This window comes from Cnephaeus nilssonii (assembly GCF_951640355.1).
Source record: "Cnephaeus nilssonii genome assembly, chromosome: 18".
NCBI classification, from domain to species: Eukaryota; Metazoa; Chordata; class Mammalia; order Chiroptera; family Vespertilionidae; genus Cnephaeus; species Cnephaeus nilssonii.
Genome location: NC_137089.1, coordinates 29,764,836 through 29,909,014, shown reverse-complemented (window position 1 = coordinate 29,909,014; position 144,179 = coordinate 29,764,836). Strand labels below are relative to the sequence as shown.

Below are 144,179 nucleotides of genomic sequence, written 5' to 3'. Positions count from 1 at the left end.
TGACATATCCAAAATCACAGCTCCGAGACCCAAACTCAGGTTTGCTGGCTGCTGTTTCCCCTTACACCCGGCCCTCCACCCTTCACTCAGCAAGAGGATGACCCTACTCGGCCTCCACAGAGGCCCAGTTACCATTAGCCTCATGTGATCAAATGATATTTCTTCAAGCCTCCAGACATCCTTACCACCAAATTAAATCCGGGCACTATCTGAGTCCCACCCTTTTCCAGCAGAACTTACCGTCCTGGGGCAGGGCTCTGAGTGCTTAGTAAATGCCTGAACGGTCAGTGCCTACGCCCCGCCACACTGCTGGAGGGGTTCCCAGTACAGAGAGGACACCCCTGCCCTCCAGATCCCTACAGCCGGCTGGGGGCAGCCAACACATCGAAAGTCAGTCACACATCCTTATTGGCTAGCTCTTAGGGTGAACCAGACTCCTGGTCCTGCTTTTCGGACAGCAAACCTCTGGTAAATGAAGCAGACTTACCAATAAGGCCATGTGGCTGAAACGGACAGATTTAAAAAATCATCAAATTGCAAAGAACCAGGGAGCCTCGTTTTTTTATGTTCAGAATAAATTGCAATAAATAATAGCGTCATTCATGAAATGCCTAGGACGTGTTTGGGGCTTTATGTGCAATAAACGGCTCAGGAGGTACAGATGAGGGCACCCAAACAGGGAATTTCAGTCATGGGCCCAAGTTCACACTCAACTAGGAACTTGTAAGGCCCGCATTCAACTCGTGTTGCTGAGATGGTAAAAAAGTTGGATGGTAAAAAAGATACACACGCGCACACACACACACACGCACACGCATACATACGTGCGCGCACATTTGGAGACACGGTCACACGATCGCTGGCCAGGCGGGCTATTAGAAGGCACATTGCAAATGCACAATTATCTTGACACAGTCGGTCAAGAGAACGCACGCAGGGAAGTGGGAACTGACGCTTTACACCCTCCCCGCTAGCCGAAGGAAAGGCAACCCCCGAATTCTAAAAATAACTTTCGTTTCCTCTTGGAGGCGGAGGCACGGCACAGTCGCTCTGCAGGCCGAGAGGCGCCTCGCTCAGCGGGAGGGTGCCCAGCTGCCTCCGCCGCAGCCCCTCGACGTCACGCTCCGGCCGGCGCTCCCCAGGAGCTGCCTGCGGGCCTGGGAGAGCGCCCTGGGCCGAGCCCCACCCCTTGCCTCTCGGGATCCAGAGCCCAGGGGGGAGCCCAGATTGTGCAACCTGAGGAGTCCCCGACAGGGTCCCGGCCAGGATCCCGACCGCGCGCGCGCGCGCGCGCCCCGTCTCCGCGTGGAGAGGGGCTTCCCCGCTGCGCTCCGGGATCAGCCGGAGCTGGACTGCATCCGGCCCTCCCCTCGGGTACCCGCCAGAGGGCCCTGCGGTGAGCCCGCCCCCGCCCCTCCCACCACACCTCTGCGTGGCCCTGCGGCAGAGACACCTGCGGAGCCGCCCGCCCCCGCCTCCTCCCCACCCCCCTCCCCCCCGGGTCCGGTCACCCACAGACTGAAGTCACCTGGGTGCCCACACCGCGGGACCTGGAGCCAGGGCGGCCGGGGAGCGACGCGCGCCCCTGGCTCCCGCGGTCCGAGCCGACCGACCCCACGTCCAGGGCCGACCCCCACGCCCCGGACTCCCTCCAGTGGCACAGCCGCGGTCCCCGCTCTGTCCGCCGCAGCGTCCCTGCCCACGCCTGGGACTCACCAGCTCGCGGTGGAAGTTGCGGATCGGCGGGGGCGGTGGCCGCGGCGCTCCACGGTGACTTGAGTTCAGAGCGGGGGACGCGACGGGGCGGCCCGGCGGGGCCCGCGGAGAGAGGGGCTGCGGGCCGGGAAGCGAGGACGCCCTGCACGGCGAGGGGCTGCGGGCTCGGGCCCGGCGTGGCGCGGCCGCCCTGCCCGCCGCCCGGGCTGGAGGCTGCAGCGCGTCGGGCCCAGAGGCGCCACGGCCAGGAGCGAGCGGTGGGCGGCCTGGCGCGGCGGGAGAGGAACTGACTGTCGCTGGGCTCGGCCGGGAGGTCCCAGCTACTTCCTGGTGCTCGGATTTGCATACTGCACCGGGGGGCGGGGAAGTGACCGTTTGGCCTCTACCCAAGGTTTGGATCTTTGGTGTGGCCGTCGCGCAGAGCTTTGCAAGCAGAGAAACCTGGTGTCCCCGGGTGCAGCTTGGGGAAGTGAAGCCGCCTCGGGCCCAGCGTTCTCCCTGTAGAGACAGAAGGATTTTCCAGGGAGACCCTCTGGCGTCTTGGCGTCCGCGAACCTCTTGAGTTTCCTTTCCTTCTCTCCCAACCTACTCTCCAAGGTGTTAGGAAGTGGGGTGCCCCTGGAAGCAGAGGGGGCGCACTCTGATCCCTTGGAGTTCTGTAGAGACGGTAAGAGGCGCCAAGTTGAAGCTAAGCTCACTGAATTCTTCATTCTTGTCTGGTAAGCTCCTTAAGAGTATTCTAAGGGGATGTTCAGGGTATTGATGGGGGGGGGGGGGGGGTGCGGCAAGGGGCTGTGGAGGTAAATGGCCTGGCAATTGTTTCCTCAATACTTCGGCTTCCCCCCGGGAAAATGGAGATGGAGGTAAGGATGCCTACCGCGCAGGGTCGCCAGGAGGGTGAAATGCCTTCTGTAAAGGGCTCGCAGTGTGCCTGGCACACAGTAATGGTCACTGTTATTCTTCCATTTCCACTGTCTTTGTGTCCCACCTGTAAACATTGTGTTTTGGCACGTGCCAGTTGTGCCCAAGAATGACTGCATCTCCAAGCTCTCATGCTCCAAGTCAGTAAATGCCACTTACAAATCCAAGGTGTGAGGTTAGTCTCAGTCTCCGTGGATGTCCACTTGTCAGCAAGATTCTGCTCTCCGGGATCCCAGCATCGCACTACACTGTAGAACTTACAAGGACGTACAGTGAACAGCGCCCTGGGGAAAACTTGGTCTGTGTGTTCATAATAGCCAGCACTTACTTGGGGCCTATTGGGTACCAGACTCAGGGCTAAGCACTTCAGACCTTTTATTGGGAATGCCCTTAAGAGGGCGGCCCCACCTCAGAAGGCTACAGCCACAGCCCAGCCACCTTGTAACAACCCATACGTCAGTCATTTTTACTGGTACGAGAGCAGAAAGGTTTGCAAACCTGTGAGTGAAATCTGTCACGATCCCATGGAGTCATCCACTGCCCGAGGGTCCAGTTCCTGGATTTTTCTTCATAATGACCTCTCAAAGGTATTGGCCCTAAATCATCTACTGTTATCTACTGTTACCAATGGCTCCTGGCTAAAGGTGTGTGGCAATAAAGAATGGGACACAAAATGTAACCCATCTGGAATATCCTGTGATTTATTTTTTGGTAAAATGTCTCTTGAAATAAAGAGCCAAGTATCATCAGGCAGAACTGGCTTGACCCCAGCTCCACCACTTCGGACTCCTCACTCCCTAGCATCCTAGTTTATCATTACTCATCTAGAGCGCTTAAAGTAGGCAACGTCCATTGTAAACTAGACTTCTAGTATTGCCTGCCTTTGTTTCGCATGTTAACTTTCTCTCAAGTAAGTAGGTAGTAAACCCCTCTTTGGAAGGCATTGCTCTTTCCCGTTGTACCTCTTAAAAATTCTGTTAGGTGGCCCGGCCAGCGTGGCTCAGTGGTTAAGCATTGACCTATGAGCCAGGAGGTCATGGTTCCATTCCAGGTCGGGCACATGCCCGGGTTGTGAGCTTGATCCCCAGTGGGGGGCGTACAGGAGGCAGCCAATCAATGATTCTCTCTCATCATCGATGTTTCTATCTCTCTCCCTCTCTCACTTCATCTCTGAAATCAATAAAAAATATTTGAAAAAAAATTGTTAGGTGCTTTAACATACTTCATTAGTATTGATGGATTGGTTCATTGGTTGATGGACTGAGTTGTTTCCAACAGTTGTCTCCTATTGAGAATTGAGCACAGAATGGAATGATTAGAGGCAGGTTGCAAATCAACAAAGGCCCCTTCACAGGGTAAGCAGGCTTTGCAGAAGGTGAGGGATGTGACCAAAGAGGAGAGAAGGAGCAAGGAGTGGAAATGGCATCAATATTCATTTACTAAGATGTATTTGTAAACCCACAATCAATACTTAACATCACTTTCGCAGCCATTCATGGACATGAGCACAGCGATGAAAATTTGAGTTTCTCCACGCTCACATTCCCAGCTGAGGTCAAGCAAGGCGATGCTCCGCCTTCCAGTATTAGCTCCTTAGTCTCCCCTTCATTTAGGACCATTCCTCAGTCTTTTTTGTGCTTCAAAACATTGACATTTTATTTTTTAAGAAGTACAGACCAATTATTTTGTAGAATTCCCTCCATTGCGGCTTATGTGATATTTCCTCACACTTAGACTCAAGCTAGGCATTTTGGGCAGGAGTGTTACTGAAGTGAAGTGCATTAAGACCGGCAGTTTGGATGAGGAGCAAGTGGTCATGGGGTGCCTGACGTCATGAAGGGAGGTGGCCTTTGGGATGTAAGTCAGTGCCCTCAGGAGGCAGGTGCTGGACAGGAAAGGGCTGCAGGAAGAAACCTGCACACCCCACACCCTGGCCCTGGGGCAAACTTCGCCTGCTGCCCCGCAGTCCAGAAGTGCCTCCTGCAGGCATTGATCTTCACAGGTGCCTGTATAACTTAATTCCTTCTAGAAGATTCAGCTCCACCAATCACCTCCAGGGGTGAGCAGGGGCCATCAACCCCACTCTCAAAAACTGGTAGGTGTCCTGCTCAAGTGGGCTGAGCTGGGCACACACAGGAGTGTGGCCAGTGAATTTCAGCTGCAGTGTTTCCAGCTCTCCCGTTATGTTTTCTACTCCCTCCTCTTTTAAGCTCCCCTCCTCCTCCCCTTCCAGAAAGCGAAGGCCACCTGGGGTCTGGGAGGAGGGCTGGCCCAGGGGACTGGGTTCCAGTTCCAGAGCTGTGGGTGCAGGCCTCCAGCCAGGCTCACCTGCTTCCTCCAGCTCAGGGCCTGGAGGCTGACCTCAGTAGAGGTTCTGTCCCTTCTCAGAGACAGGGCTGTCCCCACTCCATGCGTTCTCTTCTCTACTGCACATGCTGGCAGTCCACATGGGCTCTGCCATCCCGTGCCCCCCACCCCCCCGGAAACCAGCTGTCTTAACAACAGCAACCTCACCCAGGACCATCCAGGACCTCCACGGTTAAGAGAGCTGCATGCAGCCCTGGCTGGGTAGCTCAGTTGGTTGGAGTGTCATTCCGTACACCAAAAGGTTGTGGGTTCAATTCCCAGTCAGGGCACATACCTAAGTTGTGGGTTTTATTCCCAGTGCATGGAAAAGTATTCATGGTCAAATTGGTTTGGGGGCTTTGAGTTGAACCCAATCTCAGAGGCTCCGCATAGCACAGGAAGGGACTAAAGTGTCACCTAGGTGATGAGCATGCTGAGAGAGGCACTTGGGACCAGCGACCAAAGAGAAAACACCGCTGCTCCCGTTAATGGAGCCCTCTGCTCCTGCACGGTGCTAGCGGGTGTCTGAGGCTCCTGGAGCTGCGGCCACTGTGATAGATGTGACAGCAAAACATTTAACATCGCGCACATGAAAGTGATGCACGTTGGATGTCTGCACTGCGTACCACACAGCATGTAAACAAACCCGGCCTCTTTCCCAGGGCTTTACGTCAGTCTGTGCTGACAGAATTGTCCGTCACAACCTTTCACGATGAACTGTCAGGGGCCCTTTGAGGTCTGGTTGATGCCATCACCTCTCTCTCAGTCAGCCCATGTTTCTGTTCACTGAGTACCTCCTGAGGGCCGGAAGCAGGAGGCGTGCTGAATCCACTTCCAAAAAAGCACTTTGGTAACAGCTGGGGGGTGAAGACATAGCCAGATGAGGATGTTTATGTAAAGTCGACAATGATTTCATATTCTGGTAACATTCTTTTTTAAAAATTGTTGACACTATTACAGATGTCCCCCCTTGACCCACCTCCCCTTGACTCACCTCCACCCGTTCCCTGCCCGCTCTGGCCATCGCCACACTGTTGCCTGTGTCCATGAGTGTTATGCATATATGTTCTTTGGCTGATCCCTTCCCCGTCTTTCCTCCAGTCGCTCCCAAACCCCTCCCCTCTAACCTCTGTCGGTCTGTTGCATGCTTCCAAGCCTCTGGTTCTATTTTGATCGTCAGTTTATTTTGTTCATTAGATTCCACATGTAAGTGAGATCATATGGTATTTGTCTTTCTCTGACTGGCTTATTTTGCTTAGCATAATCATCTCCAGGTCCATCCATGCTGTTGCAAAAGATAAGAGCTCCTTCTTTTTGAGAGCTGCACAGTATTCCATTATGTAAATGTACCACAGCTTTTTTTTTAAAACTGCATTAGCACAATGTCACCTAATAAGTATTCATCTTTTTTTTTAATTGATTTTTTACAGAGAGGAAAGGAGAGGGATAGAGAGTTAGAAACATTGATGAGAGAGAAACATTGATCAGCTGCCTCCTGCACATACTGGGGATGTGCCCGCAACCAAGGTACATGCCCTTGACCCAGAATCGAACCTGGTACCCTTCAGTCCACAGGCTGACGCTCTATCCACTGAGCCAAACCGATTAGGGCTACCACAGCTTTTTTTTTATCCACTCCTCTACTGATGGGCACTTGGGCTGTTTCCAGATCTTAACTATTGTAAATAACACTGCTAAGTTTATCAGCATTGACCAATGTTGTATCATTGTTATGTATGTATGTATGTATGCATGCATGTATATATGTATTTAGTTTGATGACCATCTTGGATGGTATTTCTGTCTGTACTGCCTTTGAATGAATTTAGTCTCAAAGGCTACTTATATGCTTTGCCCTGGTAGGAAGCATCAACTGAATTCTTCAGTTGTCTATAGAGCCAGCCTGATAACATTTCTAGCACATGCATGGCCACCGTTACTATAAGATGAGAAGTAGGAATCTATAGATGATGTGTGAAGAGGCGTTGCTGTGATTTAATATGAACCCTATGGCTTGTCTTCACAGAGCATGTCAAAACAGCAAGCTGGTGTTAGCTTATGCCCAGGCAAAGTGTTAGGGTAGACCTCAATGGCTTCATTCTTATTTTCACCTCCAAAAAAGTGCAGCAAGTGCAGAGTATTCTTCAGGTCACTCAGTAAAATCTCCACCATCCTCTAAACGTAGAGGTCATTCCAGGGTGGGTGTATGGTTTTCTCGACTCTGGGTGGGTCTTTCTGTGGATCTAAATAGTTTATGTGCATCTCTTCCTCAGAAGCCTTGTTTATTTAGATAAGTTATTGTTAAGCTCCAAGAATACTGCTATCCTAACAATACAACTGTCCTATGAAATGTAATATTTGGTTCTTACTTAGGGATTCCTCAGATCTGACCGGGGGTAGGATTCACAATTACAAGAGGAAAAACTCATGTTAGTAAAGTTAGAATTTAAGACTATATGTATGTATTTACCTTACTACCCAGCAGGAGAGTTTTGACTGACTTAATATGATGTTGAACCTGAATTGCTCATTTTCATGACCCAAAGATATCAGAAGAGGCTCTTCTGGATTCCTGGGTAAATTACACTCAATTTGACCCTGTTTGCTTATCTACAAAGTGAGTCACATCTAGCTAACACAAGTTCTGTAAAGGCTGTAAAGTGACCCAGTTTTCCTAATCTATGCATAAAGCAGTGATGGCATGAGGTGGGGAAAGAAGTGGAAGAAGGAACAGAAGCCCAGTGAATACTTTGAGTACACAGAACATGGAGGATATTTTTATGTATCTTCGGACACACCTACAGATAACTTTATGTCTTTGTTTTCACCGGTCCCCCTTTCCTTCTGTCTTCACGTGGCCAATTCTTACCCATCCTTCAAATGCCACCCCATCCAAATAGCCTTCTTTGGATACATTGCATCTCTTGCTCCTTGGAATCCTATGGAAAGGTACCTCTAGTTCTTAATGATCGTCACTTTGTACCTGTATTCTGATATTGTTATTTATCTACATAGAGCGCCTACGCTGGATAGTGAACTCCTGAAAGGAGGATCCAAGTCTGTTTCTTTCATTTTGCTTTTGTTGTCATTATTCTAAGCACTAAGCACAGTGCATATAAGCAGAAAGTACTGAGTGAGCAGAGTAAGTCTGACAAACGAAGAGTTAGAATGGTAACAGCGGGGGCGGGGGTGGGGGAGGAGAAGACATAGCCAGATGCTACTATGACTGTGTAGGAACCTCGAGCTGCAACGTTTTGCTTTGGTTCATGGGAAAATCTACTATTAGTCATTGTTATGGGTTGAATTCTGTCCTCCCAAAATATACAGAAGTGCTCATCTCTAGTATCTGAGACCCTACTTGGAAACAGGATCTTTCCAGATGATCCAGTTAGGAGGTCATTCAGGGTGAGCCCCAATTTAATATGACCCCATCCTTATTTTTAAAAAAAAGGCAAATTTGAACAAAAATAGATTTGTTTGCACACAGGGAGAATGCTATTTGAAGAGACAGGCAGAGATCAGAGTGCTGCATCTGCAATCCAAGGAATGCCAAATATTGCCAGGAAACCACCAGGAGCTAGGAGAGAGGCAGGCACGAATGTTTCCTCACAGCCTCAGAAGGAACCAACCCTGCCCACACTTGGATCTTGCACTTCTGGTCTTAGGAACTGAGACAGATTTCTGTTGTTTAGGCCTCCAGCTTGTGGTACTTGATTACAGCAGCCCTGGCAACAGTTTATATACTGTTACCTGGCAACTAGATATCCTACCTCTTACTTTCTCTGACCTTTGTGTGTTTTTTGTAGGGTGGTTGGGGCCACACAGATGGAAAGAAATATGGAGTGAGATGGTAGCTATGATAATATCGTGGTAAAAGAAATATAATCACAATATTTAAAAAATATTTTAGGATGCATGATTTCATTCAATCTTACAAGAAGTCTGCCCTTACAAGAGGTAGGAAGGGTAGATGTGATCGCCACCCCAGCTTTTCAACGGTGGAGAAGGTAACTCACATTTCTTGAGTGCTAGGTATTGTTCAAAGTACATTACACATACCATGTCATTTAGCCCCGAAAACCACACTGACATGGCTACTCTGGCCCTCATTCTACAAAGGAGAAAAGCGTGACAGAGAAATTAAGAGTCTTGCTCAAAGTCACATTGACAAGTGAGTGGGGAGCGCTGGGATTCAACTCAGATCTTCTGAGGCAGAACCAGGGTGCATCTCTGTGCCATTGTTTGATGATGAGTTACCTCAGCTGTCCATCCTCTAGCTCAAATGTAGATGATATATGCCCACATCCCAAGTCAGTGTGCCACTGGCAGGTCGGGGGGGGGGGGGGAGGGCGAGCTGAATTTCTTTAAGTTGAGGACAATGTTACCTTTATATTCCTGTGCCTAGCACAGTGCCAGGCGTGAAAATGCTCAATAAATGTTTGTTAGATAAATAAGTTCTTCAGTGCATTAAAAGTTGATTTTAGCCTGGCCAGTGTGGCTCAGTGGTTGAGGATTGACCTATGCACCAGGAGGCTGCTGGTTTGATTCCCAGTCAGGGCACATGCCCAGGTTGCAGGCTTGATCCCTGGTGGGGTGTGTGCAGGAGGCAGCCGATCAATGTTTCTCTCTCATCCATGTTTCTATTTCTCTCTTCCTCTCCCTTCCTCTCTAAGAATCAATAAAAACATATTTGTAAAAAATGATTTTATAAACAAAATAACTTTATGCCTTTATGCATGAATAAAGCCTAAATTCTCTGAAAAATAACCTTGTTTATATATATCTTGTATACCTTGCATTGCACTGATGAAGAAACATGAATGATGTTGATTTGGTTAATAAACTAGCTATGGGGTTGATGACAACAAGAAAATGAAAGCTATAGCTATTATTGACCCTTTGTACACATGCTTGTACCCCATTTGCCACACAAAGCTTTCTTTTAGACATCACCTATTTTCAATACGTGCTACCTATGTATAAAACTATGATCTATCCTGGGGAGTACTGCCATTCTTCTTATAGACTTCTATAAGATTTCTTATAGATTCTTCACATATAGATGAAGTAATCTATATATGGTAATAACACTATTTTCTCTCTCCAATAAACTCCGTCAAGTTTTGCTACTATTTTTCACTTTAATGTCACAGCTAAAGATTCAGAGAGCCGGGCAAGAGCGGGGGAGTGTACTGAGGGTTTCACACGCTTACTTTTGGCTCATCTCTCTGCAAGAAAGTTGAGGGACAGAAAAGAGAAAGTCCTTGTCTGATATTAAACTAGTAAATTGTTGGTTCCAGGACGAAACACAGGTTTTCTGACTCCAGAACTTGTGGGCATTCCACTTCCCCTCCCACATGTGCTTTGTTTTAATAACGTGCTAAGCAGGATGCTTGCTGTAGGCTGTTTTATTTACTTCTCTCAACAATGATTTGCTGTTGGTATTGTTAGCCTGCAAGTTGCAGATGAAGACAGTAAGCTCACAGAGGCTGAAGCAACTTGCCCAATATCACCAAGGCAGTAAGTGGTGAGAAAGAATAATTATCATAACCATGCATTACCTTGTGTAAATATATTAATATCTACAATTAAATGTTTGATCTAGTTCAACTAACAATATGTTTATCCTTTGGATGATAACTTGAGTTGGATTATAACTTCCTGGTAAGAAATAGAATGCTTAAGAAATTAGAGGACATTTGTGAAAACCAGATACAACTTAGTTTGTTAATGTTTATGAAAAGTCTTTGTCATCATTATTAGCTAAAGAAACCATGAATTATATTCTTTAAGTAAAACCTCGATAATAACTTATTAACTTAATTGTTCATCCTTTTTATACATATCCACTGAATTTTGTTATAATTTTGTGAATTCTCAACTATTTTACTGGTGGCCCAGTATGCTACTGTCTGCTTGATTTGATGATTCTTTCACCATTATATTGGGAAGAAATATAAAATCATTTCAAAGTAGATATGGAAGCTCAGTATGAAATAGCATGTCACCAAAGCAAAATTGCATGTTCTTTATCCTCTCAGAGAGGTTCCTTATTTTCCAGTAAAAGCAAAAAACAGTAGCCAAAACCAAGCACCGGCAAAAGTGAGAATGAGGGGAGAGGAGAGTACGAATGAATAAAAATCAATAGAAAGGGGATGTGTGCTCTAAAATAGAAATCTCTTCTGCAGGGATGTTATTACATACAGCACTTCTCCAGTAGTCTTTTTTTATACACGAATGCAACTATAATTATAGCATGTTTTAGTATTTGGTTAAAATTCAATTGCCTTTGCACCTCCTGCAGAACCAAAAAGAAGAAGAAAAAGAAGAAAGAAAAAATTAGAAGCATTGGAAAAAGTGCACAGCAACTACAGGATGTCCTGTTACATTTATCGGGTAAGACAGACCCATGACTCACTATAACACTTGACACATCGGAAATGGTTTTATTGTGCATGGTACTTAACTCCTCATAAATATTAAACACATAGATTTGAGGATAACAGGCTGTATTTGTTCCTGGTATAATGGTATCCTCTTATAATTCTTTTTGAAGTGAAAGAAATTTAGCGTAGCCATGTAGATGATGGGAAGCCAGATCATATAAGCAGCAGCAAGTCAAGCCTGATATCTGATTTCTCAAAACTCCCAGAGTTCCCCCTTCTTAAGTTGTTGATAATAAAGGTATGAGGAAGATATCTCCTGATTGAATCTCTCTGTTTTGTCATTGTTGTTGCAAAGCTAGGATGCACTTGCTCAATTAAAAAACCTCTTTAGCCTTGAGCCATGGAAAACTGTTATGTTGCAAAAAATTATGGGTGATCAAATAATAATAATAAAAAAAGAACAGCAGCGTCACATAAAAAGGGATGGCAACTTTCTCATTGTGATGAAGCTTTCAATGCCATAAGCCTTTAAGAAGCAAAGCAAAGACACAAAAGGAAGACACAAAGGTGTCTTCTTCCTCCTCTTTCTTAAATTGCAGTTATTCATGCTGTCTTATTTCAGCTGCCTAAAGTGTTTCCTCTGCACAAAACTTCTCAAGTACATTTCTCTCCTCAGTGTACATTTATTGCCAACGCGCGTTATTGAAAGATACACATTTAACAAAGAAAGGACATTTCCCTCAGTTCCATCTTTGGGATTGTTAAATGATCAAATGTAGCCCTAGTTTCTTTCACTTTTCATTCATATACAGATACTGGCCTGGTTGTGCATGTGTGTGTGTGCACGTGCAGGTATGTGTGTACAGGAATGGAATATGTATGTGTGTAGGGGGTGTGTCTATATATAGGCCTATGTATGTACACAGATGTGTGTGTGTGTGTGTGTGTATGTGTGCAGGGTCTGAGTATGTGTAAAGACATTTGTGTATGTAGAATGTATGTTTATGCTCAGGGAGTGTGCGAGTAAGGATATGTAAGTAGGGGTGTGTTGTATGTAAGAATGTTTTTGTGTGGTTATGCATGTGTGGTTATGCAGTGATGTGTTTATGTGTGTGTTAAATGTATGTTTGTAGGTAGGTTTGTGTTCATGCAGACATGTGTCTATGTGTGCAGAGGTGTGTGTGGAGAGGTGTGTGTGTGTGGAGAGAGTGTGAGAAACAGAGAGACACACAGAGAGAGTGTGTTTATAATGTTGGGGGGAAAGGTTTGAAAAGTTGATCAGCCATGAGAAGTTAAGGAAGCTCAGAAAATAAAGAAGACAGGGAGGGTTGAGAATACTCAGGTAAATAAATTGTGACTTTATTTAATGACCAGTGGAGAGATGCTGACCATTGTTAGCAGGGGCAAGGAGGGGCAATGGCATGAAGAGGCTCCAGGGGTTCCTGCCTGGTGCTAGGCTTTGATTGAGGAATTGGAATTTGATGGTTGGGTTGGGAAGTGTAAGGTGTGGAGACTAATAGGTGTCTAAGTGGTCACATCTGGCAGCGACAAGGGCTCAGTTATCCCTCAGCCAGAGCTCAAGATTGACAGTTATTGAACTCATTAAATTTGGTTTCTGGTTTTTAAAATGGAAAAGACTCTGTAGGACTGGTTTGAGGATTAAATGAGATAGTACACAAAGGATTGAGCTCGCCAGAAATTCTCAATAGATAATATGAAAGGAGAAGGAGAAGAGGTAGAAGAGGAAGAAGAAATGTCTGAGAAATGCAAGGAATGCATCAGTTGGGGAGAGAAAGGGGAACTGTTTCCCACTTTTCAAACTCTTCCTACTGTGTCTAATTCAGACTCACAGTGCGAATGCCTCAGTCTGCATGGAGTAAAACTTGCAACATTACAGATTCAGGGAGCTGATGGAGGGAAAGAGGACAATCCCGGGGAGAAAATACAGTGCATTTTTATTCACACGGGAAGGTACACGCTGGCCGTCCCCGGTGAGCATGTCTCCCCAAACTGTTTCTTAACTGTGATGGCAAGAGAGGGATGACTGACTCTCTGAGATTCAGGAGGAATCATAAATGCATCTCCAGGGTGAAGGGCTGGGCATAAAGTTGGGATGTCAGTCCAGTGCACAAAATGAAATAAAGGAAAGTGTGATGATCTATGTCATCTACCATCTACACTAATAAAAGAGAAAAATGCTAATTGACCGTACCTTCGCTATGCCCACAGCCAATCAGAGTGGGTATGCAAATTAACCCAACAAAGATGGCGGTTAATTTGCATATGCAGGCGCTGAGCGGCCTGGGTCCCGGGAACATCCTCTGGCCCCAGGCTGCTACTAGCCTGTAGGCCCATGTTTAGGCCCTGAGCGGCAGGGGTCCCAGAATACCCCCTGGCCACTCGGAGCCTATGAGTGCAGGTGCCAAGCGGCTGGGGGTGGGGCGGGAATGTCCCCGCGTCACCATGTTCCTGCCCTGCCTGCAGCTGCTTGCGAATGCTCCAGCACCAAGCGGCGGTTTGGGTCCACACCCCCAGCCTGGCGTCTCAGACCCACGCGGCGATCGGGCCCCTGGCCCAACCTGGGTTCTCAGCCACTGAGTCACACCAGCCAGGCAGATATGGAGGAATCTTAAATGTTTCTTTTTTATATATATATTTTATTGATGTTTTATAGAGAGGAAGGGAAAGGGATAGAGAGCTAGAAACATCTATGAGAGAGAAATATCGATCAGCTGCCTTCTGCACAGTCCCCACTGGGTATGTGTCCCCAACCAAGGTACATGGCCTTGACTGGAATCGAACCTGGGACCCTTGAGTCTGCAGGCTTTTGCTCCATCCACTGAGCCAAACCAGTTAGGGCTGTCCAATATGTTAAAGAAAAAATCCTATCTAATAAAGAGGGAATATACAGGGGAGGGCATTTGGGGTTGACCGGGCTGTCAGGGGAGGACAGTTGGGGATGATCAGGCTGGCAGGAGAGCAGTTAGGCGTCGATCAGGCTGGCAGGGGAGTGGTTAGGGTGTGATCATGCTGGCAGGCAGAAGCGGTTAGGGGCAATCAGGAAGGCAGGTGAGCAGTTGGGAACCAGCAGTCCAGGATTGTGAGAGGGATGTCCGACTGCCTGTTTAAGCCCGGCAGTCGGACATCCCCCAAGGGGTCCCAGATTAGAGAGGGTGCAGGTTGGGCTGAGGGACACACAGCCCCGTGCACGAATTTCGTGTACCGGGCCTCTAGTACAATTATAAAGATACTAGAGGCCTGGTGCATGAAATTCATGCACTGAGGGGGGTGTCCCTCAGCCCAGCCTGCCCTCTCTCACAGTCCAGGAGCCCTCAGGGGATGTCCTACTGATGGCTTAGTCCCGCTCCTCGTGGGGAGCGGGCCTAAGCCGCAGTCTGGCCTCCTTCTGCGGGAGGCAACCGGGCTGATCAGGGGAAGGTGCCACCCGCATCACCCCGCTGCTGCTGCCACTGCCAGCTGCCGTAGCCACCAAGGTGTTTTCATCAACACAGACTCCAGTCCCTTCACCACGAAAAAATGACAACTTTCTTTAGGCATTTTCAAGATGTCTCTTTCATAGGATATGCATTTCTTTCTTTTTTTATCCTCACATGAGGATATTTTCCCATTGATTTTTAGAGAGAGGGAAAGACAGAAAGAAACATCAATGTGAGAGGCACACTTCGATTGGTTGCCTCCTACCTGAGCCCTGACCTGGGCCCTGGCCAGGGAGGAGCCTGCAACCTAGGTACATGCCCTTGATCAGAATCAAACCCCCCCCCCCCCCCCCCCCCGTGGGTTTGTGTCTCTGCTCTGGCCCCAGCAGGTTGTTCTCTTTGGCTCCCAGGCTGGATGCGGGCCACCCTGTCTGTTGTTCTCTCAGGCTCTGGGCCCGCGCCAGGTCCCTCCTCCTGAGCTGGTCGTGACCATTATGGTGTCCTGGCCTAATTTGCATATTACCTCTTTATATATATTAGATGGGATAGCTTGTCCAAAGGAAATTAGTTCCTCTAATTTTTAACTTAAGCTCTTACACCAATTACTTAATCTTTCACCTAATATATCTATAAATAAGAATAATAAAACTTGCATTTCTCTTTTCCTCCAGCCTTTTTTCTTGATTCTTCTCTTGGGCTAATTAGCATTGTTGCAGAAGGTTTTGCATCCTTTAGGCAATGTGCTAAAGTATTTGTGCACATCTTTTAAAATGTGCACATTATGCAACACTAAGTTATTGTTGAACATTTGCTGTGTGCTATTACCCTCATTTTGATGGCAGAGGAAACTGAATCTCAACAAGATCAAGAGTCTTGTCCCAACCGGCCCAGCTGGAAGCCTGAGTCCCTACACTGTCCATGGCCACTCCCAGAGTTTATTCAACCAAAACACTGTGAAGCTCCCTGAGGACAAACATAAACTACCCTTGTGTTATTCGGCATAAGAGACTTTTCTTTTTTTAATTGTCATCGGCAAATAGAGCTTTACTTCTAAAATAAAAATAATAAAATAAAATTCAAGTGAGCTTGGTGTCTTCTCAAGACAATAAACCTCTTCAGTGACTTTATATAAATAACATCCAGTAGCCAAATGCTGCTTTATTAGAAAACCAAAACCAAAATGGGAGAGAATATTCTCTGGTCTGGACTTTTTCAAACATCGTGCTACATGAATGAGAAAAGAGAGACTAGGAAGAAAAGGAACAAAATATCTGGTTAATCATGAAATCAGCTTTAAAATTCTTTATAAGATAAAGTTACTTTTTATCTAAATTTAACATTCTGGTTGATTTTGATGTTGCTGGTAAGTTTTAGCCTAATAAATACTAATGTGGAAAAAAGTGAGCTGGAAATAAATGAAGAAGAAATTTTTTTCTCTTATGGTCTTGTTGAGACATTAAAAATGAAAATATGGTGAAAGAAAAAAATAAAAATTTTGAGAACTAGAAACCTCTCAATATTGTTTTTGCTTACCTTGAGGGTCAATCTTAAATAGTGAATTTTAAATAAATTAATAAGTTCTAGAAAGATGTTTTCAGAACATTAAATAAGAAAAGTAAAACGATAAATTTAATATAATTGCATTACAAATATTGTGGAGAATAAATCTCGGCAGACTTACGGGAATGGCCTAGAATAGAAGGAGGTCATGAACTGAAGGCAGACGCCCCATTGCACAATTTAGACTGGATTTCCCCACTAAAGGGAGGGAATTATAAGCTGGCTTGTTTCTTTCAAGAATCTTTACTATTATTTGTTTTGACATGCCTTGATTTATGACATCTAGACCTTTGGAAATTTCATGCTCATTTTTTCTGGTAAGTTAACTGTTACGTGCCGAGTTGTACCTCCCCCAACCCCAACTCATAAGTTGAAGCTCTCTAACCTTGAATAGCTGAAAATGTGAATGTATTTGGAGATAGGACCTTTAAAGAAGTATTTAAGTTAAAATGAGGTCATATGGCTGGGCTCTGTCCTGATATGACTGGTGTCCTTATAAGAAGAGGAAGTTAGGACATAACACATAGACCAAGGGAAGATCGAGTGATGACATGGGAGAAGAAAGCCCATGTACAATTTAAAGAGAGAGGTCTCGAGAGAAACCAACCCTGCTGACTCCTTGATCTCAGACTTCTAGCCTCCACAACTGTGGGAAAATAAATTTCTGGTGTTTAAGTCACCCCGTCTGGGGTATTTAGTTATGATAGCTCCAGCAGACTAATACGCCAACCAAGCAACCAACAAACATAAGCCAGGAAAGAACCAAACCTTCATGACCCCAAACTGAATGGCAGCATCTCCCTTATTATCTCAATCTCCTATGACAGAATCACATGTTAGGAAGATATATAAAGAAAACTAAATATAAATGTACTGTGTAAGAGCGTGCAAGTACAATCCTTCTCTTTCCTCATTCTGCTCACGAAGATGGCTGGGGAGAAGCACTATCCCAATAAAAATGAATATACACCTTGCTTAGATCTTGACTTCTAACTACCATTCTCCTCTTTAAAAAAAAAAATACAGGATTCCTTGGAGAAATATTCAATTCCAAGGCTAGAACAAGAAAAGTACAAGATGAGGTTGGAACATGTTGTTGGAACAAAAAGCAAGAAAGTACTCAAAAAAATGATGGCACCTGGCAAAAGGCACTGAAACCACTTTTAAGGGACTCCCACTTGCCAGATCTGGGTCAATTTCAGTATGAAATAAATAATAAGAGAAACAAATTAAAATGAATTATCAGCAACAGATAATTGAATAATATAGAAACCATGAGTTTATGCTGATTTGTAAATTGAAAGTTAGATGAGAAACAGGATATTTACATAGTTTCAAAGTTTCTCCCCAAGGACAAATTTGTTTTAAATCAGACAAAATAGACTTTAAAACAAAGACTGTAATAAGAGACAAAGAATTGCATAGTGATAAAAGGGTTAATCCAATAAGAAGATATAACATTTGTACATATTTATCCATCCAACACAGGATATAAAGCAAATATTAACAGACCTAAAGGGAGAAATAGACAGCAATACAATAGTACTAGGGGACTTCATTACCCAACTTGCATCAATGGATAGGTAACCCAGACAGAAAACAACAGCGAAATATCGGCCTTAAATAAATGACAGATTAGATCAGATGAGCTTAGATATTTACAGTAAATTCTATCCAAATCAACAGAATACACATTCTTCTCAAGTGCACATTGAATATTTTCCAAGATAAATCATATGTTAGGCCACAAAACACATAATAAATTTAAGAGGACTGAAAAAATCATGTCAAGCATCTTTTCGGGCCACAATGGTATAAAACTAGAAATTAATTACATAAAGAAAACTGGAACACTCACAAATAAGTTCCTCATATGTGAGGTGAGGCATATGAAGAGATTATTTTCTCAATGTAGTTACACTCATGGAAGATAGAACCGTAATGAGATAATATATTCAGGATATTAAAGAGTTTTGAGGAATGTGATTCTTTGAACGTGACTCTTTGAGGCACCAAAGCTGAGTTATTCAATAGGTGTACTATGCAGGTGCAAGAACACTAGCAAATAGGAATAAAAGGAAGGGAGACAAAGAGAAAGGGAGAAATTACCCCAAATTTTGATGATCAGAGAAATCTAAAATGAAGCTATTTTGTTTCAGCATGCATGAGCTTACTGTATTGTATGGCTTACTCATCTCTCATTTTTATTTTACATGACACATGAAGTGTGAGCTAACCTGTCCTGAGGGGCACCTGGAAGACAAGCGGAGGTGACTGGCAAAGCCCTGAGTGGCATGGACAGTGATGGCGGAGGTCAGATGTCCCATTTGTCTGACCTAGTGAGGCACCGATTATGTTTACAAAGACAACTCTGGCCTTTCAAGCATTTAAAACAAAACTTCACACCTGGGATAAAGGTGTGAAAGGATCTGAAAAGTTTCACTTTCTTCAAGCCTTTGGAAAAGGACATAGTTACTTGCTGTGTGTTGTAATCCTTGTCTCTGGGGTGTGTCTGCTCTATACTATTAATAGGAGGGACTGTTTTTTACAACACTTTTTGGGGAAAGCTCTGGCCCTCTGGTGACTGAGACAGCAAGCCAACATGTCTCTGTGCCCAAGACACGGGGACCGCGGAGGCCTGGCAGAGGCCATGATCCCTGGGGCCCAGGCATACCCGGAAGCAGAGGAGTATCATTAGCTCTGTCAGAAACTTGTTGTTTGGATAGTCGTTCTCTGAGTAGCTGCTTCTTGAGTAGCCCTTCCCTTTGTTTTATCAATGCCAGGCTTCTGTGTTAAGCTAAGTAGAATCCCAGGGATTTCATTTGTTTGGATCCCTCCTGGGAGTACTTAGAATAATACAAAGAAGTAGTGTTCATGGAACCCCAATGTTTTTCCTTGAGTCCACCTCCTGCAGGCACCGGACCAGAGAAATACATGAGCAGGAGTTTGCAAGAAAGAAAAATAGTTTAATATTAAAGTGGCCAATCAGAGATGGGGAGCTAATGCTGGAAACCCAACTCTCCGATATCGTGTAGGTCAGAGATAATGCAGGGCAAAATCACAAGACACTGTGGGTTAGGGGGTTTGTGCTTGTGCTGGGAGCTGGTTGATAAGGTTGATGAATCATTTCTACAGGTCCGAGGCCAGCTCTGAGGTCTGTTCTGCCACCCCTCTGTCCAGTCTCGCGGTAGAGTAGCCAAGGAGTTGTTCTGCCTTGGGGCTCCAGAACTGAAACACAACTGAGGCCAAGATGCTATCTTTAGCCTGCCAGCGGTTCGGACAGAGTTTCAGACAGCGTCACCATTGCCTGGCCGAGTTACTGTCTTCTGCTGCCTCGCTGTGGGGCTGCTGCTTATTGGCGGTGGGGGTGGGGAGCTGGGTCTTATGAGGAGTGGAGAAAGAGAGGGAGGAAGAGAGAGGGAGAAAGGTGATTTCTAGAGCTAGTGTTACAGAAAACGGGAGAAGAACCAAGCAACGCTTAGAGAGATGGAGTTGCATTTATTATTCGCGGGCCCAGAGGAAAATGTCTCTCAAATTCTGGACCCCAATATGGAGGAACTTTCCCTATTTATATGTTTTTACCTACTTTATCTCCCAAATATGGGGTGTTTCCGGCCCCCTTTGCAAGTTCTTAAAGAGCCCCTGTGTGCTGGGGCCTTGAGACCTCAACCAAAGTTCTGGCCTGGTGCCAGCACTGATAACTTCCTCTGGGGAAGGTTTAATGGCCTCTCTGAAGTGGGAGTAGTCTTATTTTCCTTATTATTTAAGCAAGCAAGCATTTACAGAAGCCAGATAGCAGGGTTAAAATTTCAAACAGCAGTTTTTATGTAAGGTGGATGCTTCACTAGGATTTAATGCTAAATTTAATGAAAGTCCCAAGGACCCTCTGTTTCAGTGGCCTGGCACTGTGGACTCTGGATGATGAGGAAAAATCACAGACAGAGGCACAAGAAGGAGCCTGCCCAGAGGGTCCTGTCCACTCACAGCTCTTCCTTCCAGCATTCTCTGCGGGCGTGGCCAGGAGAGCAGTAGAACCAGTGCCCTTCCAAGAGCTCAGGTGAGTGGGGCCTGCAAACAGATGATAGAAGGAATCAAATGAATGACAAGAGATGGAAGATAAAGACGCGACAACATCAAGGTGTTGTTTCTAACTTAGAGCCTACAGAACCCACATGCCTGGACGGCCCTCCACATGGTGCAGAGCGCATTGCGAACTTTTGGAAAGGAAAGGAAAACGTAGATCAATAATCACAATAGAAGAATCCGACTTGCAGGCCAGTGCAGGTCGGAGCAACCACCATGGCTTTCCCCAGCCATTCAGCACGAGTAGATCCCAGGTGGCCTGGAGATTAAAACACTCAGGATGATCATTGCCCATAACAAAGGCAATAACTACACTCCTCCAGTGATCAAAAATAGTACCATAGGTAATTTAATGTAAAAAGCAATGACAACATGTTGAGAAGGAAAATCCTTTTTGTCCAAACTTCATGGCAGACCGGGCATTTGCAAAAACGTCTTAAACTGCATATAGACAGTCATTTCAAGTGTCCAGGGGAGCAGACCAGACGCTGGGATCCGAGTGCTGCTTAGAAAACCAGCCATTTAGAGCCCTGGCGACTGGCTGAGACCCTCCGATGCAGCAACGAGCCCGCAGCTGCTGGGGCGAACATTAACTGGGACCCGCAGACGTGAGTGTGCGCTGTGAGCGTGGTTCCCGAAGCCAGAAAAGATTGGATGCGCGCTGTCCCGCCCTTGGCCTGGGGGAGCGCCCCGCGGACGTGGAGTTTTCTCCGCTCAGGGCCCAGCAGAACTCGGTCCTGGGTTCATGTTCACAGGGCACAACGGAGCCTTGTTCAGCGAGTCACAATGGGGAGCTTGGAGGGAGACCGCGACACCCTCCTGGGGTTTCCCTTTGAAATTGTTCCAGGGTCTGAGCCTGAAAACAGGCATCAGGGAGGTCTCTGGGAGCAGGGGGGTGGCCGCACAAAAGGCATTCAGATGATCTTTATCGTCGCTGGCCTCCACCCGCTCCCTCGGCGCCATCGGAGGCTTCTCGGGAGAAGAGCATCTGAGTGGCAGTGGGTTGGGGCCACTACCGTCCCCCTCATTGTCTCTCCAGCCCTGCCCTGGATTCCTCTGGGCTCAGCCTGAGGACCTGAGATTAACTCTGCAGACTGTGCAGGCATCTCTTCCTAAAGCACATTTCGGCACATTTCAGATGTATGTTCACAGAGAGACAGTTTACTCGAACTGTACAAAATACCATCCACTTCTCTTATCTGTAGAAAATTCTGCATCTACTCAGGCAGACCTTAGAGACAGATGCTGAGTGGAAAAGGATAAGGTATCTTTTTTTTTTTTTTTTTTTAAATAACCCTCCAGCCCCACTAGCCACCGTTCACACAGACATCTCACTCAGGACAGCATTCATTTCAGCATCCTTTCATGAGGCCGCCTTTGTTGGAGATACTGGGTTAGGCACTAGGGACACAAAGACACTTTGCTAACTCTACCTGGAGGGAAGCCAGCGCTTCGTCAAAATAAGGTCCCAACAAGTTATAGGGTTAAACGTGCCCGGTAAGTTCAGGCCAGTGAGTTGCTGCATTACGGGTACACCTAGATAGGTGTGCAACGTATTTTCGAGAAGTGATTGGCTTAGGGAAACACAGGCAGCGCACTAATTATGAAAGAGAAGGGAAGCTTTCAGCTAGAGGTTGAAGAACAGATTTGGATTTTTGTTTTTAAGAAACTGGCAAGGTGCATATTAGAATGTAGGGACTGAAGCTTGAAATCTAAAAGGTAATTTAATGATTAAGTGGCTTCATCCAAATTAGGAAGAAAACAAAAACAAACAAAACTGGAAGAGGGGTAATGAACTTGATATTCTTTAAAAGCATCGAAGTTATCCTCACTGAAGTCAGAGCGTTCTTGGTTCTGTATTATTCAGGCCTGTATTATTCAGAGCTGCTTTAATTTTGTGTCGCCCATGAGCAGGGAGGGGTGTGGCGGTAGGTCTTCCCAGTGCCTTGGCCGAGGGGGGGGGGGGGGGGCGGCTCCTAAGGTCTTATTTCAGGACCTGTGACAGAGATCTAATTTTTAAAAATATATTTTTATTGATTTCAGAGAGGAAGAGAGAGGGAAGGAGAGATAGAAACATCAATGATGAGAGGGAAACATTGATCGGCGGCCTCCTGTATGCCCCTCACTGGGGATGGAGTGTGCAACCTGGACATGTGCCCTGACCTGGAATCAAACTCTGACCTCCTGGTTCATAGGTCAATGCTCAACCACGAAGGGTCAGTGATCTAATTTTAATTCATTTTTCCCAATTAGTTAACTAATTTATTGGAGAAAAATATCTGTTCCATCAGAATATAAATCCTTCCTTGCTCCTTGTGTTGAGCAGCTACTAGTATTACCAACCTGCTTACTGGGTTCGTGACGATGGAAAAGAAGGTTTGCAGCCTCAAAGAAAGGCTGGACAGACCATGTAGATAGAGCAGAAGTGGTGTAACAACACCCCCCCCCCCCCCCCCCCCCCCCGCTATAGGGCTTCATCAGGTCTACAGAGACCGGGCCAGCTGTCACCCAGCTGGTCACCCAGGAGGAAGCCCAGGGAATGGAGAAGTGAGAGCGTTCAGCAATGCGACTAAGGGCACAGCCACCCTGACCGTGGCCGGAAAACCGCAAATGGAACAAGAAAAAACTGCCCTGAGAAACCTTTGAGAACTTGCAGTAAGTGCACAGTATCAGCACCAGAGCTTGATTTCCTTACCGACACACACACACACACACACACACACACACACACACACACACACACTTTTCTTTTTAGTGGCAGGGACTCCTCTCCCTCGCTAGCCCAATGCTCTGAATCTTACAAAGGGCTCAGCTGAGAAAGGCAAGGCTTGGAGATCCGCCTCCGTTTGGTTTGCAGGGAGGGTGTGGGTGAGTTTGGTGAGCGTGGTCACCCAGTTGAGGGGTTCCTCAGTTCCCTCAGCCCACGCCCTCGAACTCCTCCCCTGCTCTGGCCCCTCCACCACGCTGTGGGGTGGCTCTGAGCTCAGTTTCCTTATCTGTCAAGTGTAACCAATGGTGGCACTGCTCTCCTGGACTATTGTAAGAATAAATGGGAGGAGGTCCAAGAAAATCACTTTGTAAAGCCTCAAAGCACTCGTTCATTCGTTGATTTACTATGAACTAAAAGAATCATTACCCAAACCAACTTTCTCCCTCTCTTTTCTCACTTCTTCTTTTTTACAAAATCAAGTCACATTTTGTTATTCGAGTAGGTCAATAAAAGTTCTACAAGGACACTGAGCTGAATAGGTTGGGGTTGAAATTCCCTCAAGAATCTTACTATCTAGTTGGGAAAAAACACACAAACACATTAGAGGTTTTTAAATGGTACTCATGTCAAATTATAAAAGAGCAATGGAAGAGATCTCTCTCCCTAATGGAAGATTAATTACTGTACTAGTCTGCTAAGGGCTGACATAACAGGGTACCACTGACTGCGGGGCTTTTAAACAACAGAAATTAATTTTCTCACAGTTCTGGAGGTTATAAGGTGTCCGCAGTTTTCTTCTGCGTCTCCTCTCCTTGGCTAGTAGATGGCCTTCCTTTCCCTGGGTCTTCACATGCTCTTGCCTCAGTGTGAATCTGTGTGGTAATAGTTTCCTTTTTAAGAAGAAAATATTTTTATTGATTTCAGAGAGGAAGGGAGAAGGAGAGAGAGACTGAAACATCAATGATGAGAGAGAATCATTGAATGGTTGCCTCCCGCATGCCCCTCAATGGGGATCAAGCCCACAATCTGGGCATGTGCCCTGACTGGGAATCAAACTATGACCTCCTGGTTCATAGGTCAATGCCCAACCACTAAGCCACGCCATTCGGGCCCAATAGTTTCTTATAAGGACACTAGTCCTTTTGGATTGAGGCCCACCCTAAGGACCTCATTTTAACTTAATTACACCTTTAAAGACCCTCTTCCCCAGTACAGCCACATTCTCAGGTCCTGGGTACCAATACTTCAACATATGAATTTTGGGGGACACAATTCAGACCATAACATTTGCCAAATAAATGCTATTGACTAGGGGTCCAGATACTGCCAGGGGAGAGTCCTTGATGAGCTACAAAGGGACTTCTTCGAGAAGGCTCAGACAGACCCAAATATGCAAATTCACCTCTGGTTCTTTTGGTGATAGACTGCTTGCAAATGAGTGCTATTTAGCTATCTTCTAGTTAGATAAGTTCAACAACTCCTGGTTTATTTTCATGTCTACTCTTGTATCAAATATTTGAATGAAATGAAAAAGTTCAAATAATCATTTGAATAAATGACTTCGCTTGTGAAAAACAGTAATTAAGTTTGTTGCAATTTAATTATTTTAATCTTTCTCTTCTCTTCTTTCCTTATTGCTTTGGAATGGGGAGCCTCCACAGGCGGTGGAGACTTTGATTATAAGGGGACCATGGTAACAGCAGAGTTGGATAATAAATGCAGAACTGTGGGCAGGAGAGATCACAGGAAGCTTGGTGGTGTAGAACCTCTTTATAGAGGAGGTGGTTCTTAAACAGGAGACTTGAGACATATCCATACATCCAGTTCTACCAGATTGCCCCACTGGCTGTACCGAACTTCTCTATTGGGTTTTACATAGTATTTTTACAATAGTCCTACATAGTTCTAAATAGTATTTCTCTACATGTATGTACCACAATCTATTTAAAAATCCACTGTTTTGGACACCCAGGCTGTTTACAGCTCTTTACTCAAAAGAGCACTGCAATGAACATCTAGTAACATGAGTTTTAACTTTACATTTGAATTCTTACTTTTAAAGCTTGACATTTTGTAGTACAAGCAAAGTTTTTGGCTCTCTGGACCTATGATAACATTCCTGGATTGCTTCTGGTGCTAAGTCATGAGGATGATACTCAGCTACTGAGCTGGTGTGGCTCTTACACACATTCTTTCTCCACATACACACACCAATGACTGGTTCCACTGGAAGGGGACACAGGCAGAAGGAAGGAGCAGCAAAATGAAAGGCTAATGCAGCCCTTGAGCCTGGAGTTCGGTAAGCATCCAGAGTCTATTTTTTTTTTCTTCTTGTTTTTTTTTTTTTAATTTAAAAAATATATTTTATTGATTTTTTATAGAGAGGAAGGGAGAGGGAGAGAGAGCTAGAAATATCGATGAGAGAGAAACATCAATCAGCTGCCTCCTGCACACCCCCTACTGGGGATGTGCCCGCAACCAAGGTACATGCCCTTGACTGGAATTGAACCTGGGACCCTTGAGTCTGCAGGCCAATGCTCTATCCACTGAGCCAAACCAGTTAGGGCAGCATCCAGAGTCTTGTAAAGAAAAGCCTTTGACATTCTAGGTAGGCTTCAATCTAGTCAGCATTATCTAGGCTGCCTTGCCACAAAAATAAAACAGAGAATTAAGGGAATTATGTCAATACCTTCTGCTAAAATCTTGAATAATTTAGCTGAAGACTCTATAATTTCATTCTCTACAGTATCAACTTCAGCTTAATGCCTATTCTACAACAATTGTTTCTTTTCTTTTTGAATAAATATTTCAAAGACAATCATGGGATAAGGAGTGCATACTTGGTTCACAGAATAAAGATTAAGTACAATATTTTTGTCATGTTTTTCCCCATTTGTTTGGGTTAATTACGAAATTAATTTTTGACGTATAGCACTACTGGAAAATCAGAATTTGCCATATTATTTTTAAATTTAATTCTGCTAAACTGAATGGAATGAGAACTTCCTAACTAATAGTGAAGCTCTGCCCTTGTAGCTCAAAAACAGCCATAACAATGTGTAAATAAATGTGTTGTGTTCCAATAAAACTTTATTTATAGACATGGAAATGTGAATTTTATTTCATTTTCATGTGTCAGATAATAAAATACTTTTCTCCTTAAATGTACAAACCATTCTTATCTGACAGGTCGTACACAAAAGGAGGTGGGCCAGACTGGGCTCATGGGCCAGTTTGCTGACCCTTGACCCAGCAGAACTGAGAAATTTCAAATACTCACCGCTCTCCTTTGGTTAGGTATAGGAAACTGAAGGATGATTGGTTCACAGAAGTAAGATGAGGTATAATAGACAGGGAGTGAAACTTTCTTGTTTTAATGATTTCTAGAGACTGGCTATGGCCAGATAAGTCTAGCATTGTGTCCCCCACCAGTCCCCGTTGCACTGGATACTTATTGCATGATGGCTTTCGTCAAGGGCCCACATGTTTTGAATGAAAAAAACACCTGCTTATAGTGCTAACCAGCCTCAAAGGCAGAAAGCATAGCTAATAACATCTTTCCATCCAAGCAGGCTTTTCCGGTAGTGAAACTGAAAAGGCAGTAGCATGTGCTGATGAATCTTCTCACATTTATACTTAAGGACACGACATGGAGACCGCACCTGGGAACTCTCCCACTCTGAGTGGAAACCAGCAGACTTCCAGGTCGGGAAGCTCTCTCAGGAGCGTTTCATGGAGTGAGGCCATAATTACTGTTGAGGGAATCCTAGTTGTTTAAGTGGATTTTAAATCCTGTTTTTAAGACTTGTTTAGGAAGTAACAGAAATAAGAACCTGTATTTTCGTAGGACTTTTGCAACACCTACAGCATCATTATCATCAACATCGTCATGATGGCTCTTCCGTTTTGAGGAGTGCAGTGGTCTGGAGCAGTGCTAGGTACTTTAAATCCTACAACAATCCTTTGAGATCTGCTCAGCCCCATTTTACAGTTAAAGGAGGTTCAGAGAGACACTGTGTTATAAACACAGGTATGAATGATTCTAAGACTTTACCCACTGCACTAACTGTCTGCTAATTTATCCTCCCAATTATTTTGTGAAGCCAGAAATCATTTTCATTTTTATGAGCAGAGTGTCAGAGATACTGAATGACTTGCCCGAATTGGATCACATTACCGTCTTATGAACACAAGCCCAATATGGACAATTCTTTATGATGAAAACAATATGATCAAGAAGATGGTTTTAGGGTTAGGAACAAGAAGACATAATAACTCTAATATTCATGCCTCTAACTTCACCAATTTGCAAAAAGAAGAAAATTCACAAAAGTCTTAAAAAGGTCCTTTATAGACTTTGGATATTAACTCCTTATCATATAAGTGATTTGTAAATATTTTCTCCCATTCTGTAGGTTGCCTTTTCATTTTATTGATGGTTTTCTTTGCCGTACAGTAACTTTTTAGTTTGATGTAGTCCCGCTTGCTTATTTTTGCTTTTGGTGTAAAATTAAATAAATGAGGTCAAGAATGAGGCCAAGGAGCGAGCCTCCTGTTTTCTTCCGGGAATTTTATGATTTCAGGTACTATGTCTAGGTCTTTATCTATTTTGAGTTGATTATTTTTTGATATGGTGTAAGATAGTGGTCCAGCTATTCAGTTTTACCACCAGCATTTATTGAAGAGACAACCCTTTCCCATTATATATTGTTGACTTCTTTGCCATAAATTAATTGACCATATCTGTGTGTTTTACTTTTGAGCTCTTATTTTGTTCCATTTTTATAAGTGTCTGTTTTTATACCAATAGTATAGTTTTGATTACTATAGCCTTGTAGTACTTTAAAGTTAGTAACACTTTAACTGATTTTCTTTCTCAAGATTTCTTTGCCTATTTAGGGTCTTTTGTGGTTCCATACAAATTTTAGAATTGCTTGCTTTATTTCTCTGAAGAATGCCATTGGAATTGTGATAGGGTTTGCATTGAATCTGTAGATTGCTTTGTGTAGTATGGACACTTGAGCATGGAATATCTTTCCATGTATTTGTGTCTTCAATTTATTTTATCAATGTCTTCTAGTTTCCAATGTATAGGTCTTCCACCTCTTTGGTTAAATTTAGTCCCGGGGCCCTGGCCGGTGTGGTTCAGTTGGTTGAGCATCATCCCAGCATTGAGAGGTTGCAGGTTGGATTCCTGGTCAGGGCACATGCCCAGGTTGCAGGCCTGATCCCCAGCAGGGGGTGTGCAGGAGGCAGCAGGTCACTCATCTTTGTTTCTCTCTTTCCCTTCCTCTCCAAAATTAATAAAAACGTATTTTAAAAATATTAGACCTATGGACACGGACAATAGTGTGGTGAAGGCCTGGGGATGGGCAGGGGCAGGGCGGAGGGGGTCAATGGGAAAAAAATGGGACATATGTAATATTTTCAATAAAGATAAATTAAAAATAAATTAGTCCCAAGTATTTTATTCTTTTTGATGGAATTGTAAATGAGCTTATCATCTTCATTTTTCTTTCTGATAGTTTATTATTGTATAGAAAGGCAACTGCTTTTTATGTATTGAAATTGTATCCTGCAACTTCACTGAATGTTTATTAGTTTTAACAGCTTTTTTGTGGAGCCTTTAGGATTTTCTATATATATTATGACACCTGCAAATATAGTTTCACTTCTTCCTTTCTGATTTGAATGCCTTTTAATTCTCTTGCCCAATTGTTCTGGCTAGGACTTCCAGTACTATGTTGAATAAAAATGGTTAGAGTTGGCATCCTTGTCTTGTTCCTGATCATAGAGGAAAAGATTTCAGCTTTTCAGTTAAATTTGATGTTAGCTGTAGGCTTGTCATATATGGCCCTTATCATGTTGAGACACATTCTTTCTATATCCAGTTTGTTTTTATCATGAAAACCTTTGATCTCTCATTTTTCCTTAATAATAATAATAACCAATACAAGCTACACTTTACCACATGCCAGATACACAGGGCATTTTACAAACATTAATTCACATAATTCTCATGATCACCCTATGTGTGTACATGTTATTAGTATGTTTTTCAGATGGACAAACTGAGGCACAGCAAAGGAGACTCTATTTGTAGACTCACCTCTATCCTCATAGATCTAAGGCACAGAAGATCCCGTTTGTTAAATCTCATTTGCAGAAGAGCACAGTAATTCTGGACAGAGTACTTGGGTTCCAATCTCAGCTACACTTAATAGCTCTTTAAACTTGGACAAATTAGTTTTCCAGTACTTCAGTTTTCTTGATTTGTAAACTCTTTTGAGTTTGTTCACTTTGGATTTAAATTGTTAAAATATATATCCATATTTATAAAAAGCCAGGGGCCCTCACAACCGCAAAAACCGGACAGACGACCGAACAGGCTGCATGGGGCAACCAGGCCAGCAGGGGGGTTAGTGAGGGATGACCAAACAACTGAACAGCAGGCTGTGTGGGGTGACCAGGTCGGTGGGAGGGCAGTGAGGGGAGACCAGGTCGGCAAAGGGGGCAGTGAGGGGAGACCAGGTTGGGGGGTCGGGGCAGTTGGGGGCGATCAGGTTGGCAGGGGGGGCAGTTAGAGGCGACCAGGCCGGCAGGCAGAGGGAGTTAGGGGTGATCAGGCTGGCAGGCAGGTGAGTGGTTAGGAGCCAGTGGTTCAGGATTGTGAGAGGGATGTCCAACTGCCAGTTTAGGCCCAATCCCGGGGATTGGGCCTAAACTGGCAGTCGGACATCCCCTGAGGGGTTCCGGATTAGAGAGGGTGCAGGCTGAGCTGAGGGGACCCTTCTCCCCATGCATGAATTTCGTGCACTGGGCCTTTAGTTCATTTTATAAAAATGGCTTTAAAAGGTTTAACAAGATAAGAGTTGGACTAGAACAAGGACTGCTAGCTTCTTCACTTGTTTTATCCTAAGTAGTTCTAGGGCAGTGGTCGGCAAACTCATTAGTCAACAGAGCCAAATATCAACAGTACAACGACTGAAATTTCTTTTGAGAGCCAAATTTTTTAAACTTAAACTTCTACTAATGCCACTTCTTCAAAATAGACTCGCCCAGGCCGTGGTATTTTGTGGAAGAGCCACACTCAAGGGGCCAAAGAGCTGCCTGTGGCTCGCGAGCCACAGTTTGCTGACCACGGTTCTAGGGGCTTCACTTTTTATACATTTTGCATATTTGGCTTCTTGGTAAGATTTGATTTAAATGCAGGGTTGCATAATAAAGTTTTTTTTGAGCACTAGTAATCTATAAACAGGTCTATAAATCAGTTACATCTATGTTCAGGAAGACTAAATATTAATAACATACAAGTAGGAAAACATATTGCAGAAAAAGTGTCTGCATAAAAGGTTAACTGACAAAAACAAGTGGCTAAGTAAGGACACATTTGAGTTCTAGAGGCCACAGGTACAACTGTTCATGACAAATGCCTACATTATTTAAAAAATGGTGACATGTTTATGATATATACACTAATGCTACCTGATGAAAAATTATAAAAACAGAACATTGACAGATTTTGATGTTGCAAAAAAAAAAAAAAAAGTAATTTAATCTTTAATGACCAGGGCAATTGCTACTGTATTGCAAGGTAACCAGGCCTACATTGTAAAATTTCAAGAGACTAAAATTAGTATTGTTTCTTTATTCTCCAACAAAGGTGTTTTTCACTTAACAGTTACTTTTTTCCAGTACTTACTGGAAATTCCCCCAATTTATTCCAATTCCTCCAGCTCCATTCTAGCCCAAACCATCTTTTGTTTAATGCTTAACATGCTCGTATTATTAAAAGATAAAGGTCTCAGATTCCCAATAGCCAGGAAGTCCTGTTTCTTCACCTACTTGTAAAAATGAATGAACACAATTTTTAGATGAATAACAAAGGAACACATATTCTTCCTCCTTTGCCATTTTAATAGAAAAAAATATAAAGCTTATTACAAAATATATTTCACATTCTTTTTTGCAATAGAAATTTTGAAAACACCAACTTTATAAAATAAAAGCAAATTCCAAGTGGAGCAAAGACATGAAAACAAGAAAGTTCTGGAAAAAAGATTGCGATAAATGTATTTATATTCTGGAAGTGGATAAGATCTTTCTAAAGGGCATAAACCCAAACGCAGCAAAGAAAAAAGACTGATAAAATTGAAAACTTTATGTATGGCAAAAAATAAAAAATTAATAAAAGATAGGAGCAGTCAGTTTAAAAGGGGAAAACTATATTAAAAAGACCAAATGTATGAAAATATTATCAAAACTCATTCATAATTATGGAAACACTCACAAACAGTAAGATACCATTTTTCTGACACAGATGGTGGCAAAAATTAAAGTGCTTGATGATGTCCAGAGCGGGGAAATAGAAGAAAACATGCACTCTAATCGCAGCACAGAGCAGTTGATAATTGCAAAAAACCTCAAAACAGCCCAAGTTTCCATCAATAGGAAATTGGTTAAATTACAGTTTATCCAGGAGATGAAATACAAGATGGCTAATAAAAGGAACAAGGTAGAGCAGTATGTATGTACTGACATGACAGGTCTCCAGGATATACTAGTAAAAAATACAGTAAGAAAAAAAAAGGTGGCGGAGGGGGTGGGGAAGGGAGCGAGCAGTGCATCAATGAGGGGAAAAAAGTGTATCAGAGTCTATTGCAATTCCTTTCTGTCCTCCAAAGGAATTTAAAGTACTGTTATCTTTAGATAGATGAAGGAAGGGTAGTGGAAGGGGGTGGAAGATTTTTACTTTTCATTTTGTACCATTCTGTACTGTTTATGTTTCTATCCCTAAAAGTATAACATTATTTATTTCAACAGGGGTTATTAAATGGGTGGATACTCTGTAACTCATTCATTGTTTTCTTTGTATCTCCTCTTTATTAAACATAACACAATTGATGTTTACACACACACACACACACACACACACACACACACACACACATATTAAACCAAAATATATAAAATCTTTTAAAAAAACATGGGCACATATATACACACACACATGCTGACTGACATTAAGTATAAGAGAAAGCCTACCTTTTCCCTATCAGACAGTTACTATCCTAATCTACATTAATAAAAGAGTAAAATGCAAATTGACCGTATCTTTGTGACACCACCAGCCAAACCGGAGTGACTATGCAAATTAACACAACAAAGATGGAGGGTTAATTTGCATGCACAGGCGCCGAGCATTCCGCAATGCCCCAGCCCCTCCGGGCCGGAGCGAAAAGGTGGCTCCGGCCGGAGCGAAGGCGGTGCTGGCAGCCAGGGGAAGGAAGGCCCATTCTTGCACGAATCTTCGAGCATCGGGCCTCTAGTGTATAATACACAGTTAATATTACTTAAAGATCTCTAAGTACTTCATTAATACTCATTAATCTTCTGTAACTTTCCATTTTATATGGTAATATAAGACTATGGATTTAATAGATCAGTGAATAGAGAAAGAAATTTCAATTGTCTCTGAATAATGTTCTGACTGCTCCATGATCTTTCTGTCCTTGTACCATCTCACAGTTATGATTCAGAGACTGGTTTTCGAATCAGGTTTCCAAAATAAGCAGTGATTGTCTTCAGTTTATTATTAAGAAAGTTTTGTTCTATTTCCACTTGCCCTCCAGGCCCAGCTAAGGATGCCACCTAAAAAAAAAAAAAAGGAACAGAAGAAAGTCACATATATACAAACATGATTTCAAAATAAATCATTCATAAATTTCATCAAATAGTAAGATGACTTGGCTTTTTATTCAAGTCCTTCAAATAATGAGGCATCTCAAATGTTCACTCTTACTTCCAGGTATTAATGCACTATTTATTGGCAGAAATACCTGTTGCTTCAGACACTGTGACGTTATGGGAAAGATCACATGATATGTTACTGCATTTGACCCAATCTCTCCAATGGCAGAACCTAAAGAAGTCAGAGGAAGAGAAAACAAACATACCTTCCCCAAATATCGGTTTATTAAGATAGAAATTTAAAGAGTAAGTCACTTTCCTGAACACTTTTGTCCTGTTCACCTTATCTTTGGCATCTTACCCTCTCATTCATTCAACAATATTTACTGAGAGCCTGCTACATGGTACTAGGAATAATCCATCATAGAGCAACACAGATATACTCCCACAAGTTCTAGTCTCTGCTACTACCTTTTCCTTCTCTAACTGGTCTCTTGCTTTTCTCCCAACCTGGACCACCTCTTTAACCTTTTGTTCCTGTTTGTGTGTATGTGTGTGTGTGTGTGTGGTTTTACTCCCCCTCCTTTTTATTGGGGTAAAATAGATTGCTCTTTTTGAGGCCTACTAGAATATAGTGACCAACCCCTTTATTAGGAAGCTAAAAGCACCACTCCCTCTCCACCTCTACAGAGTTAACATCAACAGGAGGCTTCAAACTAGCAATGCTTTATCTAAGTTCCTATACAGATAACGTTTTGTAGCCCATTTTTTTCATCCAACCTGGGTCTATTAACTAGCAAATATATTATCTTCTAACCCAGTGGTCGGCAAACTCATTAGTCAACAGAGCCAAATATCAACAGTACCACGATTGAAATTTCTTTTGAGAGCCAAATTTTTTAAACTTAAACTTCTTCTAACGCCACTTCTTCAAAATAGACTTGCCCAGGCTGTGGTCTTTTGTGGAAGAGCCACACTCAAGGGGCCAAAGAGCCGCACGTGGCTCACGAGCTGCAGTTTGCCGACCACGGTTCTAACCCATCATTACATCACCAGACATGAGTTATATCGAGGTAGCAGTGAGGAATAAGGGAAAGAATGCATGAGAAGTCCTGGAGTCACTGAACAGAACACAGTTTTCAATAAAGATGCCAAAATAACAGGAGACCTGCTTTCCAGTAATGAACTCTGCAATCGGTAAAACTGTAATGTATTTCTCAAAGAGATCTGCTGTTGGTCTAGTTCAGTGATGGGCAGGCAACCTTTTGAGTTTGGTGTGTCAAACTTCGCCAAAAAACTGAGCATAACTTGGGTAGTGTGCCACTTTGAGGAAAAAACTAACTCCAAGACTCTAGTCGCAAATGTTTCATCCTCAGGAGCAGCAAATGTTTCATCCTCGGCATGCGGCCGCGTGTCATCAGAAATGGCTACGCGTGTCAGTGCTGACACGTGTGTCATAGGTTCGCTATCACTGGTCTAGTTGGTTGGGAGGCTAAAAGGTCTAATCTCAGTGGTACTACACATAATATACGAGAGGAAAAATTTATTGTGCATTCCCAATGAGGATGTATTTTAAAGCATTTCAACTTCCTCACAGAAAAGAAGCCACAGATATAGGAATAGGGAAGAAACAACAGGTCATTCTATGGTATTCTTAAAAGAAAAAAGTTGTCCCATCAATGCAGTAACCATGTCAACATCAACCCCACCAGTAAAGGGAAACAAGAGATGGCCGTTTATCAACAGAAATAAAAAACAGCAGAAGTCAAACACAGTACCTCTTATAATGATAAAAAGCACGAGTACATTCCACTATTTGCTAATAAAAAATGTAATAAAGTAAAACTAGAAATTAAAAATAGTCAACTAGTCTCAGAATGACAATTGTTAGGAAAACATTTTTTAAATTATTTTAATCCTCATCTGAGGATATGTTTTTTGGGAGGGAGGGAAGAGGAGGTTTGGGGGGGGGGGGGGAGGAAGAGAAAGAGAGAAAGAAAGAAAGAAAGAGATAGAAATATCGATTGATTGCCTCCTATATGGGCTCGAAGACTGGGATCAAACCGGCAACCTAGGTATGTGCCCTGACAGGGAATCGAACCTGCAAACTTTTGGTGCAGGACGATGCTCCAACCGAGCCAGGGCTAGGAATAATGATTTTATTTTCCGTTTTAGCATCTCTATGTCAATGATTTTTCACAAGGGCAAAAATAAATTTGTCTTTAACTAATAAAAGGCATTTTGACTAGTATATCTAAAGAATAATTATTTCAGAATAATTGTTCTATGAGTTAAAATATAGCCTAAGTGTACTATTCTCCCATTCCTTGAAATAGTGATTTAATTAAGGAAAGCCAGATTGGGCTCTATGAATTGAATCTAATTAGTTCCCAAATTTCTATAGTGTTTTCAGGTAGATATAACTTCCATCCAAAGAGCCGATTACAAAATGATTTCTAAATCATTCAGTGCTTGAGTTTGATAGTGAAAGTTTAGATAACAAGAGATACATGTCCTGGAATAACCCTCAAACAGATAAAGGGAATAAGAGATAAAGGTAATAGGGGATCTAGAAAAATATTTTACTAGATACAGAAAAGAATTAGACTCATCTCCTATATGAAAAGATTGACAAATTATATTTATAGCATCCATACTCAGTGTAACCTCCCTACATATTATCCAGGTACAAATCTCCCTGCATGGGAAATTAATGGTCTTTATAGACATTTCTATAGAGAAAATGCAGCCTGAATTTTAAATAGCAGACACATAAGCTTTGATACCTGGCCCACTTTTAAATTTAGGTAGTTGTGAAATTCTAAATGTTTCTTAACAAAAAGTTGACTTTTCTGTATCTCTGCTCTCTCTCAATCTTGTAGTAATGTTTCTTCTCTTATTTAAAAAATACATATAAAGTTTCTTCATTTTAAAAAAGAAAAGTTAACTTCCCACTGTAATTTGATCCAAATTCAGTACCAAATAATATAACGCTCAAGTTTCCTTTTTTACTTTTATTATTGTCTAGTGTCATTACTCCCTCTAGAGGTAGGAAACGTGAATCAACTACCAACCATAATTCTGGCAGGCTTTTGGAAGTAAATGAAAAATACCAGTTAATGAGAAAAAGTTAAATTCTGGGTTAGTGTTAATTTAGAAAAAAGTTTACTTACTGTAACTTTTATAAGAAACAGTAAATTTCCTATTGTCATTCAAGCATCCAAATCAGCCCATCTAATATTTAATATAAAGCGGTAATATGCAAATTGACTGTCACACCCTCACAAGATGGCTGCCTATGACCAGACCGGCAGGGGGGTTAGTGAGGGATGACCAAACGACTGAACAAGCAGTCTGCGTGGGGCAACCAGGCTGGCAGGGGGGGCGGAGGGTAAGTTGGGGGCGACCAGGCCGGCAGGGGGGTTAGTTGGTTGGGGGTGACCAGGCCGGTGGGGGGTGGGGGGAGTTAAGAACAACCAGGCTGGCAGGGAGGGGGCAGTTGGGGGTTACCTGGATGGCAGCAGGGGGCAGTTAGGGGTGACCAGGCCAGCAGGGGGGGCAGTTAGGGGCGACCAGGCAGGCGGGCAGGTGAGCGATTAGGAGCCAGCAGCCCAGGATTGTGAGAGGGATGTCAGGCCTAAACTGGCAGTCGGACATCCCCCAAGGGGTCCCAGATTGGAGAGGGTGCAGGCTGGGCTGGGGGGGGGGGGCACCCCCCGTGCACGAATTTCGTGCACTGGGCCTCTAGTATTTAATATAAAAATCACATAACCTCTTATGAGACTAGTTATAGAGCATAATATTTACATGAGAAAAATAAGAATTATGGAATCAATGGGTTCAACCTTCTCTGAGAATCTAGAATGCAGTTCTGAGTCACAGATATGAGTAGCAGATATTATTAGGTTTAATATCAAATTTATTATAAAAGTGCATGAAGCAAGGAACAGTGCTTTTTCTTGTAACTGGTACGGCATATAATATTTGAGAGGCCTAATGTTTACCCACACTGGCTCATAAACAGATGACAGGCTGCAAGATCTAATTTCATCTTCTAATCCACAGAGTAAGAGCTCAGGCTTGTTAACTTTTATTTACTCTTCTCTTTTCAGAGAATCTCAACTCTGGGAGCACATTACAATCACTCGGGGAGTTTTAAAGAATGTATGCTTGGGCCTCATCCCAGAAAATAAATTAGAGAGAATCTTTCCCAGTGGATCAGGTTATCAGTAGTTTTAAAAAGCTACTTAGCTAAAACTGTAAAACTCCTAGAAGAAAACGACAATGAATTTGACAAGCATTTCTTGGATATGACATCAAAAGCACAGGCAATACACAGATAAAACAGAACTTCCTCAAAATCAAAAAGTTTTGTGAGACAAAGAACACTATCAAGAGAAAAAGGCAACCTATGGAATAGGAGAAAATACTGGCAAAGCACATATCTGATAAGGGATTAACATCCAGAATACATGCACATGAAAAGATGGTCAACATCACTAGTCACTAGGGAAATGCAAGTCAAAACCACGAGATAACATTTCATGTGCATTAGGATGGCCTTTAGCAAACAATCACCACCAGAAAATAACAAGTATTAGCAAGAATGTGGAGAAGTTGGGTCCCTTTTGAATCGCTGGTGGGAATGTGCAGTGGTTCAGTTGCTGTGGAGAACAGTCTGGTGATTCCTCAAAAAACTTAACACAGAATTACCTTACGATTTAGCAATTCCTCTCCTAAGTATATGCCCAAAAGAAATGAAAGCAGAGACTAGAATAGGTATTTGTATACCCATGTTCACAACAGCATTATTAGCAACAGCAAAGAGGTGGAAACAACCCAAAATGCCCACTGATGAATGAATGGACAAAATATAGTATCTACAAACAATGGAATATTACTCAGCCTTAAAAAGGAAGGAAATTCTAGTACAGGCTGTAATAAGAATGAACCTATAGGATATTATGCTAAGTGAAATAAGCTAGACACAAAAGGACAAATATTTATGATTCCACTTACACGAGTTACCTAGAGTAGTCAAAATTTTATAGAAACAGAAAGTAGAATGGTGGTTGTTAGGGACAGGTTGGTGGGGCTATTGGGGATTTAGTGTTTAAAGGACACAGTTTCAGTTTGGGAAGATGAGGTAAAGTTCTGAGATAATGGTGATGGTTGCACAACAATGTGAATGTATTTAATGACACTGAACTGTATGTTTAAAAATGACTTATGGTAAATTTTATGTACATTTTATCATTATTACTAAAAAAACAACACACTCAGGTAATTCTAATTTGCAGACAGCCGAGAATCAGTGTTCCAAAGACTAACAGATAAACCAAAGATGGGAAAATATAGCAAATTAACAGGAGAATATGTGCAGTATAAGCAAGTATATCTGGTTTCTGATAGGAGGAAGAGAAAAATCTATATTCTGAGATGTATGCTTATAAATTAAATTCTATCATTTCAGAAATATTAAAGCTATCTATTCTTCCCTTTAGAGAAAACATGTCATTTTTTCATGTTGGTCCTATTCAAAATCTTAGTAACATTTACATTCTTTCCACAATTTTATAATAGTATCTTCTAAGTAACAGACACAAGACTTTACTGAGGATCTATGAGTTAGAGGTACTATGATAAATGCTTTACTCACTGATTGCATTTATTCCTCAAAACTATCACCGGAAAGCCAGTGAGTACAAGGCTGAGACTAAACTCCAGTCTGCCTGACTCTTACTCTCTTTTTTTAGCCCATTACCTAAATATTACCCACATATTCCCACTTCCATGTCATTGACAGTCTTGCCACCTTCTCCTCAACTCCTACAGTCTTTAACTTTAAAGTCCAGTTTACATGCTATATCATCCAGGGCCTTTCCTGACACCATCCACCAGAAAGCCAGAGTATTTAAGCTCTACCTTTCTTAAGAGAAGGCTGCATTATTTATTATTACTATTTATGCACCTATCTTTAATCTAGGAAGATGCTGAACTAGCATGACCGTTGACTCCTATAAGGTATCTCTGGAGACAATAGGGGGAAACCACCAAACAAAAAATAGTTATGGAGACCTGGGATGGCGTGAATAATGTGTATCTAGAGGACTGAAGGTCGGTCCTGTGGGAAGGTAAAACAGGAAGAAGGCAAACAAGAAACTTGACCTGCTTTGGCTCCTCCCTATCCATTACCTTTGCCTTGTCTAAACAGCGTATGCTGCCTCACTTGCAGAGACTGTGAACTCTGGTCCATGTTCAGGAGTAAAGTTAGGGCAGTCTAAAAAGACGTTCTGTTGTGAGAAGCTGAAACAGGTGGGAACTAACCCTGGCAGCTGCCTTCTCACGCCTCTTTCTCTGAATCCCTAGAGCTGATGAATTACACTCTAAGATTAAAGAGTACAATCTTTAAATGCTGCTTTTGTCCAGCCACTCCGGAAGGGTGTCAGTGGGAAGCTATGTCTTGAGAGTGTTGTGTGATAAGTAAGTGCAGCCTGTGGTGCTTGGGTCAGCAACCTGGGCTTCCCCACCTGCATCCCTTGAAGTTATCACTGGGCTGACACACGCTATACGTGACAATGGATGAAGGGAGCTTTAAAAACGATTATATCAATTTCTGGGGTGGGGATTGCATAGTCAGTTTTTTTACAAGTGTCCCTGGTGATTCTAAAGTGCAGCCAGTTTGACACTCACTGGATTCTGGCCTGTCCTTTATCCTTTTGCATTACTCGAGAATTGCCAATACCCAGAAGATATCTGGGGGTCACAAGTATTTCATGGAAGCAAAACAAACTGGATTATAAATTCTATCAAGCTGTATGCAGGAAGGATAAAATAGGTTAAGAATTTAAACTTTTAAATAATAATATTAGAATGCAAATGAAAGCAAAGATGCAGAAATAATTAAGTATAAAGAATATGATTAGATGGATGCTAGACTGTATATATCTGAAGAATGAACTAGCTAGCTGGAAGACCAGATTGAGGTAATCTCTCAGAAAGAAAAAGGAGACAGAACACTAGAAAATATAGCTCTGATGTCCCAGAAAAAGGAAACAAGATGGTAAGGAAGAATATAGTTGAACAACTAAAGAGATAATTTCTCTAGAATAAGATGAAAAAGCTCAGATTGATAGGGTCAGTTCTCAGAGTAGCAAATAGGAGAGAAAAGAACAAACCCACACCTAGCAACATTGTAGTAAAACTTAAAATATGAAAGACAAAAGATTTAACAGAGGCAGAGCACAAGGAAGTATGTAGTAAGTGTTTATTAAAAAATTCAACAAAAGCACGAAATAAAGATATCATCAGATCTTTATGAGGCAGTTATACTAGATCCAATTCTACCAGGGAAAAAAACACGCGATTAAAATAAATGCTTATGGTAATAGTGAATAAAGACATCTTAATGTTAGTCAAGTGTCCTATCCTCCAAAACAATAGTTGAAATTGATCCTGGCCAAACTAAGGTTTTATCTGTCTACTAGAGGCCCGGTGCATGAAAATTCATGCACTCGGGGGGTCCCTCCGCCCGGCCTGTGCCCTCTCACAGTCCAGGACCCCTCGCTCCCTGGGGTATTGGGCCTAAGCTGGCAGTCAGACATCCCTCTGGCAGCCCGGGAGCCCTCAGGGGCTGTCCGACTAACAGCTTAAGCTGCAGTAGGACAGCGTTGGCGCTGCCGAGGACGTGGGAGAGGTTTTCGCCACAGCCGCTGCACTCGCAGCCCTCAGCCTGGTTTGTGCCTGAGCGGAACTCCCCCTGTGGGAGTGCACTGACCACCAGGGGGCAGCTCCTGCGTTGAGTGTCTGCCCCCTGGTGGTTAGTGTGTGTCATAGCGACCAGTCGTTCCCTGTAGTTCCACTGTTAGGGTCAATTTGCATATTACCCTTTTATTATATAGAATATTTCTATTTAGCTGACTATTTTTAGGAATACCTGAAACTTCTATTCTCAAGGTAGGGTCAGTAGAGACAGATCGTGACTAATTTAGATGTGTGCATATGAACACAACACATTTAGTCATTCTTTCAGGACATAAAATTAAAAGCCCAGCATGCTGTTTCTGTGTATGTATTCCAGGAACGGTGGAGAAGGAGAGAATGAAATAGGTATGGATTTAACTGGCAAACACTCCCAGTTTTCTAGTAATAGGAAAAAAATCAGTGACTTCTTATAAACACATTCTCAATTAAAGCAAGTCGCTGGATCTTTTTTTTTACCCATTCTTTTGTAACAGTTATGTCAAAGGCTCATAGAAGTTTTTCAGTGAAGGCTTACCTGGTCAATATCAGCATTTCTTGGAAGAAAATAAACAATGTTATTAGTGATCTTCTGAGAAAGTCTGAAAATTTCAAAGGTGGACAACAGTTAAGGAAAAGTGACAAAAACAGCAGTTAATTTCTGATCAGAGATTAAGTTCTTCACTTATAACCCAAATGTATTTTAATACGTAATAGCAAGGCACACATTTAATCCTCTAATGAAGCCTAAGAGAATTAAGTAGCTGATTTTGTAACTCAGCAGCACACTATTCTTCATAGGTCAGAGGTTAGAAGTTAAACCTATTTTTAAAAATTGATTTTAGAGAGAGAAAGGGGGAGGAGAGAAAGAAAGAGAAACATAGATATGAGAGGAACATTGATCAGTTGCTTCCTGCATGCGTTCTGACCGGGGATTGAACCCACAACCTGGGTAAGTACACCGACTAGGAACGGAACCCACCAGCTTCCAGTGTATGGGATGACACTCCAACCAACTGAGCCACATGGGCCAGGGCCCATTTTTTAACCCTTATCCAAGGATTTATTTTTATTTTTTTTAAAGAGAGAAAGGGGGCGGGGAAGAGAAACATGGGTTGCCTCCTGTACACACTGTGATGGGAGATCGAAGCTTCATCCTAGGAATGTGCCCTTACTGGGAATCGAACCTGCAACCTTTTTATTATTTTTTTAGTGTAGGGGACAACATTCCAACCAACTGAGCCACCCCCGGCCAGGGCAGAAATTAAACCTATTTTTCATTTATCCTAGTGGTAGGCAACAAAGTCTGAAAATACACATCACTCTTTCTCTTCCTGTCCTTCCCTAGTTAATGTACAAACAGAACAGGAAAGCACCATACCACCTCTTTCCATTAACGAGCAAAGACAAATAACTGTTCATGTAGTCCACATTCTAAACTTTAATTAGCAATTGAGGAACATGTGTCCTGTTAAGAGTGAAAGGGAAGATTCCTCTGGAGAAAAGAGATAAAGGGACAAACAATATAAATGCTATTCTTTATGAAATAAGAGCTTGCTTCAGTATCTTGGAAGAGTAACAGGAAAAATGTGAAGACACACAGAGAATTAGCAAAAGTGTGAGTGGAAGAATAGCTAAGGGATAGTCGCCCAGACTTTAGGGACAGGTCTCCAGGAAATTCCCAATTTCCAGATAGTAATTCCAAATAATCAATGCTCTCTAGTTCTTGTTTTGTAATAGTAACAGTGGAGAGTAACCAAAGGAATATACTTCACATTTGCTATAACTTTTGGAGATCCATCACCAGTTAATTTTTACACACCTGCTTTTTATGGAAAACAAACTAGGATCTATTAAATGCTATTAGCTTCTCTCCTCTTCACGAATTTCTCTCTCAAACACACACCCACCCCTTCCTCTCCACAACCACTGTTTGAGTAAACTCTTAGGACTTTCAAAGGATATCCATCAGGAGACATCATTGTCCTAATGTCAAAGGTCTCTGCAGTCGCGTAGTCTGGCCCTCCCCAAGGGGGGCTGAGGAATACCACGTCGGCCTTTAACTGAGGAGCCAGCAGCAGGAAGTCTCCGCAGATGAACTCGACTTTGTCTGCTATCCCATATACTTCTGCATTATTGCGAGCAAGATCAATCTTAACAGGATCAATATCAATGGCAATCACTAAAAATGGGATCAGGAAAGATGAGTCAAATGATATTGATTAGCAGTTAGTATTAGGAGAATACTTCATCTTCTGATCCGTGTATTTATTTAATGTACAAGAATATTTTTTTACAGACCAAGCGAGGTCTGGCCTCATATACTAGATAGTTGCCACTAGTTATCTACTGAGAGCCAAATAGGTGGTCAGCACTGTGTTCTGTGCCAGGTACAGGCTGAGTAGCAAACACTTAGAAAGGTACCTGACAGTATATAAAGCCTATAAATGCTAAGATTTCATAAAAGACCAATCTCCTCAAAATGAGACAACCACCGAATTTGACAGCTTCTACAGAAAAGCAAAATAAAACAAATATTGGCAAACCTCTTTTGTCAACTTAAGAAAGGTAAGAAAGTCTGCTGATGATGTTTAATGGGACATTTTAGGTAGAAAGAACAGACGACCTTATGTTTTCATCAAATCGGCTTTCACTTAATTGACTGCAATCTCATAATTAGCAATGCAAACGTAAGGTAAGTTTAGCTCACTTACATCTTGCAGTGAGTGCACATGTGCGTGCACCAGTGGCACTATTTGGTACCTGGAAGGACTAAGTGGAACCCTGATGCGTACACCATGGTCGTGAAGGAAACAGAGCTGTTTTCCAGAACATGGTGATTTCAAAATTTGTTAACACTTTTGAGAAATAATGCACTTGAACAATGAATACAGGCACAAATTATATCTTGCAAAATCATGCGTTTATATGCTATTTTTTCCTGTTCCATATAAACTAACATTCATATTTATAAGGAAAAAGATAAAATCGTCCTTTTCAGCTGCTCAATCTGCTACACTGATAGTAGAGACAGATGGAAAGATATGCTGACAACACCAAAAATTCAACAGAAAAAATGACTTTCAACATCAAATATATTTAATTAATATTCATGTTTTTATGACTTCCTTTGAAGGCAGACTTTATTTTCAGGCCTAACAGAATGCAAGCATTCAATTTGCTCACATAACTGAAATGCTGACAAACGTTGGATGATACTGTATAGAACTGCACTGTCGAATAAAGGTAGCCACCAGCCACATGTGGCTATTACCTTTAAATTATTAAAATGAAATAATATTAAGAATTTAGAACCTCAGTCACAATGCCACATTTCAAATGCTCAATAGCTACTTGTGACTCGTGGCTATCACACTGGGACAATGCAGACATACATTTCCATAGTCACAGAAAATTCTTTTGGGCAGCACCAATACGGAATTACTGGAAAGGGAAAAAGAAATCTTTAAGAAACAGCAAAACACAAAACTTTGAGAATTCTCTAAGTTTAGAATGTAGACTACATGAACAGTTATTTGTCTTTACTTGTTACTGGAAAGAGGTGGTATTGTGCTTTCCTGTTGTGTTTGTACATTAACTAGGAAATGAAGCATTCAGTTGGGTATATGCAGATAGCAACTACTTGAGTGAAGATAGGGGTAATAAAGGTAAATAGTGAATTCAGGGAAAACAAGAAAATAATAACTATTCTAGTAAATATGAAAACAGCTTTCTCTTAGGAGACCATGCAAAGTCAGCAAATGTTATGCTCTGGAGCATAGGAGTGATTGCATAAGGGCCACAGTTCATCAGCACTCGTCTTAAAAACCAATGCTGAGTTTCACTTCATCACTTCCTAGCGTTTAAATTATCCTTTTCAGAATCATATGCTTTCCTAGTTAACATTAAAAACTTTATGTAAGTTAATGAGACTCAACTGAAATTGACTAAAATGGAAGCTATCTGTAGAATATAAAGACATTGGGGTAGCCGGAAAGCATATTCAGAGTATGACTGATGCCCCTAAAATGTCACATTATTCTGCACTTTAAAGTCCTGGCTTCAGGACTCAGCCATGTCAATGTGGGCAGACTGTTCATTTTCCTGAAGCCCCTCTTCTTTGAGAAACAGCACACGTATTACCTACTCAACACAATTCCTGGCAGATATATAGTATTGGAGAGTTTCTTTTTTGTGATTCCAAAGTCAAGCTACCCTGAGGATGATCTAATATTTAAAAGCTGTTTAGTGTCACAGAATGTTAAAGGTGAAAGGTTATCACAGAGGATATCTCAAGTTCACGTCACCTTTAAATTAAGGTTAAGCAATGTCCATAACAATAGTGAATGACAAAGCTGGGATTCCCTGTCTACTCTTCTTCTAAAGAATAGTCTCCCCATTTTAATATTTTTATATAATGTTATAATCTTGGCTCTACCAAACTTCATCTCTTTATTTCTGTTTATCTGTGAAAGGCAGATAGTAAAAGATACACTTAACAAGATTGTTGACTAAATAAATACACACTAAGCACTTACACCTGTATGATACAAAGTGTATGCTTAATATATGCTAGCTATTTATTATTATTTTAAATATTTGGCATTAAATTATTTACATATTAAATGTCAGCAAAGATAAACTGAAGGAAAATGCAACATTTACTGAATAAACGGAATATAATTTACTTTTCTTCCATTGATGGCTAATTACCTCTCTTTCCAGTTAAGGCAAACTGAATGGTATTTCCTCCGACTCCACAAAATGCATCCACAACAATGTCGCACTCGAAGGACTGACTGACCCGGCCGGCAATGTGTTCAGCAATCTTCTCAGGTGTAACTGAGAACCAGCCCTCTGCGAAGGAAGAGTATTTGTGCTAAGATGTTCAATTTCAAGAAGCCGAGTCAAGCATGAACATAACAATCATTACTATATAATATATACTTAAAAAACCCCACCTTCTTTCTCTTTTCAAAAAACTATAAATAACCTAGTTTTAAAGAAAAGTTCTACAAAGCTTGTTATAAATAGGAACTGCAGCATTCCCATTCCCAAAGAAAGCAACTATTTTAATTCTGGCCTGATTCTTTGGCAATATATCACCAATAACTGAATGCAATTCCTATTTTTATGTATGAAGAATTAACTACTGAGTATCTGCTATGGAAAATGTAAAGTCAGCCATACTAATAGGCCAACTACCAAAATTCCACAGAGTTTCCCAATGACTTCATTCCTAATGGGGAACCCATGAACCAGACTTGTACTGGACATTTTGGAAAAATTCAAACATTTCTAAAGGGCCAGGAAAAGCAAGAAGCTGACAGCAAAAGGCCGCAAAGCTGTAGGAATAGCAGAACCCTCATAGTTTTCAGAAATGAGGTCCCATGTCCCATGACCACTCCAGAGGGAAGAGGATAATACCCTCTTTCTTTCACAATAGGAGAAATTCGCATTTTTTTAAAAATATATTTTATTGATTTTTCACAGAGAGGAAGAGAGAGGGACAGAGAGCTAGAAACATCGACGAGAGAGAAACATCGATCAGCTGCCTCCTGCACACCTCCCACTGGGGACGTGCCCGCAACCAAGGCACACGCCCCTGACCGGAATCGAACCTGGGACCCTTGAGTCCACAGGCCGACGCTCTATCCACTGAGCCAAACCGGTCTCGGCAGAAATTCGCATTTTTAAGGAAGATATTTCCCTGAACAAAATGATGCACCAATTCTCCTGTTTCTTTTCTTTAGCAAAACTTTAAATGGCTCCTCATTGCTGGAATAATAAAAATATCAACTACTTTTACAGAATTAAAAGCTTTTATCTAGCCATATTTCTCCTAACAAACTCCTCTGCACTTTTTAAAATATGTAATTTTTTTTGTAAATAATTACAAGAGGTTCACAGACCCCTGAAATTCCACCAGTGATCAAGAATTCCTGATTTTGACAGTTAATGAACACCTAATTTAAGTAGTTCTAAAATGAAAATAAACATCAATTTTCAGAACTGAGTTAAGTAAGCTGTTCAAAGTAAGGGCAGGAAAACTTGAAAAAGAATTCAAAGTTTCCAGTGTCAATTCATTACAATACATGTTTCTGCACTAGATATTTCTTCATCAGATGTTCTGCTTAATAATCTACCAATTCCTAAATATAGATTAAACCTGAGTCTGAAGTTTTAAAAACACACATATACCCAAATTGAGACATTGTAGACATTAACTGGCTGTTATTCTTTGGAAAACATCAAATTCCTGAAAGATAAAAAAAGGCCAAGCAACTATTCCAGATTAAAGAAAATCAAAGAAACATTAAACTAACTGCAATACACGACTCTATGTTGGAAGGAAAAAAAATGCTATAAAGGACATTAGTTAGAATAATGGATAAAACTGGAGTATGGACTGTAGATTACAATTCTGTAACAATGTTAAATTTATAACTTTACCACTGTCACATAAACATATCCTTTGTTCTTAGAAAATACACACTCAAGTATTAAGGAATAGGGGCAACTGGATCAGAAACACACACACAAACAAAATGATAAAGCAAATGTGGCAAAAGGTTAAGAAACATCTGAGTCTGGGTAAAGGGGATATAGAAATTTCCTGCTACTCCTACAACTTTTCTATAAGTTTAAAATTATTTCAAATTAAAGTTCAAAATTATATATACTTTACCTTTGTCCAATTTAATTCCATCATCAAAACGGGAGAAGAGCCGGTACCTCTGGGCCCAGTATTTTGCCAGCTCAGGAACAGCAGCTATTTCAGGAGGCAGACTGATTACCTTCCTGTTCTTGTTTTTCTTTTTCTTCTTCTTCTTTTTAATTTCAGCTACAATAAAAGAATATAAAGAATAGAGATGCATACTATGAAAAAAGGAAATCACAGGTGAATTTATCTAAAAGTGCAGCCACATCAAATAATCATAATGTGGGACTGAACTCCAGAACATGTGTGCAATCACACACTTGGAGAAGCAGGAGGGTACAATGGAAAGAGCACTGACGTTAGATTACAGCCTCTCGTTTGCTACTTACTGGCTTCCCACGCTTGGACCACTCTCAAAGCGCCAACTTTTAATTTCTCAAAAGGAATAAATGACTGAGTAGTATTATACCTATTTGCTTCACAGGATTGTTAGGAGATACTATACTATTACAGGGATATAAGCTATTACTTCTGTTAGGTAAGACTCTGCTTCATTGGTGAATTATAGAAATCCAAACATTTCCCTTCCCTTCTTTAAAATAAAATTTCCCAAGGACCAATTAACTCCAACTCTCAGCTAGATCCATCCTCTGAACCCAGCCATGACCTAGAAGTCATAGTGCCTCTGAGAAATTGAAACAGGAGTCACTAGCTCCACTTAGTATAAAAATATCTCGTTCAGAGCCTGACTTTTTCTTAAACAATTTTTGCTTATTTGGTTTCAGTTCTGAGATTAGGAGTGTTTTCATAGCTAAATATAATGACAAAAAGTGATGTTGACAAATAAAGCTCTATCACATCTGAATGGTCCTCAAAGATGGGACCATGTCTTACTATAGTCATCTGATCACTGCAAGTAGCTAATGGTCTCATCAACAGCAAAGTGCAGCAAGCTTCTCAAGAGAGGGAACACTAACATTTTGAGTGAACAAACCTTATTGTGCAATATTAAGTAATCCAAAGTACCAAATGCCAAAACTCCCCAGGTCATTTAACAACCACCGTCTTCCAAATGCCCCTGAGATGGTGGTATCATCCCAGGTGAAAACTAACAACATTGTGACAAGTGTGATAGGGAATTAGCGCGGCGTGGGAAAATGGGATTTAGGAGTCAGACAACTTGGTACTGAGTCCTCATTATGCCACTTATGGCTATGTGACCTCAAACAAATTTCTTAATTTCTCTGGGCTTTATTTTTACTTTCCACATTTACAGAATGGAGCTAATTCCACCTACTTCATTGGGTACTTTACAGATTAAATGAGAATAAGGCACGTGAAAGCATTTCAGAAATCTGCACTTGCCACATGAACACCAGTTGTACATTAAAAAAGTTGTGCAAAAAAGTTGCTTAATAAAAAAATTTAACTACCTTAAGTATGCTGTTTAGAAAGTCAAGGATGTGACAGTTATCACAGATCCATTATCTCCCCTCCCCCCACTCAAAACAAGATTCAAATTAGCTATTTACAAAATTAAAGAAAACAGGGTCACTAGCTCCATTCAACAGAAAAAAAATCTCATTTCATTCCTAAGAAAGAAATCATCACAATAAATTTAACTGTTTCATTAGGCAAGTCTAAAGTAACTCATCTATAAAACAGTATTATTTCAAATATAAATTTTTACCTGATAAAGCCCCAATGTAACACTAAATACAATTATTATCTTTTAAATTATAAAAGAACATTTGCTTAAAATAAATTCAAATAGTACAAAAGAGCATAAAGTAAAAATGCTACTCTGTTCTCCACTCATTATAGTGAACTACTGTAAATGCTTTATGTCAACGCACCATCCAAAAACAAATTACCACTATGCACAACCGCTACAAAAATAACAAAATAAAAAAGAATGATCAAAACAAAAACCAGGGCAATACTAAATTTCAATAGGGATAAAATGGTCTGGCCACCTATAGGCCATGGGACAGAGTGTAGTGGCAGATACCAACCTGAATGGCATAGACAGAGGTACTCAACACAGTTTTGCCATATGCTTCATCTTTGATTTTACCATGCCTGTTCAGTCAAGAGGGAAATGAACTCTGGGTGCCAAACCATAGCCATTAGCACATTTACTTAACATGCCTTCTCTCAACTTAAAAATAAATAGCAGTGAATCCTTAGGTATAGATGACTCATAAGTGAAAACTAGGGAAAAACATTTAAAAAATATATGTAAACCCACCAGCAATTTGAAGCATATTTACTCTTACCTTCAGTTTCCACCTGAAGAGAATCTGGTATATCCTGAGCAACACAATCCTCCTTATCTGTGACAGCTGCTACGGTGCTGTCCCCTTCATTTATTTCTGTCTCAAGTTCACCAGCTGAAGATAAGGCATGACCCTCTGCAGGCTCTGGATTGCTCATCTCCAGTGGCTTATCCTCTTTGGTAACAGATACTCCCTGTTCCTCAGAATCACTGCTTGTGCAATCGTCTTGCACATCGTCATGAGAAACTGACTCCTGTGATGCTTCCTCATCCATTGGTTCGTTAACCCATTTTAGAAATTTTTCTACCTGAAATTGTAAGATGTTAACAGGCATGAACCAACTCCAATTACACAGAATATTTCTACCTGCTTTACCATTTGTGACCTGATTGACAAGCCGCACCACAATTATTAGCTCTGGTAAGTACACTGCATCATACAGCTAATGTGAGCAAGTAATACCAAGCTAATTGCATTTTCTTGTCTGGACATACCATAACCTTATTAAAGACTTCTTTAAAATGAAGAAAATATCAGATCACACACAAGACTATGATCTTTCTATAATCCATTAACATTAAGAGGATAAAGTTGAGCTTTTACAATAGCTTTCCATAAAGGCTTCTAACAATATAACTGTACTATGTGACGTTACCATTACAAATGTACCTACCTATTGTTGAGTCACTAATTTTAGTTTTTCTGCAAGACCCAGGCTATTATCTATGTTAAGTGGTCCTCAGCAACAAAGATGAACTCTAAAAAGGTTTTGTGTCTATAAGAATAAAGGCAGTGCTATCTTGGAAAGGATGCAAACTGCCTTTTACTGAAGCAGTAGAGTCAGTAAAATGATTCCTATAAATTAAGTTTCTTCTATGAAATGTTAACAAGGTTTAAGGTCAGATGACATATACTTTCTTGTTAACTTCTGTAACAAAAACATTCTTCATAACAGATCTTCATGACCTTCCTGTAAGTTAGGAAATTAGAACAAGAGTCATGGACAGAAGATGGGCATAGACAACGACCCAGAATCTTCCTTTGAGAGGACTGTGCCTGTACATCAATCAGGTATCTAAGGACACAACAGCCCCTCCCCCACCCCCGAGGGTAAAACTTAGCAGTTAGGTTTCTGCTTTTCATCTACAGATGCATACTGTATATGGGGGCTATCACATCTAATACATTAAAAAATTCCTATAGGATCAATTGAGCCGATACTGGAAATCTGTTCCAGACATAACTAGGGTCAGTAAAATATTAAAATATCACCAGCAGCCAAACAATCTGAAATACATAAAAAATAAAACCAGCTATAAAATTGTAGTATGTTTTGGAAGAATACAGAAGTTAAGAAGGGTAATGTACAGTAGGGAAAAAACAAATATATGGGGTCTGAGATTTTGTTCTGTTGACTTAAAAGAACTGCTGGAGATGTGGCTGATACAAGGTTCTGCTCAATAGAAAGTGTTTCTTTTTTTTTCCCCTTTTTTCTATAATGGGTAAGAACCAATCATCAAAACCAAGCAAAAGCAATTTTAATTACTTTTGTTTTCCAGGTAGTTGGACGACAAGTACAGCAAAGTCCAAGACAGGGGATATGACTATTCTAGTTAACAATATGAATCACCAGATTAGCCTTGAGTCTCATGTCATTAGGATGAACTTGTTAGCACAAAGTTTAATTGATCACATTTAGGTGACCTCAAAATTAAGGATTACTATAAAAGTTGTATCAGACACTGGACTTCTGGGGTCCTACTTAGCCTAAAACAGATGAGCAATTTCCACTGTCTGTTAGTACATACACAAGGCAATTTTATCTATTTATCTTCCCAGACTCTCTCTACTACTTTGTAGCTTTCAAAACATCCCCTTTTCATATTACCCCCAACTTAATCTTTTCCAAATTTATTTCACACAATACATGTCTTTAGAAAGCAAGTAGAAAAGAACCTCAGGTGCCCTTATATCTGGTAGAAACAGGGTTCCCATTTGAAAACAAAAATGTTAAGAGCCAAGCTCACAAAATGAAATTCCATCTGTAAATAAAAACAAAATCTATACATACCTTACTCAAAGTTTTGCTTTTCTTAAAACATGTTTTTTCTGTGTCTTCAGTAAAGAAAGTGTGTTTATTTTTCAAATTTATTTGTCTTCTCATGTCCAAGAACTTTGACTTATACTTCACATTCTTCTGTAGATATCTGACCCGTCTATGACTGAAATGTGAAATTCCACCATATCTGGGACCAAATCAAAAGAAGTGGACTCAAATATTAAGTTTTATGAGTTTGTTTCTTTATATGAAAAGAAAAGAAAACTAACAACTTTCACTATTTTTCTATTAGCAGCCACTACTGTAATTTCATTTTCCTAAATATGAAATAAAGTTTAAAATGCAGTTTAAGGTAGAGTTTTGTATGTATGTTAATTCTCAAGTAAATGTGAAACACCAAAGTTGGAAATATCAACAGATTTAAGTAGAGCAGAAAGCAGAACCTACACAGTATAATGTAATAAAGAAATAGCAAAATGGTTAGGTCTTTAGTGTGCTTTAACTACTCAGTTCAGTCTTCATGTCATAGGCAATAAACTCTTCAATTTCCTTATATTTAATGCTTGGGCCTTTAATCCCAGGGAACATTAATACTTTCTGTACACAAAAGTTCAAAGCAGCTTTATTTGTAATAACGAAATACCACACATAATCCAAATGTCTTTCAATAGGTAATGGTTCAACAAACTATGATACATCCATATAATGGCATACTACTTAGCAATAAGAAGGAATGAACTATTAGTTTAGCTGCGGTACTTCAAAGGCATAAAGTAGGCCTTAGGAAGCAACCTGGCTATACATACAGGATGATCGATTAAACACAAGGCCCTAATGGAAGGACTAGGTAAATGTACTGATAAAGCAGGCTGTTGATGGCACATTATTTAGGGGAAAAAAGCAAGCTGCAGATTATGTATTGGATGATTTTTTTTTGTTTTATAAAAAGGGAGTAATGTGTGTATATGTACATAACCATAAAGACATACATGAAAAATTAGGAAGGATATACGCCAACTATTACATTATCTCTGGGGAATGATTTGAAGAAAAGTTTCACTCTTACTTGTTACTTCTGTTTTGTTTTGAGTTTTAGTGCTTTCACAGTAAAAAAGAAAAATGGTTACTGCAGATTGGAACTTTTCATGGCATGTTTGCTACACACTTCAGATGTACACACAGTTATGTGAGACACTAGGTGAAGAGAGCCATGCTTAGAATCTCAAGAGCTGGGCTTCAACTCATTCTCTCCAAGAAATGATGTGATCGTGACTGAGTCAAAATCTGCAAGCTGCAGTTACTGTATTTATAAATTGGAATAACAACACTGGATTGCTTTGAAGTGCAACTGAGTTAATACATGTGACTACATCAAAGGTATGGTGATGACTATAATTCTTACAAGCAAGAAAGGCTAGTGTTTTAACTGCAACATCTCAAATGATATAAGCTACATACTCATTATTAGCTATTGAATATCAGAGAGCTTTAAGATAACTGAAGTGGTTAAGATTTAAGGACAACAGCATTTATGTATAATTACTTTTGTCCGGAGCCATGGTTGAATCCTAGAAGGGAACCATTGTCATCAAAGTCTGAATCTGGATTTTCATCGATGTCCAGCTCATGGCTAAACAAATAAACAAAAGGTGATAAGCCATTATCTCCAGAGCCCACCCGTTCAGGCAAATATCAAAAGCACATATAGTCAACCTATGCAAACTTTCCCTTTACAACTATCGACCATAATTCACAAAGGAAGTAATGTATGTATATATACAGTCATAAAGTAGGTCTTAGGAAAACAGGAAAAACAGTATTTTAATCAGGATTTTCCAAATGAGAAAAAGTACCAAGCAGTATTTGGAACACAGTAATAAGCACTCAAAACTTAAACCCTGTCAAGTAATTATCTCTATTCCTGAACATGCTATCTTTCCATTTTCCTTTGAAAAAATACCAGTTAAAAGCTGCAGCCTTAAACTAATCTCCTAGAGTGTTTTCTCCAGAGGTTTTTCTGAAAAACAAACAAGGAAACATTTGAAAAATATCAACCCAACCAAAAAATTACAAAAGAAAAAAAAATATTGTTAAGAAGAATCAGGTTGTGATACAAGTGGTATTAAGTAACTCAGGATCATCCATTTATGGGAGATAATTCTAATACTCCCTACTAACTGAGCAACAGTAATGGCGAGAGATTATTCTTACAAATGAAATTATGCTCACTGAATATTTATGGAGGACCTATTAGGTTCTAGGAATATAAGTACATACAGTCTGCCTTCAGGAACTAGCAAGAGCTAATGGAGGAATTAACATGCAATGTCTACCATGTAGAAGGAACAAAGAGAGGTATGCTTTTATGTACTAAGTTGTTGAGCCTCTAAAGCGTGCTCACTGTTTTTCTAGAAACTATATGGAACACAGAAGTCTTATGTGGAGCACTTCATATCCTGTCATAGGAATGAAATGTGCCCAGCTAACATCCAAATTCTGTAATGTCCATCCTTTTCTTGTATTTCACAGCATTGGTATTTGACCATGTTTTACCTGACATTATTCTCTACTTGTTTAATTACATGTATCAGTGGTACACTAGAAACAGTCCTGTCTTCGAAGAAGATGGACTGGGCTCTAGTTTTGGAGCTGGCATTATCTCTACCTAACTCTGGGCAAAGTATTTATCTTTGTCGTAGTATTCCTATCGATATAGAATGAGAGCACTAGATTTGATGTATCTGAGGAGCATTTTAGCAATAAAATCCTATAATTATTCCCAGACTTTTGGGAAAAACATTAGAAATTCCTCAGAAAGATAGACTGTACCTACTTATATATTACTAGTTAATAGCTACCATTCATTGATAGCTACTAATATATTAGTACTAGAGGCCCAGGGATCAGGCCTAAACCGGCAGTCGAACATCCCTTTCACAATCCTGGATCGCTGGCTCCTAATCGCTCCCCTGCCTGCCTGCCTGGTCACCCCTAACTGCCCGCCCCTGCCGACCTGATTGCCCCTCACTACCTCTGTGTGCCTGCCTGATTGCCCCTAACTGACCCCCCATGCCGGCCTGGTTGCCCCATGCAGCCTGCTGTTCAGTCGTTTGGTCGTCCCTCTCTAATCGCCCCCTGCCGGCCTGGTCGCCCCACGCAGCCTGCTTGTTCAGTCGTTTGGTTGTCCCTCGCTAACCCCCCTGTTGGCCTGGTCACCCCATGCAGCCTGCTTTTTCAGTCGTTTGGTCATCCCTCACTAACCCCCTGCTGGCCTGGTCGTAGGCAGCCATCTTGTGAGGGTGTGACAGTCAATTTGCATATCACCTCTTTATTATATAGGGTATTATATGCTAGTTCCAGCTTCCCAATGATCTCACAGAAGAGGCATCAGTTCTACTTTATAGCTAAGAAATTGTGGCAGAATTGAAGAGGCAGAGTTGGGATTTGACCATGCTCCAAAGCCCAGGGTCTTGTCTCTTCTCCTCCCAGTGCTGAAATGTCACAGTACTTGATAACTACTCACTAGTGGAGAGAGTGGCTTATGCTAACACATTCTAGAAAGAAGGTACCATGCAACTTGCCTCCTCTTGAGTTTGCTTGGCTTATGTTCAGATGGATCTTCTTCACTCTCATCTCCATCCATCTTGTTGGGAGGTGGTCTTTCTTGAATTGTGTCTGCTTCTGAAGACTTCTGTGAATCTAAAGAGGCAGATTATTACTGTGGATGTCTCCCCTTGGTTTGACAACTCTCATGCCATTTACAAAGGCAATCAAAATATTTCAGTGCCTTTTCTGCAATGAACTGTGCATGTATATAAGACACCTATTCTGTGTATCTATATGCAGGATCTGAACATAAAAAAAATTGGAGCTATGTCTATTAATGTTTAAAAGTTTCCATGATTTAGCTACTTAAAAAGTGAACAAAAACTACTTTTTCCTGACAGCTATCTAACTCTACACAAATTATTCCACAAAGTTACCTTTGTCATAGCTATTAGCTATCACATTTTGATGAAATTTTAATCTAAATGACTCTAAAGATGTCATGATCACATTGATTAAAAAGTGCTCTTTCTTAAGAAGTAAATACATTTAATTGTCTCTAACATAGCTCTTAAAGTAATAATGGAGGTAACAAAGACAAACACCACCACTTAAAAAGAGTATAACTTTTTGTGGCTCCAACTGAGGTACATGACTGTCCTTGTTCTCTATTTCTTCAGACTGGAACAAAGTAGGTGGGTGAGAATAGAAGTGGAGAGGTATCTGCAATGTAGACAGTGGGAAGCTTTGACTATGTGGGGACAGACTATTTCAGGAGAACACCCAACCACAAACAGTAGAAAACATAAAAAAATGCAATATGCAGGGTAGGGCAAAAGTAGGTTTACAATTGTGAGTACACAAAACACAGTTTATCCTTTTATTATCATTTATTAATTATTGTATTATTTTCCATATGAACAACTATAAGCCTACTTTTGCCTCACCCTGTTTACCTTATGTTTTGATCTCAAGCGAGTACCTAAAACAAATTAAAATCTAGAATTCTGTAATTAGCCCATCACACTGGAGCTAATTACAGAAATGGGCAATAGGGAACAGGTCATAGAAATGGTCAATTTATACGCACAGTTTAGGAAACAGGCAAGAGAAGGCAGAATCTGTGAGGTTTGAAGACTATCAAAGATTAATATAAGGTAATCACATAAAAAGGATTACAACAGCAAAATCGAAAGGAATGAGAATATTGCACTAAAGTTAAGCTCCATTTCAAGAGTACAGAGAAAAGAAATCGATCAATCAATAGGGTTGTTGAGTAACTCTCAACTAGATGAAGATCAGTGACCTGGGATGAACAAAGCAGGTCATATAGGAGTAAGTATGAGAAGGAAATCCCTACGAACCAGACTTTTTTGGTATCAAACATCAAGGATGCCAAGATAACCCAAAAGTTATAAAAATTTCCATTTTCTCGGTGCCATCAATTGGTAGTACCCTGCTCCCTAGGCAAGAGCATTCTTATCCACCTTATTGTACCTTTTTTTAAACACACTTCTTTTACTGCTTTCTTTAGTCCTTAGAGTAGCACCAGTCTGCATGATGATGAATTTTTTTTTATAATCACTTAGGCAGGAATCAACCAAGTTCCATATCCTGAATATTTTATGAGAGTCCTGAAATCAACCCTTCTAGTTATAAATTAACATCATGCCCTGTTTAAATTATCTTTCTAGCAAGACTTCATTGTCCCAACTGAATCCCAGATATGACTCTCATTCAGATTGGCCTAATGTCAAACATGTGCTCTCAACCACTCTTTAACATGCCTTAGAAACTCATTTGCTCTAGAGAAACTTGGACATTCCAAGCTCACTCTAAATTAAGAGTTCTAATTTAATTAGAAAGGAATTTCCAAGTTTTAATTCACTGGCCACCAGGTATAAGAGAAAGGAATGATACTTTTGAGAACTCTCTGAAAATATTCTTTTTTATTTATATAAAAGGGTAATGACTTTTATTTATATAAAAGGGTAATAAACAACTTTTATTTATATAAAAGGGATATAAAAATAAGATGTACTGAATAATTTCAGTACACTATAAAATGTAGTTTGCACTACTTAACTCTACCATAAAGGATTAGTGTTATTTTTCTTAATAGGTTCATTTAGTTAACTGTTATTTATTTATTTATTTATTAAAATATATTTAATTGATTTTTTACACAGAAGAAGGGAGAAGGATAGAGAGTTAGAAACATTGATGAGAGAGAAACATCAATCAGCTGCCTCCTGCACACTTCTACTGGGGATGTGCCCGCAACCAAGGCACATGCTCTTGACCGGAATCGAACCTGGGACCCTTCAGTCCGCAGGCCGATGCTCTATCCACTGAGCCAAACTGGTTAGGGCATTAACTGTTATTTAGTAGGATAAATCTTGGTCAGTCTTACCTTGAGCTGGTTGATTTGCGCTGTTCCCTGACAAGTTGCTTTCCCTGGCTCCTCCATTACATGGTTCCCTTTGGCCTGAAGAAGGGCATTCTCTTCTGCTGTTAACTTCACTTAGCCACTGATGGCCATCAGAACTTACAGACGACTCTAACTGGCTCTCTTCTAGTTCCCCTGAATGCAGACATATATTACTAATTCCATCAAGTAGTTCATTATGATCTTTTTCACTTGAATTAGAGCTTTTACAATCTATTGATGAAGATGGAAAAGAAAGTAAGTCTGCTTTCATGCAATTTTCATCTTTCTCGTTGTCAACTTCTGTTTTAGACCCACACATACTTGTACCACAGTTTTGTGAGGCATCAAAAGTCCAACCCTGAGCTTCCCAATACTTAAATTGTTCCAGATAATACCAATAAAGTTGACTATAATGTTGTTCCCATTCTTCCTTGGTATCAGGAACGTTCCAAGGTTCGGAACACAGTGTTTGATCTGAATGTTTTTCTTGCCAGCTTTGCCATAGTAGTCCTCCACCATATTCATTCCAGTACTTTTCCCATTTCTCTGTAATTTCTAGCTTTGGCGATAATGTATTTTCAATAGAAAGGCTTTCAGTTTCAATGTCTTTTTTGGGTTGAAGTTGACGTGTTCTGGTATTCTCATCCTGTTCAACTGAAGATGGATCATCTGAGGCCAAAATGTCATCTTCTTCATATTCTTGTCTCCAAGATTCTCTTATCATCTCATCTAAGTACTTCTTTTGATGTTTTTTCTTTTTCTTTTTAATTTTAATTTTATTTCTAGTATTCATAGACACCTGCATAAGATAAATAACTTGAATACAAAATCCACTTCATAAACTAAAAGAGAAAGTAGAACCCAAATCTATTTTGACATTAAATTAAACAAAATAGCCTCAATCTCTGCGCTCCCCCACCCTGCCTCCCACTACCATTACCCTGGGCTTTTAGTTACACAAACAATTGAATCTTACTACCCAAGTTCCCAAGAGAAGAAAATCACATGTGGGACACATCACAACTTACAGTTTTGGTTAATTTATAAATAGGTACATTAAAAAAGAGATGGAGTGCTCTAATTAATAAATGCATTAGATTTGGGATAAAAAAAATCCCACGTGATTTTACAGAGAAAACTAATAAATAAAAGTGAATACTTACCTCAAAATTCTTATGTGCAGACATCCCACCAAATTGAAGCGGCAGTCCCATACTTCTCATGAGTTCAGTCTCAGAATCAAGTTCACTTTCATCTAGGTCTATGCCTTTGCTATCACATGATTCTTTACTGTCATGGAAATTACAACTTTCCTCCTCTTCTGTAGCTTGGTCTCCTGTAGATAGCATTTGTTAATGTTAGAAAAAATTTAGATGCAGGTTTTATTATCATTTTAATGAAGAAAACCTGAGACCCAGAGTTATTACATGCCTGGCCCAAAGGTGTACAATTGTTACAATTTTTAAGGGGGGGAAAAAAGGGAATTGATGGACTAGTAAAATATGGCCAACTAAGAATAAAGAGACAATTTCTAGTCTGGCTCTGCCTACCAGTATCCATTTAGCTGCCCATTCAACTTATACTTCTTGAGCATCTCCTTTGTGCTGGGCATTGTGCAAAGCACTGAGGCTATAAAAAGGAACACAGTAGAGTACCCATGAGGCAAATTATTGCATTTTGATACTCCTCTGCAATATTACTGCACTAGATCAGTGGATTTAAAAGGATGATTTGTGGAGTTATTTTAGGAGCTGCTAATAAGAGAGGTGAGTTATGGCCCCTCACGGGTACTTCAATCACAACTGGATTGTTTTGTTTCTGCATCTCCTCTATAAATATGCTTCTAGTTATCTTTGGAGTGTTCCTAACCACGTTTGGTTAGGTGCTGCCCAATTTGAATGAACGTATGCTCAAATAAAATCTGGAAAATTTTTAATATGCCTCAGTTTAGCTTTTAACAATAAAATTCTGTTTTAGAAACTATGTGTTCTCTACTTTTCAAAGCCTCAAATTTCAGGTTGCTTTTATCTAATGGCGACAATTCAGGAAGGAATGCTACATGGGACAAAGGAGGCTACCTCAACTCCATATAGGAGTTTGCTATAAGAAAATTTATGCTTTGATAGGGATTCCAGAACCATGCTATAATAAAAAATGACTATGATTACAGAATATTTTTGTCACATATTTTATGCTAAGAAATTAATACAGTATTTATAATGAATTATAATGAATATAGTGTAATGGTTAATTTTAGCAAAAAAGGATTATATAGTTTATACTGTATTACCTGCACTGTTGCCGTTGCCTTTAACATAGTAGCCTTTTAATCCCAAATTGCACAATTTTCGATCTCTGTGAAGCAAATTAAACAGTCAGTATTGAAAAAAATTAAATTATAAATTTAGAGAAGAAACAAATTCAAAGCAACATAGATTAATTAATAAAAAAGTATAGAAAATAATATGCTAATATATTTTCCTAATTTGTGATATAGAAATAATGCCTATCTCATGGGGTTATTATGAGAATTGACAGTATCTGTAAAACATTTAGTATTGTGGTAAGCATTTATAATTATAACTACTAATTATTATTTTTGTTAATCCTCACCCGTGGTTATTTTTTCCATTGAATTTTAGAGAGAATGGAAGGGAGGGAGAGAGGGTGAGAAGAGGATGAGAAAGATAGAGATATCCAGGTGAGAGAGACACATTGATTAGTTGCCTCCTGCAGGGCCAGGGTCTGAACATGCAACCAGGTTAGGGTTAGGGTTAGGGTTACCTAAGACCCTGTGGAGTGTGGGTCGGTGCCCTAACCACTAAGCCCACCGGCTAGGGCATAACTAATTATTAAAATAAGTGGTATTCTGGATATTGGGGGAAGAACCCAATCCTCCTTATGATGCACAAACAATGAAATGCTCTCTAAATTTGCTGTAAAAGGGAAGCATAAATATGGAAAGATTTGTCTGAGACATATATAAAATCCACATGCAAGCCATAGTCCATATGCAAATAGGCCAAAATATTCATTGCCTAGTAGACAAGATATTCACGGTCCGAGCAAAGGTTGTTTTGGAGACTAACATAAAAGTAAGTACTTATTTAAATATTTTAGCAAACTGAAACATAAATCAAGATAAAACAATTCAGTCTCAATGACTACAGAAGTTGTGTAGGATATACTTGTTTTGGGGAAATACACAATGAAGTATTTAGTAGTGATAGTCACATCTGCAGCTTGTTCTCAAATGGTCCAGAAAAACACTAATGATGGTGTGTGTGTGTGTGTGTGTGTGTGTGTGTGTGTGTGTGTGTTATGGAGAGTTGGTGAATCTGGGTGAAGGGAATATGGGAGTTCTTTGAACTGTTTTTGTAAGTTTGAAATTATTTCAAAATTAATCACTTAAAAAATAAATAATAAAAGCCTGCTATTTATAGCACAATCAACTTTCAACCATGCCATCATTTCAGCAAGGGAGTTAGCCTTGACCTATTCTCTTTCCTTCATTCCCTCACATCCATTCCAACCCCTTAATCTCAACAGTTTCTCTCCATTTTCCATTTCCACTGCCACCAATCTTTATCCAAGTTACCAGAATTTGTAACCTGAAAAATGATTATGTGGTTCCCCTCCTTTGAACCATCCCTCAGGTGCTGCTGATTACCCAGGGTAATCTTCAAAAATGCAAATCTGACCCATTCTTCCACAAAGTCCTCCATGTTTTTACACTGCCTATCTCACCAACTCTATCTTCTTTCTGTGCCAGTCACGTTGTTTCAGTTTCACGGGCTTTCTTGTGCTCCCTCAGGATTTTACAGTTCTGCTTGCAGGAATGCTTCCGCCCACTCAAACATACCCCCAGTTTATTTCCACTCACCCTTTAAACCTCAAGGTTAGGTTCTGGCTATCATAGCATCCTGAGCTTCCCTCCCATAGCACTTATAACTTTAACTAACTCAAGGATTATGTAACAGTTGTCTTACTATTGATCTCCTTTGCCAGTAAGTAAAGTCAAAATGTGTAAGGAAGGGCTGTGTCTTGTACCCCTGTGCCTACTAGTACCTAATACAAAGGAGCACAAAAAGCATTCATTGAATGAATATATGCATACATAAATACAAAAACAGCCATACTTTTCACATTAAATTTAACATAGTTTTCCATTTCTTTTTGGATTTTCAGATTACTTCATAAAAATACATGATCTCACTCATTTGTGGATAATAAAAAACATTATAAACTGATGAACAAAAAGATAGATACAGAGGCAGTAAAACATCAAACAGATTGTCCAATTACAGCGGGAAGGTTAGGGAGAGTTGGGGGAGATAAGAGATCAACCGAAGGACTTATATGCATGCATAGTAAGAATAACCAACGGCCCTAACTGGTTTGGCTCAGTGGATAGAGCGTCGGCCTGTGGACTGAGGGGTCCCAGGTTCGATTCTGGTCAAGGGCATGTACCTTGGTTGCGGGCACGTCCCCAGTAGGGGGTGTGCAGGAGGCAGCTGATCGATGTTTCTCTCTCATCAATGTTTCTAACTCTCTATCCCTCTCCCTTCCTCTCTGTAAAAAATCAATAAAAAAAAAAGAAAAAAAGAATAACCAACGGATGCAAAACATTGGGGGGTGAGGGCATGTATGGGAGTGGGGTGGGGGGGAGCAATGGTAAGATATGTACACATATAATACCTTAATAAAAAAATTTTAAAAATGAATGTAATTATAGTTAAACCTTTTACCTCACTAGTTATGTTTATGTGAATTGGTGCTTTAATAAATCTTAAGGTTTAAAAAAAGACGTTATCCAAAACAAATAACTTATCTTTAAACCTTTACCTTGTGATGTCATATCCACTAACGGGATTTCATTTTACACTTCACCTTCCCCCAATTTTAAAATGTCCCCTCAATTTATAAATATAAAATGACATATATCAACTACCACATTTTTTCATTACAGCCTACACAGATTTACTTATACACTTAATGGCAGAGGCCACCACTCTGTAAAGTCTGTGGATTTCCCCCCCCCCTTTTTTTTTTTTTTCATGTTTTTATTAACTTCAGAGAGAGGAGAGGGAGAGAGAGATAGAAACATCAATGAGAATCATGATGGATGGGCTGCCTTCTGCACGCCCCCTACTGGCGATGGAGCCCACCCCCGGGGCATGTGACCCGCCCGGAATGGAACCGAGACCACCAGGTTCAGAGGTCCCTGTTCAACCACCGAGCCACGCCAGGCAGGACTCCCCTTTTCCTACACCATCAGCTGGCCCAAGAGTCCAATACTCTCTCTGGCCGTGGTTCCGGGGACCCATTACAACTAGTCTGCATCACCTCCGTTTCTGGGAAACAATCGTGCCAAGGGAGAGCCAAGTTTCTACTTACTCTACGAACGCCCGGGAGCAGAGGCAAAGGATCTTATAATCCTCCTCCAGGTCTTCAATGAAGAGGAACATCTCGGCCACGTGGCTCCACTTCTCGCAGCACATTTTACCCCTCAGAGGAGACAGCCCTGCGGCACACGGGGCGGGACCGCCTCCCGGGCCTCGGCAGGGTCCTGGAGACCGAAAGGAGGCCTCCCGGCGCGCCGATGAGGTCTGAGGGGTTGGGACCGAGCCGGGGACTGCGGAGCAAGGTAGGAAGCCGCCGCCGGAAGTGGCTCCGGTGGCCGCCGGAAGGGGCGGGGCGACGGGCGGGGTCACACTCAACGCTGCCGGGGTTGTGGCTACTTTTTAGGTTTTTCCTCGCAGGGTTGCTCGCGGGAAAGTCGGCGAATCAAACTTCTTCGCTTCCTTCAGCCTCTGAGCCACCGAAGAGCCGCCGCTACTGTTCGAGGGTGAGGTCGAGCCGCCTCTCCCCTCTCCCCGCCCCGAGGTGCGTCGATCCCCGCCTTGGTCTGCCCGGGCTCCTCCCGGCCCGGCGCTCGGGCGCCGTCCGTCTCGCGGAGCTGCGAAGAGGCGAGGCCGCGCGTCTGGTCTCCCCGGGGCGCCCCGAGTCCGCGGCTGGGGCTGCGCGGGCGGGTTTGCTTGCCGCCGGCCTGGCGTTCGGCTCCGGCACTGGAGTGGCCGGGAGGGGAGGCCCTGTCTGGGCCACTACAAACGCATTCACCCCGCTCCGCCTCTCCCCCAGCGCCCGGAACCCCCCAGCTCGGCGTGCTCAGTGGTAGTGATGGGGCGAGGCGTCTCCAAGCCTCACTAGAGGCCTCGGGGCGTGCCCTGTGACTTCTCTGATTCTGGGATCTGAATCGACCTTATGGTGCATGAAAGCTCCTGGTGATCCGAGTGTGGTTGGGAGGCCGCGCGGGCAGGGAGTGGTGAAGAGGGCTCGCCTTCGACAAAGTCAGGCTTGGCATCCTGGTTTATGCCCCTTTTTACTACGCGTGTGACCCGGGCAAGCGACTTCACCTCTTTTTGAATCCTCAATTGTGATCATCTGATGATCACATCATCCACTTCTCACTCTCTCACGTTTACTATTGTACCTGCTTCCTTGGGCTGGTGAAAAAATAAAGGAAAGGACTAAATCAGACCTCACACGTGTGGTATTGATAGTTTGAGTGGGTCCATACTTTGTACGCGCCCGGCACTGTCTGGGTCCCCTCGGGTTTGCAGCCTGTGAACCAAGCCTCTGCGCTCATGCTGCTGATTACCATGAAAAAAAAATGCACGTGCGCATCATCAGGATGTAAAAACCTGGAACGCTGCTGCCAGCTGTGTCAGAAGCAGTTGGTGTTTGGTGTGGGGTATTGGTTGAGACTGCCCAGGCAGCTTCCTCGGGGAAGCATGTGGGGGCTCGAAGGCTGTTGGAGCGCTTACGACGTGGTCTGTGCTACTAATGCCTAGGTGGGTGGCATTGTCATTTCTTCCACCGGGGTGCTGCAAGCATTTTTAACATACAATAGTTAGGGGCACTGACCTCTTTTCCTTAACAGCCAACACTATAGTGCCTTGTGTGAATGAATCAAAATGACTATATAGCCGAAACCGGTTTGGCTCAGTGGATGGAGCGTCGGCCTGCGGACTGAAAGGTCCCGGGTTCGGTTCTGGTCAAGGGCATATACCTTGGTTGTGGGCACATCCCCAGGAGGGGGTGTGCAGGAGGCAGCTGGTAGATGTTTCTCTCTCATCGATGTTTCTAACTCTCTCTCCCTCTTTCTTCCTCTCTGTCAAACATCAATAAGATATATTAAAAAAAAAAAAAAAAAGATGGTCTTGCACAAAGGGTCGGGGCTGCTCTCTGACCTCCCTGTCTGGAAGGCAGAACAGCCGCCAGCCGGCAATAAAGGCTCCCTCAATTTTAATTAAAAAAAAAAAAAAGACTATACCTTTTTTTTTTTTGGTCAGATCTGCAAAAAATATAATTTTTGGTGTGCTCCAGAACTTTAGTAATTAGTTTATGTCTGCCATGAGATGAAAAAGGTTGAAAATTGCTGCTTTAGAATATATAAAAACTGAGGTAAAATCCAGACATTTAGAACATCGCTGATGTTTCGGTCCCATTTACTAGTGAATGGAAAGAGGAGATTAATTTTTAAATTAAATGTCTATTCCCATATCCTTACTGCTGCCTTACTTGGATGTTAGAGATGTGTTTATTTAGTGACTCAAGGAGGTAAGTTATAGATACAGATATCCTTATCCCCAAAATGTTGCACATCTACCACTGAGCCACGCTGGCTGGGACCACATTTTTGTTAAAGATGTGTGGCTCAGTTGGTTGAGCATCGTCCCATGCACCGAAAGGTTGCTGGTTCGATTTCCAGTTAAGGCACATGCCCAGGTTGTGACTCGATTCCCACCAGGAGGTGTGCAGGAGGCAACTGATCCATGTTTCTCTCTTCCACTTTCCCTAAAATCATTAAAAAAACATTAAAAAAGTGAAGATGTGGATGAACACAGTTCTGATCTTTCTTTTTTTATATTTGTTTATTTCAGAGAGGAAGGAAGGAGAAATAGAAACATCAATGATGAGAATCATTGATCGGCTGCTTCCTGCACGCCCCCTACTGGGGATCAAGCCCTTAACCCAGGCATGTGCCCTTGGCCGGAATCGAACCAGCTGGGACCCTTTAGTCCGCAGGCTGACGCTCTATCCACTGAGCCAAGCCCGCTAGGGCAGTTCTGATCTTTCTCTAGCTACCTGGCATTTTTTAGGTGGTGCTAACTATGTGTGAGTCATATTGTTCTAAGTGCTTTACATATGTTTTCTCATATAACCATCTATTTTGTTTACATATAGATCCTAGTGTTTACAATAGTGTCTAGCACAACCACTGCTTTGATAAATGTTTGTTGAGTAAATAAAGTAATAATCCAATTATGTAGGTCTTCTCTGGGCCACCCGCTTTCTTTTATTTTTTTTCTTTTTTAAAAAATATATTTTATTGATTTTTTATAGAGAGGAAGGGAGAGGGATAAAGAGTTAGAAATATCGATGAGAGAGAAACATCGATCAGCTGCCTCCTGCACACCCCCTACTGGGGATGTGCCCTCAACCAAGGTACATGCCCTTGACCGGAATCAAACCTGGGACCCTTGAGTCCGCAGGCCGACGCTCTATCCACCGAGCCAAACCGTTCAGGGCCACCCGCTTTCTTGTACATTATATTCTATCCCCTCTGGCCTAGCCTAGTATTGGACCCAACAGTTCTCTTCTGCATCATCCACTTCTCACTCTCTCACTGATGCATTGTCATTGGTGTTAAAAACTGCTGTATTTTCTGTCATCTTAAAACAACAGACTTGATCCGCATTGTTCTCTAGATATCCACTTGTTTCTCTGTCCCTTTCTGTAACAGTATTCCTCTGAAGAGTTGACCGTATTTGCTATCTTTCCAATTTATTCACACCCATTTTTTCTTGAACTTATTCCAGCTAACTTTCATCCCCACTGTATCAAAACATTTCTTATCAGGACTTTCCAATGCCTCTTTGTTGTAAAATCTATTGATCAATTATTCTTGGACCTCTCAGCATCATTTGAAACAGCTGAGTACTCCTTTCTTCTTGAAACACTTTTCTTACTTTCACATCCAGGACGCCACTCCTGGAAGGAGGATGCTGGTTCCTCCTTGTCTTGCCAAATTCTAAAATGTTGAGTGCCTCATGGCTCAGTCATGGAAATTCTTTTTTATTTTATATTCACTCCCTAGAGGGATATTTAGTTTCATGGTTTCCAATACTGTCTATATGTTGCCAATTCCTAGATATAGTTCTGGAGTCCCTATCTTCTGGAGTCCCTGCTGCACTCTGCGTATATCCAGCTGCCTACTTAATGTCTTCGCTCGGATGTCCAGAAGAATCTTAACATGTTCAAAACCGAATTCCAGATCTTCATCCCACCCCCAAACCTGTTCTTTCTGCACTCCCATCTCTCACAAGTAAGCTGATGATGATAGCAATATTTATTTAGTGCTTACATATTGGAAGGCACTCTTCTCAGCTTTTTAATGTACAATCTTCATAACAGTCTTATTAGGTAGGTAATGTTATTACCCCCACTTTACAAATGGAGAAACTGAGGCAGGGATATTAAGTAACTTGTCTATGTCACACAGTAAGTGGCACTGTCTCCCAGGACACAAATCCATGTTGCCCAAAAACTGTGTTGTCCTTCCAGACTTCTATTTCTCAGTCATATTCTATAACTATTCATCAGCAAATCCTCTTGGCTTTATCTTGAAAATATATCCAGAACTGGATTCTCTCTTATGACCTTCACTCTGCCACACTGTCTAAGCCTCTTTCATCACTCATCTCAGTTATTGCAGTAACTTCCTATTTGCTCCCTGTATAGTATATTCTTAACTCAGCAGTCATTTAAAACCCATTAGGCAATCTCATTCTTCTGATGTCTTCTTCATCTCCCTTAGATAACGTTCTACAAGTTCTCTCTGCCCATTTCTGACTGCTCTCCTATCATGCTTCTTTAGCCTACCTTGCTGCTCAGCAGACCACACCAAGTGTACATCCTTTGTACTTACTGTTCATTTAGTCAGGAATTCTCTTTCTAATACCCACATGGTTTGTTTCCTCACTTTCTGAGGTCTCTGCTTAAATGTACTTTTATAGAGGCCTTCCCAGACTACCTATGTAACATAGTGCCCCTCTACCCCCTTGTACGTCTTGCCTACTATAGATCTCCATATTCTTCTTACCCTGCTGTATATTTTTCTCTCTCCTCTCAATATCAGGAAGTAGCCTGAGTGATGAAAGGCTATGAAACCAACATCTGAAATATGGTTGAAAGAATTAAGGAATCTGACTAGAAAAGGGGATTTCACAGCTCATGATAGCTGTCCTGAAACTTAAGAGGTTGTCTACAGTACAGAACTAGGTCCAGTAGGGAAAAGTTACAGTGAGGAATGTATAAGATAGATCTTTTTAGTACTTCAATGGGTGGTTTTGAAGAAGGAATGGGACACCTTTTGAGTTTTCTGTTCTGGAAGGGTTTAAATTGGAATCGAGGACAACCCTTTGTGGAGGTTCTTGCACCCAGCCTGGGGGCACTATTAAAGCACTGCTGTATCTCATGCAGGTTTCCCTGTAAACTCTCACTGGATGTCTGCCTATGCCCTGTTCCTCTTTCTTTTAGTGTGTGTGTTAGTATGTGTAATAAATCAGAATGTGATTGAGGATAAGAGGTGTAGTTCGATTACCAATTTGGGTTGGGAGAGGCTTTAAAATTATAAGATTTTGCAATCCTATTAAAAATCAGAAATGAGACTAGATTATTAGGAGCAATTGTATTTCAGATCATCAAAATGATTGGTTTTTAGGCATAAGAAAAGCTTCTAACATATTTGAGAGGCTATCATAAATTTTAATTTATTAAGAACTAGAGGCCCAGTGCACGAAATTTGTACACAGGTAGGGTCCCCAGGCCTGGCCAGTGATCAGGGTTGATCGGGGCCTTCCTTCATTCTGCGCCGCCCCCTGATGGTCAGCACACATCATAGCGGGTGAACTCCCGAGGGGACAATTTGCATATTAGCCTTTTATTATATAGGATATCTAAAAGTTCTTTTTCTATTGAGGTATAATTTACCGTAACATTCATCATTATAAAATGCATACATCTCAGTGGTTTTTTAGTAAATTCACAAGGTTGTACAATCATCACTACTATTGGAACATTTTCACTATCTCCAGAAGATACCTGTTTCCATTAGCAGTCAGTTCTCATTGCTCCCTCCCCCAGCACCTGGCAACCAACCACTAATCCTTCTGTCTCTGTGGATTAGCCTGTTCTAGGTATCTATATATATAAAAGCCTAAGCGACCATTACGACTGGTCCACCAGTTGCTATGACGCACACTGACCACCAGGGGACAGATGCTCAATGCAGGAGCTGCCCCCTGGTGGTCAGTGCGCTCCCACAGCCAACCTCCCGCAGCCCCGCCCCCCAGCCAGCTGGCCCCCATTGGCCCTGGTACTAAACCATTCATAGAGACCTGATTCTGAGTCAGGATTTCATATGCAGCAGAGCAGCTCCCTCGCTGCAATCTATGGAAAGTTAGCCCTTGATACAAGGGTTTGTCTTGCTCCCGTTCTTTCCCTTCCCTGGGGCCGCCTGCCCACCATGGTGGTGGCACAGCAGTGAGGGAAGGAGGAGGGGGAGAGGTGGGGAACCATGCAGTGGCGGGGCACCGAGGGCGGGATCGGAGTCTGGCATCCGTTCTTTCCGTGCCCAGCCCGGTGACCATCACCTCCTCTCCCGACCCCGCTGGGACCTTCGGGGAACCGGGGGTGGGTGGCGTTGGATGCGGTCCCTTTCTCTGGGAGGCCAAGGGCCAGCAGCCAACCTCCCAAATCCCTACCCCCTGCCAACCTCCTGCGTCCCTTCCCCCCTCCCCGCTTCTCCGTGCACGAATTTGTGCACTGGGCCTCTAGTTTTATATAAATGGAATCATACAAAATGTGGCCCTTAGTGTGTGACTATTTTTTACTTATTATAATATTATCAAGGTTCATGCATATTGTAGCATGAGCTAGTAATTCATTACTTTTTCATACCTGAATAGTATTCTCTTATATGGTATAGCACACTTTCTTTATCTGTTCATCAGTTGATGGACGACACTTGGTTTATTTCCACTTGTTAGCTATTATGAATGATGCTGCTGTCAACATTCATATAAAGATTTTTATGTGAATATTTTCAGTCCTCTTGGATATATACCTAGGAGTAGAATTGCGGGGTCATTTGGTAACTCTGGGGTAACAGCTTTTTGAGGAGCTGTCAAACCGATTTCCACAGTGGTTGCAACATTTACATCCCACCAGCAATGTGTGAAAGTTCTAATTTCTTCACATCATCACCAACACTTGTTCTTTTCCATTTTTTAAAAATTATACCCATCCTAATGGGGAAAACTCTAATTTTAAAAAAAAATGCTTTTCTATGTTAACATTCTAAATGATCAAACACTGGTAATTATAGTGATTTAACTCTTTAGATGGATTAATTAGAATCTGACGTAAACAAAGCCCATTGTATTTTTTAAAATGTTTTACTTATTTTGAGAGAGAAACATACCGATTTGTTGTTCCACTTATTTATGCATTCATTAGTTGTTTCTTTTCTTTCTTTCTTTTTTTGTTTGTTTTGTTTTGTTAAAACTCACCTGAGGATTTTTTCCATTGATTTTTAGAGAGAGTAGAAGGGAAGGAGAGAGAGAAAAACATCCATGTGAGAGAGACACATTGATTGGTTGCCTCCCGTACATGCCATGGGGCCGAGGATCATCGATCCTGCAACTGAGGTACATGCCCTTGACCGGAATTGAACCTGTAACTCTTCAGTTTGCAGGCCTATGCTCTATCCACTAAGCCAAACCAGCGAGGGCTAGTTGTTTCTTGTATGTGCCCTGACCGGGTATCGAACCCACAACCTTGGTGTATTGGGATGATTCTCGAATCAACTGAGATACCTGGCCAGGATGAGCCCAGTCTTAATGTGTGCTGTGTTTACTTCTGTTAACATGATAGGTCCAGATTTTTCACAAATGAATGCTTACAAGGAAATTAGACTAAGTCCTTCATCTCATGAAGAACAAGTCAAAGTGCATGCCCTGCTAATAAGACAGTTAGCAAGATAATCTTGGCATAAAGACAGCGTTTAATTGCTTTTGTATCTCTGTCTCCCTCCATCTCATTTATTTCCTGCCTCATCCCCAAGGGATTTGAGATTATTTTCAGTATGATGATGTTGTATGGAATAATGATAAAATACCTCTAAGAATAGAATCAGAAAAAAATGGGAGAACATGATCATAAGGGCTAATATAAATGTATCATTGAACATCATGTTTGACCAGCTTATTATCTGGCAAATATATTGGAAAAAAAAAAAACCATGGTCAATTACAAATCTAAACTTCATACTCTTTTTTCCGAAGAAGCAAAGTTTTTCATAGCTCTGAGCTCTGAATTAAAAAAAAAAAAAGTCTCAGGTGGGAAGTAAACAACGTGTAGACAGTATATAGAGGTGTCCTCACTAAAGCATAATTGAGTGAGTATAATTTTTAATTGTGATACACTAGTGTGGGCTGTATTCATATTTGTCACACGTTTGTGCATGTCTCTTACTATTGTATGGAAATTTTAACTCTAGTATTGATTATCTTTTTAAAAATCATGTTTTTTTCCATTTATATACTGTTTTCCAGAATACATACAAAGAAGCTTGGGACAAGATATTTATCTAATTTCTGGTAAGTTAACTGACAGATTTAGAGAGTAACATAAAATAATTGTATGGCTATATTTTCAGTCATTTAAGATTTAAGATAATTTTTAGAGGATAAAAATGATACTGATAAAATTTTATTATTACATAATGCCAAAGGAAAAGACAGCTTTTCTATAAACTGGCTTATAAAAGATAATATCCAAAAATGCATGTCATAATTTCCTAAAGATGTGAGTTACTTTTATTGAATCAGATATTAATATTATCTTTTGTGAAGAATAGCGTTATCTCAACATAACCTGGTATAAGATACAAACATTCAGTATGATCTACTTAAGGTAAAAGTCAGATTATTAAGATCAATCTGAAGTTTCATTCTTCATCAGCCTTATTTCCCTCTCTCAGTTATAACTTGTGAGTTATTTCAAAAGCTAAACCTGACATACTTTCTGAGTGGACAAATGAAACCTTATAATTTTCACATTTAAATCTGCAACAGTTTACTCATTTTTGGTAGAAATGACTATATAGTATTTATGTAGACTAAAACATTTAACTTTTTAGCTATGAAAAGAATAACATTGGATTATTTTTCCCTTCTAGTGGCAAAATTAAAGACTTGTCATGATAATGAAGAAAGAAACTGAATTTGTCATTTTCACCTAAAGAAAAATGATAGACAAAAATCAAACCTGTACAGGACAGGACTCTATGCCCTATTTGAGTTGTCTGATTCACATATTTGAAGAATGGTTTGGCGTGGAACAATTGGAGGACTATTTGAATTTTGCAAACTATCTCTTATGGGTTTTTACACCACTAATACTTTTAATACTTCCTTACTTTACTATTTTTCTTCTCTACCTTACTATTATTTTCTTACACATTTATAAGAGGAAGAATGTATTAAAAGAAGCCTATTCTCATAATTTATGGGATGGCGCAAGGAAGACAGTAGCAACTCTGTGGGATGGACATGCAGCAGTTTGGCATGGTAAGCAAGAATGCATTGATCTCTATGTGTTGCTGTTCGTGTTTGTGGCATGGAAATGATATCATTCCACTTTATTGATTGAGAAGATACTGAAAAATATAATGGAAGGGATATTTACTATTTCTTATCTATTTGCACGCATTGTGCATGTGTACGTTTTAAAGTGATTTTTTCCAAATACATTAGTGTCCGTTAAAGAACTACACAGCAGTTGGACTATTACTATAAGCTAAAGTATAAAAATTTATATTTAAGACATCTAAAAGAGTAAGAGACTATATAAAACATTATATAAAACTGTTTTGAAAATACTTTAATTATTTAGTATTTAGTTCCATTTAATTCCTATTGTTTAAAATAGGTTTGACTTTCCCAGTGTACAGATATTTTAAAAATGAATGCTAAAAAAAAAAAGAATGCTAAATATAATTTGTATACCAAAAGTTACCTTTTTTTAAATTTTTTTTTATTATTTTTTATTGAGGTATTATATTTGTACATATCTTACCATTGCCCCCCCCACCCCACACCCACACATGCCCTCACCCCCCAGAGTTTTGCGTCCATTGTTTATGCTGATATGCATGCATACAAGTCCTTCGTTTGATTTCTTATCTCCCCCCCCTCCCTAACTTTCCCCCTGTAATTTGAAAGTCTGTTTGTTGCTTTACTGTCTCTGTATCTATCTTTTTGTTCATCAGTTTATAATGTTCTTTATTATCCATAAATGAGTGAGATCATGTGGTATTTTTCTTTCATTGACTGGCTTATTTCACTTAGTATAATATTCTCCAATTCCATCCAGGTTGCTGCAAATGATGAGAATTCCTTCTTTTTTATGGCAGCATAGTATTCCATTGTGTAGATGTACCACAGTTTTCTGATCCAGTCATCTGCTGATGGGCACCTAGGCTGTTTCCAGATCTTAGCTATTGTAAATTGTGCTGCTATGAACATAGGGGTGCATATATCCTTTCTGATTGGTGTTTCTAGTTTCTTTGGATATATTCCCAGGAGTGGGATTACTGGGTCAAATGGGAGTTCCATTTTCAGTTTTTTGAGGAAACTCCATACTGTTCTCCACAGTGGCTGCACCAGTCTGCATTCCCACCAGCAGTGCACGAGGGTTCCTTTTTCTCCGCATCCTCGCCAACACTTGTCGTTTGTTGATTTGTTGATGATAGCCATTCTGACAGGTGTGAGATGGTACCTCATTGTTGTTTTGATTTGCATCTCTCGGATAATAAGTGACTTTGAGCATGTTTTCATGTGTCTCTTGGCCTTCCTTCTGTCTTCTTTTGAAAATATTCTGTTTAGGTCCGTTGCCCATTTTTTTATTGGATCATTTATCTTCCTTTTATTAAGTTGCATAAGCTGCCTGTAGATGTTGGAGATTAAACCTTTATCAGTGCTAGCATTTGCAAATACGTTCTCCCATGCAGTGGGCTTTCTTGTTGTTTTGTTGATGGTTTATTTTGCTGTGAAAAAGCTTTTTATTTTGATGTAGTCCCATTTGTTAATTTTCTCTTTAGCTTCCATTGCCCTAGGGGCAGTGTCAGTGAAGAAGTTCTTTTGGCATATGTCTGAGATTTTGTTGCCTGTGGATTCCTCTAGTATTTTTATGGTTTCCCGTCTTATGTTTAAGTCCTGTATCCATTTTGAGTTTATTTTTGTGTATGGTGTAAGTTGGTGATCTAGTTTCATTTTTTTGCATGTGTGTGTCCAATTTTCCCAACACCATTTATTGAAGAGACTGTCTTGATTCCATTGTATGTTCATGCCTCCTTTGTCAAATATTAATTGAGCATAGTGGTTTGGGTCAATATCTGGATTCTCTATTCTGTTCCATTGATCTATATGTCTGTTCTTGTGCCAGTACCAGGCTGTTTTGAGAACAGTGGCTTTGTAATACAGCTTGAAATCTGGTATTGAGATCCCTCATACTTTATTCTTCTTTCTCAGGATTGCTGCGGCTATTCGGGGTCTTTTTTTATTCCAGATGAATTTTTGGAGAGTTCTTTCTAGGTCTGTGAAATATGCTGTTGGTATTTTGATGGGGAGTGCATTGAATCTGTAGATTGCTTTGGGTAGTATGGACATTTTAATGATGTTGATTCTACCAATCTATGAACATGATATGTTCTTCCATCTGTTTACGTCTTCCTCTATCTCTTTTTTCAGTGTCCTGTAGTTTTCCGCGTATAGGTCTTTTACCTCCTTAGTTAAGTTTATTCCTAGGTATCTTAATTTTTTTGGTGCGATGGTAAATGGGATTGCTTTTTTAGTCTCTCTTTCTGTAAGTTCACTATTGGTGTATAGAAATGCCATAGATTTCTTGGCGTTAATTTTGTATCCCGCTACATTGCCGAATTCATTTATTAAGTCTATTAGTTTTTTGATGGAATCTTTTGGGTTTTTTACGTACAATATCATGTCATCTGCAAATAAGGACAGCTTCACTTCTTCTTTTCCAATTTGGATGCCTCTTATTTCTTCTTCTTGCCTAATTGCGGTAGCTAATACTTCCAGTACTATGTCAAACAGGAGTGGTGAGAGTGGGCATCCCTGTCTTGTTCCTGTTCTTAGGGGAAATGGTTTTAGTTTTTGCCCATTGAGTATGATGTTTGCTGTGGGTTTATCATAAATAGCTTTTATTATGTTGAGGTATGATCCTTCTATTCCCACCTTGTTGAGAGTTTTTATCAAGAAAGGGTGTTGGATTTTGTCAAATGCTTTTTCTGCATCTATTGATATGACTATGTGATTTTTATCTCTCAATTTGTTTATGTGATGTATCACATTTATTGATTTGCGGATATTGTACCATCCTTGCATTCCTGGGATAAATCCTACTTGGTCATGATGCATGATCTTTCTGATGTATTGCTGGAGCCGATTTGCTAGGATTTTGTTGAGGATTTTGGCATCTATGTTCATGAGGGATATTGGTCTGTAATTCTCTTTCATTGTGTTGTCTTTATCTGGTTTTGGTATTAGGGTGATGCTAGCTTCATAGAAGGAGCCTGGAAGTGTTCCTTCCTCTTGAATTTTTTGGAATAGTCTGAGGAGGATAGGTTTTAGTTCTTCCTTGAAAGTTTGGTAAAACTCTCCTGTGAAGCCGTCTGGCCCGGGCTTTTGTTTGCCGGAAGCTTTTTGATGACTGCTTCAATTTCTTCCATAGTTACTGGCCTGTTGAGCTGTTTAGCTTCTTCCTGATTGAGTTTTGGAAGGTTGTATTTGTCTAGGAATATGTCCATTTCCTCCAGGTTGTCCAGTTTGTTGGAATAGAGTTGTTCGTAGTATTTTGTAACAATCCTTTGTATTTCGTCAGGATCTGTTGTTATTTCACCTCTTTCATTTCTGATTTTGTTTATTTAGGTCCTCTCTCTTTGCTTCTTGGTGAGCCTGGCTAGAGGTTCATCAATCTTGTTTATCCTTTCAAAGAACCAGCTCTTGGTTTTGTTGATCTTTTGTATTGTTTCTTTGGTCTCTATGTCGTTTATCTCCGCTCTGATCTTTATTATTTCTTTCCTTCTGCTTACACTGGGCTTTTCTTGTTGCTCTCTCTCTAACTCTTTGAGTTGTTTGGTTAGGTAATTTATTACCATTGTTTCTTGTTTTTTGCAGAAGGCTTGTAGAGCTATGAACTTCCCTCTCAGGACTGCTTTCGCTGTGTCCCATAGATTTTGGATTGTTGTGTTTTCATTGTCATTTGTTGCCATGATGTTTTTTATTTCTTCCTTGATGTCTTTGGTAACCCAGTCATGGTTTAATAGCATGCTGTTTAGTCTCCATGTGTTTGATTTCTTTGGGTTGTTTTTATTGTAGTTGATTTCCAGTTTTATGCCACTGTGATCTGAGAAGAAACTTGATATGATTTCTATCTTCTTGAATTTGGAGAGACTTTGCCTATGTCCTAACATATGGTCTATCTTTGAAAATGTCCCATGTGCACTTGAGAAGAATGTATATTCTGTGGCTTTGAGGTGAAATGTTCTGAAGATGTCAATTAATTCCATCTGGTCTAGTGAGTCATTTAGGATTGATGTTTCTTTGCTGATTTTTTGTTTAGAGGATTTGTCCAATGGTGATAGTGGGGTATTGAAGTCTCCTACTATAATTGTATTGCTGTCAATCTCTCCTTTGATATCTTCCAGGAGTTTTTTAATGTATCTTGGTGCTCCTGTGTTGGGTGCATATATGTTTACCAGAGTTATTTCTTCTTGTTGGATTTCTCCCTTTAGTATTATTAAGTGGCCTTCATTATCTCTTGTTATGTCTTTCACTTTGAGATCTAATTTGTCAGATATAAGTATTGCTACCCCAGCTTTTTTTTCATTTCTGTTCGCCTGGAAAACCTTTTTCCATCCCTTTACTCTCAGTCTGTATGCGTCCTTTTTTTTTGAGGTGGGTTTCCTGTAGACAGCAGATATATGGGTTTTGTTTTCTTATCCAATCTGTTACCCTGTGTCTTTTGATTGGGGCATTCAATCCACTTACATTTAAAGTTATTATTGATAGGCACTTATTTGTCGCCATTTTTATTCTATACCCCTGTGTTCCTTCTTTGCTTCCTATTTCTTTCTTTCTTTTTTTTTTACAGCAGACCCTTTAGCATTTCTTTCATTGCTGGTTTGGTGGTGATAAACTCCCTTAGCCCTTTTTTGTCTGTGAAGCTCCTGATTTCACCTTCAATTTTGATTGATAGCCTTGCTGGGTACAGTATTCTTGGATTGAGACCCTTCCTTTGCATGACTTTGTATATTTCATTCCATTCCCTTCTGGCTTGATGAGTTTCTGTTGAGAAATCAGTTGCTAGTCTGATGGGGGTTCCTTTGTATGTAACTGTCTGTCTCTCTCTGGCCGCTTTTAAGATTCTTACTTTGTCGTTGGTGTTTGCCAACTTAATTATAATATGCCTTGGCGTCGGTCTTTTGGGGTTCATTTTGCTTGGAACTCTGTGAGCTTCTTGGATTTGTGTGGGTTTTTTCTTCCCTATATCAGGGAAGTTTTCTGTTATTATTTCTTCTAACAGGTTTTCTATTCCTTGCTCTGTTTCCTTTCCTTCTGGTACCCCTATTATCCTGATGTTGTTTTGTTTTGTGTTGTCCCGAAGTTCCCTTAGGCTCTCCTCATGCTTTCTAATTTTTGTTTCTAGAAGCTGTTGTAATTGGGTATTTTTTTCCATCTTGTCTTCTAGCTCACTTATGCGGTCCTCTGCTTCTTCTAGTCTACTCTTGATGCTTTCTATTGAGTTCTTTACAGCAGCGATGTCATTTTTCATTTCTTCTTGGTTCTTCTTCATTTCCTCTTGGTTCTTACTCATATTGTCGAATTTGTCTTCCATCCTTTTCAGCCACCTTATGACCATTTCTCTGAATTCTTTCTCTGATAGGTTGTTTGCCTCTAGTTCGTTTACTTCCTTTTCTGGTGATGCCTGCTTCTCTTTCCTGTGGGGGCTATTTCTTTGTCTCCCCATGGTCTCTCTTCTCTGGATGTCTGGTTATATAGTTCTCTCTCTCCGGCGTTGATTTAAAGGTACACAATACAACACAACCAGGCACAACACACAAGGCACTAAACAGAATTGTATTCACGATATTAATAACCTCCAATAAAGGTAACCACCAGAGAAAGACAAATTAGGAAATAGGAGTGGAAGAGGGAGAGTAAAAAGAAAGAACAAAAAAAGAAAAAAAAAAAGAGTGTGAATCTGAACTTGGGAGAAGAGCAGAAAAAAAAAAAGAAAAGAAAAATAAGTAAGAGAGACAAGAACAATACTAAGAGAGAAAAGGGGAACAAACTATATATATGGGGAGTAGACTCCACTAGAACAACCACTAATCCCAGCAAATTCCAGCAACACGAGCCTGGAGATTAATACAAACTGCAACACCAACTAATATCAAGTGAGGCAAGGGAAAACAAAAGTAAAAAACAAACAAAAACAAAGCCAACAATAGAACCAACCAAACAAACAAAAAGAATAATCAAAACAATCTCATAAAAAAAGCATAAAAATTCAATCTAATCAACATTCAAGCAAACAACAACAAAAGGCCAGAGAGAAAAATAATTTTTTAAGGTAGCGTAGAGAGAGGTATGTATGGATTTGGAGCAGGGGGTTGGGAATTAGATATATAAGTAGGGTGAAATTTTAGCAGAGGGTAAACTGAAAAAGTAGGGAAAATCTAAAGCCAGAAAGAGTTAGATAAGCAGAAGACCAAAAGGGGAAAGGTTAGGAGGAGAGTGATGGCAAAATGTTAGCGTTGAGATAGGGTAAGGGAAAGATGCAAATAGAATGTAGGACACTAATCCCAAAATAAAAGAAAGAGAAAATCTAATGACATTTTAAAAAAAAAAAAAGTAAAATAATAGTAATAATAATGCTGATTGAAAATAAAAATGTAATAATTAAAAAGGTGAAAATTGAGTGAGGAAAAAGAAAAAAATTTTGTTTCTTAAGTAAAAGATGCAAAAAATGAAAATAAAAAATTAGAATAAAAAAATTGAAAAAATAATTAAAAATTAAAAAATAGGAAGACTAAAATGTGCAGTAGCGGCTGTCATTCACTTCCTCTATTATTCTGTTTGGTATGCCTGTTTCCCAGTCTGGGCGGTATTTCAGTTCAGCTTCGTTCCTCTGCTCCTCAGTGTTGTAAGCCAGTCCTGCTTTTTAAGCCGGCCGTGTCTTAATTTCTCGTATTTATTTTTGATTACACCAGAGACAATTAGCGTTTCGGCCCCTGGGTGGCAGTGTTTCTGAATTGTATTCCGGGCCTCTCTAGCTTTTTTTTTTTTTTTTCCCCTCTATGGCACTCACTACCGGTTTGTGGAGGTGTGTGCCTCACAGCTGCCTCTCCGATGGTCACACCCAGCTCTGTTCCCAGGTTCCGAAAAAACACCTTCCCCCTGCAGTCTTTCAGGGTTTTTCCACCTGGGTTTTCCTATGTATTGGGCTTAGTAATCAGAGTCGGAAAGAGCCCAAGTGTGCGGACAGTGGGTCTGTGCGCCAGACTAAGAAGCCTGCACTCCTTTGAAAATTCTTAGTCTGATCCTCCTCGTCAGATTAAAATGAGTTGCTTTTAAGAGGTCACTTCAGTTAGCAGCTCAGAGGACCCCCTTCCACATTCACGGATCACGGCAGCTCCAACTGCCGCCGATTTTTCTAGGCACAGACCTCCCGGTTCCCGCCGGTCCCGCGGCTCGCGCGCTTCCCTCCCACAGTGGGAATTAGAAACCACACCTTATTTCAGGCGAAATCTGACCTTTCCGTGGTTCAGTGAAGGGTTCCTTTGAATCCGAATGTTTGCGCCGATAGGGGACCGGTGTTCTGGTGCTCGCAGCTGTTCAGTGTTTGCAGTTGTCGCGGAAAGTCAGGTTTCCAATAAAATCCTCCTTTCCTTGCAAGATGGCGAGGCGCCCAGTGAGCCCGCAGCTCCGGGAGGGGACCCAGCCCCTGTGGGTGCTGCACGGTCAGGGGAGCCCTGGCCAGCACTCCCCCGCCTTCTCCTGGAGTTTAGCTGTCCCTTGGCTCGCCAATATACACTCCCCCTGCGAACCTCTGCTGCTCCTACTCTCCGCCCCAGGACCAGACTCCAAACACGACTCTATTCCGTCGCCATTTTTTCTCCGTCTCTCCAAAAGTTACCTTTTTAGGTATGATTTATTTCAGAGGTCATTATATCTTTCTCAATAAATGAGATAGCAGTGCGTTTATCTCCAGGATATTCATTTTTTTTTCTTTGTTATTTCAGAAAATATGATGTGCATTTATATTGGTTGGTGGTTCTTCATTTGGCTGTCATGAAAATTGCCCTCTAGTGGTCTATCTTCAAGAACTTGGTGTTTTTCTCTATCCGTTTTTACCTTATTTGTTGGTCTCTTTTGTTTTGGACTATACAAAAATACAGAAGGTTCAATAGGCTGGTAACAAAGTTGTGTCCTGTGTATCATGTTGTTTAGCATCAAAAGTGTTTTCACAGAAAGACATGCAAGGAAGCACAGATTTTGAAATAGACACCTGAGGTGGTGATCATTCTAAGGAATATAAATGTCAGATTACTATTTTGTACACCTGAAACTAATATATTATATGTCAACTATACTTTAATAAAAAAATAGACACTTAAGAATATATATAAGTATAAAGCTGCTCTTACCAAAGATCACAATGACATGCTTATTAGGTTAATGTGTTGTCATTTTAATACTAGATACATTCTTACAAATTTTTTTTGAGCATGTAACTATGCCATACACTGTAAAAGGCTTAACATGCACTAATTCTTTTATACCTTACTAGAGGTCCAGTGCACAAAATTCGTGCATGGGGGAGACGGGGAGTCTTCAGCCCGGCCTGCACCCTCTCGCAGTCCGGGAGCCCTTGGGGGAGTGGACCTACACTGGCAGTCAGACATCCTTAGCACTGCTGCGGGGGCGGGAGAGGCTCCCACTACCGCTGCTGCGCTTACCAGCCGTGAGCCTGGCTCAGGGCTTCTGGCTGAGTGACGCTCCCCCTGTGGGAGTGCACTGACCACCAGGGGACAGCTCCTGCATTGAGCATCTGCCCCCTGTTATCAGTGCACATCATAGTGACCAGTTGTTCTGCAGTTCGGTCAATTTGCATATTAGCCTTTTATTATATAGGATTAGAGGCCTGGTACATGAAATTCGTGCACTGGTGGGGGGGGGGGAGGGGGGAGTCCCTCAGCCCAACCTGCAGCCTCTCGCAGTCTGGGAGCCCTTGGGGGATGTCCAACTGATGGCAGGCCTAAGCCGGCCGTTGGACATCCTTAGTGCTGCTGCGGAGGCGAGCTGTGAGCCTGGCTTCTGGCTGAGTGGCGCTCCTGCATTGAGCGTCCGCCCCCTGATAGTCAGTGTACGTCATAGTGACCAGTTGTTCTGCAGTTTGGTCGATTTGCATATTAGCTTTTTATTATATAGGATAACATAATAGATAGGTTCTGTTACCTCCATTTTATAGTTTTGCCAGGAGGAAGCAGAGAGGTTGTTATTTGCCCAAGGCACCCTAGGAAGCTAGGAGAAAGAGCCAGAATGCAACCTCAGATATCAGGCTCTAAGATGTGTGCTTTTGTGGTCTGTGCTGTGTGGTACGTTTGTCCCAGATTGGGGATTCAGGGTCAAAAGTAGTGGTATTTAGCAGGTTTGCATATGTCTTTGATGAATTAAATTTCTATTATTTACTCATTTATGCTAATGCTCTTGTTAGTCAGTACAACTCTCATACTCTCTGATGGTTGTTTAACATGAGGCAAGACAATACTTCAGCATACCATGTGTGTGTGCCTATAGAGACTGCATCTAGGTAGACTGCTATTATTCATTGTCTTTAAAACAGTGATACCAAAATTCAGTGGTGTCATTTACAATACTCATTAGGAATATTTATCTCCCTCCCACATATATAATGCCCCCTCACTCCCCCTAGTACCCCCTCTCCCCATAGCTCAGGATAACATGCTTTGTAAGGAATAGTTGAACTTATTTTGTAGCAGAATATCTAATTTTGAGGTGTCTTATTTAATTATTGAGGTATTTTAAAATATGCACTTATGACTCAGAGGAGGTTAAAATGTATATATCTTTCGAGCCCACCCAGGGACGCCAAAAAAATGTATATATGTAGTTCTTACTGTTTTAATGTTTTATTATGATAACATTATTTTTATTAGATAAATGATACTTTTAAAAATTACTGCTTTCAGAGAAGAATGAAGATGGAGAGATAGAAACATCAGTGATGAGAGAGAATCATTAATTGGCTGCCTCCTGCATGCCCCCTACTGGGGATGAGCCTGCAACCCGGGCATGTGCCCTTGACCGGAATCAAATTGGGACCTCTCAGTCCACAGGCTGACACTCTATCCATTGAGCCAAACCAGCTAGGGCGATAAATGATATTTTTTAAATGATTTTCTTTATCCTGTTCTTTAGTGACATATAAAAAAGGCATTTGTGTGCATATTTGGATTTTGTATTGGTGTCAAGTCCATTTTAATCATGCTTTTTAAAGAATCTTCAAAGGAATTTTTAACTAATATAAATGTTTATTGTAAAAAATGTGTCAAAAAACAAAAATATAATAGTCACCTAAAATTTACCATAATGTATATAATTTATTTTATTAATCTTCACCCAAGGATTCATTGATTCTAGAGAAAAAGAGGGAGGGATGGAGTGGGGGAAAGAGAAAGAGAGAGAATGTGTGACAGTTGGTTGCCTCCTGATGAACCCTGACTAGGTATCAAATAATTATCTGCCCAACCAGGAATTGAACCTGAAACTTTTTGGTGAGTGGGACAATGCTCAAGCAACCGAGCCACCTGGCTGAGCAGTGTGTAGGGTTTTTTTTGTTTTTGTTTTTGTTTGTTTGTTTTTTTGTTTTTAGAAGGGATCTACCTCAGGAGGATATTATTCTTATCTGAATTCATGCTGCTGATGTCTAAGCCAATAGCAGGTTAACACCTTTACATAATAAATACTGCTATGGAGATGAGACTACTTGAGCTCCAGTATAGCCATCAAATCCTCTCTCTGTGGGCTAAGCTACATGGATAGCCAAAATATCAGGAGAGTGCTTAGTGAGCATTGGGTCACTGCAGGGGAGGTAATAAATTTTATTTAACAACATCAAATAAGAGCCATATTCATTCCAGAATAGTATGTTCTTATTAATGGAGCCCAGACTACTCAAAATATGCATATTGAGGTTCCTTCTCCCTGGACAGTGGTTGGATGGACATTGACCATAATTGCCTTTGTGATTGCTTTCTCTGAGCTTCTCTTGCTCATCAGATCCCCTCAGGATTGGTGTAGTATGGGCAGGAGACTATGGGGCTACACATTGAAACCAACATTGGGAAGAAAGTGTGGTATATTTAAGAGAGTTTTTGCATTGAAGTTGGTGACCAGGTGAATGTAGAGTCTGAGAGAGGAGGAGTTAAAGTACCCTAGGATTTCTACTGCTATACAGGGAATCATTGGACCAGAAGTGCTCTGTTTAGATGAACAGAAGCACTAAAGTGGGAAAGCATAGTTAGGGAGCCATCATTGGTCCGTATGATTCAGGAAAGAATCTGAATAGTATCACTTGATGGGCAGTTATCACTTGTTGGACTAAAGTGATAATCCACTAATGCTTTCCGAGCCAGGAGTGGTATGACCCATTTGTGCTTTAAGAGTGACACAGTTAAATAATATTTGGACTTTATGTTAATGGCACTATGGTAAACTATAGTTTCTGTCAAGAATTGAATTAACTAAACTTTTCTGCTTTCAACCAGATGATTTGGTATATGTAAGTAGTTCAATTGTTTCTTAATTATTTTAAAAAAATGTTCTGAAAGCAATGAAGAATCTCAAAAATATTTTGTATAGAGTCCCTCAAAGAAATATTCTTTATTTCTTAGAAAATATATCTGATGAGACAGTTGATCCTTTTGGTAACTTCAGATAACCTTAGTGATTGTTCTGTCAAGCTTAAAATAAATTGAATTAACTTGAATTAGTATTAGGTAATTGGAAAGAAATGTTAAAAAACAAAAACATGAAATCTTGAAATATCACTAAATTTAATTTTTACAAACTTTCATTCTCTTGACCTGAAACTAATATATTAAATGTCAACTATAATTAAAAATTAAAAAAAAATTCGTAATCATTGTCTTGAGTCCACTTGAATTATTATCAAGTAGTTCATGCTTTCAATACTAGAATCAGTCACCACTCTTAATTTAATCTGTTTGGTGAAGACCTTATAAACTATAAAAATGAATTTCCTGTACTAAAATTTACACTGAAATCTTTATTTGAATGCTTGTTTCTTAGCAAAGCAAACGGATAAACCTTAAGGGAAAGAAACAGACTAAAAGTTTCAGATTTCCATATTTTGGATTCTTCTTTTGTCTCTGACATGTGAGCAGCAATCCTTGGGAGAGCTGTTCTGTGTGGGGCAGTGTATGGCTGTAGGAACTTCCTTCCCTTTTCTGCTATAATCAAGGAAATTTCCTTTTTACTTTTCCTTTTTCTTTGAGCTTAATAATGCTCTTGGCCTCTGGATACTAGCTTTTTTCTTTCCTCACTCCCTCCTTCCCTCCCTCTGTCTTTCCTTCCCTCCCTCCCTCCCTCCCTCCCTCCCTCCCTCCCTCCCTCCCTCCCTTCATTCCTTCCTTCCTTCCTTCCTTCCTTCCTTCCATCTTCCAAAACAATTTTATTTAATTGGATGGAGTATCAACCAAAAATGGTGTTCCTTTTATGACATGAAAAAATAATAACAAAAACATCTTAAGTTATATATTACTTTATAATTTTTTTCTTTTTTATTGAGGTATAATTGACATATAACATTAATTTCAGGTGTACAACATCATGATTTGATATTTATACATAAGAGAAATGATCACCACATTTTCAAGATTGATGTCAAGAAGCTTACTGCTATGGTTTGTTCTAGGAGTTGAATGGTTTTAGGTCTCACATTTAAGTATTTAATCGATTTTTTTGTTAATTTTGAATGGTATAGGCTGGTAGTCCAATCTCATTCTTTTGCATATGTCCGTCTAGTTTTTCCAACACCATTTATTGAAGAGATTGTCCTTTCCCCATTGTATATTCTTGGATTCTTTGCTGTAAATTAATTGACCATATAAGTGTGGGTTTATTTCTGGGCTTTCTAGTCTCTTCTATTGATCTACTGTGTGTGTGTGTGTGTGTGTGTGTGTGTGTGTGTGTGTGTGTGTGTTTTAAATCAATACCATACTGTTTTGATTACTACAGCTTTGTCAGATAGTTTGAAATCAGGGAGCATAATGCTTCCAGCTTTGTTCTTTCTTAAATTGTTTTGCCTATTCAGGGTCTTTTGTGGTTTTAAACAAATTTTAGGGTTGTCCTATTTAAGTGAAAAATGCAATTAAATTGCATTGAATCTCTAGATTACTTTGGATAGTGTGGACGTGTAAATAATATTACGTATTCCCATCCATGAGTTTAGAATATTTTTCCACTTATTTGTGAATTTTTCAGTTTCTTTCATCGTCATAGTTTTCAATGTGCAGGTCTTTAACTTTCTTGGTTACATTTATTCCTAGGTATTCTTTTTGATACAATTGTAAATGGGATTTTTTTTCTTAATTTCCTTTTCTAATAGTTTATTACTAATATATGGAAATGCAAGAGATATTTGTATATTGATTTTGTAGTCTGCAGTTTTACTGAATTTATTAGTTCTAACAGTGTTGTTTTTTGGTGGATTTTTTTAGGGTTTTCTATATATAACATCATGTAATCTGCAATTAGTGACAGTTTTACTTCCTTAACAATTTGGATATCTTTTATTTCTTCTTCTTGTCTTACTGCTTTGGCTAAGGCTTCCAGTACTGTGTTGAATGAAAGTGGTGAGATTGGGCATTCTTATTTAGTTTCTGATCTTAGAGGAAAAGCTTTCAGTTTTTCACTGTTGAATATTTTGCCTTCTGTGCTTGTCATATATGGTCTTTATTATTTTGAGGCACATTCCCTTCATACCCACTTTGTTAAAAGTTTTTGTCATAAATGGATGTTGATTTTGTCAAATGCTTTTTCAGCATCTCTACAGATGATCATATGATTTTGCTGTTCATATTGTTAATGTGGTTTAAACATGTTGATTGAGTTGTGAATGTTGACCCATCTTCACATCTTGAAATGAATCCTACTTGATCATGGTGTATGACCCTTTCAATTTGTTGTTGAATTTGGTATGCTAATATTTTGTTGAGGATTTTTTGACTTAATATTCCTCAGGGATATTGGCCTGTAATTCCCTTTCCTTATGGTATTCTTTTTATTTTTAATTTTTTTAATTTTTTATATTTTATTTATTTTTTACAGAGAGGAAGGGAGAGGGATAGAGAGTTAGAAACATCGATGAGAGAGAAACATCGATCAGCTGCCTCCTGCACACTCCGTACTGGGTATGTGCCCGCAACCAAGGTACATGCCCTTGACCGGAATCGAACCTGGGACCCTTGAGTCTGCAGGCCGATGCTCTATCCACTGAGCCAAACTATTTAGGGCGGCTTTGTGGTATTCTTGCTTGATTTTGGTGTCAGGATAATGTTCACTTTGTAAGATGAGTTTTGAAGTGTTTCATCCTCTTCTTTTTTTTAGAAGTCTTTGAGAAGAGCTGGTATTAATTATTCTTTGAATGTTTGGTAATATTCATCAGTGAAGCAATCTTGGCCTGGACTGTTGTTTATTGGAAGGTTTTTGATTACAGATTCTATCTCCTTACTAATAACCAGTCTATTCAAATGATCTATTTCTTTATGATAGTCTTAGAAAGTTTTATATTTCTTGGAATTTATCCATTTCTTCTAGGTTGTCCAATTTGTTGGCATATAATTGTTTATTGTTTGTATTTCTGTGGTATCAGTTGTGATGAATCCTCTTTCATTTTCTTAGAAGGTTGTATGTTCCTTAGAATTTATCCATTTCTTTTAGGTTGTCCAATTTGTTGGCATGTAATTATTCATTTTTTGTATTTTTGTGGTATCAGTTGTGAAGAATCCTCTTTCATCTGATTTTATTTGAGTCTTTTTTTCTTGGTGAGTCTAGCCAAGAAAGTGTATTGGAATTTGGTTAACAGTGTTAATCTTGTTTGTCTTTTCAAAAAAAAAAGATCTTGACTTCATTGATCTTGATTTCATTGATCTTTTCTATTATCTTTTTAGTGTTTCTTTTATTTCCATTTTGATCTATTCTAACATTTACTAATGTTGGGGTTTCTTTGTTCTGTTCCCCCCTGCCCCAGTTCCTTGAGGCATAAAGTTAAGTTGTTTATTTGAAATTTTTCTCGTTTCTTGAGGTAGGCATTTATTGCTATGAACTCCTTTCTTAGAACTGCTTTTGCTGCATCTTATTCAGTTTTAGTATGTTGCATTTCTTTTTTTTTTAATCCTCTCCCAAGGACATGCTTTTATTGATTTTTTTTTTAGAGAGAGAATAAAGGAGAGGGAGAGAGAGACATATGGAAATGAGAATGAAACATTGATTGGTTGCCTTCCATACATGCCCCTATCAGAGATCAAACCCACACCCTGACCAGTATGTACCCTTACCGGAAATTGAACCCTCCGCCTTTTAGTGTATGGGATGATGCTCCAACCAACTGAGCCACATGGGCCAGGGAAAATATGTTGCATTTTCATTTTTTATTGTCTCAAGGTATTGTTTTTTATTTCTCATTTGATGTCTTCATTGACCTATTTGTTCAGTAGGCTTTTTTCTTTTTGCTAGGACCTGCTTAGCCTGTGACCTGACGGGTGAGATGGGAAGAAAAAGGAGATCTTATTCCTAGAGCCATGATCACATTTCACATGCTCCTTGGAGTATCAGTTCCCAACTCCTATGATAAAATACTCAGAGTATTTTCCTCTGAAACATAGGTGGAGCTTACTCTAATATTCCTCACAATCCACCAACAGTACAGGATTGCCATAAAAAATGTATTGGTGTTTGGTAACAGTGTGAAGGGCAGTAGGCAGATTAATCTCTTTAGCTGGTGGAGAAGAAAAAGGTACTGTTGGGAAGCCAAGCTTGAACTGAGATTAAATTAGAAGAGTCATTCCTTTCCTCACGTCCACCACCCTTTTACAAATCCTGTCATTTGCTTCCCTTGCTGAAACCCTTGTTCTCTAATTTTACTTGTATTATTGGAGAGATGTTTTCTTATCATCCAGTTCAAATTTTTGATCACTGTTTTGCTTTGTTTTCTCCCTAAAGTATATTTAATAATAAGCATATTTTAAGTATTTACATTTTGTCTTTCTAACAGGTTATGAAGTTCATGGAATGGAAAAAATACCAGAAGGACCAGCACTTATAATTTTTTATCATGGAGCTATTCCCATAGATTTTTATTACTTCATGGCTAAAATTTTTATCCAAAAAGGCAGAACTTGCCGAGTCGTAGCTGATCACTTTGTCTTTAAAATTCCAGGTAAACTTTCACTGTTCATAATGTTAATTAACACAATCAAATTATGGGATAGTCTGTATCTTTGAGCTCTCTGGTATCATTTGGAAAAGCTTTTTGCCTTTTTAGTGTACACACGTGGAACTCCAATTTGGGAGCATCTAGTTATCCTCATTATGGCCAAAAGCTTATCTGATCTCTTTCTCTATAATCAGGTATTTAGTCCTAATTTTTCAAAGTTAAATCCTGAACTTTTACTTTTAAAAATAAAATTATAACTTTTGCCAAATAATGTATATTTTGGTGCAGAGAATCTATTATGTATTTTTTTTTATCATACTTCTTGACTTCATACTTGGTAGACTTATAACTTAGGATTGAGGACCATATTCTTTTTAATCTGTTCATAAAGGCTTTGTACCTTTTAAAAAAATTAATTAACCAAATGTTTTCAAACACAATAGAATTCTCTTTTAAAAATCTCTGTAAAATAAACGCATTGAGATTTAATCTTATCGTCTTTTATTAAATCACCAGAAACAAGCCAAAAAGTTTATAGTTTATTATCTGGAATAAAAAAAAAAAGTAATCTATCAACCAGACAGACAAACACCAAACTGAATTAAATAACAGTCTACTCAATGCCTTTCATAGACATGGTTAATGTTTTGGGTATCCTTATGTCACTAAAATGACATTTGTATTTTTTTAAATATATATTTTTATTGATTTCAGAGAGGATGGGAGAGGGAGAGATAGAAACATCAATGATGAGAGAGAATCATTGATTGGCTGCCTTCTGCATGCCCCCCCTAGGGCCATGGTCGGCATACTGCGGCTCACGAGCCACATGCGGCTCTTTGACCCCTTGAGTGTGGCTCTTCCACAAAATACCACGGCCTGGGCGAGTCTATTTTGAAGAAGTGGTGTTAGAAGAAGTTTAGGTTTAAAAAATTTGGCTCTCAAAAGAAATTTCAATTGTTGTACTGTTGATATTTGGCTCTGTTGACTAATGAGTTTGCCGACCACTGCCCTTGGGGATTGAGCCCATAACCCTGGGCATGTGCCTTTGATCTGAATCCAACCTGGGATCCTTCAGTCTGCAGGCCGATGCTTTATCCACTGAGCCAAACCAGCTAGGGCAGTCATTTTCATTTGTATTTTGTGTATAAACTAGACTATCAAAGGTTTTTCTTTAGAAAATAATATTATCACTTCATAGTAAAATTTGAAAATTAGAGGAAAAAACATCATTATACTAGTAATCTTGCTACTCTAATATAACCAGTTAGTCTTTTAATTTATTTTGTTTCATTCTTAATTCACATACTCACGTATTATGCAAACAACTTTGTTCTTTTAAAAAATATTTTAATGTTAGCATTAACATCTTACCATTTATAAAGAACAGTTTAAAAAATAATAATTTTTTAAGTAAAGAATAGTTTTAATGGATGACTAAGATATTTAATTACTTAGTTTTCTCTTATGAAACATTAGGGTACTTCCATTTTTTTCTTCTTATCTGTAATAGAAAGTGAATATTTTTATTTAGCCTTTGGCTTTTAAAATACTTTCCCCCTTTATGATCTTATCATTCAGGAAACCTTCCTTGTTCATTCATTTATTATGATATTGCTTCTAATTAAATCAGTGGGCTTTTAATGTAATGTAGCATGAAAATTACTTCAATTTTAATAATATTTATAAACTTGTTTCAGATCCTTAAACCTATGAGAAGGTTGATTAATCTGCATATTTTTTACTACTCATTTCATTTTCCAGTTTCAAGGAATAATATATACTATCATCAGTCCTCTGAAGTTTCAGTTTAGGATTTGCTTAAAATATTTAAGAACTTAACAGGATTATATTTTCATCTATAAATAGTTGTAATTTTTTAAATTGTATAATAGGACCTGCAATTAGCTGTTCCTAAGTCAAACACTCACTTTAGTAAAAACTCTTAATGATTTTGCTATTATTATTGACATAAATTTTTCTTGGAATTAGCATCATCTAACTTTTAATTTCAGTAGATTTTATTATGGCTTGCCAATTTTGGTAGGGCTAAGCATAGTCAGATTCACATGCTCTTGAGTGAGTCTTTCTTATAGGTTTAATGGAAGATTAGATTTGTGACTCCTGATAGGATATTATTTCTGATTGCTTTAATAAATGCTGTAGATAGTCTTTAGCCATGAGATGCTAGTGGAAGGAACTTTGGGTTAGATATACCTGGACCGGAATCTCTGCCCTGCATTTGCTTGGTGTGTGACTTTGAGCAAGCTACTTACACTCTGAGCCAGCTTTTCCTCTTCTGTAAAATAAGGATAAGAATCCCTGTTTTCCAAGGTTTTTATGAGTTTTAATTAAAAATTTGAATATGTGAAGTAGCCAGAGTAGTAGGTGATCACTAAGAGGTCATCAGTAGTAGGTGATGTATAAGATGAAGCTATTATTTTACCAGCAATATTAATCTTATGTTAACTTTGAGAGTTCTTGTTGATTTTTAAAAAGTTAAAAAGAATTTACTGATTTAAGTATAGATAGCACATTTTATAGGTTGTGAAGATGTTTGCTCTTGAAGAATTGGACAAGAAGTACTTAAGATATATATTCATGCTAATGTTTTTTACAGGGTTTAGTTTATTACTTGATGTATTTTGTGCTCTACATGGACCAAGAGAAAAATGTGTTGAAATTCTGAGGAGTGGTCACTTGTTAGCTATTTCACCAGGTGGAGTTCGAGAAGCCCTAATTAGTGATGAAACCTACAACATCATATGGGGTAATCGTAAAGGCTTCGCTCAGGTTGCAATTGATGCAGAAGTGGTGAGTTGTATAAAGCTAATTATTAAAGTAAAGCTAGATTGTATTTATAATAAATGTTTAAATAGTGAGCCAAAGTATATAAGAATTTAGATACTGTCATTGCAGTACTTTAAGTTAGTGTATATAACTCTTAACCTTTTGCACTCGGATGTCGAGTATGACTCAACACGGTTAGCATTAGAATAAAGGAACCGAGAAAAAAGCAAGCGAGTGCAAAGGGTTAAACAGTATAGAACTGTTCCTGTGGATGGGAAATGATCTGAAAAATTAAATCTGGAAATTTGGCAAATATTCAGCAAAATTTTATTTTACATTTGAAAATCCAGCATCTTTTAATCAGATTTGTAAAATTCTTTAGTTATACTTGTTTTCATAAGTAATAATCAGTCCACTTCTATGTATTTTAATCCTTTTGTACGATTGAGTTGGCATATGTCAGTGATGGTTGTTGGTTGGTTTCATTGCAATTCTTTTATCTGTGATCAATTTATATTACAAAAGGACTCAAATAATAAATGACTAATCATTTCTTATCAAGACATGTCATCAGCTATCTAGTAGTATGAATAAAAAATGACAAATAGGTGTTGGTGATATTTAGATCTTTTTAAAAGACTTTAAAAATGAATTTGTCAGTAAAGTTAGATGTTCTGGGATTTGCTGTAATTATTCTACTTAATAGGCTGAAAAATGTGAATACTATTTTATTTTTTTCTTTTGCTTTACAAAGTATTTCTCAGCCTTTGGGTCTCCATATTGTACTTTGTCCTATGAAACATTTATTATTCATGGAACGGTTTCTTCTTTGTTTTCTGTTTGTTTTAACTTTAGAGTGTCTGTGAGAAAAACAAGTAGTAGTATCTTGGACAAGGTGTGTTCTTTTTCTAGGCCAATCGATTAGCTAGAGACAGCTGCCAGTACTTTCACATTTTAGTTTTTTTGTGTACCCATTCTGCCACATAAAGAGACCAGTGTACACCTTTAGCTTGCCTATTCATCTTGCAAATACAGACTACTGAATAAAAAGAAAAAGCTAATGGATAATTCATTCTAAACCAACACTAGTATTTGAAAAAGAGTGGAAATTTTCTATTTTTTAATTTTAGGATTGTAATAAACACAATGCATTGAGCTCTATTCTCTCTTGTATACATGTACAAGAATTTTTAGGTAACTTCATCCTATTTAATAAAAGGCTAATATGCAAACCGACTGAGTGGCAGAACAACTGGTCACTGTGACACCCACTGACCACCAGGGGGAAGACACTCAACGCAGGAGCTGCCCCCTGGTGGTCAATGCGCTCCCACAGGGGGAGCACCGCTCAGCCAGAAGCCCTGAGCTGGGCTCATGGCTGGCGAGGGCAGTGGCAGTGGCAGGAGCCTCTCCCACCTCCGTGGCAGTGAGACATCCTCCAAGGGCTCCTGGACTGCGAGAGGGTGCAGGCTGGGCTGAGGGACCCCCCTACCCTCCCCCCCCACCCCCCAGTACAGGCCTCTAGTATCTAAATAAGTTGGGAAAAATTAGCCCATTTACTTTAGTTGGAAAACCAATAACAGATATAAAAGAAAATAGCATTTATTCTAATAAAATTATTTTTATGTATTATTTCAACCTATTAAAAAAATCTTTGAAATATAATAATTAGCCCCATTTTTAACATAAAAAAAACAGACTTTGACATGGTAAGTAACTTGTTTAGTGGTTCCCACTTTTTTAGTGGCAAAGTTAGGACTCCAAGACAATGTGAAGCTGATTCTTCAAGAATAATTTTAACAAAATACACATTCTCTTTCTCTTGCACATGTATGCATACACATACATACAGAGACACATGTATACATGTAAACAGAATGTAATGCTAGGTTACTTTTGCAACTACGTTGTATATAAAGTGTGCACAAGGAAAGGAATGAATAATTGTACTACAATATCAGGTTCTAATAAAGCGATGTTTGTAGCTTAAAGGCTTTAGCTTGCAGGCAAATTTAGGAACAACATGCTCAGAATATAGCCTGGAATACTGAGCCTTCTAGGCAAGCTTTCTCTGTTCAGTAGGTTCTGGAAATGTTCAGCTTCTGGGGAGTTAGGTATTTAAAGGATGATGTGTCCCCTGAAGTGTGTTTAAATAATGCATACTTCAATACAAACTTTGGGGTTCGTGTCAGTCAGTAGACATGAATCCAGCAGACAAGGCACAGTGGTGAATGTATGGGCTGAAAGTTTTCTGTTCCTTGGGCATTTTAAGTTCTCAATTCTAAAGTCATAACTATTTAAAACATTAAGATTTCAGCTTTCATTTTATTTTACACTAGTGATGGTTATCTAGATTGAAATCTGAATTTTTTACAAAAGCGTCAATGTATTTTGTCTTATGTGCTTGCTTTGTGAATTAACTCCATTGAATTTTAAGACCTTCACCTGACTTCTTTTCTTTACCTGACTTCTCTCTTTCCTAACTGTTTTTAATATTCCTGCTGCCTATATCTGACCTTTATGTTCTAGGTGCTAGGGATACAGGAGTGAACAAAACAATGTGTGTGCTATTAGGAGTTTTGGGAGAGGGGAGAGATATAGTAAATAAAAGATCAGTTAGTTATATGTGAGGTAATAAGTTCTATGAAGAAATCTATACCTAGTCTCTTTCCTGAAGTCCACCATATTTTACCACTTTCCAAAGCTGAATAGGAATGGCTTTTTAAATGTCAGCTTATTTAAATATCTCAAGTCCTGCTCACCAAGGCAGGTATTCCTGTATTAAGCAAATACTGATGGTAGACTGTAAGTGAAGTGTCACTCCCTCTTTACCCCTAGTTTTATCTATTCTAAAAACATTTAACTTGCTATATTTTGTGTATGGTTAAAAGTGTTTAATTTTTTTTTAAAATTTCTTTATTGATTAAGGTATCACATATTTGTCCTCATCCCCCCATTCCCATCCCACACCCCTCCCCACACATGCCCCCACCCCCCTGTTGTCCTTAACCGCTGGTTAGGCTCATATGCTTGCACACAAGTCCTTTGGTTGATCTCTCCCCTTTACTCTCACCCTCCCCTACCCTCCCTCTGAAGCCCGACAGTCTGATCCATGCCTCCTTGTTTCTGGGTCTGTTCTTGTTCATCAGTCTATGTTGTTCATTGTTTCCCCTAGATGAGTGAGATCATGTGCTATTTAGAAATACACTTATAAGAACCGAAAATGAGACAAGCAATGATGGTTATGGTGACAGGCAAATGAATCAGTCTGTAGTGAGTTTCTTTCTGGGCCAATAGTTCTTTTGAGACCCAAATTCAATGTCCAACAGTTCCTTATGTGTACATGTCAGCACTGACATTACAGTTCTGGATGGTGGACAAATGGTGGTAATGCAGGTCCGACTCTTTCTGGTTTGGTCCTGGGCAACCTGCAGTGATGCACAGCTGCTAACTGCTAGTATGGGAAGGCCACGTCAGCATCTTCCATCTCTGGACTGCTTCTCTTCTGTCTTCATGGCTGGAGTAGTCCTGTCGATTCCTCTCTGTTGCTGGAATCCACATGGTCTCGGAGTTGTTTTCTGAAAATATACAAACATATTCTCGACCAAAAGTTAATAAAGGAATATTTTCTATAAATTTGACTTGGGATCCTATTTCATTTTTTGCCCAAATGATTTTCCTCTGGCTTGTTTTGACACCTTGTGTGTTTTTCATGGGTGTCTTGCTTTTAGCCTTACAATTAATTTTCTAAAGTATTAATTTTCTAGATGTAATTTACTTACAGGATATTTTTCCTTACATGATATTCTTCTACTATGCCCTCCTTTTTTGATTTAAATGTTAGGAGGCTTTTGAAAAATTTATAATGTAGTCTTGATGGCTTTTAAATTTTAATTTTTTGCACTATAATACTGTTTTAGGTTCATTACATGGTGCACAATTTTATCATGAGATGAAGTACCAATAAAAATTTTAGTTAACACTTTAGGAACACCTTTTGCCCAGTACAATTAATTTTTCTAGAATATTCGCTTGTTTCAACTAGCCAATTTAAATTTGCCTGAAAACTTGACTACTATTTTACTGTCAAATTTATTACTCTAACAACAATCTTATTTTACCCTGTAAATATTAGTGGAAGGGATTATTTGCCTTCTTGAGTAGGTCCTGAGCATTCCTGGTGGTAGGCTGGATTTAGATATCGTAAACCCACTTCCCCACACCATGAGTACAAGACAACTCAAACAATTCTTGTTGGAGTGAGAGGGCAGCTGTTGTCGGCCAAGTCTCTGTCGGTCACCTGGGTCCTGATCTGAGCTGGGCATGGGAAGCACGAAGCAGCCATGGAGGCAGGAGACCTCCCTTGGAAGGGGCTAGGGTTCAGGCCCCTGCAATGTTGGGGGGGTGAGGGTCTGTGCCCCACCTCTGTTGATCCCCAAATTCTCTCCTGATGGCCCCTCTGCGACTGTGCCTGTCTTAGGTTGTTCCTTCCTTGAGGAATCTTACCCGTCTCTGGCTAACCAGCCATCCTCCGGGGAAGTGTTCAATTTTTTATCTACTTTAGTTCTACAGTCGCATACCCTTCTCATATGCTCCTTTGCTACTTCACCCATTGTTTAATGACATCTAGTTAAGGTCTTCATTTTAAAAATTATACTTAATTATTAATATTCATAGAAAAATGAAAACCTTGAACTTGTAAGAAGAAATTCTCTAAAATTAATGATGTGAAGAATTCTTTCATATATATGCTTTTCCTTTTTTGTGGTGATATACTTTTCATTGACGTTGAGCATCTTTATATTTAATACGCTCACAAAAATAAATGGTGTTTTACTAATTTCTGTCATTTAAATTTATATAAATTTTCCGGTAGAGAGAATCTCTGTCTTGTAACTTTACTCAGCGAACATACTATTCAGCAGCCACCTGGAACCAATTTGATTTCCCACATTTATTTTACTTAATTAATGATTATTATAATCTTTGAGTATTCAGGATTTATGTGGAATGAATAGGAAAGTTGGTAAACTAAATATTATATATTACCACTAGAGGGTAGTGTTTCTAATTTATATTTCTACAAATGACCAAGTTTAGACTGATAAATCACACTAGTGATAAAAATATACCTTTATTTTAAAAGTACCTTATTTTAATCTTAAACAGATCCTCAGAAGTTTTCATTAGTTACTCAATGGAGACATTGAATAGATTAATATATTTACTTTTTAATCCAAATTTTCTCTTTAGCCCATTATTCCTATGTTTACACAAAATATTCGTGAAGGATTTAGATCACTTGGAGGAACAAGTAAGTTCTGGTTCATTTGGTTTTTCTAATGATAGTGTAATATTTATAACAATATTTTAGTTTTTGTTTTTTACTTGTATAATATAATATTTTAAATATTTGGGCTTTGAACTCTATGTAGTTTCAAAATTTAGATTTTTCCCCATTTAGATGTTTTTCTATTTAAAGACTAAATGATAATGTTTTAAGTAATGGCAGCTCTTAGATGTTAGGTTTTTGTTCTATGTACATACTAAAGCTTATTTGTCATTAACTTTTTAAAATTACCAAGTAAATTACCTACTTACTTTTGTTAAAACATGTTGTTTAAGGTTAGGAGAAATTTACATATAACTTAGACTATCTTCTTACCTCACCCCTGAAGAAGTTGCAGCTTTAAAAATGAATGACAATAATATTGAAGTAAGATGAACAACCAAAGAAGATATAATTTGCCTTGGTTTATTTCTGTTACTTTTTTAAAAATATGTTTTGTTGATTTTTAGAGAGAGAGAAAGGGAGAGGGATAGAGAGTTAGGAGCATTGATGTGAGAGATCTATTGGCTGCCTTCCCCACTGGGGATTGAGCCCACAACCCAGGCATGTGCCCTGACCGGGGATTGAACCAGTGACCTCTTTGTTCATGGGTCGACACTCAATCACTAAGCCACATCAGCTGTTACTTTTCTTTTACTTTTTTAATTTGTTTTTAAAGTATTTTGAACCACGATACGTTTACTTCTTTTTGCCGACCTTCAACTTATTGGTAGCAAAATAAGCTCTGAATCTAGTTATAGGAGTGATAATTAGATATGTTTTTTCCTGCAGGGTCTCGTTTTCTTTTTATTTTGAAAATTTCAGTTTGTTTTTATACCCTATGCTTTATGTATTCCATTTGGTTGATTGTTATTTTAAATCCCTAGCACTATATTGTTAGTGTTTATATCCACATACAAATCCCCTTCTGAAGAACTTTAAAATTCTGTTGTTTCTTTTATGTCCAACATTGATGTATTGTTGGTATTCCATTACATTTTATAGGTCTTCCCCCCCCCCCCTCAAATTTAAAGTGGAAAGGCAGGTTGATGAGATGTTTAATTTTTGTTGTGGAAATATTTCTTCTAATTTTCTCTCAGATCATTTCATCAGAATTTAAGTTGCATACCAGCAATTATCCCTAATTTTACTTCTTTACATGCAAAGTGGTTTTAAAATTTTTTTCTTATTACTTTTTAACGTGTTTTACTTTAATAGTTGAATATCTCAAAAATTAGTGTCTAGTGATCTTAGTATTACTTTGCGTCTTATGGTGTATTCTGTTTTTTTATATATAAACAGTGTTTTCAAATTCCAGTACAACTCATGATTATGTGTTACATGTCCCTTGACTTTCTTGGATTTATTTTTTTTGAAACTTAGCCTTAAATTTTGTCAGTTTATTTTGCATTATTGCCACTTTTATCTTGCTAAATTTTATATTGATCATTACCAGTAGTAATTCTTTGCTTTGTTACATTTTTCCTAATTTACAATAATGTTTTAGTCTTTACCTAGTTTATTGATGCATTTTAGTCTCATGTTTATGTGAATTTATTTTATGCTTCCATTTTTTCTTCTTTTTTCATGTAAATCACATATTTTTGAGTCTAGACTTTTTAGCTTCTGGTTTTGGGTTCAGTCTTTATCCTTTATTTTGCAATAATAGTACTTGGTTTGCCTTTAAAATCCTCATATTTTTAAAAGCTCATTTAAAAATATTAATAGACCTTGTTTTTTTTTGAGAATTTTTAAGTTTACAGAAAAATCGAACAGAAAGTACAGAGTGTACCCATAAACCCCCTCATCACCCTCCAGATTTTTCTGTTAACATCTTGCACATTTGTTACAACTGATGAAAAACTCGTCTTTAAAAAAATGTTAATTTCCAAGAGATGATATTATTTGCCACTTTCTTTTAAATCTTACATAATTGAGAGTTTACAATTACATGTTCAGAATTTGTAACAAATTAAAATGATTTTGTTTACTTTAAAACAGGGTTATTTAGGTGGCTTTATGAAAAATTTCGCTATCCATTTGCTCCAATATATGGAGGTTTTCCAGTGAAGTTTCGTACCTACTTAGGTGATCCCATTCCATATGATCCAAAGTTAACAGCAGAAGAATTAGCCGAAAAGGTAAATTATACTTTCTTAGTCCTTGTATAGATTTTTTTGACTTTCAATTATTATATTAAAATTAATTCATTATTTTTTAATTTATTTTACAAGTATGCTCTAGATCAGTGGTGATTTCCTCCCCAGGGTGCATTTGCCAATCTGGAGACATTTTTCATTGTCACAATGAGAAGTGGTGGTGCTACTGGCATCTAGTGAGTAGAGGTTGAGGATGGTGATAACCATCCTGCACTTCCCAGGACAGTCCCTCACTACAAAGAGCATCTATTCTAAAATGTGACAATTAAGAAAATGTCTATAGACATTGCCATATGTCGCCTGGGGCATAAAGTCAACCCTGGTTGAGAACTACTGTGCTAGGGTATTATGGAAGCACAAAGGAAAGGTATCTGAATGAGATCAGGAACACTTCAAGGGAGGTGATGCTTGAATTCTATTTGGAAAGACATGAAGGGATTAACTGGACAAGGAGTAATGAGGTAGAGGAAATGGAATGTATAAAGGGATGACAACATGAAATAGCCTGAACTCTGGGGAGTTGAAGGTGGTCTGGTATAGCTAGAAGGAATATTTTAGGAGATGAGACTAGAAATTTAGGAAGGTTCTGGGCTATGATGGCTTATTATTGATTTGTTCACGGAAAGCCGGAGAGCTATTAAAGCAGGTGAGTGATGTAATAGGTTTGCATTTAGAAAGATTACTAGAAGCAATATGGAGGCTAAATTTCAGTGATACTAGTATGAAGCTCAAAGGGGAAAGAGACTGCTTTGTGAGGGAAAAAATGGGAAAGCTTTCTAGAATGAGGGCATTTGAAGTGGGTCTTGAAAGTGGGCATGTCCTAGACATGCAGACTTGGGGCAGGAGGCAGAGTATGAACAAAGCAGCAGTGGGAGGAGCTGAGCTGACTGCACGTACCAACAGTGTCCAGCAGTCCCATGTGATTAGAACAGCAAGGTGGGGAGTGACTGCCTAATTCCCCGCTAGGAATTTTGCAAAGCACATTAACATATTAAAGATTCTAAGAAGGCTTGCAATAAGTGGTCTATTTAGCTTTGTTTCAAAGAGCATTTTCAACTCTCATTCTACCAAAACCCTATCCCTGTTTTTCCTTGAATAGCACTTAATAACAGCTGTGGAATAGACTTGGGGTCACTAGCTTAGTGGATACAGTTTGATCAATGAAACCAGAAAAGCAAGTAGGAGCTACATTTTTAGGCCCTTAAGCACAGACTAGGGGATTTGTCTATTAAACACATATCAATTTGGAATAGGCCTCTGCTTGGAAGCAGTTCATATCAGTTCCACTTAAATTGTTTTTGGCCAAAGCAAGCAGATATGTAATCTCTTCCTCTACAATGGTTTATGATGATACTAGCAATTGTGATGACTTAGATGCATAAAAATTAAAGGGCCCTTTTTAAGAGCAGAGGTTATGCTATGAATTTTTGTGTCTCCAGTTCCTAGTACAGTGTTAGGTATTTAATTAGATCTCACTAAAAGTTTGATGAATGAATGAGTTAGATAATGATCTTATCTACTTGAAAGGTAGAGCAAGATACAGATTTGAGGGATTTTACAGAGATAGAATGCATCAGGCCTGAAAGCTAATTCTGTATAGTTACTTGCAGGATATCTATGCTTATTTTTATATACGTAGGTTTTTGAAACTATTTTACTGAAGTTTGGGAAAGAAGTCAGAATTGGTGATGAAGATTTAGAAGTCATTTGCACTGAGATAATTACTGAAGCCATGAGCTTTACAGAACAGTTTAGAGAGAGAAAGAAGAGGACTGAGGACAGACTGTAGAGGATGTAACATTTAAGGAACAGGCCGTGGAAAACAACCAAAGCTGGCTGAAAGAGAAATAGCAGAGACATAGAACCAGTAAATTTGTGTGAGAGAAGTCAGCAGGTGAGGTTTTTAAAAAAATAGGAAAGATCAGTAACATCCATTCCTGCAAAGAGATCAAGAAAGATGAGATAAAACCACTCAGTTTGCTATTATACTTTTCAGAGAGTATGAAATAACATAAAAAGCAATAAATGTCATATTGAATCATCTAGAAAATGGGATGAATGTGTTATGACTTTTATATCAGCCTATTGTATGCATAGCTTTTTTTAAAGTTTTTAAATTTGTGATAAATATATAACATAAAATTTATCAACTTAACCATTTTTAATTTAAGTGTATGGTTCAGTAGAGTTGAATATACTTACATTGTTGTGCAACTGATCTCTAGAACCTTTTCCTCTTGCAAAACTCTAGCCAAACCCACTAACTCTCCATTCCTTCAACAGCTGCTTTCCTGTGGTCCTTTTCCTCATGCTTTTTCCTTCACTGTTACTGAAATCTTACTGGTCCTTGGAAACTCAGACCAAACAGTACCTCATTACTTTTTCTGGTTGTTGCCCATCAAATGGGCTCACAAGTTGGAACTTCCAAATACTTTCCTTCGCCCTGGCCGGTGTGGCTCAGTTGGTTGGGTGTCATCCCTTGCGCTGAGAGGTTGCTGGTTCCATTCCCACTCAGGTTGTGTGCTCGATCCCCAGTATGCAGGAGGCAGCCAAAGGATGTTTCCCTCTCCCTCTCTCTCTAAAATCAATAAGAACATTTAAAAACAAACAAATACTTTTTCACATTTCAGATGACACATGTCACAAATGATCTTACATTTTAATTACTTTGTATTTGATTATGATTGTTAACGTATGAGCTCCTTGAGATTTGAGACTTGTTTCATTGATGTTGTAGCTTCCAAAGCACCTAATATTTTTTGAATAAGTTTATAAAAATTTAAAATATACTTCACAAAACATAAGCTGTGTGTTAGTCACTGTGCCAAATACCTGAAGACATGGTTTCAATTTCATTTCATCCTTATATTTGTATGAAATAGTTCTCATTTTACTGAGTTATGAAAATTTGTGGTTTGGAGAGGCATGTTTTTAAAATATGTCTTTGGGATAGGGTGTATTAGTTATATTTAATTAGAGAGGAAGTTTCAGAATTTGTGTAAACAAGGCTCATTGAAAGGTTAGCATCTAAAAGGAAGCATGGATGCGTGTGCAATAAAACATTTTTTTAGATAGCCACAGCTAATTTCAAAGTGAAAATTGTTGAAATTTGTCATGAATGGAAAACAAATAGTTTTAGATTTCTTCTTATATCCTAATTGTTATGACTTAATTTAAATTCCTGTTAAACTGTCTAGAAATTTAGGTAATGAACCAAAGTATATCAGCTCATTCATTCAAAGTTTTCCTCACTTTTTCATTTTTCATTGCCTGATATAATTTTTTGGTGTGTATGGTAATAAAGGAAAAATGTACAACAGTTTATTAATGGATGGAAAGGAGTGAAACTTCATTTGGCTATTAGAAAATTTTTTGCTACTTTTTTTTTTAAATTTTTTTCCCTTAGTTATTTAAAAAGTGTTTCTTGAGTGCAAGGCATTGCTGTAGTCAATGCTGGAAAAATGCTGAGATGTATCTCTGGTGTAGAAAATATTCATTTGGACAATACTGTAATTCAAGCATAATAAAATAAGTATAAGAAATATACTATGGGTGTACTAAGATGGAAACCATTAATTCTGAAGAGAGATGGGTGCTAAATTAGGAAGGACTTCTTGAAAGTAGTAGTACATTAAAATTTTTACAAAATAGATGATCTATATTGAGAACTAAAAGAATAATGGCTTTTCTTTTGTTTTCTTAATAGACGAAGAATGCTGTTCAAGCTTTGATTGATAAGCACCAAAGAATACCAGGAAACATTATGAGTGCTTTGTTAGAACGTTTTCATAAAAGTCAAAACAGCCACTAGAAGACGATTTAATATATTTATATTATGTTTGTGTCTATGGTACTGTCTTTTAAATTTTGTAGGTTTCATAATTAGTATTTTTGTAAAAATCATGTTAAAAGCATCTTTTGTTGAACTTGTAAAATTGTATTATACATTTTGTTTCATGCAGTTATGTCATATTTAAACAATAACTCATTACATGCCTAACAATTCAGAAAATGATCATGTTTCTTCTTATAAATTCCTAATAATGTATGGTAAACATATAGATTATTAGAGTTAGGTTTAATAGCAATTTAGGTTAAACAAACATTCCTAAATAATGTATCTACTTTCTGTATCTGTTGTACTGAGCTAATTTCGCAAGATGGTATAACCTACGGTTAGTGCAGATGCTTAAGCTAGAAAAAGAATGCTTTTATCTGCTTTTCATTCCTTCCATGACCTTGGGCAAGTCACATAATGTTTTTGTGCCTCAACAATGCCAGAGGGGAGGATGACTGGATGAAGAAGGTGAAGGTGTTAGCTAAAGAACATACATGCATACCCTATGGACATCTCCAGACAATAGTGTGGTGAAAAGGGAGGGGGAGGGGGGATGAGTGGAGGTGGGCAAAGGGGGGCAAATTGGGGGACATCTTTAATAGTGTCAACATTAAAAAACAAAAAACAATTTACTTTTTAAAAAACATGTTAATACTATGGTTAATAGAAAATTCTTTGTATTTGCTTGATAACTGTAGAATTGAAATTATAATTGAATTAAGATAAGATCTTTCAGAAGTTTATGTATATGTTTTGTCACAGGATGTTTAAATTATTCCTTCAGGTATAACGTCAAGTTGCCAACCACAGTGAAAAAGATGTACTGTTTTTCAAATTGAATAAAAAAAAAAGTAAAATTTCTAATTGTTTTTAATAAGAATCTGTAACATTGTCAGCCCTATAATATGGCATTAATAGTGTCCAGCTTAAAACCACTTGCAGGTTAAAAGTCACTGTCATGCTCTGCATTTTATATGTCAGAAGGATGCTAGGCTGATGAAAGCAGAGTTAGAGAAAGCTCTGCTTTTGCTTAATATCATGACTTATTCATTCGACTTTGCAACCAGTCAAATAGTTTGTTTCAATAAAAATATACTTGAATGATGAATTTATGTGAACACAAAGCTTTCTGAAAAATTAGTGGCTTTTGATTTGTTGTTTCCTTGAAATCTGAATTATAAAAGTATTTAAGCAAAATAGTACCAGAAATCCAATGCAATATCTCCCTTTCCCTTTTTTAGATATTAAACTATGTACTTGAATTTTTGTGTATTTTTGTATAACAAGTATGTATGTATGTATGTGTAATATATATAAAATTAAGCAACGTAAAAATAAATATAAAGCTGAATTGCAATTCATTTTCTTATGAAATTTTATGTGGCATTTTCTTATTTTAAACTGATTTATTTCTCACTCACAAATTGATGTATCTCAACCAGAATGAATAAACCTTACTTTTAATGTAAAAATATATTTTAATTTCATTTTTAATGAAAAGAGTCAGTGATTCTTTGAAGTATTTTTCTTATAGCAATGAGCAGTGTTTTTTTTTAAATTGGTACACATTTCCAGAATAAATGATTATAAAATGAATGAGATACTGTTTTTGAGTAAATATTGGGTTTTAACAAGAAAGAACAACATTCATTGATAACGCAGCAAAAGTTTTTTGTTTTTTTACACTAAGTTTTATTGCTTATTTAAAACCTTACTACTTTGTTCTCTGGTACTCAGACTAATGTAAGATCTTTTTCATGGCTATTTGAATTTAAACCCTAGTTAGAAGGATGAGAGAATATGACTAAATATAGAAATAAATAATAATGGAAAAGGGGTGTTCTTAACCCTTTTTGAAGGGAGTATTTACAAGTTAGAATCTAATGGAACTTATTACTCCCCAGAAGTATGAACATGGCTCATTTTTATGGGAAATCTTTCATACTCTTTAAGAATATTTCATTTTGAAACAATTTCAGATTTACAGAAAAGTTGCATAGTACTCCCATATATTCTGCACCCAGTTTCAGCAATTGTTACTGCACATTTGTTTTATTCTCTACGCATTTCTCTTTTCCTATCACTCTCCACATATATTTCTATAATCTTTTTCTTCTGAATCATCTATTAGTAAATTACAGACAACGTGCCCCTAAACTATAGGCCATTCATTAATAGCACCACAGAACAATAACCCAAATCAGGAAATTTATCTTTCATATAATAGTATCCTCTGATCCAAAGACTGGATTCAAATTTCAGTTGTCTCAATAATGTCCTGTATATCAATTTCTATTCTTATCCATGGGTAGATCTGACACTATGTTTGTTGAATGGACGTGGCAAGTGTCCATTGTTGTCTTTATATTATTTTTCATGTTCAGAGATGTTGCCTATTTATGTGAATGTAACCAAGAGAATAGATGTGAATTTACATATCTCATCCATGTTGCACATGTTGACTTCTACACATTGGGTTTGTGGTGTTAGGGTTATTTGGCATTATGGGTAGCTTTGTGGTACTGTTTTAAATCATAAATCAGTATTTGTGAAACAACCGGACAGCAGCTATTTACTTACCCTAATCTCACCATTTCAAAAAGCTACATGTTACTCTGTCTCTCAAAAAAAAATTCTCTAACACAATGCTGTTTTTGGCTTCCTGTTCAATTAATGAAGAGAATTCTCAACAATATCTATAATAATAAAAGCATAATATGCTAATTAGACCAGACATCCTTCCGGATGACCTTCTGGATGAGGCTGGGGCTGGGAGGGAAGCATAGGTCCCGGGTGCCAGTGCCGGCAGCCAGGGGAAGGAAGGCCTACTCTTAAATGAATTTCATGCATTGGGCCTCTAGTACATATCCTATCTAATAATAGACAAATATGCAAATTGACCATACCTCTGACACACCCACAAGCCATGCCCACCATCCAATCAGAGCGAGTATGCAAATTAACCCAAACCAAGATGGCTACAGCCACAGAGAGCAAGGTTTCCTAGGTAACAGAGGAAGCCAAGCTTTCCACCTGCCCTTGCCAGGCCTAAGCCTCCACTCAAGCTACAAAGTTTCAATTATGGAAGGTAAACAAATGGTGGCAGAATGGAGCTTGAGAGAGCAGGCCAGGGTTGCCACCGGCAACAGGGGAAGCAAAGCTTTCGGCACACCCTGGCCAGACTCCCCCGCTTAAGGCAATAAAGTTTCAATTATAACCCCAACACAAATGGCTGCTGGCCGCTGAGGGAGCCCCAGGCTTGGCTCTGCTCCAGGCTACAAAGTTTCAATTGTAGAAGGAAAATAAATTCCAGCTACCAGGGCCTCCACTTTGGTTGCCAGGGGGCGTGGCCAGCCTGCAAACCACCACAGGCTCCTTGCTCAGGCCGGCCCACACCCCAAGGGAACCCCCATCTGATCCAGGACGCCCTTCAGGGCAAACCAGCTGGCCCCCACCCCTGTACCAGGCCTCTATCCTATCTAATAAAAGAGTAATATGCAGACTGATCATTACTGCAACACACAATATAGCTGCCCCCATGTGGACACAAGATGGCCAGCAGGAGAGGGCAGTTGGGAGGCACCCAGCCTGCAAGGGAGGGCAGTTGAGAGGGACCAAGCCTGCAAGGGAGGGCAGTTGGAGGTGATCAACCCTGCAGGAGAGGGCAGTTAGGGGTGACCAGGCTGGCAGAGGAGGGAAGTTGGGGGCAAACAGGCTGGCAGCAGAGTGGTTAGGGTGTGATCAGGCTGGCAGGCAGAAGCGGTTAGGGGCAATCAGGAAGGCAGGCAGGCAAGCAGTTGGGAGCCAGCAGTCCTGGATTGTGAGAGGGATGTCCGACTGCCCGTTTAGGGATCCAACTGCCCACCAAAATCGGGCCTAAATGGGCAGTCGGACATCCCTCAAGGGGTCCCATATTGGAGAGGATACAGGCTGGGCTGAGGGACGACCCCCTCCGTGCACGAATTTCGTGCACCGGACCTCTAGTACTAGTATAAGCTCCATAATCTTTGCCTTTGAAATTGGGTATCTATTAACTTGTGGAAGTACAAGTATACTCTCATTCTTTTTTAAATCTAATTTTCATAAAAATCAAATTAGAACCTGTGTTGAATAAAGCTTATAATAAAAAATAGCAGTCCTCTGCCCCCCCTGCCCCCTCCTCCAGACAAACTTTCCATTTAGCTGCTTCTGGCATTTACCTCTAAATAACATGCTTATATACCACTACTTCCAGATTTATCTACTGATTTCCTACTAAGAAAGCTAGCCACTTAGTTCATTTACATCCACTATTCCCCATACCTCTCTATCCCTATTCTTCCCATTGATTCATCACCATTTGGGGTTAAATTAGTATTCAGCATTATTACAACTATGCAAATATGCTTGCAGCTGAGCCATTTAGTGTACTATGATTACATTTCCTTTCCTGAACAGACTTCTCCATTCCCCTGTCCAATTAGTAATTTTTCATTTGGTTACTTTTATTTGGGTCCTAATAATTCTTCACCAAAATTTTCTGCAAAGCTGTAAAACCAGCCAGGACAGCGTTTATAACCAAGCACATCAGCCAGTTTTTATTTGCTTCACTCTTATCCTTGTGTTAACTCTGCTGGAGCCTTCTGTACATCTGTTGCAATCTGGCACAGTTTCTCTAACCCTGCTGTGTCTCTTAGGAATTCTTAGGAATTCCTTTTACTTTTCTCCTTTGGATCCCTGCTTCTGGGATCCCATTCTTCCTTTTTCTTGGCTTATGCCCACTTTTGGTGAGACAGGTCCTCTAGTAGTTTCCTGGGAAAGGTTTCATGAGAGGTACATGTTTAAGCTTTTGAGCAACGTCATACTTGTTTAGTAAATTACCTGGGCATAGAATCTATATTAATAAAAGAGTAATATGCAAATTGGTCAGGATGCCCTCATAGTAACAATCGAACAGCAGGCTGCCTGGGGCGACAAGGCCAACAGGGGGTTAGTGAGGGACAACCAAACAATTGAACAGCAGGCTGCATGTGGTGATCAGTCTGGCAGGGAGGGTTAGTGTGGGATGACCAAACAACCAAACAGCTGCATGGAGCAACCAGGCCGGCAGGGGGGGTAGTTGGGGGCAACCAGGCCAACAGGGGGGGCAGTTAGGGGTGACCAGGCCAGCAGAGGGGGGCAGTGAGGGGCAACCAGGCTGGCAGGGGGTGAGCAGTTGGGGGTGACTGGCAGGGGGGGAGTTAGGGGTGATCAGGCCAGCAGGCAGAGGCAGTTAGGGGTGATCAGGCTGGCAGGGGGGCAGTTAGGGGTGATCAGGCAGGCAAGCAGGTGAGCAGTTAGGAGCCAGCGGTACTGGATTGTGAGAGGGATGTCTGACTGCTGGTTTAGGCCTGATCCCGGGATGGGGCCTAAACTAGCAGTCGAACATCCCCTGAGGGGTCCCGGATTGGAGAGGGTGCAGGCTGGGCTGAGGGGATTTCCCTACACACACACCGTGCATGAATTTCGTGCACCAGGCCTCTAGTTCTATAATGAAAATCATTCTCAGAATTTTTAAATCATCTTATATTACCTTCTAGTACTTATTTTTTCTCTTATATTTGATGCCATTTTGGTTCTGATTGCTTTACATGCATCTGTTTTTCTCTTTGGTAGTGTCATTTTACTCATCTCTTGAAATATTTTTGATACTTGTTTAAGTTTTTTATTCTTTGAGCTAGGTATTTGATGGTTTATTTTAATTTGAAATTTTATTTTTAAGAAGTTATTTTTCTGCCCTAGCCGGTTTGGCTCAGGTCTGTGGACTGAGGGGTCCCAGGTTCCATTCTGTTCAAGGGCATGTACCTAGGTTGCAGGTTTGATCACTGGCCCTGGTTGGGGTATGTGCAGGAGACAACCAATCAATGTGTCTCTCTCACATCGATGTTTCTCTCTTTATCCCCTCCCTTCCACTCTCTCTAAAAATCAATGGAAAAATGTTCTCCAGTGAGGATTAACAACAACAACAACAACAACAACAAAATAAATTATTTTTCTGTTTTTGTTTTCAGGTATTTTAAATTTTAATTGTAAAATATATCATTTATCCAAAAGTAATTTTTTTCTTTCTTGTAATGTTTTATTCAAATGTTCATATCAAGGGCTTATAAAACTTACAAAAATGAGCTTTTTTAGACTCTGCAAGAATTTCTACATCATTGCTAGTTCTGAAGCAAATGGAAGAACTTACCAATTAGGCCATCTGGTCTTAGAGTTTTCTTTGTGAAAGGTTTTTACTTACAAATTTATTTACTGTAAGAGATATGGTTTCTCTTCTTGGTGAGATTTTCTATTTCTTCTTGGTAAATTTTGATGTTACGTTTTTATAGAAAATTTTTCATTTCTCTAAAATTTCAAATTATTGTCATGAAGTTGTTCATAATATCTTGTAGGATTTGTAGGATTATCATCTTTTTCATACTTGCTATTGATAGTTAGTACTTTTTCACTCTCTTTTTGTGTCTCTAAATCTCTTTGTCTCCCTAATCTTTCTGTTTCTCTCTTTTTGCCTTGGTATTAAAGAACAGGCTTATCAAGCTTCTTGTGTAAAGGTGGCCCTTTTACAATAAATATTTTTGATGTTGTAGACTACAGACTGCCCTAACTAACACAATGAGGTTTCAAAGTCTGCAAATTGATTGGTTGCTTGTTCACTCATTTGACAAGTTTTTAATCAGCAGGTATATTTTAAGTACCTATTACGTGCCCATGCATTGTTATATGTCAGGGGTCAGAAACTTTTTCTGTAAAGAGCCAGATAGAAAATATTCAGAAAATATTTTAGGCTTTGCAGGCTATACAGTCTCTGCTGCTGCTACTCAACTCTACCACTGTATTCTGAAAGCAGCCATAAGTGACATGTAAATATATGAGCATTGCTATGTTCAAGTAAAACTATATTTATGGACACTGCAATTTGAATTTCATGTGTCACAAAATATTATTTTTCTTTTGATTTTTTCCCCTCCAAATATTTAAAAATGTGAAAACAATTTTTAGTTCATGGCCCACATTAAAAGAGGTGTTGGCTGGATTGGTCCGGAGAGCTGTAGTTTGCCAACACCAAAAATTAGCAGGTTTCTTTTTGTTGTTGATTTTCTTCTTTTATGTTTACCTTCTTTTTCAACATTTTCTGCTCAAATGTTATTTCCTTTTTTCTACTTTCTAAGATTTAACTTATTGTTTTTATACCTTCTTGAACTGGATACCTAAATTGCTGACTTTTTTGGCCTTTTTTATTTTCCAGCTTATGCATTTATATTTGAATGTTGCTAAGAATAAATCTTAAAAGTTCTCATCACAAAAAATAAAGTTCTTATCACAAGAAAAATTCATAATTATGTGTAGTGATGAATAGTAACTAGACTTTTTATGGAAATCATTTTGAGTTGTATACAAATATCAAATCATTATATTGTACACCTGAAACTAATAAAATATTACCTGCCAATTATACCTCAATAAAGTTCTTACTAAGTGCTACTTTCTAAGTGCATCTCATATATTTTAATGTCATTCTTTTTTCATTAAATTAAATATATTTAATTGTATATGCTTTCTTCTCTTTTTTTATTTTCTTCTTTGATACTAGGATAACTTAGACATATATTTCTTGGTAGCTTAAAAATATATTGCTTAATTTTCCAACACTTAAGGATTTTCTCTTTTTTGTTCTTTCTAGTTGATTTCTAAGCTTAATTTCACCATGGTCAGTGAACATACTTGAATGATTTCAATCATTTGAAATTTGTTTTATGGTCCAGAATATGGTCAATATTGGCTAGTAAACGTTCCATGAGCACTTGTAAAGAATTTTAACTCAGTCTTGAATGAAGTGTTATTTGTATGTCAATTAGGTTAACTTTATTAGCTTGTAGCTTTATTATTATTCAGGTATGGTGAGGCCAACCAGAAGAGATCAGAAGACAATTGCCATCGAAAAGATAGGTTGTGACTCACAGATCTCAAGGGGAAGAGGACACCACACCAGGCAGGGCCACCAGGGGAAGCACCAGGATCAGTCAAGGGTGGGGGGTAAGGAAATTTGGGCAAGAGCTTTTTGCGTTTTTCTTTTGTTGTTTTTGTTTGTTTGTTTGTTTGACTGTGGTTTCTTTGGGAAGGAACAGACAAGCCAGGGTAAGCGGGTTTGAATAGCTTTGGTGGTCTCTGGGGCATAGGGGATATTCATAGTACCTAGTACTCGGGTCTGGTAATCACTCCATTGTGCTTGTCTAAGGCAGGTGGATGGTGGCCCTGAGTGTGAGAGCTAAATAGATGAGGTGGTTGAGGGTGCACACTAGATCAAAAATAATATAAGTGACTGTTAACTGTCTGGAAGAGGGACAGATGGTCCAATGTGGGCACCAGCAACTAGGACGCCCAAGAAGGCTTGTGCTTAAAAATGTACCAAAGTATTTAAATCCCAAGCAACAGGTTCTACTAGCTAACAAATTAGCATCAGTTCTAAAATGTTTTTCTTTATTGATAAGTCAAAAGAACTTGATTTCCCTAAAATTGATGCTCAGGACTACGCTGAGTCTGGAATGTAGACAAAACAAAGAGATTTTCTCTGTAAAAAATTATTGTACTGAGCACTCTGCAAATCGAATCCAGGAATTGTTTATTTTTATTGATTGATACTGCCATTATGAAATGCTATAAAGAGGTCTGTCTTTTACATGTTCCAGGATGCAATTAAATAGATTTTATGAAATCTGTGCAGAATAACATTTGGAGATGAACAATTGTATTTCATGTGTGACTAGGACTGAAAAGAATAATTGGCCTTAAATTAGGTGAGCATGGTATTGATTAAGTTTCTTGATCCTCAAGGTGACAAAGCACTGTAATAGATTAACAGGGATGTTGTGAATCCCAAAGAGTGTTTTTTTTTGTGTTTGTTTGTTTGTTTTTAAAAAAGGTAATACTATGTAAAAGATACATTCCATCCATTTCTCCCAGAAAAACTTCATTTTCCCTCATCTACATTATTTGAGCATGTATTCTCTCATCTCCCTTTCCTACTTACTACCATTGAGGATGTTGTTAGCTTTTATGAAAAAGATAGATTTTTTTATGCACTTCACATTGCAATGCCTGTTACCACTTCAAGGCCATTATATTTCCATTTTAACCAAACAAAAGCTTATTTTCAGGTTCCTATCTTGTGCTTATAGCATCATTCATGTGTCTTAACTGCTGCTGTCTACTGACTTCCAGTTGCACAATTTATAATCTCGTGCCCCAAACTTTCTCCCATGGTGATCCTAATTCCCCTACAAGTGTCCTTTGAATGAATCATCTAACCTTCCAAGTTGCATCTAACCTTCCAGCCTTGACCTTGGAGGTCCACTGACTATCTTGAAACATCCATTCCTGTTTCTTTTTTTGCTGAAGAGTCACATTTTGATTGGGTGACCGCATGGCACCCAGAGGGTTGCTGAATAGTCTAGGGCAGTGGTCGGCAAACTCATTAGTCAACAGAGCCAAATATCAACAGTACAACGATTGAAATTTCTTTTGAGAGCCAATTTTTTTAAACTTAAACTTCTTCTAACGCCACTTCTTCAAAATAGACTTGCCCAGGCCGTGGTATTTTGAAGAGCCACACTCAAGGGGCCAAAGAGCCGCATGTGGCTCGCGAGCTGCAGTTTGCCGACCACGGGTCTAGGGCATCCCCTTCTTTTTGTCAGAGATTTGTTTAGGAGTTGGCATGTGACCCAGTTTGGGCCAAAAACCCTGGAGGCTAACTCTATTTGGGCCTTTTAGTTAAAACACTTTCCTCACTGCTTAAGAGTGATAAATAGCAGAAGAAATAGCTCCTTATCTCCCTTGCCCATTGTTGTGTCTGGAACATAAAACAGGAGTCATAGCCACTGTTTCCCAACCACAGGGAAGCTAAACTGACAGGCAAAGGGTTGCTGAATGAAAATGTGCAGAAACAGATGATGAAATGGTAAATTGGGTAAACCTGAACCTGTCCTACCTCACGTTAAAGGGATCTTCCTTTGTTGAGAGCCTGTTGAATTGGGATTTTTTTTATTTGTAAAATGTGATTTGTTTGATCTTGATATTTCCTTGTAATTAATTTAGACGATGCATTTATGGCAGGAGTTCTGCTAACCTGAAGCGCTGTTTAGTTTTTCTCGGTGCAGCTAGGAGGAGCCACCGAGGTCCCTTCCTCCTAATAATGGTGAGGCCAACTTGGTCACTTGGTTAAGGCGGCCTGCCTGCTTTCTCCACTCCAAAGTCAGAATCACCTGCATTGTGCTTGTTAGAAATTCAAGTTCCTGGGCCCCACCCCAAACCTACTAAATCAGAATATCTGGGTCGATGCCAGGGAATTTGCATTTCTAACTTCTCCCCCGTGTTTGAGAATCTCTGTTCTAGATTACAGAGAGGCTAATGCCAGAGCAAAAATGTCTCCCTCTGGGCCCAAAGCATTGTTTCTCAGTGCTGGCTGCATATTTGAATCACCTGAAGTGCTTATTCCTGGGCCTTACCCTCAACTAATTAAATCAGAATGTTGGGGGCTTGGTGGCGGCAGGATTAAAAAAATTTTTTTTTAGCTTATGAGTGTTTTCTGTTTTGTTTTTGTTAATCTTCACCCAAGGATGTTTTTTTCCCATTGATTTTTATAGAGAGTAGAAGGGAGGAAAAGAGGGGGAGAAAGAGAGAGGGAAACATCAATGTGAGAGAGACACATATATTGGCTGCCTCCAGCACGTGCCCCAACTGGGCCAGGATTGAACCTGAAACTCAGATGTCTGCCCTTGACCGAGAATTGAACCCATGACCCTTCGGTGAGCATGCAGATGCTCTAACCACTTAGCAACACCAACCAGGGCGCTTCTAAGTATTTTTAATGTGTATCCTCAATTAGAGTTCCTTGTTTAAACCTAACGGTCTAAGAATTGCCTTCAGGGTGTTGATAAACTTGCTGAAGTTGCATAATACACAAAAATTGGGGTGCCTACCTGGCTCATGATGGGTACGCCTCCATCTTTGAGAGGAGTCTTGATTGACAGTGGAGGCATCCAGTGGCCAGGACTCATTGGTTCAGCTTGGACATCCAACCCAAGCCAAGTCCACCAGTATCTTTGTCCTGGAAGGGTTTTTTTTTTGTTAAAAATCTTTTTTTCACTCATATATTTTCTTTCCTAGACTGCTTCTCAAAATAAACATAACTTTATTTTTTATTGTAATAAAAATAACACAATAGAAATAAATCCAGACAATAAAAAAAGGTGTAAAGTAAAAATAAAAATTGCCCCCACCCAGAGAGAGATCTTATTAACATTTTGATGGGTGCCTTGCTATGTTTTTTTCATGCATATATTAAAAAATGCTGTCTTAAAAAAATGCTGTCTTGTAATCTCTTTTATTAAATGTAACATATGGATATACGAATATTGTTTCTTATAATGAATATTGATCTTAATGATTATTTTTAAATCTGCATAGTAGCAATCTAGTGCCTGGCTGTTCTGTAATTTATTTAACGAGTTCTCTTTTGAAAAAATATGCTTTCCAGTCTTTCACTATTATGAATAACACCATAATGAGCATATTTGTACATATAACTTTGTATGCCTTTCCAGGTATTTCCTTAGGATAAATTCACAGAAGTCAGATTGCTGGGTAAACAGCATGCCTATTAAAAACTTGATTACATATTGCCAGATTACTCCCTAGATATTTGTATCTTATTTGTACTGCTACCATCTCAGCATGAGAGTATGCTGCTTCACACATTACCAATACCAGCTATTAGTAATCTTAACATTTTGCCAAACTGTTAGGCAAAAATGATTCTTATTGTTGTTTAATCACTTTGATTCCTTGAGAGGGGAAGCACTGATCAAATTCTGGTGAGAACATTTTATTTAAGCCATGAAAGCCACTAGGCTCAGTCCCACAAAACAAGTGACCTGGATCTGATAAAGGCTCCGATGACATCCTGCTGATAATTATTATTGTTTAACACTTTGCTTTTGGGGGTGTATACAGTTAAGTTACTGGCTGTTTGATTTTTGGTTTCCCTTTTAGTCCCAAATATCTGAAGTTAAAGTGGGAGAAATTTGGAAGGATCTTGAAGCAGTTATTGATCCCTTCCTACCCCCGTCACTTCAGTGAAATAGCAGGAAACACTGAAGGTCTGATACACTTCCCTAGCGGCATCACTTCTCTTTGTGTCCTCACACGTCCGGTCTGAAATTCTTTTTTCTCAAAAGCTCTTTTTCTCATCCGGCAGTGACTTATTCCTTTTTTCCCCCAGTCCACAGACCTTTTTGTTTCAATCGAGGTACACTTACGTAGCACAAATATAACCATTAGCTATTTTAAAGTGTACATTAAGTGGCTTTTAGTAATAAATTTACAGTGTTGTGCAGGCAGCGTCTCTATCTAGTTCTAAGACCTTTTCTTCCCCTCAAAAGAAACCCCACACCCATGCAGCAGTCACTGGCCATTTCCGCATGTGTGGGCCCTTGGCAGCCTGACAGATGAGCTTAGAAATGGACAGTCAACAGAAATGACTGGACATCAAACATGTTTTTTTGTGGGACATAAATCTCAGCCAGGTGCAAAAATTACCTTTTAGGATAGCTTTTTTTTTTTTTTTTTTTTAAAGCGCCACCTGAAAATAACAAGTGTTGGTGAGGATGTGGGGAAATTGGAACCCTGTATACTTCTAGTGGGAATGTAAAATGGTGTAGCTGCCATGGAAAACAGTATGGTGGTTCCTTGGAAAACAAGCAGAATTACTGTATGATTCAGCAATTCTATTTTTGGATCCATACTTAGAAGAATTGGATGTAAGGACTTAAAGTTGGTGGGTGTTTTTTTTTGACAGTCAGTATTATTTTATGTTAGTTTCAGGCATCTAGCACAGTGGTTAGATATTTATATAAATTACAAAATGATGCCCCCCCCCCGATAAGTCTAGTACTCAAACAGATATTAGTACACTCATATTCATAGCAGCATCATTCACAACCAAGGTGGAAGCAACCCAAGTGTCCATTGATGAATGAATGGATTAAAAAAAAAAGTGGTGTATACTACAAATGAAACATTATTTGTCCTCAAAAAGCAATGGAATTCTGATGTATGCGGCAACATGAATTAACTTTGAAGATATTATATCAAGTAAAATAATCCAGTCCCCAAAAAACAAATACTCTATAATTCTACTTATATGAGGTAACTAGAGTAGTCAAATTCAGCAACAGAAAGTAAAATGGTGGTTGCAAGGAGCTGGGCATGGGTTGGGGTGGGGGTAGAGAGTTGGGAGTTAGTGTTTAATGGGTGTAGAGCTTCCGTTTGGGAAGTCGAAAAGGGTTCTGGAGACAGAGGGTGGTGATGCTTGCACAACAATATGAATGTGCTAAATGCCTCTGAACTATACACTTAAAAATGGCTAAAAGGGTACATTTCATGTTCTGTGTATTTTACCACAATTTAAAGCATTATCAGAGTCATCTGCAAAAAAACACAGGAAGCATCTACAGAGGGCAATTTGACCATAAAAAGGAATAATGAGCCTAGTAAATGCATATGTGTAAATAAGTCATCTTAATATTTATAATTTTCTAATGCTAAAATAATTTCTCACTTATCAGTCACTTTTAATTTTATAATGCTAAAAGAATTTCTCACTTATCAGTCAATTAATTACAGTATTCTTAGGATAAATATATATAAAATAATTATGGAAAAAAAATGGTTGGTGCAGGGAGAAATAACATTTGCAGCCAGTTTGAAGGATTTGTCTTTTCGGCCTCGTTTTGGTATCTATTTTCACTAAAACTTAGTTATTACTTCATGTGTGGACCCCTTGCCAGTCTGCCAGATGAGCTTAGATATGGACATTAAAAAACGAAAATAGAATATCAAGCATATTTCTTGTGAGGTATGAATCACAGCCAGGAATGCAAAAAGAATCTTTTTCCTGAATCTGTAGCTCTAGTTGTTGAGACAATATATTATTTTCTGGTCAGCACTAGATTAAATCGGATCTTTTGAAAATGGAAGTTAGAACACTAAAGTCAGAAATGTCTTTATTTGGAATTTGAGAAATGTACAATGTGATATTATGGAAAGACACATAAAAATATCAATTTCCTTCTAAGTTTTGTCCACAGTTGCTATAGAACTTTATAAAAAATTGTTGACTGGTTTCTTCTCCATGAATAAAAGTACCTCAAACAGTAAGTAACACTAGTAACTATTTATATTTTGTTTAATGTTCATTTTGTTAATGTTGTAATTTATTTAAATGATTAAAATTCCTTCAAACATTAAGCATAAATGATTAATATTCCTCTAAGTATTTACATGCTACTTAGATTAATAAATCAAAACTTATACATTCAACAAATTAAATGACTCCAATGCTTAAGCATCAATTGCAAACTTATTTAATCAAACTCTTTTAAACATTGAATACAATCACAAATCTCATCCATCTAATGCTCCAAACACCTGAAAAAGCAGAAGATATGCGCAGAGCACAGCAATGATTTCAGGACTGAGTACAAATGAGGCAAAGCTGTAGGTTGATTGATTTCTTATATTTTTCTAGGATTGTCTTTCTAGAGTTGCAGAGTTTTACAAGACCCGACAGGAAAAGAATACCTCCTCCGGCCAGCTGAGGTTGTAGAGCCTGGTTGTCAAGAAAGCAGATCTTGATCGGGACTCGCCTCTATTGTGCCATCTAAAGTTTTAAATCTGAGCCTCAAATTCTCAAATTATTTAAGCCAATAAGACTTGAAAATGAAAAAAACACATAACAAAACCAAACAATAGCCCTGACCAGTTGAGTGTCGACCTATGAATGAGAAGGTCGTGGTTCGATTCACGATCAGGGCACATGCCCAGGTGGAATGTGCAGGAGGCAGCCAATCAATGACTCTCTCTCATCATTGATGTTTCTACCTCTCTTCCCTTCTCCCTTCCTCTCTCTAAAATCAATAAAAGCATTTTTTTTGTAAAAAAAATAGTTTTTGATAAATATCTCTTAAAAAGTAAAAGTTGGCTAAGTCTTGTATGAATGTAATCCTGAATTATTTTTCAGGAGGTTCTAGTGGAGTGATTTGTGTAAATTCTGACTCCACCTGATAACAACTGCATAATTGGGAGCAAGACTTTTATTTATTTTATATTGAGGTTATAATTAAAATATAACTTTATATTAGTTTCAGGTATTCAATGATTCGATATTTGTATATGTTGCAAACTGATCACCATAAGTCTAGTTAACATCTATCACCACACATAGTTATAAATTTTTTCCTTGTAATGAGAACTTTTAAGATCTCTCTTAGCAACTTTATTTTGCAATACAGTATTATTAACTATATTCACCATGCTGTCTGTACTTTATATCCTCATGACTTATTTATTACTGGAAGTCTGTATCTTTTGGGGCAAGACTTTTAACTTCTCAAAATTTTAGTTTTTATTTTAATAAAAAACAACAACAGAGGTTCACTGTCCTCCCTGCATCCATGAAGCTGATATCAGAATCCAATTATAGGCAACACTTAAAAGTATTTTAAAATAAAAGCATTATAACAGTTTCCTTTACCTGGTCTCACCAAATAGTCTGAGTTTTATGGAAAATTAATGACTTTACCTCAAAATCTTGACTTTCCAGCCTTCATACGTTGCAAGTTGAGGACCAGGATAGGGCAGTACCATCAGGGCATCTGGTGGCCAGCCTTAGGGTGATGGCGGTGTCGGGTGCAGCTACAGAGTTTTGTCAGATTCAAGCCTTGGACTGAGGAGAGGGCACAGTCCTCTCGTGGCCACATGCAAGCCCCAGCTTGGAGGGCAGAACCCGCCCAGCACAATTATAGCCAACAGCTGTAGTTGTAAGCTTGAACCTGTGGTCCGAACACGTGGCCCCACATGCCTAAGTGATAGAGGCTGCAAGTAAACAAAGCTTGATCAGGTGCATGTCATTGAGTAGGATCGAAACCCAGGAGAATGTTGTAAACATCTTGACCACGCCCTTACTTTGCCTCATGGCATCTGCTACAAAATAAAGACACGGCTTGTGGGCACTGGCGCTGTCTTTAAAGAGAAGCAGCGTCCCACCGAGACCCAGCTTTCATTCTCCTCTGTCTTTGCTAAGCCTTTCACCACCCCCACTCAGGGTCACTGAACCTGGCTGAGCTGGCGCGGCACATAAGGCGCCCTGGGGCTGAGTATGCCATGGCCGTGCCAGCCCGCCACATGGCGGTACCATAAGATGGTGTTCTAGAGTGGGATCCTCCATTTTACCTATGCTTTCATTTTACAACGCTTCCAGACTGATCAGACTCACTGACCTAACTGAACTCACAAGAATCTAGCATGTACACCAGTAAGCTAATTTACAAGTTTGCCACAGAGACCAGAATATTTGTGTCTGATGGACAGGGCGCTCTGCGTCATGGTGTCTGTGTCTCTGCAAGCTAACTTCATAATCCACAAGATCTTTCTTGATACGGAAACAGAGCAAAGAGAGATGAATAATGATTACAATAACAGTAAAAAGACCTGCCATTGCTGAGTGATTTCTATGTTTGTTAATTTTCACAACGGCCTTGCAAAGAAGATATTATCATTTCTGTTTGACAGCTGGAGAAATGGAAAACACAGGGAATTTACATACCTTTTTGAAGACTATAAATCCCGGAAACACTGGAGCCACTTTTCGGGCTGGAGTGAGATCAGATGAACACGTCCTGGCAGAGCTCTCCAGTGACAGGGAGACTGCTGTCCACAGATGCAATGTCTGCACATTTGATGGTGCTGGATAAAGGCCTGCAAATTCTCTCAGATGCCTTATTATCTAGGCTCCATGCTAAGTGTCCCCTTCTGTATCCCAGGGCTTCCGTAATTATGCCCAGCACACTTAACTTGTTGGTTACATATATATTCTAGTCCAGCCTCCTCGATATCCCGCCAGACACCTTGCTTGGTTGGATCAGTGAGTGTCCCCAAGGCTTTTGGGAAAAACAATCACAGACATTTACTGGGGTGAGACAGAGACTCTGCTAAGGGCAATAACATCGCTTCCTCCGAGTTGATAATCTTTACATGCTGTTCAACATTTATTTTATTTTTAAAAAATACATTTTTATTGATTTCAGAGAGGAGGAGAGAGAAAGAGAGTGAGATAGAAACATCAATGATGAGAGAGAATCATTGATTGGCTGCCTCCTGCATGCCCCCTACTGGGGATCGAGTCCACAACCTGGGCATGTGCCCTGACCGGAAATCATACCATGACCTCCTGGTTCATAGGTTGATGCTCAACCACTGAGCTACGCTGGCTGAGCTGTTGTCCAACGTTTATTAAATGAATGCAGGACAAACTGATTTTTATTACTTAAAATTGTACCTTTCTGTGTATTCCAAATAAGATAAATGTGTTTCTGATATAAACTGACATTTTAGCTTATTTGGAGTTTCCTTTTATTTCACAATGTGGCTTTTACTCAGCTGCACAGTGTAAGTGATCTGACTCACTGAGTGCAGAGTGAATTCCATTGACATAATTCTTATAATGATAGTAGCATTTTCTGATCTGAACAAGTGCCTGTCTCTGCTTTACATGCCTTTGTTTTAAAAGATTTTTAAAAATGGTTTTTAGAGAGGGAGGAAGGGAGAGGGAGGAACATTAATGTGAGAGCAAAACACTGATTGGCTGTCTCCTGCATGCCCCATACTGGGGCTCGAACCCGAAACCCAGGCATGTGCCCTGACCAGGAGTCTAACTGGCAGCCCTTTGGTACACAGGATGACGCTCAACCAACAGACCCATACCAGCCAGAGCTCTACATGCCTTTTTTATCCTCATAAAAATCTCTATAAGGTAGATACTATTATCTCCATTTTTACGGATGAGGAAAATGAGGCACCGAGAAGGTAAGAAATTTGCCAAAAGTTCACACAACTTGTAAATGGCTGAAGCTGGAACCGAATCCAGGCCGTCTGTCAATATACTGACCTGCCTCGTGGTTAAAGTTACTAATGGCTATGAGCTAAATTGTGTCCCCTCAAAATTCATGTCTGGAAGCGCTAACCCCCAATACATCAGAATGTTACCATATTTGGAGTAGGGTCTTTAAAGAGGTGATTATGTTAAAATAAGACATTAAGGTGGGCCTTAATCCAATGTAACTGCTGTCCTTATAAGAAGAGGCGATCTGGACACAAACATTTCCTCTTCCTCTAGGAGGGTCACCAGGGAGGCGCACCCGCTGAGAAGAGCATTGGGGACACAGCAGCGAGAACGAGGCTACCTGCACAGAGAGGGAGGCCTCAGGAGACACCAAAGCTGCCGACACCTTCATCTGGGACTTCTGGCCTCCAGAACTGGGAGAAATGCATTTCTGTTGTCTAAGCCACCACGTGTGTGGTCTTTTGTTACGGCAGCCCTGCCAAACTAACACATTAATTTTCTTCAAAGGAAGCTTTAAAAATTCTTTCCCTTATCAAACTACTTCCTACTCTTCTGTAATTCTCTTAGCCTCCTTTCCTCCCTTCTTTTTTCCTTTGCCTTCCCGCCCTCCTTGCTTCGCTCTCTCCCTTTTCCTCCTCCTCCTCTCTCTGTCTCTCTTTGACTCTCTCCATCTCTCTTTGACTCTCTACTCATTCTGCAATTTTTCTGAACCAGAAGATTTATTGATCATCATATTAAAGGGCTTAAATCTATAATAATAAAAGCATAACAGGCTAATTAGACTGGACATCCTCCCGGATGAAGCCAGGGCTGCAAGGGAAGCCCAGGTCCCAGGTGCCTGCCAGTGGCTGGAGGGAAGCCTGGGTCCCGGGTGCCAGAGGGAAGCTGGTGCGGGCAGCCAGGGGAAGGAAGGCCCACTCTTGCACGAATTTCTGCATCGGGCCTCTAGTATTCGATAAAAAAGAAGTCCGAGTAGAGAGCACCGGGCCATGCGTGATTGATGAGCATTTTCTGAGTCTTTGCTGACCTTTGGCCTCTCTCAGGAGGCCAGCCTCAGGGTCTCCTCACAGCCATGATGCCTTGTGTGGTGAGCATGTGCACCTGGCAGGGAGCCTCAATGAGGGTGGACCAGCTCTCGTCTCCACTGCAAGATTCCGCCACAGTGGAGGAAGTGGGGCAGGTGTATATTCTGCCAGGTCGGAATCTCGAGGTGACCCACAGTTCACCTGAGAGTCAGTCTATCGATGCTGTGTGCCCTCTGGGAACCAGCTCAGGGTAGCTGACGGGCTGGCTGGGTGTGGAATGTCCCGAGGAGCTGTGTTTTTCTCATTGAAATCCCCAGTGCCCAGCTGTCTTCAGATCGGTTTTATTATTACTTAGGTGTGGGGAGTCCAACAGACCAGGAGATGGTCACCACTGAAAAGATAGTTTGTCCCTCACCGTTCCCAGGAGGAGGGGGCACTCCAGGCCACGCAGGGCCCCGTGGGGAGCACGGGAAGCAGTGGGCTCAGCCGGGGGCAGAGAGAGCAGGAAGGGAACAGCGGACCAGAGCCTTTAATATGGTTCCCAAGGGCCGGAACAGGCTAGGCAGGGAAAACAGGCCTAGGACTGGCTGGTTTGGTAACTTCAGGGTGCTTGGGGGCCGAGGGGCTGTTCTTGGTTGTCCGGTATCTGGGCCTGCGGTGATTAGGGCCCATGGAGAACGGCTCAGAGTGTGAGAACATGACTAAGAAGGCAGCTGACGTACAGGGCTCCAAACTGGTTGGTTTGCTTTTGAAAAGTGCACTGGCAGGTGAGTTGGGAGGGGCAGTCCCTCCAGATTCCGGAAGATGCCAGATGTCAAAGCATCAGAATACGGCAAATAAAAGCCATGCTCAAAGCACTAGCGCACAGTCAGGCTCACGACTAGTGGCGATCAGCATCTCCTACACTGAAACGCTGGGTGGCATTGTCCGCACAAAAGGCAAGGCACCTGCTCTCGAGCAGCGCAGCTGCTGGGCACACACCTCTTGGTTTCTCTTACTGCAGATTTGTCTCCAATATTTTCACAAGGTTTTTGGGAGGATGAGTGCATGAAAGAGAGATGGCAGAGAGGGCCAGGTGCCCTGCCCCCTCTTCCCACAGGGCAGGCCATGGAGGTCTCCTTTGTCCCATCTGAGATGAGAGGACCATGTGTGTGCCAGACACGTGGCTAAGTGCATTAACACACCTACTGTCATGGAGCCCTCACATCCACCCTCTGAGGTGGCTGTTATATTCGCTCCAGCTCCTTGGATGTGAAAATGTAGATGTCAAGAGATTGATTAACCAATGTCACTCCAATGAATTCAATAAAAAAATAAATGATTGAAAATAAAGAAAGAGAGCCCCGCTGGTGTGGCCAGTGGTTGAGTGTTGCCTCTGAAGCAGGAGGTCATGGTTCTGTTCCAGGTTGCAGGCTCGATCCCCAGTGTGGGGCGTGCAGGAGGCAGCTGATCAATGATTCTCTCTCATCATTGATGTTTCTATCTCTCTCTCCCTTCCTCTCTGAAATCAATAAAAACATATTTAAAAATAAAAAATAAACAAAAAGAGAGAGACGAGTAATTTGCCCAAGGTCACACAATTAGTTGATCAGGTAGAATTTGAACTCAGCCTGTCCGAGTTCAAAGCTAGAGCTTAGCTGCCATGCAAAGATGGGATGGTCTCCTGGTGGGCTGCTTACCTGGCTCCGAGGAAGCAAAGGAGTTCATTTAGTAAATAAATTCATTTTACCATTTTATCTCCTCCACCCCACCCCTTCCCCAAACCATGGAATACATTTCAATATCTCTTGCTTGCAAGAGATATTGAAATATCTGCTCCCAATTTGGCTACATGGACTTGGGATAGCAGAGAGGGAAGGGGAGTCTTATGAGGACTGTCCAGTGAGCGTCCCTCACCCCGATCCCTAGGTTTATGAGTTTATGAAGAAAAAATAAACACTGGCAGCATATTACAGGGAGCCTCAATGCTACCAGAATTTTAGGTGGAAGGTGAGGGAGGCAGGAAACACCAACAAGGCTGTCCCAGAAGCCGTATTGTACCAACTAGCATGTCATCCAGCCCTGCCTGCCTCTCTGACAGTGGCCAGTAAACCAAGAGGTGGGTCTAAATAAAGTAAGCTTTCAAATGGGGATGGTCATGGTGTTTATTCTGGCTGTTGTCTTCTGTTTTCCCAGATTTTGGGGGATTTACTCAGGCAATCTGAGCTCCGTTCTTCATTGCCGGTGGCTGTGTTTTGGCAGAGACGTCCACACAGCTGAAAGGGTCCGTGGGAAGAGAAACTGGCATCTCAGCAGGGGTTCCAAGCAGTTTTATAACCCAGGGAACAAAGTGCCCTGGACTTTGCACACACCTCCTTTATTTGGTCTGATAATGCTTCCTCGTTAATATAGTTAGACGCTAAAAGTAGTTAAAACAGCTGATGAATACTTCCAGCCACCCAAATTCCTCATGGTCTGTTATAATCGACTAGTGACCTGGTGCATGGATTCGTGCACATTGAAAGGAAATTAATTAGAAGGTGGCCTGTGGAGTGGGACTGGGCAAGAAAGGTGGGACACGCCCGGGAGCCAACCTCCCACAGTCCCTCCCCGGCCAGCCGCACCTGGGGCAGCACTGGGGCTTGAAGGGTGTCTGAGGAGTGAGCGGGGGTCCCTTCGGCAGGTGGGGTCCCTCAGCCTGGCCTGCAGGGATCGGGCCAAAACCAGCTCTCTGACATCCCCAGAGGGGTCTTGGATTATGAGAGGGAGGTTCTCAGGTGATGTACCCTGGAATCGGGCTCCCTCCTCTCTGGTTACAGGATGCATCACCCAAGAACCACCACTGCCAAGTCACCGCAGCTCAGCAGCTCCTGCATTGAGCATCTGTCTCCTGGTGGTCATTGCGTGTCATAGCTACCAGTTGGATGGTCGGACAGTCGCTTAGCCTTTTATATATATATAGATGGTTAATTTGTTTATTCTTATCAACTCTGTTGGAGTGTCCTCTCTACTTGTATACAGGATAATTCTTCTAAGTTATGTTTAAACTCTTGACAAGAAAACTTTTTTCCTAGATGGAATTGTCCCTGGAAGAACAGCCAAAGAAAACAGATAAAATAAGAACTATTGTGACTAGAGCAGTGGAGGAGTCCTAGACCCCAATGTTCTGGCCCTTTTCTTTCATCTGATTCGACTTATGAACACACTGGTCTGTCCCATATTTAAACAGAAAAACTCTTTCCTCCCCTAAATTACTGGCCCATGTGAGGCATTCCGTCTAAGTATAGCAGTTGTTCCTTGACAAATTGCCAGTTGTGTTTCTCAGGCTAACAGGTGGGCTTTGAGAACGTGTATTCCACTGTTAATTGTTATGGAGAAGTCGGTGAGGGACTAGATTGTTCACAGTCTTTGTCGCCTTTGATTTTGGCTAGGCACTCGTCAGAATTAAGTCACATGAACTGAGTATATATCCCAGTTCTCAGGTGTACACAAAACTTGTAAATTAATACTATTGTGAGGTTCAAAAGCAGCAGGAAAGACAGTCTGCTGAGAGATTAGACAAGTATAAGTATTTTCAAAGAGGGATATATTTTGCTTTCCTTTCATGCCTCTCATAAAAAATGGGCATTCGTGATTTAAACTGCTTTTAGGTGAATTAGGATCACCTCCTAAGGCTCTGTTTGCTAAAGAAGTAGAAGTAGTCACCAGAGTGCTTGTGCTTTGAGAATACTGTCAGAAACAATGGTTTAAAGCCAACTACTTAAACATATTTTAGAGCAACATTTACAGGAAATGCCCTTCAACATTCAATTGGCTGATAGTCAACAGTTATGTGCAGTTGTATTAACTCATTTATATACTCAGGGGCACATTTTCCAATGACTTGTGACCTGGAAGTTTTACCAGAACACTACCTAAAATGAATTGTTTCATGGGTACACCATTGAGATTTTTATCATTTAAGGCAAAGGCGGGGCATTTATAAGTGCCTTTTATTTTTTTTCCCAGGCCAAAATTCTATCAACGATGTCTTCCAGTGTGAACTTTTGGGACCCAGCTTTGAAGCACACACAGAACTCTGCTTTGAAGACATGTTGACTTTAACTTAGGAATATTCCTCCTTATCCATCTTCTAGTCTGACATAATCTGATTATGTTCTTGACTTTTATGAGATGATTCAAATCTATTAAAAACCTGCAGCAAGACTATGTACTCTGGCTCTTGTCAGCAAATATAACCCTGACCATAACCTGCTTGTCTGTAGAGCTCTGTTTCACTGAAGGATGTATAGTTCATCCATCCTTCCTACATGTGTGTTTCACAAAGTATGGCCCACGGGCCATCAGCATGGAATCACCCAGGAGCTCCCTAAAAATGCTGAGGCCTGGCCCTCCTGTGCAGCTCTGAAATCTCAATCTCTGGAATGGGGTGAAGAAGCCTGCGATTAAATGAGCAGGGTTACTCGCTGAACTGAGACGCCATGCTCTCTACATTGTGGATCTACCTGGGGCCAAGCCAGATCGCAGAGTCATTTTTACTAAATTGTGTTCTGGCGCGAAGCCTTCGGAGACCTTGGAAGAAACAGATGTGCAGAGAAATCATCAAGTTTTCCGAGGAGCCACAGCTGTTGTACAGCCCCCATCTGTTCTCCATCATCACTGTGAATGCTGGTGGATGGAGCCGCGTGGCTGCTCTCCACTATCACTGTGGATGCTCCCTGCCTGGAGCGGGAGCAGCAGGAATTCTTAACTCCCCTCTTTGGCCAGGACTGACCCCCCTTTTATTCTCCCTTGTGTCGCAGAAGAAGTTTCCAGTTACATTTTTACTTTAACATTTATTTTAATCTTTAAATAGAAATGCAATAAAAATAGAGACACACTCAGAGAGAGGAGGCAGACAGCTTTATGATGGCGGGGGTGGGGGTGGGGAGAGCACGAAGGGAAGGCGGAAGGGATTGAGCAAAAAAGAAAAATAAAGAGTCCTGGCTGGTGGGGCTCAGTTGGTTAGGCATCAGCCCGTGTACCAAGAGGTCACTGGTTGGATTTCCGTTCAGGGAACATGCCCGGGTTTCAGGCTTGCTCCCCAGTAAGGGGCGTGCTGTAGGCAGCTGATCAATGTTTGCTTTCACATTGATGTTTCTCTCTCCTTCTCCCTCTCCCTTCCTCTGTCTCTAAAACAAAAAATCAATAAAAAAATATATTTTTTTTTTAAAAAAAGAGAGAACTCATGGACATAGACAATGGTGTGGTGATTGCAGAGGTGGAGGGGATGGGTGAAGGTGGAAGCGGGCATAGAGGAGGTAAAAGGTGATGAAAAATAAAATTAAAAAATAGAAATGCTATACTGTTGTAGCTATTGTAGAAATACTCCTTGAGATGTCATCCACCGTGTCACTCAATTCATAGCGCATCATTCAGTGTCACCTGGGATAATGGTCCTTAGTTCTGCTTGCTGCTACTGACAGCTGTAGCCTCTCAAGTCAGTAAACGTTGTTCCATATGGGCAATGTGAATGCTGTAACTGAGCAGGTTTTTGGCTTTGTTTTGGTAACTTGGCAATTCAGCACTAAATGCGTGCCCCCCTTTTTTTTTTAAAAAAAAAGATTTTTATTTATTTTTAGGGAGAGAGGAAGGGAGAGGGAGAGAGAGAGAAACATCTGTCCAAGAGCAAAACATCGATTGGCTGGCTGCCTCCTGCACGCCCCCCTACTGGGGATCCAGCCATACCTGAGTATAGGCCCTGACTGAGAATCCAACCAGCAGCAGCCCCTCAGTACATGGGAGGATGGCCAACCAACTGAACCACACTGGTCAGGGCAGCGTGGTCCACTTTTAATAACTAACTGTGCATGTCCTGATGGCATATATTTCTAGATGTTACCTTTCCTTGTTTTAATCTCCTTATGTGACACCAATTCTCCCTGGGCCATCATTTTTTTAGTCTTGGGGGTAAAATATTTAAATTATTCAACATACACTTATGATTCTTTAAATACTTTAGAAGTGAATTTATAAATACAATAACGAATAAATAAAACAATAACACATAAAGTTAATTATTTTCCTTGTACTCTGCATGTAAAAGGCACCTGATAAATATTTGCTGAATGAATGAGTGGTGAATTCTAGAAGGTGTATAAAGAAAATTCGGACATACATTCTTTAAACAGAGAATACAAGAACAGAACCAATAGTAATGATAGCCAGCAGCGATTGTGAACAATGTGCTGCAGACATGATCTTAATCTTCACAAGGAATGAATGAGCAAGGTGTACTAATACAGTCAAGGACACTGAGCCATAGAGATGGCAATGACTTCACCAGGTCATCAGAGGGTAGGTGGCAGAGTAGGAAGCTTTGGGTACACCTTTGGTTCAGGCATTGGTAAGATCCCAGTGGCTATGGGACTTAGGTTGGCTTTTGCACTCTTTGTTCCAGGTGTGAATTTACCCTGACTAACTAAGCTTTTAGTTGAAGGTGTCCTGTTCTCTGTGATAAAAACAAGATTAATCAAGCTCTTGTTTTATACCCGGGGTGGTAAACAATGTTTTCCCCAAGGTCTCTGCAGATTCTTGGAGGCTTCTGCTCCCACAGTCAATGTTGGTCTGAAGTTTCTCCTTCATGTGGTTCTTGAACTTCTCCCTGTCTCTCTTCTTCAGCTGGTCTCTTCTCTCTGCTCTGTGCTGACCCAAGTGGAGCTGATTTCTACAAGTTCTCTCTTGGAATGCACTGTGCGTGGCAGATTTTAGGAAGAGTTGGGGGAGACAGAAAGTATTTACAGGCAGAATCCCAAATCACTTAACGGTGATCATTAGACACACCTGTACTTAAATGACCTTTGGCTACCTTGCCACAGGATATTGTTCATTGGCCTCTCTCTCCAACAGTTGTCAGGTAGTGGCTCAGCACCTCTCTCTTCTCCCCAGCCAGTGGCTACATGAGCCAGAGTGTTGGGGGAGTTGGAGGTATGGGAGTGCAGAAGGCATTCCATGTTATGTGAGTATAGAGAGTTTAAATTTGAAGGTAAACCTCAACTTGCAGACCAATTGATATGCCTATGGTGTAGGTGATTTTTTGCTCTTCTTTCCCACTGCCCCAGAAAAGTGGCATCTCTCTCTCATCCTAAATTTTAGTAGAGTATATTGCTCAGGTGTGTTAAAACCTTCATGCAAAGGGATCATTTGAAATACTGATATGGGTCTAAGAAAGTGATAAACTCTAGTGATTATGTAGCTATCTCATTTTAAGCTGAGTGGTTTCTAATTCATGGCTTACAACAAAATTGAAGGAGGATGTGATTGAGTTGTCATTTAAAAATAAATTTTGAGAATTCATAACTATGCTCTATTTTGGTAAATGTAACACAGACAGAATCCAGCAGTTGAGTGATGATGCTATACTAAAATGCCTTTATTCCCAAATACCCATTTTCATCTATTAAATGCCCATTTTCATCTATTAAAAAGAAAAATCAGGATAGAATTAATGGTGTGTCCTGTGTCATTTTATCAACAAGTTGTAGTCATCTAAAGCTATAGAAAGTTTGCCCTAGCCGGTTTGGCTCAGTGGATAGAGCATTGGCCTGCAGACTGAAGGGTCCCAGGTTTGATTCTGGTCAAGGGCACATGCCCTGGTTGTGGGCTTAATCCCCAGTAGGGAATGTGCAGGAGGCAGCCAATCAATGATTCTCTCTCATCATTGATGTTTCTATCTCTCTCCCTCTTCCTTCCTCTCTGAAATCAATAAAAATATATTAAAAAAATAAAAATATAGAAACTCATCAGAAAAAGAACTGCAATATCTTTTAAGATGAAGATTTCCAATTTCTCTTTTAGTTTTTTATGTAATACTAGAGGCCCGGTGCGCAAAATTCATGCACTTGGGGGGTCCCTCAGCCTGGATTGCGAGAGGGTGCAGGCCAGGCGAGGGACCCCACCAGTGCACGATCAGGGCCAAGGAGGGACGCAGGAGGTTGGCCAGTGGGGAGGGGCTGCAGGAGGGCTCCAGTGTGTCCAGCCCTTATTGCACTGTCCTGATTGGCTGGACCCCAGCAGCAAGCTAACCTACCGGTCAGAGCATCTGTCCTCTGGTGGTCAGTGCATGTCATAGAGAGCAGCCTTAGCATATCATTAGCATATTACTCTTTGATTGGTTGAATGGCTAACCGGACGACCAGACACTTAGCATATTAGGCTTTCATTATATAGGACTTGATCATTTTTCTCAGTGGTGTCCTACTAACAATTGTAATGATAATTCAATCTACACATTTTTTTAAAAAATTGTAAGCTTTTTGATTCATAGGAAATAACCATCTTGAAATTTTAATTTTCATTCATTTAGAATAATCAATAAAAAAGCTTTCAAACAAAATATATATTAAATTTGAATAAAATCTGATGGCAGAAATAGAATGGAAATATAAGTTTAAGGATAAAATATAAACATTAACAAAGGATACGATAAAGATAAGTATCACAAGAAATGATGTTCCAACATTTTCCTGATGCACCTCAAGAGATCACCTTGCCCCCTGGTGCAAATGTACCCAAGTCCCTTTGGAGGGTCCTGCCATAATTCAGTGGGACGGTGCATCTCCTCCGTGGGCTAGAGGAAGGGATGAAGTGAGGATGATACATGATCCGAATCCTGCACAAGTCATGCCACGGATTGGGTGTTTCATGTACGTTGACCTTGTAGTTATTACTTAGTTTTTCTTTTTTTCAATTTAGTTGCTCTTCACTGAAAAATGAAAATGCTTTATGAATACTAACCAATAAAAACAATGTTATCTCTTCTTCCCAGATGGTGCAATAAAGGTCTAAGAATATCAAGGAACTTTTCTGAAATATTAAAAGTAATTGGAAGAAAGAGGAATAGGATCCTGGAGTCCTCATTATGGGTTATTAGATCGTAATTTGTGACTAAAGGTGTGAGGTGAAGATTTTAGCGCTGTGGTGTAGTGTCACTTGTTATAACAGTCCTGCTGAACAACAAGCTCTTTCTTTTGACATTTTGAAACAGGCCCAATCAAGTTTCTCCTTGCTAGGTCTCACCGTTCCCTCCATGGAAACAGGGTACAGAACTACAGAACAATATTGAAGTCAGGATGCTGACAGGGGCACATGCCTAAAAATAAAGATTTTAATTAGCTGTGCTGGTTACTCCCTACTGCATGGAGCTCAAGTGAGGTGAGCTTGCCCACACTACAGAGAACGTCAGGGAAACTGCAGGGGGTGTGGCAGGGAGGGGGAGCAGTGTGATGGTGGACACGGGTTGCTACTTCAGATAAGGCCTTAATCCTATCTATACCCCTAATTTTTCCCCAGAATATAATCACCTGTAAATTTAGGGGTCAGTAGCTGTCCTGTCCAAAGAGGAACAGTTAATAACACCTCCACTGTGACCCTATAGAGACAGGAGGGAATCCTTGACTTTGAGAAGGTTGGAGTGGAGAATGGGGGCAACTGATGCCACTCTGATTTTCCCTCTAGAGATGTAATTCACATGCCATAATGTTGACTCTTGAAGTATACAATTCAGAGGTTTTTTAAAAAAGTGTATTCTCAGAGTCAGGCAATCATTACCACTATATAATTCCAGAATATCTTTTAAAAATATATATATTTTTTACTTATTTCAGAAAGGAAGGGAGAGGGAGAGAGATATAGAAACATCAATGATGAGAGGGAATCATCAATTGGCTGCCTCCTGCATGCCTCCCACTGGGGATTGAGCCTGCAACCTGGGTATGTGCTCTGACTGGGAATCGAAATGTGATCTCCTGGTTCATAGGTAAATGCTCAACCACTGAGCCACCACAGCCAGGCCAGAATATCTTTATTGCCTTAAAAAGAAACCTTATGCCCACTAGCAGTCACTCCCATTCCTCCTGCCTTTCAGCCCCTGATAATAATTTCTGTCTCTATGGATTAATCTAATTTGTCTATTACAGACATTTTATGTCAGTGGTCCTCAAACTTTTTAAACAGGGGGCCAGTTCACTGTCCCTCAGACCGTTGGAGGGCCGGACTATAGTTTTAAAAAAAAAAACTATGAACAAATTCCTATGCACACTGCACATATCTTATTTTGAAGTAAAAAAACAAAACGGCAAAAACACCCGCATGTGGCCCGCGGGCCGTAGTTTGAGGACGCCTGTTTTATGTGAATGGAATCCTACAACATGTGGTCCTTTGTGTCTGGATTCTTTCACACAACATAAATGTTTTAAAGGTTCTTCCATGTGGTAGCATGTATTTAATTCCTTTTAATTGCTAAATAATATCCCACTGTACCTTAATGTCATATTTTGTTTATCCATTCATCAGTTGCTAGACATTTGAGTTGTTTTCACTTTTTGGCTATCATGAATAATGCTGCTAGTGAACAAGTTATAAATTTGTTAATCCTTACTGGAAGATATTTTGTTTTTATTGATTTTTTTAGAGAGAGTGGAAGGGAAGGATAGAAACAGACAGACAGAGAAAATGGATGTGAGAGAGACCCACCAATTGGTTGCCTCCCAAACGTAGCCTTGGTGCCGGGGCTGGAGCCTGCAACCAAGGTATGTGCCCTTGACCAGAATTGAACCTGGGACCTTTAAGTCTGTAGGCCAATACTCTATCCACTGAGCCAAACCAGCTAGGGCAAGATTGCTATTTTTTAAAGTGCATGTTATTGAGAGTTCATTTTAGTTGACCAAAATGCTGAAGGCTAGGCTAGTCAAGATCCAATTATGCTGGACCTTACCATTTTTATGGCTACTCCAGAAGCCATTGAGGATTGGGAGTAAGAAATAAAAGAATCTCTACCCTGGCTGGCGTGGCTCAGTGGTTGAGCGTTGACCTATGAACTAGGACAGTGATGGGCAACCTTTTGAGCTTGGTGTGTCAAACTTCGCCAAAAAACTGAGCATAACTCGGGTAGTGTGTCACTTTGAGGAAAAAACATTATTTCACAAATGTTTCATCCTCAGGAGCAGCAAATGTTTCATCCTCGGCATGCGGCCGCCTCAGCGGCCGCGTGTCATCAGAAATGGCTACGCGTGTCAGTGCTGACATGCGTGTCATAGGTTCGCCATCACTGAACTAGGAGGTCACAGTTTGTATCCCGGTCAGAGCACATGTCCTGGTTTCAGGCTTGATCCCCCATGGGGGATGTGCAGGAGATAGCCAATCAATGATTCTCCCTCATCATTGATGTTTCTATCTCTCTCTCCCTCTCTCTTCCTATCTGAAATCAATAAAAAAGTATTTTTAAAAAAGAAAAAAGAATCTCTATTTACGTTATTATGCATCAGGATGTGAAGAGAAAGTGTTTATTTGCTTGTCTCATCTACATATTTTCAAATCACCTTTAGAAATTTAGTTAAAGGCATTGTCAGTTGATTATTCATTGTCATGGCCATATCACAATTGTATTTCAGAAATGTTTCCTAAGGTCATTTATGGTTTGACTTCAACCTGATCACTAGCCTAGTGATTTTTAAACTGAGCTCTGAGGTGCTGTTGGGTATGGGAAGAAAATCAGAAGGCACTGCAGGAATATTTCATAATTCAAGTTCAAGGTACTCAAAACTAGGTAGGTACTAGTTAAGGATAGGTTACAGTTTCAGCATAAGGTAGTGATACATTCTGTTAAAATAATATCTCTGTGAAGCTGAGACTTTGGCAGTAGCTCTGATAAAAAGCAAGTACTACATGAAAATCGATGTGGACAGGGAATGAGGTGGCCTTGTTCAGTCTGATTTAACGGTTTGAGAAGCTGTGTGATACCCAGCTGATATGCACATTCCCCAAATAACTAATGAAAGTTATTTAAGAAGGAAATAAAACCATGTTTTGTTTGGTTTCTTTTTTGGTTATTTCTTTTGGGCTCACAGGTGCATGAAAAAAATTACTGAGATACAGAGATTGTAATAAACCAAGAAGTTGGGGAACTCTTGTTCTAGTCTTTTTTTTTCTCTCCTAAATTTTTAATCATTTTTCCATTGAATTCTCATTATCTCTGAAACATGTCCTGCCCACTCACGGGCCTTGTCCTTGCATGTGTCTCGTTGATGTGGAGTTCTCCCTTTCGCAGCGTTCTTTCCCCTGGAGAATTTTTTTTTACCCTTCAAGACTCTGATCAGATACCCCTTCCTCAGTGAAGCCTTCCTGGGCCTCTCCAGGTATAACTGGTCGATCGCTGAATCTTCAGAGCTCTCGCAAAATCCAGTTCCTTTTCCCCTCTGCTGCGCACCGAGGGGCACTGTGCCGTAATCCGTCTGGATTGCTCCACTTCCTCTACCAGTCTAAGTTTCACAGCCACAGAAACCACGTTTTAGCACCTCCATCCCCAGTACAGTGCCCAGCACATTGTGAATGACCATTAACTGTGTGCATGGGCTGAATGACAGTACAAAGTATTTATCAAGCTACCTACCACCTCTTCGTTGGGACTCGCATTTTTCATTGGGAAGTTTACAGAGGAGCCACCTGATTACAAATCGTGGCCATTTCAATTTCCTGGCTACAACCTCGAAGCACGTGTGAGACACAGAAGTTGTGCCAACCTCAGGACTCCTTTAAAAATAATAGAGTTCACTTCAAGTTCAGCCGGAATTGGGTGTAAATGAAATAAAATTGATAGCAGATGAAAGCTCAACAGGTTTCAGAATAATTATATACTTGTTACGATGTTCTCCCTAATTGGAGCACTAGCTCAATGAACCTCAGCTTCTGGAATTTCTGCTGGGGTAACTGGCAGGCACATCTGTTTGGGGCGAATCTGCATATTTGCTCGTTTGCCAAAAATGTAAAATAGAGCCCTGAATTAGTTTCAGTTCACTTAATCACTTCCAAGCTGAAGAATCAGCTGCATATATTATAATGCTTCCCCTCCTCTAAACATGCCAAATTTCATCCACAAGCGAACATTCAGAAAAGGCAACTTCAAAGCAGGCTGTCTGGAATGGTGACACCCAGAGACACAGACGTCCTCCGATGAATGCATATTACTCTCGTTTTATCTAAGCAGGAGCTGAGTGCTCACACCAGAGAGGAGGCTGATAAAAGGAAACTCTTTAGAAGCTCTTATTTCCAAGAGGAGGGTGAAACCTGTATTTTCCTAAAGCCAGGCCCCTTTAACTCACATTTCATTCCCTTTGGCGATGTGTGCATTAACAGATTAGTATTTGCTTCAGGGTTTCAAAAGTTGTGCTCGTAACAGAATTCAAGTTTAACCTTCATTAGTCCCCGTGGTGTTCTCTCCAAAACAACTTCCGTGACGGTACTTTAATGCCATGTTCATGTTACATTATCATGGTTCTTAAAATTACAGTAATCCTCCCATCCCTTAGATTAACTTCCTATTACATTGTACTTGGCAGACTCAGGTTATCTTCAAATGTTCTACGAAAATAAAACTTTAACTGGTAAGTCCACAGAGCAGGAACCATCCTGCGGAGATGAGAAGTGTTATAAAGAACAGGCTTCTCTTCCTCTTCCTCCAGTTCCTTCTCCTGGTTAATATTTATGTAACTTCGACATCAGAGCGTAAGGGGCTGTGAGTTACTTTGGGAATAAACATTCATTTATAGAAATTGTCCTCCCTTGCAAGGCCAGCTTCACCATGCGTGGCGGGAGGCCTGATGTTCCTCCTCCCCAGGCTCCCGCCTGTTTCATTGAGTTGCACTGTGTATCAACTTCCTTCCCCCGGCTGCCAGCATCGGCTTCCCTCTGGCACCCGGGACCCGGGTTTCCCTTGCAGCCCCAGCTTCATCCGGAAAAAAGTCTGGAAGGACGTCCGGTCTAATTAGCATATTACGCTTTTATTACTATAGATGCTATGGTTGAAACAGGGTTATGGAAAAGGACTAATTTGGGGGCACAGTGGGAGTGCTGGTGGTCAGGGAAGGCTTTCCTGAAGATGAAGCCAAGGGTGAAAAGGAGCCAGCTTTGGGAAGAGACTCAGGGAAGAGCAGCACAGACAGAGGGAACAGTAAGTGCAAGGACCCTGAGGACTGAGTAATGCTAATTTCTGTCCCTCCGCCCATCACCTCTTCCCTGTCTTCCACCACAGCTCCCAGGGTTTTGTTTCCCATTCATCTTTCTTATATGTAAATTGACCTAAGAGCCTGGATAGCATGGCTCAGGGGTTGAGCATCGACCTATGAACCAGGTCCGGAGATCACGGTTCAATTCCCAGTCAGGGCATATGCCCAGGTTGTGGGCTCAATCCCCAATGTGGGGTGTGCAGGAGGCAGCTGATCAATGATTCTCATCAATGATGCTTCAATCTCTCTCCCTCTCCCTTTCTCTCTGAAATCAATAAAAATACATAAAAAATAAATAAATAAAACTGAATAAAGATTCTATTAGCTAGACATTCTCAGTGAGCCAGAAGGGTCTGAGTGACCTAAGGAGCCAGCTATACTGAATACCCAGAAGACGGGGTTCTTAACAAATTACGTGAACTAACATTTGGGTACATGAAAAATAAAAATATATAAGCTCTTCTAGAAGATACCTTCATGGGGCAGGGCCTGTGTTTTATTAGAGAAACTTGGAGACCTCTGAAGACATGCACTGTTCTAACATCCTGTGAAATCTCCCTAAATAACCATAAGTTACATACAAAGAGGAGGAGTTGCTATTTTGCCTGTCTTGTGCCCTACTGGGAGGTCTCTGAAATGTTGCTAGCCCCTTGGATTCTTTTCAGGTTACAGGGTTCTGAACAAAAGGCTGGACGACGCTAATGGCTGTGTTCTTAGCTTGTGGCCCACAAAGCACCCCATGGCTGTGAGGAGCCACAGCCATCTACCAGTATCTCCCAGTGGTTGTCATCTCCATCATTCCTATTGCAAGAGGGTATTGCCATTGAGAAGAAGTAAAATGAGCACTAAGCTGACAAGGCATGTGGACAGCCGATCACCATCTGCCCAGGAGACACAGAAGAACACAAAGATGGGTGGCCTTTTCCTGGTGGGAATGGGCTTGGTGCTACTTTCCTGTAAATCTGAAGCACTTCCCGTGTTGTTCAAGACCCAACCCAAATAACTTCCTGTGACATTTTGCCTCATGACGCCTCATTCACAGCCCTGAGGAAGACCATTAGTCTGCACAGTCTCTGTGCATCCACAGATCTTTGTACTTGCCCATCCCTGCGAACTGACGTGTTTCTGACTGTAGACCTAGGTCCTCATTTGGACTGTGTGCCCATCTGTGTTTTGCGCATTTAGCTATCTCCAGAGTGCCTGCTCAAAAGATGTTGGTTGTAAATGAATAAATAAACGTATGATATATAATAAATACAGCTCTACCAAAGCAATATTGGAAATGTTGGCTACACATCAGTAATCTTAGCAGAGCTTGATGCCCTGTGACACCTGGAGGAGGAGAGAACCTTGCTCAGCAGAACCTGCCCGCAATGAAATAAGGACCACCAACAACTTAGGATTGTTAATCTTTCGTCCATGTAGACATTTTACTTTCCTTTGCTTAAAAAATAATGGGCAGAAGGTGGAAGAACTGAGATGTTTTGGCAAAATTATCTCAGCTACCAGATTATCCTACACACTCTCTTTGTTGCCGTAAAGTCTGCCCAAAATGTATATTTCAACTTCTCTACTTTAGTAACTTACTAAGTGAAATACTCCGAACAAAATTGAACATTTCTTTGAAGGTTGAAGCTATTGCAGTGCCTCAGGCCATCATAACATTCAGACCCTGCCCCGGTCTCTCCTGGAAAATCCATGGGAAATACAGCCAAGTCTGCACTGAACCCAGGGCATGGCCGGCACAGTTCTTTTAAAAATAAATCTTAAAATAATCTGCTTTTCTTATGATCCATGTTTTTCCCCAAAGTCACAAGTTATAAAAAATTCAGAAGGGTTTATATTTCTGCTTTAAACTTAGTGCCAAGTGACATGCAGTAATCAATTCTTTGTTTGGAGCATCCCAGCAGCGGAGAAGTCAAGTTCATTACTAAGTGACAGTTGTACTCACATCCCAGAAGGGAGACAATTCACAAACCTCTCATCTTTATTTATTTTTCTTTTACCCCCCACCAGGGAATCTTCTAGCCTGATGCTATTAGTAGACAGAACATGACCTTCCACAATACTGTAAAATTTTTTCAGTTGGTGTGCCTAATCTTTTTAATAAATGGTGTTGGAAAAATTGGACAGCTATATGCAAAAAATGAAACTAGATCACCTCCATACAACATATACAAGAATAAACTAAAAATGGATTAAAGACTTAAATGTAGGACCTGAAACCATAAAAATTCCAGAAGAAAGAATAGGCAGTAAACTTTTTGATATTTCTCTTGGCAATACTTTTTTTCTGATATGTCTCCTGGGGCAAGAGAAACAAAAGAAAAAAATGAAAAAATGAGACGACATCAAATTAAAAAGTTTTTGCACAGCAAAGGAAACCATCAGCAAAACTAAAAGATAACCTACTGAATGGAAGAAGATATTCACCAATGATACATAAGGGGTTAATATCCAAAATTTATAAAGAACTCATACAACTCAACACCAAAAACAAACATGGATGGACCTAGAGGGTATTATGTTAAGTGAAATAAGTCAGACAGAGAAAGACAGATACTGTATGATTTCACTTATATGAGAAATCTAAAGAATGAAAACAGAAACAGACTCATAGATGCAGAGAACAGACTGATGGTTGCCAGAAGTAGGGGAGTTGGGAGGATGGGTGAAAAAGGTGAAGGCATTAAGAAGTACACATTTGTAGTTAAAAAAATAGTTACAGGATATATAGTTCAGGATAGGGGATATAGTCAATAATATTGTAATAAGCATGCATGGTGTCCCAATAAAAAATGTCAGCAGGCTTTGTTTGGTAGGGTGGGGTGGGTAGAAGCCACGTTCCGTGTTAATAAAGAGGTGGAACAACTAGAACTATCTTACTTTGCTGTGGGAGAATGCCTTCATGCAAATTCTTTAGAAAACCTTGTGCCAATTTCTTTCAAAATTAAATGTACCACTACCCATGATGCAGCGATTCTACTGTTAGGTATTAAGCAAGGGAAATGAGAACATATGTTCATGAAAAGACTTATATCTGCATTGTAGTAGCAGTTTTATTCATAATAACTCCAAATTAGAAGCAACCAAACAAATTTGTCCACAGGATAATGTACAATATATAAAAACATAAACAATATGTATACTTATTATATATGCCCTTGAAGTCTCCAATTCATCTTATGGTCTTCTATCTTTGTTATTTATGTGGCTAGCGATAAACATGGCTTCATGGACCCCACTTTAACAGGCCGTAGAGGGCAGGGGTTCCCACAACAGTTAGCTGAAATAGAGCCCATGGAAGAGGACTTATCTACCCCTCTGAAGTGTTTTCACATATTTTTGAGAGCAAGGGAACAACCTTGCTTTAATAGTCAGTTGGTGTACAATGGAGTATTATTCAGCCATAAAAAGAAGTGAAGTACTGATATATACTGCTACATGGATGAATCCTAAAAATATGCCAAATAGATAAAGCCTGACACAAAGGGCCATATAGGGTATGATTCAATTTATACAAAACAACCAGAATAAGCCAAGTCATCAAGATAGAAAGTGGTTGCCAGGGACTGAGGAGACGGGGGAATGGGAACTGAATGCTAACAGGTCTGGGTTTCCTTTCACCCCAATGGAAATGTTTTGGAATTAGAGTGTGGTGATGGTTGCACAACTTTGTGAATATAGTAAAAACCACCGAATTGTAAACCTTAAAATGGTGAGGTTTTTGATATGTGAAATATATCAATAAAAATCCAATGGGTACTTTTTGGTCCTTATCTTACTTTATCTTCCTACAGCATTTGTCATTGTTAGCAGTGCTCTCTTTCTTGACTCATTTTCTTCTCTTTTTCTCTGTGATAGCACATTCTTCTGATTTTACCTCTACTTTTCATATTTTTTTTTTTATTTCCATGGGAACATGCATTCCTTAAAGAAATATTGATAGTCCTCGGAGGGCTTTCATAGGCCTTCTCTCTCTCTCTCTCTCTCTCTCTCTCTCTCTCTCTCAGCATCTCTCCTTTGGTTTCAATCATTCTCTATGTCATAATTGATTGGCATTCCAAATGTCCACCACATCTCTATCCTGAGCCTCACACCTATGTCCAATTTCCCACACTCGGCTTTCCCACAAGCTCTCAATCTCAATGTATGCCAAACCAAACTTGCTAGTCCTTTTGTTTTTCCTCGTCTTAAAAAACTAGGGACCACTCTTGACAAATCCACTCCTCTCAGGTTGGTCTCTCAGAGAGGCCGTTGGCCTCCATCACAACTCCATGAACATGGGCTACGCCCAGTTCTTACAGCATTCAGTCCTGGTAGAGTGCCCAGGTGGCGAGGGGAGCGGAAGCCACTGATTCACCATGTTTGCAGTTGCAGCTTCAAGGCTTGGACCTCACTACCTGTTTATTTCTAGAGAGAGCCCAAGGATTTAAAGCAAAATAATTAAATAAAGAAGACTCTGGTATAATCAGGAAAATAATTTAGTTTCAGTAACAGGTAGATACCTCACTTTTAACTTTCTGAAGATGAGAATAAATGAAGGGGAAAAAATTGCTAAAACAGTGGAACTGCTTAATTCAATTTTGCCCATTGTTTCATGGACGTGGTTCAAGGATTTCCAAATTAATCCCACAAAAAGAGTAAGTTGTCTTGTTAGGGAAATACCAACTCATCCTGGTCCATTCATCATTCCAGGGCGACAGAGCGAAACCACATCTGTCTAAACATACAAAAGGAGTTAGAAAGACTGACTATAGAAATAAAGCTAGCATTTATAACAAAGGTATAAGGGAACTGTAGAAACCCATCTGGCGGTGACGGGGAATGAAGAACAACTTAGGACACACATGGGATGCTTGCAAAATACAGAAGAACGGATGGAGGCCTGAGACAGTTATGAAAATGATCAGGGGCAGAGGAGGCAATACGTTAGAGCTCAAAGAAATAAAAAATGAATATTCTAAAACTGTCTTCATAGGAGTTCTCCAACCACTGAACAAAACACAGATAAATGATAGCATGTGTTCACGTAAGTGATTTTCAAGGGCTTATTGTGGATTGTAAGAGAAATACTGGAGCAAGGAAATGGTTACTTACATTTGTTTTAGAAAAAGGACAGAGAGAATTAAGATCCACTTCAGATCAGAAAGTCAATGTCCTCCAGGAGCCATGGAAACAACGAAATAGTGCTTAGAGATAACAAAGTAATTGATGCTAAAGGAAATGCACTGTCCCATTTCCATTTTCTTCTGACGGTGGGTTTTGGAGCCAAGAATTGATGAGCTAGTTAGAGACAGGGCTAAATATCAAACTGAATATATTAGATCATGAATTTTAGTCCTGGCCTTGTTACAGAAGAGGTCCTTGATCTTGGCTGAATTGTTTCATTTCTCTGTGTCTCACTGTTTTAAATCTATGCACTGGCTTGCTTCCTTATTCAGGAAGTCTTTATGAAGCCCGCATTCTGTGCGAGGCTGGATGACCTGGCATGTCTTTTGCTGCGCGCCCTGCACTGCTGCAGCCTACAAAGGGGAGGCTACATTGGTTAGGCTTTACGAGAAGTGGGAAGTTCCAGTAATGTGGAGTGAAAGTTCCTTGGCTTCATGTAGTAGAAAAAGAATATCAGCACTAAGAAGTTCTTTCCGTTTTAAAAATGCATAATAAAACCTCACTGCCTTCTGCTCTTCTGCAACACAAACCTGCTAAAGGAGATTAGATACACTAAGAAGACTAGTTAACATTCAAGGAATACACGTTAGGTCTGGAGAACAGCCTTAGGGTTTTTGTGTTTAGTACTCAGCACCATCTTGTGAGTTTATTATGAGCCCCTTTTACAGATGGGTAAACAGAGGCTTAGAGTGTAGAAACTTGATGAGGTCATGGGATTGCCTACTGAGCTTGTCCCTGTAACCCTCTGCTTAACCTTTCCTGCAGAGAGAGAGATCTAAAGGACCAGAACTGAGTTTCTCTAGTCCCAGGGAGAGGCAAGACTGGGGAGGCATCTACCCACAGAGTGATTGGCTGGGGGGTGGAATCGGGAAGATCACTGGGTTGTGAGGCCTGGGAAGCAGATGTGGTTCTGGAAGGTCATAGCCTGGAGAACTAGACCTTCCCCACACCGAACCTCAGCCTCTCCACCCACCACACCAAGGCCAGGGAAAGGGAGGGACACACCTCTTCCCTCAGGCGCTTTGTGATTGCCTTTTTCCTTTCAAAGCTGTCAATTCTATCGTGATTAATACAAGTCATGATACATGTAATAATATAAAACGATAGCACATGATCTCACTCATCTAGGGGAAATAATGAACAACATAGACTGATAAACAAGAACAGACCTAGAAACAAGGAGGCATGGATCAGACTGTCGGGCCTCAGGGGGAGGGAAAGGAAGGGTGGGGGTAAAGGGGAGAGATCAACCAAAGGACTTGTGTGCAAGCATATGAGCCTAACCAGCGGTTAAGGACAATAGGGGGGTGGGGGCATGTGTGGGGAGGGGTGTGGGATGGAGATGGGGGGATGAGGACAAATATGTGACACCTTAATCAATAAAGAAATTAAAAAAATAATATAAAATGATGGCATGTAAATATTTGGAGTATTTAAATGTACTTAGTGTCGATTAATAACTATAATAGCCACCATTTATTAATGTTTGCTATGTGAAAAGCACTATGAGACATTTTAAAGGTTACATAAAATATTATTCCATTTTAGGAACTTGCCTAATTTTAAGAACTTGCCTAAACTAAGGTCACTGGGTTAGGGGTGGCAAAACCAGGAAATGAGCATAGTCTGTCCATTTCCAAAGCTTCTAGTTCTTAAATCGCTCCCCTCCTCATGGTCAAGGGCAAGTGGAAGGGTACACGTCATTTGCCTCACAGCCCAGGGGAGACTAGGTTTCAGACCTGTTGTCAGCTGTTAGCGTGATGCGGCAAAGAAGCAAGTTCAGGGGAAACATGGCTGGATTGACTGTGTCCTGGGCCATCTGCTGTCAGGAGGCTGGAATCAGCACGGGCATTTAATGGAGAGATACTCAGTATATCTCAGCGACTGATTGGATATTCATATATGAGGGGGCCTAGAGAGATGTGGTTGGGGAATCCCGACATCCCTCAAGCTGCACCTGTAACTGACTCATTCCAGGGAGTGCCCTTGACTCTCCAGGCTGCCCACGGCAGCCCCATCTCTTCTGTCACAGGGGACAGCACCGGTGACGAATGGTATCTCAGGGATGCTGTAGTACTTCTGGGAGCTAGGGGACTCAGGCTCCAGGGAGGTCTGCTTCCCAGTAGCTTAGTGCAAAGTTGGTTGAGTGATATGCACCCCTGTGCCGCGCAGGCACAGCCAAGGGTGACCCTGAGTGGGGGCGGCTGAAAGGCTTAGAAAAGACAGACAAGAGAATGAAAGCTGGGTCTTGGCGGAACGCTGCTTCCTGAGATGAGAATAAATGAAGGAAGACAGCGCCAGCACCCACAAGCCGTGTCTTTATTTTATAGCCAGATTTCCTAGAGGCAAAGTAAGGCAACATTCCTGTGGGTTTCGATCCTACTCAACTACATGCACCTGAACTCTATCACTCAGGCACGTGGGGCCATGTGTTCGGACCACAGGTTCAAGCTTACAACTACAGCTGTTGGCTATAATTGTGCTGGGAGGGCCCTGCCCTCCAAGCTGGGACTTGCACGTGGCCACGAGAGGACTGTGCCCTCTCATTAATCTGAGGCTTGAACCTGTCCAAACACTGTAGCCACGCCCCACACTCCCCCACTCCCCATATGCCTCCTACCTCCCAATCAGAGGAAGAGGTTGAGCCAGGGAGCCTGGAATGGTATTTTCAGCAGGGTGAAGCAGAAAGGATGTTAACTCTGTTTGTCCGCTGTGTGATCTTGAACCTTTAGCTTAACCTCTCTGAGCCTTGTTTTTTGTTTGTTTGTTTTTTCCCCATGGGTAAGATGGGAATAACATTTTTACTTTGTAATGTAAGGGCGAGGATCCACTGAATCTTGCCCATCTGGTATGTCCTGTTCTTACATATACCTACTTGCTCAGGCTCTTTCCCCTTCCTCCCAAACCCCATCCTAACCCCATCCTTACCAGTCTCAGTGACTCATTTCTCCCTGACCTCGGGACTACTCTGCCCCCCATCCCCACCACCTCATTGTTTACTCTGCAGCCAGAGTGATCCTTCAAAAACACAACTTGGAATATTTTTTAATGTTTTGGTAGCTTCCCACTGCTCTTGAGAGGAAACCTGGACGTCCCAGGCCTTCATGCCCTCTCCAGCCTCATTCTCTCCTCCCCACCCCGAACCCGCTGTTCCTGCCAGCTGAAGGCTCTTTGACCTCTTAGGTCTCCTGGGCTCCCTTTCAGCTGCAATCTTGCTCTGTTGAGGGCACCTATTGCCCTCCTCGTGCTCTCCCTCCATCAGCCCTCAGCATGGAGCACCTCCTGTTGGAAGTGCCCTCTGAGCCCAAGGCATGTCCCCAACTCAGCCCCCATCACACTGTGTTATAGTTGTCTGTTTACTGGTCCACACACCCCACTGAGCGCTGAGAGCTACAGGGTCAGGGACTATCCCCAGCACTTGTGATACCAATGGGCCATAGGGGGACGCCATAAACATTTGATTGAATATGGATTATAAAAGGCTGGGGATAGTGCCTGACACAGAATAGGTGCCAAATAATGGTAGTGATCATTTTTTAGTGTTTCAGTTCTAATATCCTGGAATTACATAAAACTGACTAATTGCTTAGCTCATATTTGGTTGGCACAGATT

General features: G+C 40.2%; 3 protein-coding genes across 9 annotated transcripts in view; 1 reads left to right on the top strand and 2 right to left on the bottom strand.

The window, feature by feature from the left end:
* LYN (LYN proto-oncogene, Src family tyrosine kinase) overlaps positions 1 to 2,038 on the bottom strand; it is a gene marked incomplete at its 5' end in the record, with an annotated part of 99,450 nt that extends 97,412 nt beyond the window's left edge. For both annotated transcript variants that reach the window (XM_079796049.1, XM_079796050.1), the window contains one exon: positions 1,717 to 2,038. The remainder of the gene's footprint in view (positions 1 to 1,716) is intronic.
* Positions 2,039 to 31,061: 29,023 nt separating this feature from the next.
* TGS1 (trimethylguanosine synthase 1) lies at positions 31,062 to 63,220 on the bottom strand (the record flags this gene model as incomplete). Of its 4 annotated transcripts, none has more annotated exons than XM_079795980.1 (13): positions 62,963 to 63,220; positions 59,856 to 59,920; positions 58,729 to 58,901; positions 57,548 to 58,364; positions 55,158 to 55,287; positions 53,132 to 53,218; positions 51,601 to 51,775; positions 49,530 to 49,836; positions 47,278 to 47,433; positions 45,303 to 45,446; positions 42,555 to 42,771; positions 41,128 to 41,206; positions 31,062 to 32,810 (listed from the first exon to the last, which is right to left on the bottom strand). In XM_079795980.1, exons 1-13 carry the CDS (start codon positions 63,064 to 63,066, stop codon positions 32,688 to 32,690), a joined length of 2,577 nt encoding a protein of 858 aa, XP_079652106.1. In that variant the 5' UTR covers positions 63,067 to 63,220. The 4 variants fall into 4 exon arrangements, with proteins under 4 accessions (XP_079652106.1, XP_079652107.1, XP_079652108.1 ...); XM_079795981.1 differs by having other exon boundaries at positions 55,170 to 55,287; XM_079795982.1 differs by lacking the exon at positions 42,555 to 42,771 and having other exon boundaries at positions 41,128 to 41,191.
* Positions 63,221 to 63,270: 50 nt separating this feature from the next.
* Positions 63,271 to 103,176, top strand: TMEM68 (transmembrane protein 68). Of its 3 annotated transcripts, XM_079796094.1 has the most exons (9): positions 63,271 to 63,451; positions 66,783 to 66,956; positions 71,248 to 71,292; positions 71,874 to 72,264; positions 88,100 to 88,264; positions 90,882 to 91,075; positions 96,305 to 96,365; positions 98,382 to 98,521; positions 102,246 to 103,176. In XM_079796094.1, the coding sequence occupies exons 4-9, from the start codon at positions 71,943 to 71,945 to the stop codon at positions 102,348 to 102,350; spliced, it is 987 nt and encodes a 328-aa protein (XP_079652220.1). In that variant the 5' UTR covers positions 63,271 to 63,451; positions 66,783 to 66,956; positions 71,248 to 71,292; positions 71,874 to 71,942; the 3' UTR covers positions 102,351 to 103,176. The 3 variants fall into 3 exon arrangements, with proteins under 3 accessions (XP_079652220.1, XP_079652219.1, XP_079652221.1); XM_079796093.1 differs by lacking the exon at positions 66,783 to 66,956; XM_079796095.1 differs by lacking the exon at positions 66,783 to 66,956 and having other exon boundaries at positions 63,272 to 63,413.
* The last annotated feature ends 41,003 nt before the right edge of the window (positions 103,177 to 144,179 follow it).

Excerpts from the sequence above, each read along its gene's own strand:
- TMEM68 (XM_079796093.1), top strand. The coding sequence starts at position 71,943 with ATGATAGACAAAAATCAAACCTGTACAGGACAGGACTCTATGCCCTAT. Across the intron at positions 72,265-88,099 it reads ACATGCAGCAGTTTGGCATG|GTTATGAAGTTCATGGAATG; the intron begins GTAAGCAAGAAT and ends TCTTTCTAACAG. Across the intron at positions 88,265-90,881 it reads CTTTGTCTTTAAAATTCCAG|GGTTTAGTTTATTACTTGAT; the intron begins GTAAACTTTCAC and ends TGTTTTTTACAG.